This window comes from Molothrus ater, chromosome 7, assembly GCF_012460135.2.
Source record: "Molothrus ater isolate BHLD 08-10-18 breed brown headed cowbird chromosome 7, BPBGC_Mater_1.1, whole genome shotgun sequence".
Lineage (NCBI taxonomy): Eukaryota > Metazoa > Chordata > Aves > Passeriformes > Icteridae > Molothrus > Molothrus ater.
Window position 1 is genome coordinate 24,152,703 of NC_050484.2, and position 142,976 is coordinate 24,295,678.

General features: G+C 44.6%; 1 protein-coding gene across 13 annotated transcripts; it reads left to right on the forward strand.

Annotated features, from left to right (window-relative positions):
* The first annotated feature begins 419 nt into the window (after positions 1 to 419).
* Positions 420 to 90,764, forward strand: BIN1 (bridging integrator 1). Of its 13 annotated transcripts, XM_036386908.2 has the most exons (19): positions 421 to 592; positions 37,610 to 37,690; positions 42,191 to 42,245; positions 42,684 to 42,778; positions 44,600 to 44,695; positions 48,555 to 48,662; positions 51,343 to 51,435; positions 56,405 to 56,490; positions 57,940 to 58,015; positions 60,029 to 60,111; positions 62,838 to 62,882; positions 67,522 to 67,672; positions 71,742 to 71,870; positions 74,730 to 74,837; positions 76,407 to 76,430; positions 80,409 to 80,501; positions 81,289 to 81,399; positions 82,189 to 82,290; positions 85,275 to 90,764. In XM_036386908.2, the coding sequence occupies exons 1-19, from the start codon at positions 509 to 511 to the stop codon at positions 85,380 to 85,382; spliced, it is 1,728 nt and encodes a 575-aa protein (XP_036242801.1). In that variant the 5' UTR covers positions 421 to 508; the 3' UTR covers positions 85,383 to 90,764. The 13 variants fall into 13 exon arrangements, with proteins under 13 accessions (XP_036242805.1, XP_036242813.1, XP_036242801.1 ...); XM_036386912.2 differs by lacking the exon at positions 51,343 to 51,435 and having other exon boundaries at positions 420 to 592; XM_036386909.2 differs by lacking the exon at positions 76,407 to 76,430.
* The last annotated feature ends 52,212 nt before the right edge of the window (positions 90,765 to 142,976 follow it).

A 142,976-nucleotide genomic window follows, 5' to 3' on the forward strand; every position in this document is an offset into this window, starting at 1 on the left:
GAATCTTCTGAAATTTCATGTCACCTTTTAAAATCAGAGGTTTGATTAATTTCCAGGTGCCCTTCTTTAAGGACTTAAATTTCCCTTTGTGCTTTTGAATATCCAGGAGTAATCTGGAAAGTACCTTTGTCCTATGAATTTGGACAATTAGAGATAACAATTAGTAGCACAAGTCTCTTAAAACAAGAGTGGCGTTTTGCTGCGGGATGAAAGACGGCAGCAAACTCATCCCACCACCTAAGACGAATGCCTTGCGGTGTTCCCCGGACTTTCCCACCCTGCTGGCTTCCTCTGGGACGGGCAGCGGCGAGGACCTGGAGGCGGCAGGGTGGGGGAAATCCGTCCCAAACCTGCCCCCGTGCCTGTCCCTGTAAGGCAGCGCTGTCCCTTTAAAAGGCGGCGGGCGGGCGGCGGCGGCGGTGACGGCCGGGGCCATCGCCTGCCCGCCGGGTTTTCCCCCCCTTCCTGCCGGTCCGTCGCTCGCAGCCCGTTAAAAGGAGCAGGCAAGATGGCCGAGCTGGGCAGCAAGGGGGTCACGGCCGGGAAATTCGCTACCAACGTGCAGAAGAGGCTGACACGGGCGCAGGAGAAGGTAGCGGGGAAGGGGGGCATCCCCGGGATGCGGGGCTGGGCGCGGGCACCGGGGATGACAGCCCTGCCCGGAGCAGGGATGGGTCTGGCAGTGGGTGCCTGCTGGGGGGTGGCAGCTGCCTTCCCTGCCTGCGGAGCCGGGGGCCCTGTGCATCCCGAGGATGCCGGGTGTCCCCGCTGGAGCGCTGCGGGCTCGCCGGAAACATGGCATCGGCTCCGGCCGGCTGCAGGAGCGCCGCACGCTCGGCTTGGATCCGCGGATGCTTTTTGTTTCACCAGGAGGAGACCTTTGCTTGTGGCATTTAGGGTGTGCTTTATGCAGCGTTTTCGAGAGCGGCTCTGTGCTTTGCCATAGCGCTGAATGCGTAACCTCAAAGATGGGGAGGGAAAGGAGACGGGCACTCGCTCCTTATCTTCACCAGCATCGCGCGATAGTCGCTGCTCGCTGTGCTGACCTTGAGCTCCTCGTTTTGGAATGGTGGTCCAGCCGTACGGCCTCTAAACATTGTGCCGATCTGCTGAGAAGAGGGGGGGGATTTTTGAATCCCGGGAGCCCTTTCGCTGCTCTCCGCCCACCCCTGTGCCGGCAGAAGGTGCCAGGAATATGCAATGGATACTTTTCCTGTTCATCCCTCTGGCATGCTGCATCTGATGCCAGCTGCCTGCTCTGGGAAGGGATTATCGGGCGTTTTACGCAGGGACATTGATCAGCTGCTTTTATTGCGGGCACGCTCGTCTTGGTTTTCAGTGGTTTGCTGTGAGATGACATTGACTGAATAAGGACTGGTGCATCTTTGAGGGAGGGCGGGCGAGCAGATCTGCCCACTGCTGCTCGTGTTCCCTGGGAGTTATCTTTAGCAGCTAGATTTAATCTAGGAGGGCTGGGATTAAATGCAGTGCTGGCCTGAGCCTTGTACCAATCTCTGACACTGCTCAAAAACGCTGCTGGGTGAGAATGGCAGCCCAAACCACTTTTATTTAATGTTGCCCATGCTGCATCCACTACTTTTAGCTCGCTTGCTGAGATGAGGAGCATCCCTTGAACTTGTCTGACTGCTTGTAAAATTCCCCAATGACTGCCAGATCCAGTATGGAACTGCAGCAGCAAGGTCCTGGCTTCGCTCTGTACACAAGAGTGAACATGGCCACATCTGTGGTTTTCTTTATACCACTGCTGTTCCAGAGGGGACAGGACAGGGAATCTGGTCCACCTTGAACTCGTCACAGATGCTAAACTTCACTCTGTGTTAACCACCAGATGGCAACCATATTTGTAGTTAACATTAGGGTAGGTGGTAGAGCTTCTGGGCCTGCTGATGGAGTTTTATATTTAGTGGTGCAGCTTGGAACCAAGTGTGTCCTGCCAAGCCCTGCCCTCTCTTATCAAACACACACAGGTTCTTTTCCTAAGCAGGATTTTCCACAAATTTCTGTCAGCTGTTGATCTAGCTCACTTCCTTGCTCACTCCCTGGTGGTGTTTGGGGACTAGGAATGACAATAAAAATCGAGAGTTAGCTGGGTATTGCAGGTGATTTGCATGGTCTGAAAGCAGTTGTTTGTCTCTTTGGGAAGAGAAAAGCACGGCTTGTTTTGCTCTAAGGAGAAAAGGAAAACAAGCCCAAAGCACTTGCTAACACAAATTTTAGACCCTTCAGCCGTTGTTACCCTGATGCAAACAGCACAATTTAAAACTCTGGGCTGTCAAAAAAAGAAAAAAAATGGCATTGCTTGCTTCATCATCTGACTTGCCTCTTCATACTGCTGCAGGGTTCTACGTAACAATTCTTCTTTTGTGAAGCATTCAGTATTTTACCCATGAAGGATAGGTTTTTCACTGAGGAATATATGTCAGTCTTAACCTTCAGGTTGTGAGGAGAGATGCAGCTGAATATGAAGTGATGTGGAAGCACCAGTGGTTATGACACTCTACACTTGTGGTATTTAGTTATAAACTGAGATACTGTGTTTAGCAGGAAGGGTGAACCGTGGGTCAGGAGATAAGGACCAGGTGTTAAATAATTTTAAAAAAACAGTAAGCAGAAGTGTGCAGAGGTGGTTCTGCTAACAGCTTAAATATGCGTTAGATTTTTTGTGAATATACTTTGGCTAGGGTCGAAATTTTCCTTTTTGAGACTTAAACAAGCGGACTGTTCCTTTTCCATATTGTATTTTCATTTGAATCAAGGATAAAAAAGTTCTTCCCTTGAGAATATCTCCTTCTTAACTTGAGCCCTGAGGCTTTGACCTCAGCAGTTTTCTTCCTGGTGAATTTCAGCCTTGTGCTAAGCAAAGAATGATGTCTTTTTGTTCAGTGCAGAATTCACATTGAAACACTGTACACATCCTTTTTTCCCCTTCTGAGATGCCTATTATGTAAACTATGTAAGATATTCCTTCAGAAGTGCTATTTGTTTTGAGCCTTTCAGCAAAACTGTCGGCTATTTTTGGAAGACACTCGAGCAATCCCACAGGAAATAGACGATGGAATGGTCGACTTTTGCTTTTTACAATGGTCGAATGTGCTTTTTACAAAGGGGATGGACACCCATTTAACCTCCAACTCTACTCAGAGGTAGCCTCAAGTACAATACTGGGCAATAATTTGCCAGTTGTCCAGTGAAATGTATCAAATAAATTGATGCTGCTATCAAGAGGAACACACCTTGCAGAAGGAACTCATGCAACTGTTTCTAACTCATATCACCTTTTTCAACTAATTAGGATATTTAGACTGGAAGTCATGATCTATTCCTCCTAAATTTAGCTGAAGGATTTTCAGACTGAGATGTTGAGCTCTGGACTTTTCATAATTCTAAACTTTTTAAATATGAGTAAAAATGTAATGCCCCCACTGTCATGGTGTCTTAGAGGGAGCCTGGTGTTTGCAGCTCTTTTAAACTCTTCTAGTGAGGCTGTGAAGTTTTTTTTATTCTTTATGTCTGTAATCCATTATCTTGGTTAAAGTTTGTGTTTTATTTTAACACTTTGGAAAATTTAAAAAATCTCCCCAGTTTCCACAATTCCCATTTCCCTCTAATAATGTCCTGTTTCTGGATGTGTCTACCTGCATGTGCATGTTTCTGTTTTGAACAAATTCAAACAGCATCTTGATGACTCGATGCCATCCTGGGGTGAGGGTAACTCTGTGTGGTTCCAGCAGGGAGCTGAGCTCAAGGAGCAAAGAGTTGGATTTAGTATCTTGGCTGGCAGTGTCCTTGTCACAGCATCTGGCTCTTTGCTTTCCTTCTGCATGTTAGGTGGAGGTTCAGTGTGGAAAGGTGTATTGGCTGTATGGGCACCAACTGTTGATTTAAGTTGCATACAGGTTAATAACTTTGTCTGAGGAGATGAACTGTAAAGTTGACATCAGAAAAAAAGATTTTTTTTTTTCCCCCTTGGGAGCTTTTTTTGGTCTGGAGAGTAGAAAGGAATGAACTTATTTTTACTTAGACTTAGTGTGGGAAGTTCTTATCCTATAGTAGTGGTGGTCTCTCACTCTCTTTTTGTTACAAAGCTGGGCAAAATGAGGAGTCTGTGTTCTGTGACATGAACAGACTGTCGTGTTTTGTCATGGGTATCTTCTGATGTACCAACAAACCAAGGCATCCCCTTTTCTCCCTCTCCATCCCTAACCAAAGGGGAAGGCTTTGTTTTCCACATGGGACCTGCTAAAGCTTAGTTTGGAAATCCAAACTCCCTCGTGTTAGGGAGTCACATTTAGGTCGTAGACTGTGGTTTATAGTCACAGACTCTGGCTTGCCTGTTGCCATGAAATGTCACTTTGTTTTCCTGTTCTTGGCTTTGTTAATTCCACTGATGTTTGCCCACATGTGTTTGAAGTATTCCTGGTTAAACTATCCGTCAGAGCAAAGTTCTGCTCGCCTCTGGCTGCACAGTCCAAGGAGCCTGGGCTGCAGTCTTGGTCTCACAGGTTGTGGTTTGGGTGGAACTGGCTTTGCAGGAGGCATGGTTTGCATTTTGAGTTTGCCCTGATAAGACAGTTTTTGTCCTTCTAAGTCAAGCTCCAATAGGTGGGGCATTGCAGGAGGAAGCACTTGGAATAAAATTTCAGCCCTTTTGAGGCAGGTGGGAGTCCATACTAATGAGCAGTACCCAAGAACCTTAAAGCAAATCTAAATACAGCTGTTACCGGGATTGACCTGTCAGAGGCTCCCTGCTCTGTAGAAACTCTACAGGTGGGCAGGGAGCCTTTCTATATAAATGGTAGATGCAGAAATCTCTCTTACTGAGAAGTAGTAATCCATCTACCTACTTGAGAGAAATTCCTTATTAGTTTTCCTTCCGGGGTCCTTCTGTCTCTGCAAAGCTTCTATGGTTTTTTCTTGCCTTTGCATAGGGTAGGATGGGTTGGTGGCAGTCTGCCTTGTTATGCCAGTGAAGAACAAATAGCCTGAAGAGCTACAAGTATTCTTTGCCTACTGATCTGGCAGGAAAATTGATGTTTTGTTTTTTTTTTCTGAGGGACTCCCCAGATGACAAAGACGGGGCTTTTTACTTTGTTAGCTTGCTTTTTTAAGAGTGCAGGGCTTAGGGGATGGGTAGAGTCTCAAAGGTACTTTATGCCTAAAGGTTGCTGGAAAACAGGCACTGGATACAGCAGGAAGATCTGAATTAATGCCCCTAATGTTCAGATGATTCCAGTGTGAGCTCAGACTGTATTACTGGTATCAGATAATCTGCATGGTACAGGGAGGAGGTGAAATAGGAAACCAGGCTCCACATGTCTCGTTGCCCATGGAATGGTTTGACTGGCAGTGCACTTACAGTGCTGTGCTGAAGGTGCCCTTCTGTCTGGCTATTGGCAACAGATTTCTTATGTGAAGCAGAATCTCATGGATGGATGAATTTTCTGATTGGAAAAGGCCCAACCCTATTCCTTGTCATTTTATCTTCCCTGTAAGTTCTAGTCTTGCAAACAGTCCTCTTCAATGCAGTTCTTGTGAGATCAGGTTAATGAAGCTGGATCTGGAAGATCTCTTTTCTCTGTGGACTTTTAAAGAGGCTCTAGGCTGTGCAGAGTGTTTCAGACCTCATCTCTCTGGGGGAGACATCAAAGCTTGTCTGGCCTCTACCTCCATCCTGCATGCTGTTAGGCAAGGTTTGTATTTCCAGGCACAGGTGTTTGTTTTCTTTCCAACATCATGATTGTTCTTTGCACGTGGCTGTAGCCAAGCCATTGGGGAAAGCTGGGTTCAGCATCTAACTGGACTAGGGCCTTTAGAAATAACACAAGTTTTCCTTTGTTCATGACTCTTTAGACAGAGACACAAGACCCTATTGCTTGGGATCAAATGTATAATAAAGCTCTGGTCCTGGAAACATTTGGGATGACAAGAGGGTCCCTTAGGTTAACAGGCATTAGAGTGGCTGTGTTTTTCTGCTGTTGCCATGGTGACCAGACACCTGAGCTGCCCCTGGTGTGAGTTCTGCAACTTTGCAAGGATCATCTTACAGCCCTGGCTGCCTACCTGTGCACAGAGGGGTCAGCCTGTCTTCCCAGAAGTTCTGTGCTGGCACCCTGACATGATTACAAAGCCAGACTCGGTTTGCCAAGCAGAGCAGGCAGGTCTGTCACCCTGAGCTGGCCACAGTTCAGCCCCTACCTGGGCTGGCCCATTCAGGGTGTGCAGACCAGCAGCTTCTAATGGGGTAAGACTGTACTAATGCTGACCAGGAGACTGCATTCTCTACCAGAGCAATGAGATGGGAACAAACATTAAATATAAATAAAGCCTCCTTGAAGCACTGCTGGCAGGTAGAATTGTGCAAAAAGGCCCATTCTGACTTCAGGCTGTTTCAGCCTTCTCTTGAGGGTTATTTGGGTTTCCCCAGCAACTACAATATTGAATGTGTGAGTGCCACCAAACCTGTGTCATTCTGGCATCTCTTCTACTGAGCTAAAAGGGGACATCTCTCACAGGAAGGGGTTGGGAGAGGGAAGAAAGTAATTTCCATTTTCTTGCTAGTCAAAATCAATTTTAAATATGCTATTAGTTGAGTACCTAATACTGTCAGAACAGGAGAGGGGAACCCCTGCAAATTTGCCTGAGCTATTGGCAGTGGCACAGGGGATGAATAAATCTTGTCAGGTGTCTTCTCAGCAGGTGCATCCAAGTGGCTGGTGGACCTCAGACTGTTCAGGTTTCCCTGGGCACTTTCCTAGCCTCTGAAGCCATTTGATCTTCATACAGCTGGCAAATACTGCAGGGTAGGTCCTGTGCCACATTCCTGGAGAAAAACTTGAAATGTATTTATTAACAGAAAATAGGATTGATGAGGTTTTTTTTTTTTCATTTTGGTGATATTTTCGTCATGCCAACTTGCTTACATAGTTTTGTTTCTTTGCTGCTACTCAGAAAGTACCTCTCTGTAGATTTGTAGTTCTCTTTAGATTTGTAGATTTATGATGTGAAGGAACAGAAGGGAATAGAAATTCTTCAACCTACTGAAGTTGGACAATTGTTTAATTTGTTTTTTTTCTCCTTTTTTCTCTCCTTTTTTTTTTTTTTCCTGGGTTTCTCCTTTGTTATGGGGAGTCTGCATTCAGGAAAGGTTTGCCAGAGCAGGGAGTTGCATTTTGTGATGAACTTGGGACCCAGAGCTGGGGGCATTCACAGATGTAGACAGAGGTCTCGCAGAGTCACTATAAAGCAGCTTTATGAAATGAGAAATAGGTTTTGTGTTTGCTCAGATCTCTGCTAGTACACATGTGCAGCACAAAATTTTCTACTGTTTAGGCTGGGTTGGAGTGAGCTTTACTCAGACCTGTGGCTGGGGGATTGAAATGCTGACTCTCAGAAACTTCAACAGAAGTGCTGCTGGGAGAGTCCTGAAAGCCAGACAGTGTTGCCTTTCTTTCTGTCCCATTCTTTACAAGAAAGAAGAAGTCTGGGTGGCCGTGTGTTCTTAATATAGGCTGCCAGGCAGGATGGAGAGTGCGAACTTCACCAATAAGGAGAAAGCAGTGCTTAACAGCAACTAATCCCTCTGTGAAAACCATGGGCTATATTTAATCTCTTGATAGGCAGGAGTGCTGCCCTCTCTGCAGTTTCAGAAAAAAGCTGGTAACCTGTTCTGAAATTCCTTTTTTTTTTTTTTTGGGACTTCTGTATTGATTGTATTTGGTTTGTTTATTTTAAATAGGTTTGGAACTTTGTGTTAAACTTTGTTTAAGAGCTACATTAGTTTCTCAGTTGTTTCAAAGTTAGCTCTTCAGGAGGGAGATTAGAGGTTGATACAGCTGAAGTGCAAACATTTTTCACTGTGCAATTGCTAATACTCTGCTTTGGAACTGTATTAGAGCTGAATGCTTGTTTGCCAGCAGGGATGGAAAGGGAACTTCAATGGTACAGAAACTACAGTATTTGAAAACACAGCTAAAAGTGTTTACACTTTAGGTTTTGGAGTTTTTTTTTCCTTTGTACTACTTGGCTTGATTGCACATTTTATCAGGCCAGGAACAATAATGTGTGACTTAACCAACTCAGAACTGAGTTACATGGTATTTGCAGAGTGAAACAGCAGTTCTTCCCATTGGATTTACTTGGAATGGTGCTAGCAACAGATGCAAACTTATACCAAGGAGTTATAAAGACTGACGTTTGAAGAAAATGTAGATCTCTGCATCTTTTTATTTAACAGATATGCTGGTCTTGTAGCTCTCTAGCAGCCTTGTAGGTGAAATTAACCATTCTGTAAATGGTTGTAACTACTTAAGTCTTGATCCTGCCAGCTCTGTGAGTCTTGAGTGTGGAAGGACCAATCTTATTTCCTTATTCCTGCTTCTACAGTCATTGTGGGGAAAAAATGGGCAAAACCTTGAGGGGAAAAAAGAGTGTGCTTTAAAAATTGCAGGAAATTCCTTTCCTGGAATTTGAATGTTCAGCTCATTAATTTTGAATTTTCAGGCAGTAAAGTGTTGTGTTGGAGAGCTACTGTCTTTCCCCACTGTGGGTGCAATCTGACCCCTTGGTCCAAGTGTTGAGTCTGACACATGAGGCACAAAAGGCTCAAGGAGAGTGTAAAATCATTCAGATGGAGAAACACACTTGGGTTCTGACTGAAACACTCCTTAAGGTACAGCTTCCTCAGCAGAGGAGTGAAGTGGGTATTCTTCAGTGTATTGAACTGACCTCTGCAGTAGAGGGATAGTAGGGATTTTTTTTTTTGTCTGTTTAGACTGGGCAGCCATTGTGAAAGGCCAAGCTTAATTGTGTGTTAATAAACTTGAGCTAGTAAAAGGATGTACTCGCTCTGATAACGTTTCCTACATCATGCAAGCAGTCAGTATGATTATTTGTTAGTATCTGCAGTGTGATTGCATTATGTATTGCCAAAAAAGGCCATTCCCTATTCTGAAGCAATTCCAATGTAAATATTGGACAGTCTCAGTTAATAAAGACGATTCTGGTTTGTTTCAGTAAAAGTGTGTTCCAAAAGACGTAAAAGGGTTTTCAGATATTTTTGCAGAAGTTTAATATGAATTGTTTTGTAGTCAAACGTTCAGGACTGTTTTTGAATAGTAAAATTTTTGTGAAAGTAGCTGAAGAAAGTGGAAAAAGAGATTTGTCTTTCTTTGGAGAGGAAGAACAGTTTTTGTGCAGGGCTGGGACAGTAGGATTTGTTCACCTGACCGTGGTGGGAGTCAGAAGGTCAGAGGGATGACATGATCCATCAATCACAGAGCTCTGGAATGGTGTGCTGCACCCAATTGCTCATGGTCTGGGACTTCTCTGTGAATGGATGTCAGAGTCAGTTGCCAGACTAGAGCTTTTTGCCAAGCTGGAGGCTTTTGCTCTCCTTATTCTGTGACCCTTGGTGGCCATAAATAATTCAGGGAGGAAGTGTGCGTTATCAGGGCTGGATGCCCTTACTGTGAGGCTGTGGATGGAGTAGGTTAAAAGAGCTGCTTTGTCATGCTGGATGAAGGTGACTTGGAGCTGGGGTGTTTTAGCTGGAATGTCTCCCGAGCTGGCAGTCCCAAGTCTCCAGCTGAGGCCTTCATTTTTGAGGAGGCTCTTTGGGGAGCACTTTGTGGTGATTTTCCTCTCCAAAACCAGCGTGGCCCAGATTCTTAACAAGTGCTCTGGCAAAGAAGCTGATGGACTTAACACTCATTCACAGCCAGAGGACTTGCCTTATCAAGCCTGGCTCTCTAATTTACTGTTCCTTGCCCTTCAGCTCTGCTGAAGAAAAAGCAAAGGTAAAAAGGAGAAGAGCTGTTCAAAAGCTGCTAGGGAAGAACCAAGAGCTGATCATCTGTTGATCCATATGTTCCCACTTTGATGGGACAAACCACGTTCTGTAGCTCAACCTGGCCCTGGAGGGCACTGTTCCTGAATCCCCCATGGCTGATCCCTTGCAGCTATCACCTTCCAGCTCAGGGAATTGCAATGGCTGATCCAGATGCCCATGTCTTTTCTGTGCCCCATTGTGTGTGCCATGTGTTCCAAATCTGTCCTGCACTTGAGAAACTCTCATTGTTCAGCAAGGTGGTTGTGAACCTGTGAAGGAGCTGTACTGGCCTCTAAGGGCTCTGCATCCAGCCTGTCCCTTCTGGAGTCCCCCTCTAGCATTGTTTTGCCTTGTAAGAGCTCTTTGGCCCCCTCCCTCCTAGCATGCACCTGCTCCTCTATCTCTTTCTCCAGTTCAGTCATGGCCTCAAATGCCTTTTATGTTTTCCTGATTTGGTTGCTTCATTCTGCATCAGAGCCTGTGTAAAAATAAAAATACTTCATGCAAAAGTATCAGCATTTAAAATGAGTGTTGCAGAGGAGGAGGCAGAGGAATTGAGAAGGGGAATTTGTGCAAACAACACTATTTATACTATCTATTCCTCTTGCTAGTGTTACTGTTGGCTATAGATAGGGTTTAATTAAGCTATGTTAAATGCCTACCCAAGTAATAGATGTTGATGTTGCTGAAGTCCTGTTGCCTGGAATGTCACATTGGTGCCAGCTGAATTAAATGATGCCATTTGGCTTTATTAACTATAGAGCTAGGATGTAGTGGCTATCTAGCTCCACAGTTGTGCCACTTTTTTTGGCCTCTCTTTGGTGTCTGCTTAAGGCTGGGCAGAGAAGGGAGGGTGGAAATTTACCTGCTTTCTTGAGACTGAAATTTCCTCCTCCTTTATTTTCAGGATATTGATAAATACATATTTTCTCCAGTTTCTGCTTTGTTGAATAGCATGAACTCAGGAATGCAGCATTTTTAGCTGCCTGCTTTGAATAAGAGCAAACCAAGTAGAAAAAAATTGCCCCCACAGTTAAGAATGAGGCCTACAACAGCATATGGTGAGGATGGCCAGATGTCACCAGCACACCCAGCAGCTGAGGGGGCAGTGGTCTGTCTTTGGGACAGTGATAGTGATGGTAGAGTGGTACCTGTGTGCAGTTTGTGCACCCCAGGCATGACAGACTGAGGCTGACCCCGATGGAGCTGTGTCTCCTGGTGGAGCTGTGTTTTCAGCACCTCAGGAACTGGGCCATCGGATTAAGGTGTCAAGATTAAAGCATTCAAAGTCTGAAAACTCTGGCTTAAGCTCTTAATATTCTTAGTCTCCCACATCTCTTGAGGCAGGTGCCTGCTTCTGGCATTGGGTTTGTTCTGGTGGGAGAAGTGACCACTTCTGGATAGTTATCTTGCTGCCCTGTCTTCTGTTGCTGGAGCACTTTCTTTGTGTCTCCATCTGCCTGCCATAGATAAAGTCTTGCCTTTACAGACTGAAGTTTAACCTGACCCAGCTACTCCTGCTGGGGCAGCTGTTTCACATCACTCTTAAACCACCTCTGCCACTGAGATGTGTCATCTCTGGCTGCACCTTTTCCTCCTCTGTTCTGCATTCTGCTGCTCCATTATCAACCCTCTGGTTGTGCTGCTTAACCTGGTTTTCTTTCAAATCCCTCCTCTCATAGGTAGATTTGATGGCAAGTTCTGGATGAGGGACTAGAGGGCAGGAAAAAGTGTGGGAACAGGGAAAAGACAAGCAGACCACAGGGCAGTGGGATGGTGCCTGAGCTTTGCCTCTGTCCCAGCTCAGCTCAACTAGACCTGTGCTAGCACTCAACTTCTTAATTTTATGTTCTCTTTAGCTTATGTTTTGACTCTCTGAAACTCCTGACTGAAGGCTATAAAATAGATGAAGAAAAAATTGGAAGTGAAGTTTAAATCACATTTGCCCGGATTTGTTTTTATTCTCAAAAGCCTGGGTGGTGAAAAAGCAGGACATTTTCATGTCCTTAAAGATAAAGGGGGGGGGAGGGTGTGTGTGAAGAGTAAAGGATATAAGAGGGAAATACCTTTGTTTTCTTTTTAACTGTTAAAATCTGTAAAGAACAGGATAAGATAAATAAAACCCAATACTTTTTTTCCTCATAAGCTTTTGTTTAGCAAGGCAAGCTTGTTCACTTATAGAAGGGAGAAAAAAACTCCACTAAATAACACAGTGAGTTAGACCTGTAGGGAACATGACAATCAGTCAAATGTTTGGAGATGGATGGGGGGGTGGGAAGATAGATATATTTAAGAAAGAAAAAAGGACGAAATAATTCTTTTTTTTAGTTTGTTATATAATGTTGGTTATAACTGAGAACCAACCCTTGAATTCATGCTAGAACACAGTGCTTGGGCTGTACCTGCAGGGCAGGCATAATGCAAAATGACCTAAAGAAATGAGAGAGAGAGGAGTAACAAGATAAATCAACGAATGTAGGAGGAGCCTTGGAAAGGAATCTTTTGAAGGTGCTTGGGTGGCCTCGGGCTAGGCAGACACTGAACTGCATTGCAAGTGTGTGAGTGTAGCACAGTGAGAGTGCAGAGACCAAGCATCCTGCCAGGGAGACAGGGAGCTGCTTTTCCATGCTGTCTGTCACAGCCCCACTCCTGCTGGAGCACCACTTAATTTAGACTTGACTGACAAATGGAGCTAAACTGCAAAAGCTGTGGGTGAAGAGGGAGGGAGAAAATACCTAAAATGTTGAACATAGTGAAGAGACTAAAATCTTCAAATAAAAAAATCCTGATATGTCAGGGTTTGTGTCAGTACTCGATGCACGCCAGGGTCCCCAGCCAGTTCACCATCTCGAGGCTTGTCTTGTTCCTAAATGCCCTCTGTGGGAGAGGAGATGCTTGGTTTGAGCCTGGGGTTATGTAGGTAAAAGAACCTCTCATCTTAACTGATTGGCCTTTGCAGAGAGTGCTTGCAAAACATCCGGAGAGCCAGGGATTTATTTGTATCTTTCTGTAAACATGCTGTAGATTGCTTTGAGGAAAATAACTCGTGCATCCTGGAGATCTGTTCTTGTGTTTTCTTAAACTGTCAATATGGCAGTTTTCTAGAGAAAAGTGACCCTTATAAAGGCTGATATTATACATATAGAAGGGACATTAATTTTCTCTTATAACAGTGAGTACAGACTTTTAAGATAGATCTTTGCTTCTACTCAGGTTTCAGTTTAGGTCAAACAAGTGCTGTTCACCTATTTCCAAGGCTGGCTTTTTGTTGCAGTGCTTTTGGGCCAGTCTCCCACTTGCACTGACCTTTTTGTTGTTGTTGGAGCAGTTTCAGAGGTTAGTGCTACATCTCAGTCACTTCTGAAAGTCACTTGAGGGTTTTTTATGTAAGAAGCCACATCCTTAATGTTAATGTCATACCCTAATTTGCTTTGTTTGTAATATTAAGTGGCAGCAAAAATCAGTTTTTACTGTTGGATGAAAAACTGTCTTTATCCTTGTTTGTTGAATTCACTGAGTCTGAGCTCCTCAGGCTGGCAGGAATGGGTGAGAATCCTGCCCTCCTTCCAGCCTCTTCATGCACGGGGTGAGCTGGCTGTGACTGCACAGAAGGGGGAATGAGGGATGAGGCTACAGCTCACCGACTAATGAAATCTAACTGGCTCTTTTCCTGGGACAAAAGAGAGAACTGCATGATGTTACAGTTTCCCTGCCACCTGAATTCCAAGGTATTTGATAGGTGCTAACAGCAGCTTTCCATTTCTGCTGGTTCATGGTGCACCAGTTTGGTTTCTCCTGCAATGGGTGCCAAAGCCTTTTTCAGTTCCTGCACCAAGGCCAGTGAGTCAGAAAAGCAGATTGTTGTGATGGTTAAGAGTCCCAGTGTCTTCTCCTTTGGTGTTCCCATGCACTGGCTTTTTGACAATTCTGTATAGTGTGGGTGCTGATGACCTGGGCGATTTACCAGGAAAGGAGGGGAAAATCATGCTGCCAGCTCTTCTCAAGATGATTTTCTGTCACACAGCCAGAAATGATTCATCCAATGCCACTCTTAAATTAGGTGAGATGCTGTCCAGGGTGGTTGGAGGAGGGGAGGGAACACTTTGTTTTAGGACTGCAGTAAGTTGCTGTTTAGCCAGGTGTATTTGAGTATGCCTGGAAACTCAGCAAAAGTGCCTTTTCTGCAGTAGTCATGCCCTGTTCTGGGGACCCCTCTCCATAAATGGATTATTTGGAGGCTCTGGAGCATAATATTCCAAATCATGTTACCTGCAGGGTCACCATGCCCTCTAACACAACCTGCAGACAGAGAGTGGCATTGCCCTGTGTTATGTGTTCAAAGAGCATTACTCTGATTATCCAGGAGGATGGATTAATGGGAGTTAATGGATACTTGAGGAAGGAAGGAAGGGAGAGGTGCTCAGGAGGTGAATTTGAGCTGGCAGACTTGTTAGTTGGCAAAACAGTGTAGTCTGCTTGGGAAAAAGTCAACCAAAAATCAGCTCTGGGGAACTGCTCTGCCCTGAAGAACTTGAGGAGACAGACAGTAAGGTGTTTGTGTGGGAAGCTGTGTCATTAAAACTGTCACCAGTGAGTTGTGGTGTTATTTGAGGCACCCAGTAAAGTCTTCTGGAATAAAACAGGAGAAAAATAAATAGTCCCTTCTGCCCTGCCAAATCTTGGAAACTAAGCTGGAATTGCTCTAAAACCTCTGTTTCCTAGGTCCAGCCCTCTCCCATGGTGCAAGGAGCAGAGTCCTACCTGGTGGGACAGCAGGATGTCCAATGGGAGCAGTTGGATGCTCTGCCAGCCGTGGGTGGGCAGCAGGGGCTGAAGGAGGGACCTGGCCTCAGAAACCTCGTGGTGCTCAGTGTCTGAGAGCAGCACACTGCAGTGGGAGTGGCACAGGCTGCTTGAGGAAGGGAATGGAAATGTTCTCCTTGTCACAGGAGGTCTGATCCTGTGAAAGGAACAAATGTGTTTTAGGGGGCTGAACAGGAAAACAGTCCAGCTGCACCAGGGGTAATGAAGAACAGGAGGAGTGAGGGCTGGAGTGGGGCTCCAGAGGGGGAAATGAGGCTTTTTCTTCAGGGGAAATGGCCCTAGTGCCAGCTCGTGTCTAGAAAAGCGCTCCTTCAGAAGGACAGGAAAGAAAGGGGTTGCCAAAGAAATCCCTAGAGTGTGATGGTGTGCCTTGTTTTTCTGCAGCAGGTATTGGTGGGGGCTGAGTCCTGCTCTGGAACAGGTTCCTAAAGCCCCTGCTGCCCTTGGCAGAGGCTGCCTGTGCAGTGTGCCCTGCCTGTCCTCAGAGCCCTGCAGACACAGATCCACAGGCAGCAAGGAGCAGCAGCACAGCTGGGCTGCCTGGGTGAGTTAAGGTTTCACCATTATGAATGGAGCTGTTAATGAAAACCAGGATGGGACAGTGGAGTGGCAGGCCCTGGAAGTGAAGCCCTCCTTGAGAGCCTGCAGTGATGGGCAGTGGGAAGGAAAGGGACAGCTGACCTCTGTGTTGAGGGAGGAGCCCTGCAGCACATTCTTTGAGCCCAGGGATGGTGTGGGCCCAAAGCCAGTCAGGCTGTAGGTATGGAAGGGTATCAAAAGCCTTGATGGATATTTTTAGCCAGAATGAGTAGGGGCAAGGGTTGAAGGGGCCAGAAAAAAAATAAATTATTCCTGTGGTTTTTTTGTCTCCTGGTGCTGAGGAACCAGCTGTCCTTTTTAAGGGATGACTAATTCCTTGTTTCATGGAATGGAGAACAGACAAAAAAGCATTTTTTTTTTCCTCATCAGATAAAACAGGCACTTGTTTTTGGAGGTGAAATTGTCATGTTTGGAACCTGCTGCCTTTGGAGCTTCCTCCTCTGTTCCTCCTTGAGCTGTTGGTGGATCTGTGGCACTAATGTGACCCTGTAACATCCAAATCGGCTCCATCCCACATGGAAACTCAAAAGACTTGAGTAATGTCCCTTTCTTTTTTAAAAAAGTAGGGTTGGAGTTGGAGGGAAGGCTGTTCAAACAGAGAGCATGGTTCATTTGCTCTGGTCTGTTACTGTAGGGGTGGTTATCAGTGATGGGCTGTTCATAAGTCCTAAGTCCTTCCTGTTCCCTCTGTTCCTTCCTCCCATCCCTAAGATTTTGTCTGTGGTGAAGCTATTGGGGAAGATGCAAAAAGGGGAAACTGGGATCTGAAAGATGTGTAGATTCCTGTGCCATGCTTCAAGCACTCACCTGTAAGGAGTCTCTGGATGATGGGAGATTACAATGTGGAAAAGAGGCTGTGTGTTGAGACAAGAAACTCTTCTTTAATTTCTTCCTCCTGCTGCTGCCTCCCTTAGTTTTCTGACCATAGTAACCTTCTGGTGATATTTTTATTCACAGGATATTGTCTCCAGTAGTGATGGTAGCCCTGCTACTCTAACCCCATCTGCCTGTACCAACCCAGACAGATTTTTGGTGTTATCCTGAAACTGTGGCCAGGATAAGCAGGGATGTTAACAAGTGGTTGGAAACATGATGAAAACGTAGGAAAACAATCTGTTTTTGTGGTGACAGGCTGAGAGATGAAAATTCATGTGTAGTGCTTTCTGCTACCTTTGGTGTCTGGCTCTATAGCTTCCTTACTAAAACCCATTGATCTGCTTTCTGTTTGTTGCTGTCATTCTCTCTAGTGTTCCTTCTAGTCATCAGTCATGCTTGGACTGATTTTGCCATTTTTGTAAAGAAAAGAAAGGTACAAGTCAGGATATCCTTTGTTCAATCAACTGTGACTGCTCTGGGAGGCTCTTGCAGGGGGAGAAGAGGAGGAGATGTGAGGTCAGTCAGTTCCCCTGTCCTTGTGCTTTGTCCTTGGGGCATGTTGCACCACTGCAGCTCATTTCTTTGGGCTTCAGAAATAGTTCTTGCTAGGAACATGTGGGTGCAGGAAAAAAAGAAAAGAGTTTTGGAGTAGCTGTGTTTATTTACCTCTGTTAGTATATCTTGGGACCAATATCTGTACATCCTGGATGCTTCAATCCTGACTTGCCCAGGAGGAAATCTCACTTTGAGAATGACCACTTGGGAATGTTCTTTTGAACCCTTTAGACTGGCTTTCACTTTTTTTTTTTTTTAACTTCATGTCCTTGCTTTTTAGAAGGAAATGCCCTGTGTGGCTGAGATGTAGCCCATGCAAAGCTGACTCAAGGTTGCAGAAGTAAACAGTTTTTTTATTCCTCCCTCACCATTACCCAGTGTTTAAAACCCGGAAGGCTGAAAGAGAGCCAGGAACATAATCAACATCTTTATCTCCTTCAGCAGTAGCTGAAGAAGCCAGCTGGACTTGTCTACCTGACAGAAATCTGATCTTGCAAGAACATAGTGCTGCCATACACAATGGCCCCAGCAGTGGTAAGGGAAAATGCTTGGAATTCTTAAATTAAGCACCTGATTTTTTTTATATCAGTTATTTTGTGCTTCCTCATAGGCTGTGTTGGAGTATAGGCCCCACTGTGACAGAAAGGAAAGGTAATGATGCAGAAGGGCATCATGGTTTGTACAAAACTGAACAGTGCATCTATAACAGAGGCAGTTTTTCAGTGCAGATTTTCCTGGGTTTGAAGGGAGCTGTGATAGTTTCTCCATTCCTTCTGTAGTAAACATTATTGTTTATTATTGACTTACATGTACTTTAGGGTTATTTTGTAGCAGTGTTGAGTACTCCTTGTACAGCTATGGCCAAGTTACTTGTTCTCTAGAGGTCTCATTCTGAAGTCTTCAAATAGTGAAGAGGAAGTGGTTCTGTGTTGGAGTGAAAAAGTCTTTGAGCATGTGTGTGCCAAGCCTTTGCACGTAGGCTGCTCTCCTCCTGGCAGTGCTGTGGGAGAGACTGCCCTGCTCTCTGGGGCAGAAGTGTTCTGGGTTTGTGTTGTGTGTGCTGGCAGAGATTGGCAGAGACAGACTGCCTGCTTTCAGCCAGCATCTTTGGTTTATTTGTGTCCCTGCTCTGAAGTCAGAGATGAGAAAGAAAGTATTTTGTGCTTGCATTGGGGCAGTACCAGTGCTGTTGTGTGATGTGCTTGTTTCTTTTGATACAGAAGAAGGTTCTGTGTTTGTTTCAGAGGAAGATGTCCAACCATTTTACACTTGCCTGCAGGTGCACGTGGAAAAAATAGCTGCAGCTGGATGCTCCCCTTCACAAGAAACTGGTGATCAGCTCTGATTGTGCATTTATTTCTTCCTTTCATCTGCTTAGCAAAGCACCTAAGGCCTAGATAGCATCAGCTGTGCATTGTTTCAGTTCCTACTTCCAATCCCACCTTCCTTCCAATCCCCCATGGTAATCCCCAGCCATCTCCACACGTGGCAGGCAGCCAAGTGCTTAAGGAGGGGATACCCTCCTCAGCTACTGAGAAGGGCTTTCCCCAGAGAGCTCCAAGGGAAGCCCTGGGAGCCTGTCTGTGCTCCCAGCTCCCTTTTGGTGTCAGGAAGAGTGCCCCTGCTTTGACTGTATTTTCCTGCTCTTGGAAAACCTGAAGCTGTCACATCAAACAACTCCCCAGAGCTTTCTGTCCTCTAATCATAGACCAGCCAAAACACAGGTGACCCTTCCTCTTCCAAGTTAAGGCTTCTGTCTCAGGATCTGTGGTGTTCCACAGTAATATCTATTTAGTTGTTGATCTATATCCTCATTGTTCTATTTTTTTTTCCTCTTCTCATCATCTTTAAACTTTGCCTGTGGCAGCTGTGCAATCAGACCAGAATCCAGATGGAGCTGCCTCTTAGATCCTAGCCTGCATTTAATAATAGGGCTCTAGTTCTTACTGAGGAAATAACATTACAAGGTGCATTGGCTCTTCTTTGATTCAAAATTTTAATTAGTGATTTGGGCAATATACAGTCATTTTAAGCTCTTAATTGCTTTCCAAAGTTCATCCTGAGACTAGCTATGCACATCCTGAGAGTAGCCACAATTGCAGTGGCCTCATCAGCCTGAGAAACTGTCTCAAAAAGCTACATAATTTTAAAAACAGTTTAAATATAAAAATAATTTTGTAACAGTTTAGATGGTATCTCTTTAAAAATCTGACCGTAATGAAGTCTCAGAAACCCAGCACTCAGTTTCTTGGGAGATTTGTCTTGAGTGGACAGCAAAACCTACCCCAGAAGTTGCATGAACTGTGAAGATATGTGGTAAAGTTGGTTTGGAGCTTTGCCATTACAGTTTTATCTCCATAATATTGGGTCATACTCTGTGTTGCTTAGAACAGTAGATTCATGCTTTTTTTTTTTTTTTTAAACGCTCGAATCTCAGTGAGAACTTCAAGTGTTATAGAAGGTATGTAAATATTGAGGTTTGGAAATTACTCTTGGTGAGCAAAGCCAAAGTTTTCAGTCAATAAACTGGTTCCTAAACCACTGAATTTGAATGGGTTTGTCTCAAATTGTGTCTGACTTATCTGCATCTCCCTTGTATAATTAAGAGTTTAAAAAAAATTGAAATGCTGAGACTGGAATTCAGCATCTTATCTTGAAAAAGAAAAAGACTTGGCAGTGATTCTCCTCTTTAGGAAGGGGTGGGAATTTTTTAGTGTTGAAATACAAGTTTAGTAAGTCTAAAGCTTGGTGTTTTCCAGAGTGATAGAAACAGGGGACATTCTGCTGAAACAGCCCAGCCTTTCTAGTCCTTTAGCCCAAAATCCACCCTCGCTGATGTGACTTAGTGAAAACAATGGCTCAATAATTTACAGGAGGGCATAAGTGCAGCAGTGCTACTTGGAAATTCAATTCCACCCCTTGTGAGCCAGGCTGGGACATTGAAACCAGTGGTTACTTTCAACCCAACCTGTGTTGCTATTTTGAGTTGAGGTTTGGTTGCCAATCCTGTTTCAGCATTTAGCCCTTGCATTCTTGGGGTAGCACACGGAGGGACAGTGATACAGAGGCAGGAGAGTGGGAAATGAGGCTTTTTCAGTGGCCTTCTTGGGAAAGCTTTAAAGTATGTATGAAACTGTGCCTCTGCAAAGACTCCTCTGTGGTTTGGGAATTTCTCCAGTGCAAAGCAGGTTTTCTCTCTATCCCCTGAGCAGGATAGTTCCATTCTGGAAATGAGGGTGGAGGGGATGCTGTACCCATCTGTGCTGGAAAATGTACTTCAAAGGAAGGTACTATTGTTTCTTGCAGGAGATGAATTAAAGCAGAACTTTGACTCTGGAAACTGCTACCATCAGGTCTCTTGCCTGGAAGTGGTTAGTTGGCAGTACTTTTTAAATATACATATTTAAGCTGTCTACAGAAGATGGATCCTATGTCTCATATCAAGTACCTGAAGGTTTTTAGGATGGTACTCTTCTTAAAAGCCAGGTTCCTTTGATATGCAGCCCCCCCCAGTGCAAGTCAGAGGTGAGCAGAAGGTAGGAACAGCCCAGCCTATTTTTTCCTGCCCCATCCTGTTTCCTAGCGCTGCTGGAATCGATCCCTGTTGATTCTGGCACAGTCCTGCAAAAGCCACCGGGGGACAAAGGCTCCTTTTGTTGGGAGCTGCAGCCCGGGGCATGGACGTGCTTCTCAGCACTTGCCTCTTGCTGGGGCATCCTGCAGCGATTCCAGCGGGATCTCAGAGCCTCCTGGGGGGGTGTGTGTGTGTCTCAGCTTGGAGTCGCCACACTGACCAGAGAGTGCTTTCTATTGTCATTCTGGGAGAGGAGAAAAGACATGAGTGAGGTCGAGGTTTGCACAGGAGGAAGCTAAATATTGGGTGAATGTGACCCTTTGTGGCCAGGTGCAGGTAACAAACAGTGAATAGACAGTGACGAACATGTTCTCTTCTACCTTGTTCTCTTCTACCTTTACTCTTAGATTAGCTGCATAAAGTATCTTTCAGTTGTGTGTTTGTTTTGGGGTTTGGTTTTGTTTTTCCGAAACCCTGTCTTTGTTCAGTAATAGCCCTTAACACCATTGAAACTCTGCAGGCTGCACATCATTGAAAGTAAAGTTGTGGTTGGTGGGGAGAGGTGTTGGAGGAGCAAATTGGGACTTGGGGAATGAGCTGGGGAGCACCCACCTGCTGAGAGAAGTTCTTCTCCCTTCTCAGGTTTCTGTTCCCCTCCATGGGAGCGCTCCAGTTCCTGTGCTTGCTTGGCTGTTGTCACGCAGAACTGTTTCAGGAGCAGGAAGTGAAACCTGTGGCAGGATAGGATCCAGCAGGGAGGTTTTGTAACAGTGTCCCGTGCCCGTCAGGTATCTGCAGCATTGTCCAGTGTGGTGGGGAATGGAGGGAGCAGCTGCTGACAGCAGCCTCAATGCCTACCTTCATTCTTGCAAGTGCCAGCAGAAGTATTCAGGTGATGGCACTTGCCTTGTGGGAAGGAAGGCACAGAGATGTGTGCATGTGCCATTTTTGTTTTCCTGAGCTACCAGTGTGGGTAGCCACAGCCATGGAAGGCTTGCTTGGTTGCTGTCATGACTCATTTTTATTAAAACCATGCTGAGCCAAAATTAGTGTGTAGGAGCTGCCCAGGAGGCTGGTGTGACTGTGCTGGAAGGACACCCGTGTGAGCCAGCACGCCTGCAGCACCTGGGGCTGAGGGGCAGCGACCACAGCCATGACTCTGGTGTGGCTGCATGTGGCTGGGCAGGAGCCTTGCTGGATCCATGACTTGGGCAGCTGTACTGACTGGCATGGCTCTGTGTTTAAAAACCAAGAAAGAGATATTACTTAGTTCCCCTTACTTCTGCTTGGGAATTACAGAAAACAGAGAAGGCTTTATAAGGCTTTTAGCAAGAAATCTTATCACTATGGTTATCTTGTTTCATACCCCACTCATTCCAGGTTTAAATCTTTATTCATAATGGGAGCAGAATGTGTTGTGTTAGTCTTAATGAGGTGCTTGTTCTTTTTACAGACACACCAGGTACTGGCTCCCCATAGCTGAGTTATATGTGAATGTGTCTGTGGTATTAAAGGCGGTTCCCTTAAAACCAGGAGAGGAATGTACCTCATGAAAAAAGTATCATCCATGTTCTAGATGAACTAGAGGAGGGCTTCAAACCTTTTCTTGGGTCGTGGGGCCTTAATTTTCTTTTCCAGGGATTTGGCCTTCTCTGTAAATGCCAGATATACAGCTTGCTTTCCATAGTTGTTCTTCATTGGCCTTGAAGTCTGCAGACCACATGCTGAAAATCACGCGACATTCTTTTGTGTTTATTGCCAGATCTGTAATTTCAACCCAGTATCTTCTGGCCTTGCTGTCTGTGTAACTCCCTGTGCTGTTTACAGTTGGGGAAAAAAAAATTGAACCACCATCCTACAATCTAGCATGACTGTTGCAGAGTGAGCTCAGGCATTTATTTTTTTCCTAACATGGTCTCCTGTATCTGGAATCCTGGGCTGATGTAACAGATTTGTTTGTGGCTGTGGTCTGAAAACTCAGTGGGGTTTTCTCCCCATTGTGAAGAAGTTAGATGAATGACAGTGTACCTTTCATGTGTTCTTTGTGTTCCTGGGGTACCTTTTAGTAAACCCTGGCAACCCCCACCCATGCTGTGTTGAACCACTATGTTGGTGCACAATATCTTGGTGAGAGCTGGACACTCCCTCCTATCCAAACATGAGCAAACCAAAATTGCCTGCTCAGATCTGGCTTCCAGAATGGTGAGATGGCTTTGCACTGAGTGGCTCCCTCATTGGTTCCCTTGTCTCTTCTGAGAAGGATGATTTTTGGTAATATATGGTGGAGGATGTTTGGCTGATGCCTGTGTTTGCCTGGCTCTTCATCTCACGTCCTGACTGACAATTGCTTTCATGGATAATCAGAGAAGGAGTAACTTCTATGGCAACTCCCGTGTGGCTGCTTTCTGATGCTTCCTACAGTGCCAGATCATTGTGGTTTCTGCCTTATTTTGTGTATTGAACCCTTGCCCTTCCTGTTCCCCTTGAGCATAGATCTAGACTCTCCTCTGCAGGGTTTGTTCTCTGGGAATTTCATTTTCTGGGTAGGTGAACAAAACCTTCAATCACTTTAGTCACTGAAATCTTAGTTCCCTTATTTAGCTGGTTCTTGCTCTTCCCTAACTTCAGCAGCAGCAAGAATAGAAGCAGGCTTGGGAACCACCTGGATACAGGGGGTCTGTGTCAAAGCAAAAGTTAATCTTGCATTACCTATGGATAAAATCTACTGCAAGGAACTGGGTAAGTCGAAGAGGCCTCTTTGTATTTCATGTGTGCAATTAAGAAGGGCAAAATTGCTTGCATGTAATTATCTGGAATAAAAATGCTTTAGATGTTGACTTTATAGTAAAGATTCAAACATGGCTCTGTTCAGGGACAAGCTTTTCAAAAAGCTGTTTAAGAGACTGATCATTACACAAAGTTGTACATGACTGTCTGGAGACAGTTAATGTTTAAACGACGCAGGTTTTAGAACAGATAACTTGTCCTGCTTGTTGTAACAAAGCATTTAAATGTATCCTGGTGAGACAGAAGCACAAAAACTTGTTTGGTCCCTTCTTTTTATTTGGCTTTCAGGGTAAATTTTGTGCAGCAGAATGAGATGGATTGCTGGCATGTAAGTGCTCCTATGGTGATGAATCTACCTGAAGGTCACAGCTTGGGGCTTTTGTCACTGTGGTGGTGACCTGTAGTGACAGTAACCCAGAACACAGCCTGACTGGTTACTGGGCAGGGTTGTAATGCATCAAAGTGTGAGTTAGAAAGTATACTAAGCTGAGTTTGCTCTTGTTCCAGTGTGTGTAGGCAGCTCTTTGTGTCTCTTTTACAGTGCCACTGAGTCTTGCAGCAGCATTGCGCAGCCAGCACTGAACAGAAAAGGAGCCTGGCCACTTTGCTCTGAGGGCAGAGTTGCTGCAAGGCTGGGATGTACATGTCTGTACTGCTCCAGAGTGAGTCCAGGACTGTTAGGGGGTTCTTTGGTCCCACTTCTTAAGCAGATTGTGCACTTGAATCCCTCCTGGTCATCCAGGGTAGTGCAAGGGTGTCTATTGCATGTCAATTCAACAAGTTGAATATGAAATGTAATGTAAGAGGATGTGAATGCTCTTAGATACTGGCAGAGGCTTCTCTGTTCTCTGTGTGTGACTTAAAGTGTGTGAGGTGGAGTTTCAAGAGACTGGCTCTTGGTACTTCAAAGGCAATCCAGAAAAAGTTTGTGAAATACAGAAATCTTGGCATAGAAGATTTAGATATAAAGATGGCATAAAGTGACTTTAGACACAAAGATGTCCTGATGGTGTTCTTGCAGGCCATGTTGAGTGTTAGAGGGGACTTTACAAAGCTGTACAGTTGGTGATGGCATAACCAAAGGTGGGCAGCAGTGAATGTGCATGAGATCTGAACAGGAGTGATGTAGTTAAATAGGCTTGCTGTGATAGAGAGAGAGCTTGAGTTGTATCTGGGCTTGCTGGCTCCTGGTAACCCTTTACAAATAAACTCTTGGGCAAGAGGAGATAAAAGCAACTAGAGGCATTTCCAGCCTTTCTTTAGTGAGTGCTGCTAGCAGTGGAATAAGTGTGCTTTAACCACAGAAGGTCAGCGAGGCCTTCAGGCTCCAGACAGACATTATGATTTTATTGTTAGCCTGTATAACAAGATTAGCACCAAATGACTCACAGAACAAGCCAGGTGGTCTTTAATCTTCTGTATCTGGGTTGGTACGAAGACATTTTCATTACCATGACAAATGTTGTGGCTGAAAACTTTGACAAAATCAAGTCTTCAGTGGCAAGTATTTTCTGTGGGAACTCTCAACTTTATTAAACACAAACATTGAAAGAGTGGTGGGTTTATTTTTTTTTTCCCTGTTTGACTATTTTTCTTTGAAATGCTTCTGGGGTTTTCCTTATGTTGAAATGAAGCTAATCTCATCTTTTTAAAATGAGAAGCACCAATGTAAATACTGGGTGTCTCTTGCTAATCAGATACTGTGATGAGAGTTGTATTTTAGAAGCTGAGATCTTAAGCTGATAATGAAAACGCAATTGGAGTTAATTTGTGGCAAGGTAACTTGTCCCCCTTGTAACTTGTATCTTTCCCCTTTTGCTTATTATCTGGGCACAGTAACTTTATGGATCTTCATTGTAACTCAAGAGGTTTGCAAAAGACTTGGATTTGCCCATTTTTGGTGGGAGTGAACAGAGAACTCCAAACTCATGCCTGAATTTCCAAGAGGCCTCTTAAACACCATTTGAAAGTGTGCTGAGGGTGAAGTCAGCTGTGCAGCAAGGGTGAGAACTGTGTGCTTGATTCCTCCTGCAGGAGTTGGTGTCATTTAGAACTGTGGCCCCAGATGTATACAGAAAACATGGGAAGATGGTGAGCAGAAGAACACAAACAAGAGGGAGGCCAGGACAGAGTAGCAGGGAGGTGTCATTGGGCATGTGGGTATCTTAGCAGCCATTGATATTTGTATAATTTTAATTATGACAGATGATTGAAAGAATGGTGATGATGTTTGTAGATATACAGGTGCTTTTTAGTGCATAAACAGAAATATAAGTAATGTGGTGGGCAAGGAGTGCTCAGGCACTGGTGGCTCTGACTGTTCCACGCCTAGGGCCCAAGGTGAGGGATGTAACACCCCTCCTTTAGGTATTGCTCCATGCAGAAAACCACAAATCTTACTTCCTTCTGGTTACTCTACTTTTTCTATAGGCACTGTCTCTGCTCTGCTTTACAAGGTCTGTGTTGGAAATTTAAAGTCTGTAGTGTATAGCAAGACATCCCCTTCTTTACAGTCTTTCATATCCTAGATGCAAAACAAAATGAGTGGGCCTGGTTTTGTCCACAAGCACTGCCACAAAGCTGGAATCAAATAAAAGCAAGGGGGTTTGCTCCCAGGTTACTGAGTATCCACCAGTTTCCTAGAGAATCTTAGGTTCTCAGTGAGCCCTTTTGGAGAGATGAGAGATTGAGTGCCAGGCTGCCTCTGTGTCACTCTGTAGTAGGATGTGTCTGGGATGGTGCAGAGCAAATGCTGGCTCTTTGTGACAGCCCCCAAGTGATGATGCAGGTGAGCTGAGCCTGTGCTTGACTCAGTCTGCTCATGTGTGCTGCTCTGCAAACCTGCAGCTGCATTGATTCATATATAAAACCTTCTTGTTTTCTGTGAATCCACTTAAAATTTCAGGCCTTTCCAAGTGAGGCTGTAACATCAAGTGGAGGCATGTGGAGCTGGGCTTTGGGAGAGCTGCAGGTTGTTGACAGTTCCCTGGTTATTAATGGCCACAGCAAGGTCTCTCAGATTCTGAGAATAGACCCTGTGTTTGCTTTGGGGGAGACAGCTGACAATGGTGTTTGGTACAGCAATGTGTCTCTGCCTGGCTTTTGATTGACAGTAACACAAACTTGTTCTCCTCCCAGCCAAGGCTTAAACCCAGTGACATTTACAGCAGAGTTAACTTCTCTGGTCTAAGTTTAGGTGTTGATTTTGTGTTTGTCTGCATGTTTGTGCTTGATAAGATACAAAAACAGGGGAGGCCTTCTGCAAATGAAAATGTAACAGGAATTCCCAACTATGGCTGAATGTGAAAGGGGGAGGTGTTAAACCTTCATGGATTTTCATGGACTAGTTGTCATAAATTCTCATTTGAGATACTGGAGTGTTGAAAGGTTGTTACCTATTTTGGCACTTTGGGTTTGCTCTCCTGAAGTGTGTGGTAAATATTCATAACTCTGGGGCTGTCAGTGTGACTCTGTGGTTTTGGGTTTTCTGGGCAAGCTGAACTTGGAGTTGGCTGGTAGCCTTAGCCCCACCTGTGCACAGCTAATGACATGCTTTGTGGGTGTATGTCCATAAGCCATCTGGAAATAGCATGTGATCAAATGAAATCTCTGACTGCTGAGATTTCATTTCTTGCCTTGCATCCCTGTTACTTTTTCAGAAGAGTTTCCTGTTAATGAACCTTGTTGCAAGACAAAAGTTCTCCTGCTTCCCACAGCAGGCTAGACCAAAAGAGCAGAGGTGGCCTTGAAGGATGAGGACTAGGAGGGGAAGCCTGTTCTATTTGAATCTTCAAGCAACTGGTAGCACAGGGAGAGAGGAGAGCAGATCCTTGTCCAGTGGTGGCTGAGCCAGAAATGTCCTGAGCTAATGCATAACTCGACCCTCTGTTTCCACTTCTTTTAGTCCTTGCTCTTCAAGTTTGCAAAACTACACCTATGTGAGCAGTGCTAGTGTTATCCATTGTCACTCGATATTTGTGGAATGAGCTGCATCTTTTGTCTGTAGGAGACTTGAGGATTTTCAGTTACGTGTGCTTTGCAACCCTTCTGCCCTTTGCTAAGCTGGACACATGGTCCAGTTTCATTCTTGTTAGTGTGATTGTGCATTCTGCAGCACTTCTGAGGAGTAAAGCTCCAGGGTTGGAATCCCACTGTAAACAAATCTGGAACAAGAAAGGCCTTCTGCCTTGAGGTTGCATACAATGAATGATGATACTAAGCAGACAGGCTTTGCAGCTGCACTGATGCTGTAACCAGCAATCCTGCTTGCCTGGATTTGGGATTTTCTGGGGCATGGAGTACCAGGAGGAGAGAGAAGAGTTGATCCATCAACACTCCTGTGAATGAAAGGTACTGAGTTCTGGTTGATGAATCTTGTTATTTCAGTAGCTATGTATGGGATAGTACTAAAATCCCTGGACAATTCTGTGACATCTATGAAGATATGAGTGAAAAGATATCTACATCTATAGATACAGATATATCTACAATATCTATCTATAAGGATACCTACGATGGTACTGCCTTGCTTGGACAAAAAAGAGGAAATATTTTTTCTTTCCACCACACTTCATCAAATAAAGAGATGTTTTTGAGCCATTTCTAGCTGTGTAATGCTCTCCTTGAAGTACTTTACAGCAGCTTTAAGTTGTTGTTCCTGTGTTGTCTCATGGACCTGTTTTAATGTTGATTAATGTATGGTGCACAACAGGAATAAAAACAATCTGAGGATTTTTTTAACAGACCCCCCTCCAATTGATTTATAGTGACCAAATTTCCTCAGTGTGGCATTTTCTTCTCCTTAGGGAGTGACAGTTCATGTCCACTTGTTCATAATATATTCAGCATCTGTCGACACCCTTCCAGTATGAAGCTGAGCAGAGCCATCTTGTCCAAGGCTGGTAACTGAGCTCTGAGACTGCTGTCAAAAATAAAAGCTGCTGAGCTTGAACCAGATCTGGATATTTGAGAACTGCAAACTGTGAAGGACAGAAGTGACTGAGTTGATAACGAACAGCACAGCATGCTTTCCCACGTACCTGTGTTTAAGAATTTAGCAAACAATTGCTGCTGCTTTAGCATATGAAGGAGCCCTCTCTCTTTAAAAAACAGCAAAACAAAAAAGGCAAAAGCACCCTGAGGTGCCTCTCCCACTCTGGCTTCCTTTCCCAAACTCACAAGATACAGACTCTCAGCAGTCCCTGCTGTCTGGTGCTGGTGACAGAACCTCAGCACCCTTGCTGCCCTGTGCTAATGTCAGCCTAGCTGGGCTCTCTCAGCAGCTCTTGGTATCTTCTTCCATGAAAGAAAAAGACACTTGAGAAGTCTGCACAGCTCTGTGTTGAGGACATAGCTGTGATCCTTTGGGAAGAGGGGGCAGCTGGACTCCTCATGTCATTGCCTGCTGTGGGAACATACGTGACTGGTAGCATGGGGACAGCATCTCCTTTCACACTACTGGGAAATTCATACCTGATGTAGGCAGTAAAATGTGGAAGGGCCCTCTTCTCCCCAAATGGTGCAATCAAGAAATGTCATTTGTATTCTGCCTGATACAGGTGTGGTGAATGTCCTTCACCTTGGTCTGTGCTCTTGGGAGAAAACAGTGAAGCATTCTGGATCTGCCCTTTGCAGAGATTAAAGTATTTGCTGCCAGGCCAACCAGGAGGTCTTGACTTAGTCCCTTCATGCTATCTTCCTTCTAAAGATCTCTAAGTTCAGGGTCCATCTAACAGAACAAATCTGCTTGATGCAGATGTGTTCACAGGAGCTGTTGCTGGAAGGAGAGAGCTTGTGCTTGGCAACCTGTTCTTAGATGGAGGAACATCTGGGGACTGGTCATATGACTTAAAAAAACCTGCTAATATGTTCAGAAATGTCTTTTCACAATTGACCACTGAGACAGGGTTACTTTAGGGTCTTGAATAAAAGAATGCTCCTACACTGTCAGTTTTAAAAATCCTTACAAGCAAATTTTAAACTTTTCCCAGGACAGCTAATGAAAAATGCAGGACATACTACTGTTAAGGGAGCAATTCTATTTGTGTTTTTTTGTTTTCTTTTTTAAAAAAATTACTTCAATTAACACTTTAGATGGAATAACGAGCTTGGGGTGGAGCTTTTAAATATATCTCTGATTTTGGGGAGCTCTTGAGTTTGTGGTTTTGGTTTTAAGTTTGTACTTTTTTTGTTTGTTTTGTTGTTTTTTTTCTTTAGAACTCAACTGGAGCCATTCAAGAGAAATGTGAACAATTTTTTTCCCACTGAAAGTGCTTATCTGAAGTAAAAGCAAGGGAGTGCATATACAGCTTGCCCATTTCTTCAATGAGCTGCTTATTTGCAGGCTTTTTGCCAAAGCTGATGCCACAAAAAATTGACTGAGCCCCTTGGCTTTGTGTACACTTGAATGTCATCTTTATCTTTTTCCTTAATGAGTCTGTATGAAGCTAGAGTCAGCACAGATTAGGGGTACAGAACTTACTGTGCCTTTTGGTTTAGAGTTCTGCCCTGCACAAGTCCCCCTGCTGTGTTCTGGGAAGTCAAGGCTCAACCCATCCCACTGTAGCTCAGTTCTGTGGGAAGTAGCAGTGAGCCTTGCAATAATGCAAAGGAGTATGAATGTTTTTTAAAGCATTGCACCGTTAGAGACAGTGTTAGCAGATAGCCAAGGCTTCCCAGAGTGGGAGTGGCATTAAGGCAGGGAAATGTCAAAGCCCATTTTAGATAAGTGATTTGATCACAGCCTGGAGGTTGAAGGCAAAGTGTTTGGTACCTGCTTCATGAAAAACTGAGTATTGTTAGTAGCGTGGGAATGGCCTGGGAGAAACTGTTATAGGTTCTACTCCAAAAACTAAGATGCTTTTAATGTGAGTCCTCAGGGACGTTGGCCTTGCTGAGACAGAGAGTGGGGTCAGCAGGTGATATTGCAGCTTCTGGGAGCAGTAGAAAGAGAAGAAGAGGTAAGCAGGGAAATGAAAATTATCCTGGCCTTTTTCCTAGGGCAGAAGATTAACTGGATTCTAGCCCCATGTCCATGAGGGCTTTTTATCTTTGGCCCAGGGTTCTACCTATGGGTGTAGCAATTTTGACCAGCTGGGCAGGTCAGGAGTTCTCCAACAACAGCATGAAGGACAATGTCTTGAGCTCCAGGTGCAGGAACGGCCTGAGATCCACTAAACCTACGGAAGTAGTTGTGGGAAGAATGTCCAAAAACTGGGGTTAGACCTGATTCTTCTCATTTTGGTCACATATGGTCTTGGGACACTCAGCGTCCTGTGTATTTTAAGATGCTGACTTCAGCCTGGTGAAACTTGTTGCTGTGAACTTTCTCTTTCCCCCTGTTATGGGGAAGCAAGTTTTCCAGGAAATAATTCTGAGTGAGAAAACTGGAACTTGATTTTTTTTTTTTCCTCTATTGACTACAGAGTGAGAGAGGAGTGAAGGATGAAAGGCATTGCAATTTGACCACACTGAGTCATGTTAAACTTGAGAGGTGTGTCCTGAAGGTGCAGGTCATGGTGAGGCTGCTGTTCAACAGCTGTCAGAGGCAAATACTTGAGATGAGCCTTCAAGGCAGTGCAGCAAGACTGGCTCCTACAGAAATTTTTTAATATAGTGCTGTTTAGGGAAGATGATGGTTCTTTGACACATACATGCTGTTTCTTTGGCTATGCATGTTATTAGTATCTAGTCACACACTTTGTGTCGTATGGAGAAAGGAATGAGATCTTTTTGATCTATTTGTTTGGAGATGAAGTGATTGACCTTGGTTGAAGCTGTCATCTTCTGGATTTGGGAAAGAATAGCTTTGGAGGGGCCTTACATGGTCTGACCCATTTGTAAAGTGGAATCAATCATTAAATCACACTTGAGATGCTTGTCTTAAAGTCTTTAATTAGCAAAGGACGTTCATGCAATCTATCCTAATGATGTAAATTCCTCACTGGTAACTTTTTTTGGGGGATGTGAACAGAAAATTGACCTTTTAGTCATTTCTGTTTTACAATATGGCTCTAAGCGTGCAAATTCTCACATAGTTTAACTATAGGGGCACCTGTGAAAATCAAACTCAGTGTGCCTTGAGCTGAACACTGAAAGCTGGTCATCTCATCTCTCTGTTCCTCTTTCCCATTTGCTAGCTGGAAATGCCAGAGATAAACTTGGTGACTCTGTGACATGCTGACCAAACACTCCTCCTTAGAGCTAGATGAGTGTGACATTAGACATGGGTTTTCCAGGTCATTCAGGAAGCTGCTAACAAAATGCAGTATTGGACCCTCATTTCCCAGCACTTAGCTCTGTAGCAGAGGCAATATCCTGTCTTTGTGGGATCTATTGAACCTTGTTAGCAAGTAAGAAGCAAACAAGAACTGCTCTGTCTGTGCCAAGTTTGACACTGCCCTTTCCCATCTTCCGGTGATCCAAGGGCCTTGGTGATTGCTCAGCTATGGGAATAATTTCCTCAATTTAAAATTAAGCATTAATATGTTTGGAGTTTCTTCCTATCCACCCCCTTCTTCTTTTGTCCAGTTGTTTGAAAGAAAGACTTAATTGTGTCAGGCTTGCATGAGGAAAGCCAGGCTGTCCCCAAAACCAGCCTGGAGTCAGGCGTGGAGGGCAGGAGGACATGCCCTTCTCCTGGGGAGGGCTGGAGGGGGAGCAGATTCCCACTGCTGCTCATGCTTTTCTCCCCAGATCTGAATGCAATAACCAAAGTATTCCATGAGCACAAGTCTACTTCAGTGAACAAGTCACATTGTATCCGGGCACGGAAGAAACGAGGCTTAAAAAAGCTTAGGAAACTTCCTGTGTTTGTACCTTATTAAGTTACATGGCTTTGTGCTTTCCATCTGACTTGGACACTATTTTCTTCTCCTCCTGTTCTGAGTAGAATGTCTTCCATGGGATAACAGGCAGCGGCCTGAGATCAAAGGTCTATTTGTTCTGTTGCTGGTTGACCCATTGACACATGCCAATTTATTGCAATTCAAAATTAGTCACAGTAGTTACTGGCTCAGTGCCCATTTGGTACTTGGAGATTATGCACTGGAGTTGGCAGACACAGCAACAGTCAGAGGTGTTGTTGACAAGGGGTGGGGAGGTCAGGAGATGGAGTGATTTAGGGGCAATGGGCCCATGTCAATAAGTGCAGCCCCTCTCTGATACTGTGGGGGGACTAAGATGTGGACTTGTAGGGCTGAAGTTCCCTGGCTGTGGGCTTGATGACTTCCCCTTCATCAGGGCTGGACCACTCTTAATTCAGATGTTTCAGAGCCAGATTTAGCTTTGTTTGAGATCCACAAAATAAATGCATTTATTTTAATGCCTTCCTGCTCATCACTTGCATTCTCTAAACTGGTATTTGGCCTGGGTGACCCATATGCCATGCAAAGTAGACTTTTACTAGGTTATTGGCTCACATAATGAGTCTACTTGGGGTTTGTTGAGAATATTTGGGGTTTCAGGGCTTGTGTTGTGTTGTGGCATTGATATTTCAAAAGGGAGTGAGGGAGAGTGCTGATTGAGGACTGTGGCTGCATTAAGCAGCTGGCATATATTTCTTTATTAGAAAGCATAAATGTGGTTGCAGTTGCTTTTTTGAGCAAAGCAGAACTGCATTTTCGTTGGTCTGATACTGTTGCTTGGTGCTGACAGCTGCTGCACTGCCAGCAAGTGTTTGTCCTTACTGGGGATTGCTGCTCTATATCAGAATTTCGTGGTCACAGGGCTGATGTCCAGATATCCATTCCCTTCCCACCCAGTGCTTGAAGCAGAGCACTGGATACCCTGTGCTAATCAATGTGGCACTTGCCCTTCAGGAATGTTTGCACCTGTACAGAAAAAACTGCAGCCACATGAGCTGCTTTCTTTTGAGTTGTACAAAGTTGTGGTATTTAGGTAATGATCAGTCATTGTGTGAATCTAATGGTCTTAGGGGAGAACCTGCAACTTGGATAGCCCAAAGCAAATGTTCAAATCTGGTAGGAACAGCTGCTGTTTTCAAAGGCTATTTCATGCCTTGACTTCTCTGACAATTGCTAGCAAACACCACATCTCTGGTATGAGGGTTTTCATATTTTCCTTTCACTTCTTCTGTGTTACTTCTCAAAGTGTAGCAATTCTGAGTTTACTGCAGATGGTTCTGTCCACAACAGCAGATCACAAACACATGTGTGATATGAGAGGAATGTGATTATTTACTGATTTTTTTTAATAGCATCTTGCCTTCTAGGTTCTTAAACTGCTTTTAAAACTTCAGTTGAACTCTTGAGTTTCCTTGGTTTGTTTGTTGCTTTTATTCAAATGCAGGAAAAACTGAGGGTCCATGGGTGGGATTTGGCTCTCTTTGGAGATTCTACAGTAGCTGGTCTGTGCCTGTTGATCTTAGTTTATGCAGAGCATTTGCCGGTCCTAGCTATAATTATTAGAAGAGACATGGTTTCTGAGAAACACTGGAAAAGTGTTTGGCCTCAGTGAAAAACACTGAGGCAAAAAACACTGGCTGGGATGACAGCCCCACCTGTCATAGTAAATCAATAAATCATAGTAAATTGTAAATCAAGACTGAAACCCATAGCATCACTAGAGCCTCTTCTGAAATGTGTTTCACAAGGTGTTCTGTGGGATTCAGACAAAGTATTCCCTCCTTCACCCTATCTTGCACCATCTTGAAATGGTCCCTATCCTTATGCAGGGCCAGGACTCCTGAGGTCAAGGGCAGACCAAGGAGCCAAGCTATGGTTGCTGCTTAATCTCTTAAATGCCGGATCCATGCCTGCTTCTGGTGTGGTTTGCGCCAGACAGCAGCTGACACATCACACCATCTCTGATCCGCCCGAGATCTGGGAGCTGCGGTGGAGTCCTGTCTCCTACCCTGGTAAATCTGCTCCATTAATAGCTATCAAAGACCCTGAAGTTTCCATCCCAACTTTATCTGGCTTTGCAGTGAGCTGGAGGATTAAAACCTGTGGCAGGGGAAGGGAGGGAGCGGCCGCGGCTCACCCGGAATAGCCTGACCTATGACGGCAGTGCCAGCCTGGGGAGGGGAGTTGTCCTGTGAGCTCACGGGTTATTAGCAGTGAGCACAGACATGTCTGCAGTCAGCAGCACGCCCTGGGCCAGCTGCTCCATCCCTGCCTGGTTCAGGGAGTCCAGGGGGATTTGTTAGTGTGATTTGCCAGCACAGCTCTTTGATGGGGGAGCTGGGAGTAGGCTGGAGGGCCAGCATTGAGGAGCCGTCCTCTGTGCTGCTCAGATGACTTGGGGTCTGACCTCTGGGCTGTTTGTGCAGGGCAGATCTGGCTATGAGGGAGAGCATTATGAGGAGATAACCACTGTCCTGCTGCAGCCCAGGGCTGTTGCCTCTCTGCTGCATCATAGCAGGCAAAAAAGGGATCATTGTATGGCTGGGGCTTGCCCACAGGGCCAGCAGACACAGGGCACAAGCCTTCATCCACCACATGGGGAGTAGTGTAGGAAGCAAGAAAAGGGGGGGCTTTTTGTGTGGCCAGGATTCACTTCTCACAGGCTCTCTTGTACCTGATTTTCTTTTCCTTGCTTTATTTCTCTGCAGGCATCCCCAAGTCATCTGTTTCACCCATACCTTGTCACCACTGTGGAATCACACAGGGTTTCTTCTCCCTTCCTCTATCCTCATTCAGAGCTGCTCCTCACCTGAGCTTTCCTGTTACAGCAGGAGCTTTTTCCTTCGAGATAGGCTGGGAGTCAGAGCTCTTTGCAGTGCCCAGTGTTTTACAGAAGTTGAGCAGAGCACCTCAGCACAGTGGAACAAGATTTTCCCAGCTGGTCAGATGATCCCAGACTAAGTGTGCATGTTCCCCAAGGGGCAGTAGAATTGGAAATTAACTCCTTGGATATGATGGATAGGCATGTGGCTCCATAATGAATAGTCTGTGAGTGCTGCTCAGTGTTTTACATCAGGAAGCACTGAGGCTGTTCTGAGTCTTTGACCCTGGTGACATACTCCAGATTCCTCCCAGTTAAATGCTCTCCTTCCCTCCCCTCCAGGCCTGAAAGCATCACATCTTTTGAATAGCCAGACAGATGCATTGCCCTGTAAAAATCTCCTTTGTATCTCCAGTAATTCTATTGATCTGCACTTTGAGGGAGAATGTAATTCTTCTTTGGAATTTACAGCTTGCATACTTTATTGCTATCAGTGATGGGTGCTATTGGTGTGCCTGCTCCTTGGACACCTAGAAAGTCACCCAGCAGGTGGGAAACCCCTGCTCCATAGATCTGACAGCCTAGGGGAGTGCAGCTGAACAATATCTGGAGGAGGTTGCCCATACCACTTGATGAGAAAGATGAGGCCATACTGAATCCTTGTCTCCTGCTGGCATGGCAGAGGAATGTGTAACCTCAGCAGCAGTGCTGTTATGGGATGTGCTCCCCTTTGCTGGAGTGGGTGGGCACAGGAGACACCAATGTCTGGTGTACAGGACTCTGCCAGTACAAACAACATTGCTGCTTCTCTCTCCAGCAAGCTCCTATGTGCCAAGGGTTTGTGAGGAAGAAGGGAATATTTGTGCTGTGTCCTGCTGTGTAGACAGATTTACCAAGCACATTAGGCACTTGTGGCTGCAGTGTTTGTTGCTGGCATTTGAGCTGTAGAAAGTTGTACTCAAAATTCTGATGGTCCTTGATTCAGCTCTGGGTGACAAAGGGGACACTCTTTGTCTGTGTGTCCTTTTCCCTCCTTTTGCTGACACTGGAATACCTCAGCAGTTTCTGGAGGTGAAGAGAAGCTGTTGAAGAGAGGGAGGATGAAAAACAGTGATTCCCTCCTAACATTTAATCCCAGCTGATATAAGGGGATTTAAGAGCTGGATGCTGAATGACTGCACTGATATATCAGATCTTTTCACTACAGTCAATTACTGTGGTCAGGGGTGAGATGGGAATATCCATTCATGTATTGGGGAGAGAGAAACTGAGCTTAGCCAAATAGGCATAACAGGTGTTCTCCACCTCAACAGTATAAAGAACATGAGAATGGGCCAGTGGGTGCATGGGCAATTGGACTAAATTATTATTGTAGGTTACTTCACATTGAAAATATTCTATTCTACATCCTGTTGCATGATCCTTTTCAATTCCATTTTGGGGACTAATCATGAAAGACTGACCCCTGCCTTGCAGGGATAAAATTCTCTCTGTGTTCTCTGAGAAGATCCATGGGTCGCAAAGGCAGCTGGAGGAAACTGGTTTGGGTGACTGTCATGGCTCTCTGGCAGTCCCTCAGTCTGGGAACAGTTTCTAATGGTCTGCATGAAGACCTGGTGTCAGTAACAGGGACCTGCTTTTTTTGTCTAAATCCCCTTTTCCCCAAAAGGGGCTGAATTTACAGCTGGGGTCTGTAGGTAAAGGGCTGTTCTGCTGTGCTCAGCAGAGCAAGGGGGACTCCAGCTTTCTGCCTCTCGGCACTTGTGCCCTTTCCAGACAGGGCTGCCTCTCTTGTTGAGGTGCCCCCTCACCTCCCTTTCTAGCTCACCTGTGGCTCACCAAAACCTCCTGTGGCTGAGGGCTGGGTGGGCTTTTCTCTGGTTTCACTGTCCCTGTGAGACAAGGCTTTTTTTTGCTTTTTTTTTTTTTTTTTTTTTTTTTTTTTTTTTATGGCTAGGTTTTAGTTTTGATTCAGAGAGGTGATATAATCAGCCTTAACCAATTACAGGGTATATCCCAGTCTCCCTGCAGCTGGAGTTGCTTGGGGCATGGCAAACAGCTGCTGCCCTCCTTCACAGGTTTGCCCAGACCTCTTGTGATGAATGTACCTGCCAGCCCAGAACATGAAATGCTGTTTTGTTCTAACCTGGGATCAATCCACTTAGCTGCACGGAGAGGGAGCTAAGAGAGAAGGCTGATAAGAGAAGTAGTCTGATAAGGATTTTTGTACAGGCTGTGGGGAGCTGTGCTGTGCAGGGAGGTGGCTGCTGACACTCTCAGAAGTGACACTTGGCCTGAGTGTCACACAGATTAATGGTGTAAGGTCCCCAGTGGCTCTCAGCAGCCAGCTCTTGCCAAGCATGTGCAGAGTGAGAAAAGGTGGAAAGAAGGTGGAACTTTCATTGCTCCAGCCACCCTCCCTCCCTGAGATCCCTGCGCAGCTCTCTGTTTGAGGCCAATCCAGCTGTTCTGCAAGCAGAACCCCACCCTGTCTGGACTAGACACTAGTGTTAAATCAGGAAAAATGTAACTGCACAACACAAGGCATATTAGTGATGTGGTTTGTGTCTTGCTGGTTCAGGAGATAACTGGTTTGCTGTTGCCTTGTCTGCAAAAAACATTAGATCAGTGCAAGACAATCCTTAGCCATGCGCTTCAATACAGCAGAATGTAAGGGGTCTGAGTTCTTCCTTACTCATCTGTAAATCTGTTTTCAAACTATAACTGTGTTCTGAAAACCTTGAGCACAAGAATAAAGGTGACTTTTTAACTTTGGCCTCAGGACCAAAAACGTGCAATTGTTTCTTTCTATGCTTTTCTGTATCTGTGTTTAAAGTCTCCTTTCTCCTCTCTCTCTGCAGGTCCTTCAGAAGCTTGGTAAAGCAGATGAAACAAAAGATGAGCAGTTTGAACAGTGTGTGCAAAACTTCAACAAACAGCTGGTAAGATAATTGTCAATATGTAATTGCACCCTGGGATTCAGTATTAGCCTCCAGTCATCTGCTGCAATGTAATTAAAGGCCATTAAATTAAACCATGACATAGGCCTATTCAAGTGACCCATAACTCATAACTCCTCACTTACAAGAAATGACATTGTGAACTTCCAGGGTCCCTTTCATGAGAGAATCATAGAGCATGCTGAGGTGAAAGGGGCCCATCAGGATCCTAAGTCCAACTCCTGACCCTCTGCAGGGCACCCCAAGAGTCGCACCATGTGCCAAGAGCATTGTCCAAATGCTGAGCTGTCAGGCTTGGTGCTGTGAACACTTCCCTGAGGAGCCTGTCCCAGTGCCCAGCCCCCCTCAGGGTGAAAAACTTTTTCTTGATACCCAGCCTAAATCTCCCCTCCTCAGCTTCATCCTGTTTCCTCAGTCCTGTCACTGGTTGCGAGAGTGAAGAGATCAGTAAAAATAATGCTTGTTCTAGAACCAATTTTAGAAAAAGAAACAGCTGAAGCAGAACACTTTCTTCAGTTAGCAGCTGCTTTGTAATGTAATTTTTGCTGCTCTGCTGGAAGCAGAGATATAAGAGCAACATTGTGTCCCTGAACAAGGGATAGGTTGGGAAACAGATTAGAAATAAAAAAATAAAATGGAACAAGGCAGTTTCAGTTTCCTAAGCACAGTGTAGGGCAGAAGAGACAAAGAAAGCAAATGGTGAAAAGGGAAACATCCTTCCATGGCTAAGATCTAAATCTGACTTCCCCATAGTTGCACAATCACTGTGTCAGGCCTGAGTCATTATTCTTCTGCGTGTCTGCCTCATCCCCAATATTTTAGGGCACAGAAATATTTTAACAGTGTAGCAATTTTCCCCACCCTCCTACTTCCACAGCAGTAGGCTTCAATCTTCAACTGGGTGTGTTTTGTTTTATTTTTAATCTAGAGACTTCAGCCTCCCAGCAGGGAAAACAGCAGTTACCTTGTGGATTTTGCTGGTGCTTGTTGATAGGGGAAGCATTGCTTCTGTTTTGTGGCAGGAAATGTGTGCCACAGCATAGCTCAGGTGGTGCTGAATAAATGTTACTCTTTTGTGGCTTGACACATTTAGGACCTTTTTCCAGAGCTGTTAGTGGCAGCTGCATCGTGTCTGTTGAGACTCAGCAGATGTGGTTGTGTCGCAAAACCAGCTGAGCAGGGATTTGCCACAGCTGAATGTAATGAAAATCCTTCAGTCTGGCTTTGACTTATGTGTAACCAGAGCTGATTGCAGATTCCTGGACACTAATGCTCCTTCTCCTGGCAGCAATAGCAGCTATTGCTCCAGAAGTTCATGCAGCATGTCTGTAGCATGTCCAGCAATGATACTCTTGTACACAGCAGAATACATTTTAACTGCTTTCTGACAACATGACATTACCAGATCTGACTTTTTTGGTATAATTTTTAAGCAATTAAGAAATAACCTTTGTAAATGAGAAATACAAAAGACCTCAAATCCACATTTCTAGCTGTGACTCTCTGGGATGGCTTTTTCAATTTCCAAAGCCGTTGGTTCCAGTGGTGCAGTGAGGAGCCTGTTGAAGAAGCACTGCTTCTTGTATCCCTTACATCTGAATTCTTTCTCCTGTTTTGTGGGGCAGACCATGAACTAAATTGCCCAAATAATTAATCAAAGAAGCTGGAGGCTGCTCTGCATTTGCTGCTTGAGGTCTGTTGGTTTTGCTTAGGCCTTCAGTTTACCTGTTACTAAAATAAATGCAGACAATGCCTGTTTTACAGGGCAAACCATGAGTGTGAGTTAGCTGGATTCTTAGGCTATCCAGAGCTGAGGGCTAGGGGAATAAAAAAATCGGCTTTATATACATATATACACACTTCTTTATATTTTTATATGTATAAAGTGTGTGTGGAATAGTTACCCTTAAGATTTCTATGACCTTTCATTACAAACTCTGCTCCAGTGGGGGATGGAGGTCTGGAGGAAAGCTGACCTTTTGCTGCAGGCTGGTGACAGGACAGCGCTGCTCTCTTGTGGAACTGGCTGGGGTGTGAGCAGGCAGTGACCTTGTTCACTGGCTGATTAGGGGCTCCTCTGACTCTAATGACTGTGCTGGACCACTTTGACACATGTTTCTGTGTGTGGTTTGTTGAGGAATGGAGTGCAGGTCCAAAAAATCATTTTCAACCAAGGTATTTGTGGTTCTCTCAAATAGTGGTTGAGGGTATTGCACTTCCTGACTCTCTGTCCATCAGGTTCATATAAGAGCACCACTCTGAGGTCCCTGAATGGTATGAACATTTTGGCTCAGATGGATTTGCTTTGTGGCAAAAGAGCTGGACACAGCTGTGCAAGTGCAGGGCTTGCCTGTGTCTCCTGAAGGCTTGACAAGCAGCAGAACTGCCCCTCACTACTCCCTCATGGAGGTTCTTTGGCTATTAACCTTCCCAAATGGCCATTTGAAGGTTCCCTTCTCCTTCCCTTTCCCAGGGTCACTTGTGTTCAGTCAATGGCACAAGGATCTGTCCCAAATGCTGACCTGGGAGCAAGAGTCCTGCTATAAAGGTGCAAGTTGGCCCCTTCCTGAGGTGTGCCAGGCTTTGGCTTCTCTTGCCCTGAGCTGAAGTACTCACTGGAGGGACAGTGTGAGGCTGGTGGCAGCTCTTACACCTGCCACTGGGTGTGTTTCTGCCTGGCAGAGCAGCTGGGTTTTGATACCCTTCATGAGCTGCCCCTTGTGTGGAAGTTCTGGGCTGGTTTACAGCCTTGCACACAGAGCACACGAGAGGGAAGCAGCTGCTGGCACAGGCTGCACCCACCTCTGCCTGCACCACGCTGTCTTGGGTGCAGCCCCTGCTGCAGGGCAGGCACTGGGGACCTTTGCTGTCAGTAGCTCAGAGAGAGGGTTTCTTCCCTGACAAGAACCCTTCACACCCAGCAGTTTCTATTTCAGCCCTATGTGGCAAAACAAGCTTAACAGCCTCCCTGTGGTACCCCAGAGGGGAGCTTCCCTCCCAGAGTTCATGCTCTGTCCTAACAGTTCTGAAGTTTTACTGAGGGGGAGCTTACCTGGAGCTGTTGTTTCAGTGCTTCCCCTCCCTGTAATTACACAGTCTGCTCTTCCAGCCCTACATTAATCTAATCTGGAACAGGGCATTGCCTCCTGCCCCCTCAGATGGCAAATGTGCATTGAGTGCACAGCTGAGTTTTAAACATCAGCAAGAGCTGACTGAGAGCACTCCAGCTGCAGGATGCAGCAGCACTGGTGAGGATGCCTGGAGAGCACAGAAGGCTGGTTCTGCATTGCTGCAATTGCATACTCCAGTTTTCAGCCCTGCCTTGTAGGTTTTTCAGGTGATCTATCTAAAAATGTTGACTAGGCATTTAATTGTGGTGCTGGTTTTCTGCTCAGAGGATACTTTTGTCTCCATGGCTTTGGAACTGGGTATTGAGACTTGAAGAGTTCTGAGTTTGGCTTGTGTCATTTGCTGCTGTGGCAGGATTTGGGCAAGCATGGACACAATTTTAGAAGTGGCTTCTGGTTTTAGATGCTACAGTTTTGAATGTTACTGCTCCAGACATTGCAGTGCCCAAGTGTGTGGTGGGCAAGTTCTGCAGACGACTTTCCCTGATGATGGTTTTTTATAACCTCCAAATTGTGAGTTGAAATTTAGTTATTCTTAAAAATGATACTTCAGGATGATAGTGTGTCCATTGGTGGGACTTTGCATATTTTTTGCAAAACAAGAATGCAGAAAAGAGAACCACTGGACCTCACAGCCTGCTGTCATTTTCCTCCTTCCCAGTTTGTGCCCCATGATGAATTTTGCACCCCAGCATAATAAATTTTGACAGCTGAAGCCAACTCCAGAGACAGGGAGCTCACCTCACAGGACATCTTCAATAGCTGCCTCAGAGCCACTGACTTCAAAAGCAGATGTTTCCCATCAGCTCTCCCACCACTCAGGCACCTCTTGTCTCAACTGAGCTCATGCTGAGCTTTGTGCTCCCAGTGCAGCTGTGCTCTCTAAGCAGAGGCCAAATCTGCCCAGCTGTTGAAGTGGCAGTGATAGCATAGCTTTGTGAGAAATCCATCTGCTTCCAGCAGCATGGCCCAAATTGTTTTCCATGCCTCGAAAGTTCTGGATGAGTTCACATTTGTTCTTTTCCTACTGCCATCAGCAAAGGAAATGAGGGATTGGAAAAAGCTGACCAGTTTTACAAACAAAGTCTTCTGGTCTGGGGAAGCATTGGGAACTGACCCAAAGAGAGTACAAGAGGAGAGGAGTTACGATTACGTTTGCTGCAAAAGTCCTGGAAGTTCCTAGAACACAGAGCAAAAAAATACAAAAAATGTGATGGCTTGAAGTTTCATGTGATCATAGGACTGGTGTGTAGCTTGTCTGCAAGACCAGTTTTCTTTAGTTAGAAATGCTTGAGTGCTTCTTACAGACTCTCCTTAGCTGAGAGAATAACTGGTGATCTCCTTATGTTCACAGTCTGAAGGCACGAGGCTGCAGAAGGACCTCCGGACTTACTTGGCTTCTGTCAAAGGTAAGGTCTGCACCAGCAGAGGTTTGTTCCCCTCCAGTGCTTACCTCCCAGGGAGGTTTCTGCAGCCTTCCCCTCCCTTCTGCTTCCCCAGGCATGAGTTGCAGCTTTGTCGGGGGGGAATCTTTCAGAATCCTTTGGGACCAGTTGGGAATGGCGTTGTGCTTTGATGACAAACACGTGGTGGTGTCTTAGCAGATGGACCTCCACATGTTCTTCCAGGGGAGGATGGACACAAAGGGTTTGATGCAAGTGCACTCTTGGTTCCTTTCTCCCACTGGTTGCCTTCCATCTCTGTGTCATCAAGGGTCAGACATTTAGTAAGGAAGAGCTCAGCATCTGTTATGATGCTCCTGTGCCTCTGTCTCTCAGGGCAAGGGTTTAACTGTGAGGAACACATTATTTTCTTCTTTGTCTGAACAGTTCCCTCTTCTTTCCTAGCTATGCATGAGGCCTCCAAGAAGCTGACAGAGTGTTTGCAGGAAGTTTATGAGCCAGATTGGCCTGGGAGAGATGACACAAATAAAATAGCAGAGGTAAGATTTTTGTCCAGGATGTGGGGATGCCCAGACTTGCTCTGTCAGCAGAGATGAGCTTTGGAAGCTCTGTGTGCACACCACATTTCTTCAGGCATATGACTTTGCAGAAGAATTGTAGACAAACTCAGCACTGTGAAGAAAGGAAGGCTGGAAGGATGTGCCTTGTATTTTTGTAGGAGATTGTTGCCAAATGCTTGTACATTACAAAGAACTGTACACTTATGCCCAGAGGCTGTTTGTTCCCCCCAGAGTGGCTAAATGGGGACAGAGGATTCCAACAGAAACTCAGGAGGGCCAGCTGGGTGTACTGCTTATGTTCTGTGTAAGAGAAAGGGGCAGATAAAACTCTGGCTGAAGCAGTCAGAGCAGGCAGTTGTGTAGCTGCCACAACCCCTCATGGCAGTTCCACCAGCTGCCTCATTCCAGTTGCTCCCTTGTTTGGCTGAGCCATGTGTCACCCCACGCTGCTGGTGTTGTTATCCCTTGGCGAGGTGATGCCTGTGCAGCTTGCCCAGGTGTTTTCTGTGGGGCTCAGTGCACAGCCTGGCATTTGGCAGCGTGGGTCCCCTTGGCCTGTGCCTGGGGTGGGTCCAGCTGGAGGCAGCAGCCTCTGCTCTCTTGCTCAGCTGTTCTGCTGAGCAGCAGCTGTGGCTGTTCAGCTCTCTGGATTCATTTGCCAGGAAGCTGCAGGACTGGGCTTATCTGCAGCTGTTTGTGCCATTGGAGAAGTGGTGAAGGAGTAAACAGGAGAGCCAGGAGGAGGATTCTTTCCTTCTCCTTCTTTCCCCTGCAGAAAATCTCACCTGAAATAACATCTGTATCTTGCCCAGGAAAGAATGACTTCAAAGAAGATAATTCAAACAAAAACTGAACATTTCCAGGTCAATTTTTTCATTAACATGGAAACTTTGCCTTAGTAAATGCTGTTGCAGTAAATAATGGAATTGTATTTCAGCTGGTTTGACTTCACAGTCTCTGTTGGCCTTGTTTTTTCCTGAGCCACTGTGGTGTCTCCTGAGAGATAGACCCTTCAGAAAATTTGAGCCAGAGACATCAAAGGGGACATGAATCCTGAGAACTAACTGTAGCTACCCTTTGGGTCTGCAAGAATATCTCCAGCTTTCCACCTTCCCCTTTAATTCCTTATTTATATTTTGCTTGTGAAAAGACAGGTGAGAGAGAAGAGTTATTCCTGCCAAATAAAAAGCATAAAGTGGGAATTTTTCCTGATGTTTTAGCCAAAACCCTTTGTTCAAGTGGAAAAACAGGAGAGAGGGTAATTTTCACCTAATCCAAGGTGTTGAAAGGAAGTTGCTGTGCCTGAGCTAAGGTCAAGGATGAAGTGGGCACAGCTCAGAGTGCCAGCCTTGTCCTCCATTGGGCTGTGGAGGCAGGGGCTGTGAGGGCTGAAGATTGACAGTGTAGCTTTCTGTTGTTCATGATTCTCCAGGAAGCTGTATTGTAATGAATAACAGAAAATGATGCCTTGTGGAGTCAGGTGTCCCTTGTTTGTAGCTGCTGGGAGAAGGAGGCAAAACCAGCTTGGCAATCACCTTCCATTGTACAGATTTGAGTTTTACATTGTAGGGGAAAGATAGGGCTTCAAAGGCATTTTGTCCTTGGAGAGGTCACCAGAATTAGCAGCATCAGGCTTTGCCATTTCTGCCAAGATCTCTGTTATCATTAGTTTTCCAAAGAACTTACTGTTTCTTAAGAGGTCTGAATGCCCAAGACTGTTGGCTGTAGCACTCACAGAGAAAAACAGAAGTGTGGAGCCCTGTGTTCTTAATAGTTAATTCATTACTTTTTTTTTTTCAGAACAATGATCTCCTGTGGACAGATTTCCATCAGAAGCTGGTGGATCAAGCACTTCTGACCATGGATACATACCTTGGCCAATTTCCAGATATTAAAGTAAGATTCACTTGGAACTATTTGATCTAGAGACTCGCAGCAGATAAAAGCTCTGAAGATCAAATTCTTATATCTGCTTTTGGAGAGTGTGTGCTGGGCTTGTCCAAGGTCTTCTTTAAAAGCAGCCAAGATATTTGCAGCTCTGGATTAATTGAAAATGTCTTGTTCTAATTTTGGGCTTAAAACAAGAGTGAAGAATCCAGGGAAAAGATGCTGAAAAGACAATATAAGTGTGAAACAGGAGAATCCATGAAATTCCCTATTGCATCAGAGTGCAGGGGGGCAGTGTCAGCAATAGCTCAGAAGGTCTTGATCTCTCTTTTTGGTCCTTTTGTCTTATAACTTCCTTGTAAGTGGAAAACATTGAGGAAGCAGTTAGTACCAAATGTACTTTATGAGTAGAGGCTGGTGTGGAAGGCAGATTTCTGTGAGTCCTTGAAGTCCTGCTGTGTGTGTACCCAGCTTTTTTCAGGGAAGGGAGAGTGCTGGATAGGTGTAATTTTTGGGACAGATTGTATCCAGGGACCAGGGTTTGAATGCTGGCCTGTGACCTTCCCTTCCCCCATAGCTATCTCCTCTTTATTTATTTTGAGGTTTTGCAGGAAATGTCTTCACCATATGGAAGCCCTAGGATGATATCACCATATGGGAAGTATCAGCTTGGCTCCTTTCCAGTGAAAGCAGCCCTTTCCCCAGCACATGTCTCTTAAAACCTTTGTCAATATTTATTGCTTCAGGAGAACCCTGCTGTATCAGATGGGGCAGGTCACAGGCTTGTAAAATGAGCCCTGAACAGCAGTGTCCTTGTCTTCCGAAACTCCCTGGTTTTGCTTCATTTTTCCAGCCTCTTGTGCCCCTGGAATTCTGGGGTGGGGAAGGGCTGTGGCTTTCCACCCCCTGGAGGCTGTAGGGCTGATCTCTCTGGGGTGTGATGCCATGGGCCTCAGTCAAAGTGCACCCTGTGCTGCTTCCTCAGCAGGATGCCTTACTTTGGGCTTGCTGTAGACTAAGGCTTTGGCACTCCTTTGGTCCAAATAACATTTCACCAGTTGTTGAACATTGCTGTGTCTGTACAGAAGTATAGCTAAGCCTCACATAAAGAATTAATGTTCTTGAGATTTGCAGGCAAAAAAAACAGTTCCAGTCTCATGTCATTTACAGAATATTTGAGTTCATTTTTGTTGTTGTGATATTAGTTTTCTGGTTTTTGTTTTCCACAAAATGAAATTTTCTGCTTTTCCTGGAATTCTGGCATTACTCTGGTAAAATAAGTTGATTAATGGAGAGAAGATGATTTTAATTTCGTTGTAAAAAGGCCTGTTTTTATTAATAGCCTAGTAATTAAAATGTGTGATGAGTTAGATCATGCACGTGTTATTTTTTTTGTTACATTCTAGCATGTTCTCAATTAATCTTTACTTGAGGGGCTGTAAAAATTCCCTTGGATTTTTTGGACTTGAAAAGGGATCCACAGCAGGAATGTGCAAACAGAGTGTGCCTTTAGTAAGGAATTTTTGTGTGTTAAAGAAAATAACTTATCCAATGTTGGATGTTAATCTCTGAACAAGGCCTCTTCATCTTCTCTAACTTGAAAAAGTACTTTTAACTTTCTTTGCAGGTCAGTGTCATGATTTCTTGGAGTAGGACTCTTCTTGCATAACATTTAATATTTCTGAGTGAGTTTTCTGTTGGTTTTGCACAATGTGCAATAATAGTACAGGTCTCTGCAGTGAGGCCAGAGAAGATAAACTACAGCCCAAGTTCTGAATAGCTGTGGAATTGGGGATGTTCTGACTTGAACTAAAGCTGGTGCTCTACTAGCTGTAAAACCAAACATCAGTAAAGAAGGGTGTGGAGGGCAGAAGTTTTTTGTGATGGCTTGAGTTTGGTTGTTTTTTTTTAAGGAGGCTCAAATTAAGATGGATTTGTTGCAAAGTAGTAAAGTCTGCTGGAGTTCAGCTGTTACATTTGGGTGATGGTGAGTCCCTGCAGCTGTCCTGCAGGACTCCTACAGGAGTCATACAAGGGAGCCCTGAGCCTTCCTAACAATCCTGTTAGTGCCACCACTAACAGGCAGTGGTGTGCTCAGTGGTTACTCCAGGAGGGCTCACCCCCTGCGTGTCTGTACCTTGCAGTTATTTCCCTGTACTCCAGCAGAAATAGGGGGGTGGGTGTTAGAAGTTTGGGAGCTGCATAAACATGGAGGAGTGACTTTGTTTGAAAGATGGGTGACATTGAATCAAAATTCCTGGTGGGTAGCCTGAAAACTGAAGTGGCCATGCCAGAGGTGGGGAGAACTCCAGCTGTCTCTACCAGGCTGACCTGGGGGCAAAATGGTATCTCTTAAATCCCAGATGGAGTCATGTTTCCTCTGCTGTGTTTGTAAGATGCATTAACCTGCATCTCAGGTTGCTGTGCAGCTGGAAGCCCCCTCCAATACCTTGTCTCCTGGCTGGCAGTGTGGTATTTGGGAGGTGTCTTCTAGTGACCTCAGCTGTGGGGTGGCTCAGCTTCTTCGTGACTCCTCTCTTGGAGTGAGCTGAGCCTTTAGGGGAGAGTTTGGGAGTGCGTGTGGCTGAGATCCTGCAGCTCTGCTGTGACTCACCCAGAGCTGCAGCAGTGTTTGCTGGAGGAGCAGAGCAGTGTGTGTGGGAGGTGTGTGAGCTGCTCTGGCACAGATCAGCCCTGAGCACGGCTCTGCAGCGTATCTGCAGGAGCCTGGGGAGAGGAAACCACAGCTCCCTGCCCAGGCAGAAGAGAAGGAGATTCTGCTTTTGCAAGTAAATCCCAGTGCTGATTCCTCATTCTGCACTATGTCCCTGGGTTTTGTGGTTAATTAGAAATGCTCCTGGCTCTTTGCCATGCCTTTTCCCTCTGTTATCCAGCCTGTCTCTGGGCTGCTGATTACTGACGCTGGTCCAGGCTCTCTGATCCAGGGGGAAGTGTTATGGTGCGGCTGGGAAGGTGTGTGCTCCAACCCAGATAGTCTGGGGTGTTTGCAGACAGTGTGGGAGGCAAGGGGGCTGAGGGATGGATAGTTCCTAAAACAGGGAAACCCAGTGGGCCAGAGCCTCAATGATGTGCAACTCTGCTGAGAGAGAGCCTTAGGTTCCTCACTTTCACACAGGATCAGGCCACAGGTCTGACTGTCTGTCTTGGATTCTCAACCATGGATTTGTCAGGACTCCATTCCTAAATCTAAATCTGGTACACAGTCAGCACCCTCCTTGTATTTGTTTTGGCTTCAGTGTTGTATGTTGGTGACCCAGTGCTGCAGGTTTTCCCTTGCACTTCCCTTGCTTGAATGCTGGTGACAGCAACTTCTGCCTTTGGCAGTCACTACTGTCTGCAGCTTCTGTCACAGGGTCCAAAAGGCTGTCCATGGCATATCCTGAGCATGTGGATGAGTGCTTTAGCTGTGCTGGCAGCAGAAATGCCTTCTTTTGTTGAACTTAATCTCTCAGACTTCCACACTAACTAGTGAGCTGGTTAGTTAGAGACTGGCTGCAGCCCTCAGGAAGCCCTGAAAATAATGAAGGATGTAGGATGCAGGCACATGGTGGGGCTTAGGAAGCAGTGGAGCTAAAGTTCTGAAAACACGTCACCCAAAGGTGGGGCCTGTTGGCTGGGTCCCTTCACCTTCCCCTGATGGCTCTTCTCTCCTCCTGAGGTGCTGCCTCTGAAATGGTGCTTGCCACAGTGGCTCCCAGGGCCTCCTCTCTGGGCAGCCTGTGTGGACGATCCAGGGAGAGTCCTTGCATGGGCAGAGTGTGGAAGTTGGGAGGGTTTTTTTCCTGGGAGGCTTTGCAGTTTTGGCTGCTGGGGAAGACAGGTGTGACTCTTTTCTCCATCTTTCTAGTCTCGTATCGCGAAGCGAGGAAGGAAGCTTGTGGACTACGACAGTGCCAGACACCACTTTGAAGCCCTGCAAACTGCAAAGAAGAAGGATGAAACCAAAATTGCAAAGGTAAAGGAATCAGGAAGATATGCAGCCTTCCTTTCTTTTTGGGAGCTCTCCATTTACCTTCTGAGCTGCTTTTAAGTTCATCTGTACTTCTTCACTGTGTTTTCATAGAATTCATTCATTTTGGAAAGGACCTTTAAGAGCATTGAGGTGTTGTGAACTGGTGAGGTTTTGCTAGGTATTTTCTTCTAATTTGTTTAGTTTTCCTGGGAGGCAGGATGGCCTCTGGGTTGGTTCAGTCCCACCATCATCAGTCTGCATGTCTTGGTGGCCAGATGCTTGGGCGTGGGTTTGTCACGTGCACAGGACCAATAACCTCTGGCAGAAAAGCCTGTGTGCCCCTTGGGGAAGCAAAATCTTGCAGTGCTCCAGAAAAATGTTATAGTTTGTCTGCTTCTTGGGACTTTCTCCCCATCCTAGAGCAGTGGTAAGAACATTTCAATGTTATTTGAAGTTTGTTGTGTTTTTGAAGCCCTCTGATATCCTAGGAGAAGGGAGCCTTAGGAGTGTGAATTACAAGTACATCAATGGAAGAGCACTCTGTGCACACTTGATGAATGTATTCTATTTTCTGTTGGTCTCAATTACTGGATAATAAATATGGCCGAAAGCAGAAAAATAAGAGTTTTTTCTTGTCAGGTTTCTTTCCTGCCTCTGAATAGCTTGATCCAGGGCTTGCCCAATAGTCAAATGAAGGATTTTATTTTTAATGAGACTTACTTTAATTAAAAATAAGGTTTACGTTTTTTTAATGTAGCAGAAAAAAGGTAATAGTGCTAATTTTGTTCTAGAGTAGGTGCATGGACTGAATACTGTCCCTAAAATGAGCTATGGATTCCTCTTGTACCCTAAGTGTATTTGAACCCATGTGCTTCCCTTCACAGGACACTTCTTGACACAACAGCATAGTCCAGGGCTGGGGAGACATCTTTTATTCTTTTCAGTGTGGCCCATGGTAAATTGTAAATCCTCAGGGTAGAAGCAGTAGAGGAAAGAAAGACCCTGGATCTGTATCTTTGAACCAGGCTGACAAGAGTTGTCATCTTTTTCTTAGGGTTATTTCTGGTAGGGGGGAGTATGAGCTATGTAAGAGATGCTGGTGTTCTTCCTGTATAGAAGAAATTAAGATGCATCCCTACCCTGAGTGAAAAATGTGCATTTGGTGGCCATAGTGCTTTTATTGTTAACCTGCAAGTCATCAGTCATCTACAGTGCACTGCATGCACTGTGATTAACCTTGACAGACAAAAGGGGAGAGAGATTGATGGCCCAAGTGTCATTGCATCACTTGTGTGGCAAAGCAAGTCTTGATTCTGTATGCAAGGCATGAGGCCCAGCTGGTTGTGCCTTCAGTTCAAAGCAGTAATTCATTGTGTTTGGGGTAGGAGCAGAATTTCCCTGGGGCATGTTATTTTATTGGTGTGTGCCAGTGGGATCTTTGCTGCAATATAAGATAAAGCCAAATGGTTTTGTAGGAATTGATCTACTCAGGTTGGTACCTGATGCTCTGCAGCAGAGTTTAGCTGCCTTTATCTCTGCTGCGCTCACTGTTGCCCCAAATGTTCAGTTAAGATGATACAACAGGTATGGAAAAAAGTGCAGTTTGAAGAGTGAAATATTGAGAGTTAGGAGTTGGTGCTCTATTCATGAGCCTGTGAAGGGGTCTCTCAGTACCTGATCAAACTCTTCTCGTTAGCCAAGGCGTGCACTGGATCAGATCTTTCCACCCTCTGGAATTCAGGCCATAAGCTCATGCACAGGACAATAGGTGACACATTGCACTGTCCTGATCCTGCAAAGATGGGAGCAGCGAGTCCCAAAGATGGGAGTTATGTGTGTATGGCCTTCCCAAGGGGACAGTTCTCACTGCCCAGCCTGGGATCTGGCATTTGCAGTCACAGAGCTCTGCAGGGCTGTGGGCAGCAGCTGGGGCTCAGTGTGCACTCAGCTGCTGGAGGTAGTTCACCTCTCTGTTTCTGTGCCTGGAGTTGTGCTCCTGTGACCTTTCAAGTAGGGTTGTTCCAGTGTAAGTTACTTTGGCATGTGATGACAGACCCCTAGGAGAGAGAAACCATGTTTCTGACACAGGATACAAGCGGGAACTGACTTGGTTAAGGTTTCATGGTATAGTAACAGAAACAGCAGTGCAAATACTTTTTGGCACTACATGGTCTCTTTTATTCTTCTCTAATATGTGGATGTTCTTTTCCCACCCAGGACCCCTGCCACTTATTGCTAAACTTACATCCTGCTATTAAAATAAATCACTGTGGATTTTCAGCTGTTGCATGCAAATAATTATGATGATTAATTAATCCTGACCTCTCTTTAAGGAGCTCCAACTTCACAGCCATGCCTTGGAGTAGGGTTGTCTGTGTGCTAGGTCACTAACAACTGTATCTGTTGCTCTTACAGCTGCCTGGCTGGTCTGCAGTATCCAGCCCACATGGGAACATTAATTACTGCTAAACTTGGCATGCTTCAAAGGATTCATAACTGATCAGTCCCGAGATGTTTGTTGTTTTTCTCTCGCCTTGGTGATACTGGTTTGGCCCAGCCTCTAAATACACTCTCTGTTGTGATTTTAATTTTTTTATCCTAAAAGATATATGTTTGTGTCTCTCTTGTTCTCTGTTTATTTGTTTTTCTTTTTTTTCCCACTCAAACATGCTCCCTCCCCCAGCCTGTTTCGCTGCTTGAGAAAGCTGCGCCTCAGTGGTGTCAAGGGAAGCTACAAGCTCACCTCGTTGCACAAACTAATCTGCTCCGAAATCAGGTGACTGCTGATCTACCTGGCTCTAACCCTGCATGTGCTATTTTGGGCTCTAGATTGTACCCTGCAATAATCTCTAGGCAATGTTCACTCTAGTCCTCTCTGATCAGTGTGTCCTTGACACTCCTTAGCCACCGTGGGCACATAGAAGTTGCTGACCAGTGAATGAGTCTGTGCCTGCCTGACTGATTTCTAGTCAGGTGTGTTAATACTGGGCTGTTGTTTTCTCCCCCTGAGGTGAAATGTAGATGAAGAAAGGCTGTGGAATAACTGAGGCAGAGGGTGATGTAGTGCAAGCTCCTCCAATTACTGCTTCCATTTTGTGCTAAGAGAAGCAGTCAATTTTTTTTGTTGCTGTTTCAAAAAAAAAGAAAAAAAGGAACTGCTGAAAAATTGGCCTATGGATTCGTGTCATTGAGTAAAGCCACAAAAAAATAACATTGTGATTTCTGTGGCTGCTGAGTTAGCTTGCAACATTCTCCTGTGATATTCCCAAATGAGCACTGTCCTGGCTGTTGTGGTTTAAAAGAGCCATTTTTAGATACAATTTCGATCTGCACAGGAGAGGAGTGGGCCCAGATCAGGCAATTTGTACCCTGTGTGACATATTTGAACAGGCTGAGAACCAAGGTGGTGTTATCTAGCAGAACTTAGGTTATAGCATCTTGAGAGACATGAGCAGCTCAGAGGAACTGCAGGGAATAAAAATTTCAATCCTACTTGCATACAAGTGTGACTTTCTGATGAAATCTCGATCAGTGTTTCAGTTGGAACACCTTAAGGGATAAGAGGAGTTGTCAGAAGACAGTGAGAAGAAAATGCTTTCAATGAGCAAGGGGTAATAAATCCTTACCCAGACTGGGAGAGCACCAGTTACCTGCTCACAAGTTCCTGGTGAGCTCATCTGTTCTCATTCAAATGCTCCTGTGTTTTCACATTCCTTGTCCACTGAATGAATTGCAGTTTAGATTCGCCTCTCACCTTATTAAGCCCTTGGGTTTTCACAGTCACTTTATGACTTTGGATCAGGGAAAAGACTCCATTACCACATTAGTAAAGCTTGGGAAAAGAACAGCTGTTAGCAGCCCTGCTTAAGATGCAGAGCAAAGGGAGGAAATATGTATTCATTCTTGATTAAAGGGAGAAGGACACATGGCAGCCTCCTGGGGACTTTTCCTGTGCCTCTGCTGGCCCAGCTGCACAGTTGGGGTTCTTGACTGGTCTGTTTGACTGGTGGTTTTTCTGGAGGACTAGAAAAACGGGTATGGGAAGTTCCTCAAGTCAGAAATAAAAATATAAATCTATCAGCTCTTAGGCATTTTTCCTCCTCTCAGGCTTGGCTGTGGTGACTGCTGTAATAAGCAGCAAGCACAGACTGCCCAGAGAGGCAGTACCTATGAGTGCCCCCTCATGCATTGCCCGTGGATCTTAGGATACCAAGAGTCACTCCATAATTTCACTGTGCTGGGTCACTTTGCCCTACAGCACATGCAAGGGACTGTGTAATCTTTCTACCCACTGTGCTGCGGGGGCGTTAATCTCCCAGTACATGGCATTAATGTACTCAGTGACCACAGATATTTTCAAAACACTCCCTTTTATTCCTCTGCTAAGTAATGCTATTGCCAACCCTAATTTTTTGTTTCTATTTGTGTAAGCATTTGGGGTTTTTTTCTTTGCTTTTTTCTTTATTTTAATTTTGCTTTTGGTTGGAGATTAACAAAAAAAAAAAGCTTAACAAAGAATGTTAGTTGTATTCTCAGCCTGTAGGTTTTCCAGCTTGCCTTCACAAAAATGAGTAGGTAGGAAAAAAAGGCTTCAGTTTTTACATTTGTGTGATTTCAAGACTTAAGGTGTTAATGACAGCTCTAAATCTCATTAAACTCTTGATAAAACTGGGAGGGTTGATGACGCTGAAATTATTGAGAGGCTTCACAATGTTAAGCCTTAAAGTCTCCTTTTACCAGCAGCTGTGTTGCTGTCTCTTCTTGCCTGATACTTTTACAGCCTCCATGCAAAAATGGGGTCAGTGAGATCTGGTGTTTCTACTGTAAAGCAAAGTCCTTCCCTCCAGTGTACAAACTTTGGCTCTTTAGGCCTTTAGCAGATAAAAACAAAAACAACACAGTGGGGATTTTTTGGTGAGGTCTGCTGTGGGAGTTGCTATTGCACACTCCCAGTTAGAAATGTCAGTGACTGTGCTTTTTGAAACAAAGAGGAAAATGGCTTAGAACAGCACATTCTTGCCTTTTGACTAAGCTCTGCTGACATGTTTAATGCAGACTAAAAAGCAACATTCTTGGTGCTGCAATGATAACAGAACAATATCTCTGTCTGTAGGAAAAGGTGAGCAAGTTGAGTCCTTGTGAGAGGCAGGTCTGGTTGGGACTGGTGGGGCTTGGGCCTGGATGGAGTCCTCCTGCTCTCTTCCTTATCCCTGCCTCTTGGATATCTAAACTATTTACTGAGCAGTGCCTAATTACCCCAGTTCACAACATAGTCTTTGAAGTGAAATGGTCACCAGACTGCCTGAAAGCACCAGGCTGTACATAACCAGACACTCAGGAGGGCTGGGATGGGTGGTAGTAGCAGAAACAGTGCGGAAAAATTGTCCCCTGTCACAACTCAACTGGTTGTGCTTTGGCACTCTGAGCTTTGGCTAGGTGGAACGTCAGGAAAGTATTTGTTGTCCATCTCCTGCCCAAACCTTCCCCCTTTCAGGCAGGGAGAGGAGAGAAAGATTTTCTGAGATCCTGTTTCCTATTTTTTCTCTAGAAGGGCTTGTGACTAGGCTGATGTCTGGCTTTGGCTCCGGCTGGAAGCAGTCAGGGCTATCAAGTGCCAGGATTTCAGCTTCCAAGCAAAATAAATCCCACTGGTGAGAAGATCCCTGGGCAGACTAAGGACTGAAGAATTATTTCAATGCTCTAGCTGAGGATGAGAGCACTAGCTGAGCCATAGGCCCTGCTGGATGGATCCCTGATTCCTACAACTGCTTTAGAGTGAACATTGCCTGTTCCTGGCTTTGCCTTTGCCTTGGGATGTCACAATATTCACACCTTGCTTTCTAGGTTTTGACCTTATAAACAAGTAAATGGGAGAGGGAAAGAATGTTAATGATATTCACCACATCTGAAAAACTAACAGCATTCAATGATGTCACATCATCTCCTGGGTTGATTCTGGTTCTAGTATAGTTTGGAGGTTAGAATAAGATAAAGCCAAAGGGTGGACTTGTTGGTTTTTTTATTTTTTACTCCCTTTAAAATGGTTGCATTAGTAGCATTCATTCATAAAGGTATTTTAAGGTAGAATGAGTCTTTGTGATCATTGTCTCTCATTCAGCATAAACTGTGTCTCTGTTAAAAGACTCTTTGTTTGTTTTGTGCAAACCCTCTTGAAATGTTGAGTTTTTCAGTGAGTGTAGCAGCGAAACAGGGGTTTCTGGGTGGAAGCATCATGACCCCTTCTCCCTTTGCCTGTTCCTCACCAGGTCTTAATTTCTGAATACCTCCCAGATGTGTCTTTTTACAGGGGAATATTTTCCCCCTGGTCTTGAGTACAGAGCCTTAGCCTTGCCTCTGGCAGCAATGAGCAACCCTTGACAGGTGAAGCTAGCTGGAAAGTAGGAGCTCCTGTGGTTTGCTCTTGAGTCAGGAGAGAAGTGGAGAGTGAAAGGATCCTACTCTATAAAATGGAGAGTGATTCCTGTGAGGAACAGGATTCAGAACTGCAAAATATTTTTAAGCCCTTTCTCCCATCATTCCTGTTGTTGTATATAAGTGTCACTAAGGAGCAGTAAGCTGGATTTCTTTAATTAAGCTGACACAAAGAAGATAAAATTTGATTTCACAGAAGGTGTAGGAATCTGACTGCAGGCTGGTAGGGAGATCCAGCTTCCATAGCTTGTGGGCTCTTTGCAGAGGCCTGTGGTGTTGTGAAATTCCTGCTGTTGTCACATATATAGGCACTTGTGCTGACCTTCCAAATTGTTCATGCAGGGGTTTTTTCCATTCTACATCCCACTGCATGGCAGAATGCTGTGCTGCTATAGATTACAGGACAGAAACATTTTAATTAGAAAACTTTAGGTCAAGGCACTGAAAAGAGAAAGAGGTGACCTAGGCCAGATGTAGGAAAGGGCATGTGCTTGTTGTTGGTGTCTGCTGTCAGCAACAGAAACCAGGAACATCCCTTTTGTTGCTGAACCCTGACAAAATTGTCCATCAGTGTTGGGATCTATCAGTGTCTGGTCCAATGATCCAGATCAAATTTAAACTCTCATCTGGGAGAAGGAGATCCCTGCTGGAGTTGGGGCTGACAGCCAGCCAAGGGTTGCACTTGTGTGAGACCACGGAAACCGGGATGTGCTGCTGAAGCCCTGCAGCCTGGCCTCCCTCTGGCACAACTCATGCTTTGCATACCCTTCCTTGCTTCTCCAGTCAGCTTTGTGGAAGAGTTGTATCAGCCAAGGATGCAGACCTCCTGTCTTCCTCAAGGAGACAGGGCTTTGGCATGACCTTACCTCAGCAGAGTCCCCAAGAGGGAAGATTCTTCTCTAAAGCCATTTGGGATGGATTTCAACTCTTTCTGAGATCTGGCAAGGGACAGGACAGAGGCCCCTATTACCTTTATCTGTATCCAAGCTGGAGGCTGAACTCCCTGACCAACTCCTTTCAGTTTTTGAAGTCAGGGAAATTTAAAGAACTTGAAACACATTAGTAGTTGTTTGAATTACTTTCTGAGTGTATAAATGGGGAAATTCATTGAGAGAACCTGAAAGGAACACATTCAACCTAAAGGGTCCCCTATGGTGCAGCCCTGGTTCCTGGGAAACTCATTTGGGATGGTGGTTACCTCATGCCAGAATTTTGCCTGGTCTCCCAAAGAAGTGAAAAGAGTCACAGCTGCTCCAGCCCTGCAGGGTGCTTGGCTGTGCTGGAGCTGACAATCTCCCTTCTCCGTTGCTAAGGCTGAAGAAGAGTTGGTAAAGGCTCAGAAGGTGTTTGAAGAGATGAATGTTGATCTGCAGGAGGAACTGCCTTCACTATGGAATAGGTGAGTGCTGGAAGTTTTCCCAAGGGCTGGTTGGAAGGAAATGAATATCCAAGCTCTTGGATCATAATTCTTCTTAGCCTAGACTGGGTGTCTGCTCTTTTTTTTTTTTTCTGGATTGTCTCTGTCTGTCCTAGGATTCCCTCCAGCCACAGGTTCACTCTTGTGCTTTACTTCATGATTTTCCTCAAAAACATGATTTTACCACAAAGAGAAACTGTATTTCTCTGCTTTGTCTGTTTAATCCCTTTGCCCTACTGTTGTATTGCACTAAATAGTTCATTTAGTGATTGTTTTGCACTGAGTTATTAGAGATTTGCACAGAATAGTCTTTATATTGCACCCTACCAACTCTGCTCCAATTTTTTGAAAGACCTGAGAGAGCATGTGTTTGCCATACCAGAGATTGTGGTGATGAGAAGGGAGGTGAAGCAAAGACCAACATTTAGCTTGGGGGATGAACCGAAGGGCAGCAGAAGCTGGTTTATGGGGATGACACAGTGGAAAACTGGCAAAATCTTCCTAGCAGTGTCCCAGTTTCTTTTTTTTAAATGCAGTGGTCTTGTCCAGGCTGACAGTGCTGCTCTGTGAGGATTGAGAAAGTGGGCAGCAGCAGGGTGGGAAAGCCAAGTGCTGATGTGTGCCTTCACTCCCCTTTCCACCAGACTGGGCCAGGACTCCTTGCTCACAGCAGCCTGCAGGCCTGGCTGGGGAAGGAGCTGGGAGGGACAGAGGCATCTGGGTGGGTCCCTGATGCTGCTGGCCTGGGACAGCCTCTCCTCTCCCTCCTGCTGTTGCTCCTTCGGCTGGGTGCTGGTGGAGCACTCTCTGTTGGCAGCTGGCAGGCTGGAGACAGGCAGCTGCTGGCATTTTAAGGCCCCACAGGTTTTTCACAGGCTCCTGCTTTCCAGCTGATCCTTCTGCTTCCCTGTTGCTCTCTGTGCTATCCTTTGCTTTCTTACTCTTTCTGCCCCTGAAGCAAACAGTTCATGCTGTTCTTGATTCCCTGGTGCTAAGGGACTTCTGGATGAATTAATATCTGTCCCCTGCTAATTCTCCCAGCTCTGCCAGCACTGTCTACATCACAGCCTCTATCCTTTTTTTCTTTCCATCTTACTACTGCTGGTGCTTTATTTTTTTTTTTAACCTTCTTTTGTATTTTTTATTTCTTTTTTTCCTCCCCACCCTATACCTCCCTCTCCCTTTAGCCAGTATAAATTGAGATCCTGTCCTACTCAGTCTCTTCTTCCCCCTGGACATGTTTGTCCTGTGCTTGACCTTTGCTCCATTGCTCCATTTCCCTGCTACCCTCTCTTCTCATGTGTACCATATCTGACAGAATTGATTTTGCATGGGAATGGTGGGTGGGAGGTAGCAGAAAGGGCAGGATTGAAAGATTTTGAGAGAGCATTGTGTCCATTAAGTTTTTCTCTCTTGTTTTTCATTTGGCAGTCGTGTTGGTTTCTATGTCAACACATTCCAGAGTATAGCTGGCCTAGAGGAGAACTTCCATAAAGAAATGAGCAAGGTAAGGCAGCCAACAGCTTATCCTACTTACTGTCTCTTCATTGTTAATGAAAGAAAAACAAAACCCAAGATCCAGCAAACAAACTCAAACAAAACCAAAGAAAAAACAAACTAACCAAACAAAAAACCTCCAAAACCTCAAGCTAAAAAAACAGCTGGAGAAAATGGCCCCATGTTGGAGCATAATACAAACCCTTAGTATTTTTCTGAGCCACCTGGGACAAAGGCAGTCTGACACAGTAATGTAAAGGGATGGAGCACAGGGAAGAGACCACAGGGCTATGGGCAGCATTGGGGAGTTCATGTCACTTGACAGCACTCATTTCCAGATCCACAGAGGAAAGGGAAGCCAGACCTATCTCTTGCTGCCATTTTTAGTTCATCTTCATTATGGATCTGTAACCTATGACCTGGCCAGGCAAAGCTTGGTATGTTTTCCTCCCCCTCTGCTGCCTGGCAACCAGTTGCTGTGTACCCTCACTGTACCCAGGTATGGGGCTAAAGCCAGCAGGGAGTTTGCAAGTTGACTGAAGCCTGAGACATGCCTCACTCCAGTCCCTCAGAAAGGCTTTCCCCCAGAGTACCTGTCTGCTTTGGCTCCTTTCCTGCCCTGTGACCCAAAAGAAGGCAGTAAGTACTTAGTATGGGCCTTGTATGGGCCCCCAGTGTGCCTTGAGTTGAGAATCACAACAGAAAGCAGGGTTGGCAAGATCCTGGTGCTGTGTGGCAGCACCCACAGGAGACCTCAAGACCAGAGCCTGTGGGAAAGTCCCCTATTGCCAGTGTTGTTTACAGATATGTTCTTGTTCTTTCAGTGAAGAGCTAGAGAAATCCTGAATTCCTTAGGTCTGTATGCTGCTTGAAAATGTAAATGTTGCACTAATATTGAGGCAGGAGTGAGAGCCCAGATGGAAAACCCTTATATTCCCTGTGCTCCCTAATGTCATCCTGACAACAAAACAGCCACTAAGCAACAGGAAACATTATAGTCCTTCAATTCCCAGCAGTCAGGGGCCCTCTGCCTTGGTGTAACACATCAATTTTGAGCCCTGCTGACATTTTATGGGGTCTTTTCCAGTTAATAGCCTGCTCTTCTCCACTGAGGGATGAACTAAGTGTTAAGAATAGGGAGGATTGTTATAATTACTGGTTGCTGCTAACTCACATTCAACAAAACATGGGAAAGATGCTTGTTAGACAGGAATTCTCTTCTTGTATGATTTTTCTTGTCAGGATTTTTTCTTTCTCGAGGAATTTTGTATGAGGACAGGGCTTTTGCTTCGGTTCCATAAGAACCATCTGTTTCTTATTACTGCTACAGCATCCAATTAATTGCTGGTGTTGCCTGCTCAATGCCTCCAACCTTGATTTCATGGGATCCCTCCTCCTGCCAGTGATAAATCCAACATCTTGTCTCGTTATGGATTGGCTGTTCCAGAATAGGAGTGTCTGGAGTCACTGCTGCAGCCTTCAGTGCCAGGGAGAGTTTAACCCCTAATAGTGCATTTCTGCAAAGACATCCAGGTTCTGCCCAGGCCTAGATGGCCCAGGCAGCTGGTGAAGTTGAGGGTTGTTCACCTGAAGGCCTTTGGTTCCACAGTGAAAATGGCCATGTCCCAAGCTGAAAAACAGCTTTTGGCTACAAATCCGGAGTGAAGCTCCAGCTGTAGCACATAGATCTTAGGCAAACAATCCACCTGCTTCTGTGCAGTGGTACCTGGCAGCACACTGGTGGGCCCAGGTGATAGGGAAGCAAAGAGGATTATCTCTAAGGAAGACAGAGCATTCCCAGAAATGCCAGCAGCTCTTTGACAGCTCAAGTGCTGTAGCACTGCAGAGCCCACAGAGAATGGGAACAGATTTAGGACTGTTCTCTCTTGGGATAGCTGAGGTACTGTGCATGTCCTGCCACAAGCTTGTGTTTGGTCAGTCTGTACAGGCCAGCCCAGGCTCTCTTCTGGCATCTGAGCTCGTTTCTCATTCTAATTCGGTCTTTTGTTTTTGTATTTTGCAGTTGAACCAAAATCTTCATGATGTCCTGCTGGGTCTAGACAAGCAGTACTCAGGCAATGCCTTCCCTGTTAAAGCACAGCCCAGGTCAGTAACTGTGGGTAGTGTCTTTCCCTCAGCAGGGGAGGTGGGACAGGGATCTCTCTACCTACCCAGGGGTGTTGAAACCTCCAAGCTGTCAGTTGCAAGTGATTTGCCCACCTGCCAGTGCCCTCCTGAGACTTCCTAGAGCCAAGCCCAAGATTGCACTTGGCACTGCATGGTGCAATCCAATACCTCTTACCTTTCTAGGATAGCATCTGGAGGCCTGAACATTCACTAGGTCCTGATATTTAGGCAACTGACTCTCAGCTCTGCTTTTAAAATCTAATTCCAGCTACTGAGCTGCCCTTCCTTCTGGGTCCAGTTGCCCAGCACCTGTCCTGTTCTTTCCCTCAAAAGCTTCTATGTACCTGCAGCTTGTCAGCTTGAGCACCAAGAGCCCATTTCCCCAGCCCCTTCTTTGGCCCTCCAGACTTGGAATCTCCATTTTGTCAGAGCCTTATGCCCATCCTGTGTACCCAGCTGCAGTGTTTCTCCTTCCTGTGCTGTGGAAGTAGTTGCAGCATCACTCATACGAGGCCTCCTGAACTCAGAGCACTTCCAATCCGTGTGTGTGCAAGGAGTGAGTGTCCTCTGGGCCTTCAGTTTTCTTTCCTCAGCTGGGTCCTGTCCTGCATGTTTAAGTGCAACTCTGCACATTCCCTAGCACTGAGAAGGGAGGGAGGGGTTGGGCTCTGGATTGGGCTGACTGGCTCCCATCCAAGTGCACGAGTGATGAAATAGTGTTGGGCTCTGGCTTCCAGCTGCTGCTAATCCCATGTGCTGGGTGAGCAGGAGCACAGCCCAGGGCCTCAACTGCTGTGTTGATGGAGGGAGGTGGTGAAGTCAGCATGAAGTAAAGGCAAGCTGTGGTCTGAGTGCATTGGTTTAGAAGGGATAGATCAGCTGTTGAGGCCTCTGTGCTCCCTTGTGTCTCCTCCCAGTTTAACCTGTTGCCGTCATGCATAGATGACTTGCATGTCTTCTCCCAGCAATTCTTCCAGTGTGGTGGTTGCCAACTCTAAAGAAAGAGGAGGTTTGAGTTGAATTTTGGCCCCTGAATTCTGGATTGCTGACAGCAGATGTCAGTGATGCCAGTTGGAATGCCACTTGTGAAAGTAATGTCTTCTTCCCAAATTACCATGTGGTGTCTGTTGATCATCACAACCCAACCAGACTGAAACCTTGTGAGGAGGTTGTGGTGCCCATCCTCTTGCTGCCATGGGCTGTGTTGTCTCTGTTAGCAGCATCCTCCAGGGTCCCTGGAGGAGGATGATGAGGTAACAGGACAGATGAAGGCTGTACTATTGCTTTGCCCAGCTTCTTTTTCCTCCTTTCTCTATTCCTTGAGTAACCAATTGTAGGCAGTAGTGGCAACCTGGCCCAGAGATGTTCCTTGCTTTTGTGGCAAAGTTTCTGGCCTTAAAGAGCTTTCAATGAACAAATTACCTGTTTTTACAATTCCTGCCCCATCTCTGTACAATTTCTGCCCCCTCTCCCCCCAGCCTGCTAGCTTGCTCTGGGGCTGTAGTGGGTGTCTCAGCTGCAGTTCTGTGCCCTTTGGCTGGCTAGGAGACCACATGGCCCTAAAACCCAAAGCTGAGTGCATGCACAGGGTCCCTCTGTGGGCAGCAGTCTGAGTGCTGCTGCTTCATCACCTGCTCTCTGCATCTCAGCTGAGGAGCCAGACCTGCCCCAGAGTGAATCTCTTCCTCCTGCGCACACTGGAGCAGGGTGTTGTAGGAGGATATAGCAAAGATTTGCCTGGTCACTCTGCAGTGACCAGGAAATGCTGTGAGGCACTTCTGTGTCTGCTGCACATCTGGCCTCTCATTGTGGGGCAGGGCTGGGGTGAGAGTGTGTAGGAGGAAATAGCCCTCACTCATCTGACAGCTTATTGTGGTCTGCAGTAGGAGCAGATGCTTCCCTAACCCTTCTCTGCTGGGAAGGGGACTGGAGATGGATACAATGGCAGGAAATGAATGAGGAGGTGTGAGAAGAGAGGCAGTTATCTGTGCACATCACTGTGGCATTCATGTGAGGCCCTACAGAAATACTGCTGTGGCTGATGGATCTGGAGCGGGCAGTGTAGCACAGTAGCACAGAACAGCTGGTGCATTTCTGGGAACCTCAGACCTATGTTTGGGATTTGCTTCTAAAAGAGTTAGGAACGTTCAGGGCTCAGGTCCCTAGAAGACCAAGGAGTTCTGTGGGATTATCCTGGTTTGATTGGGCAAACTGGAAAAAGACATAGCAGGAAAGCTGCTGAGTAGGCTCCATGTATAAGACTGCACAGACTGCATAAGAAAAGAAGAATGGGGAGCTGCTTATTTCTTTTGCAGCAATATTCACAGGGGACAGTGAGGAGCTGTAAAAGGACATTTACAGTACTCTGGTGGTCTGTACAGTTTCCTTTTTCTTCTTCTCCATTTGCACCCTGGCCCCATATTCCAAAGTGCAGGGAAAGTTGTAGTTTGCCTATATGTATAGATATAGATGTATATCTTTGACATATCTTTCTGCTTTCTCCAAACCAGGCCATAGCTTTCTAGTAATGAAGGGAAGTGTGTATGTGTGTACTCATGTGTGTGAGAGAGAGAGGAGATCCTGTCATCTTAATTACAGCGAGTTTTGTGGCACCTGCTAAATGGGTACTTGGAAGCTTAACTTTTCCTCCCTGGTTTGACTGTGCCATCCTGTAACTGAAATGATTTGCGTGCCATCCTCAACAGAAAGAAAACTAAACTGTTCGCCAGGCTGAGGAAAAAGATGAGCAGGTACCGGTATGGAGAGCAGCATTTCGATACGTGTTTCATTTAGTTCCTAAAACTGGAGAGGCTGTTGCTGGACTCTAACAGCCTGGCACGTGTTAACCCTGTGGTGGGAGAGGGGTCCTGTGCATGATAAGATGTGTTTGTGGCCTGCTGGGTCCTGCTGAGATCTCTCTGTGTCTGGATAATCCCATTAACTTGCTTGTGTGCCTGGTTTGAATCCTTGCTTCTTTTCCTATCTAAGAAGGCAGTGTGAAAACTCAGGCATTGTCTGTCCAGTTGTTTTTGTGTGATGGAAAATGCAGTGCTGGGTTTTCCATGGAAAATATAATCGATTTTGGTGTTTAACAGCTTCTAGTTTTACCTAGTGGGCTTGTCCTTTTGAACAGGTCTGAAATGCTGCATTCTCATCCCCTGCCTAGCCAGGGAGGACCAGTAGGCAGGTCTTTCACACTCAGAAGTCCTATCCTATCTACCCATTGCAACTGGGAGAATGATGAGGTGGGAGAAGGATACTTCCAACTTTGCTCCTTACTTGCTCTTTCTTGAGGATCCTCACTATCTTGCTCCGTCCATTTAAATTTTGTGCAGGACTGGAGAAATAGGAAGCCTCTTGGCTTGTATAAAGACTAATGTCTGCATCTTGCCTTTAGAAGAGTGATGGCATTGGTTATCTGGATTGCTACAATGCCTGGAGTTACCATAGGTCAAGGACCCTGACAAGAACATGCTCTGGAGCAAAGTGGGAACTGCTGCATAATGGCATGGAAAATTCCTCTGGTTTTTGTTTTTCTTTTTTGTGTTGGTACTTCCTCCATGGGATCCTTACAGGGAGAAAAAAAAAATTATAATCACCAAGATGGTGTCCTGCCAGCAATAAAAGAAAGTGCTGGTGGATTGGGATTCTTGTTTTTCCTGATCTGGTTCCCCACTGACTAGGGCAAGTCATGCAGCCATTCTCTTTGTGTCTGCTGTGCATACTTTGTAAAGTGGGAAGTTGGAGAGTGAAGAATGGTAATTTCACAAGGAAGCTGATGGGCAAACTTAGATAATTATATCTTCAAATGCAAGTAGTAAAGCAATAGATTGCGTTGTTACTATTCTGAGGTTTTCTAGTATAGGAAAAGGAGGATTCAGTGGAGCACTTCTCTGGAGGTCTGTCTCTGGTCTTGGTTGGATTGGTGTTGTATCTGTACCAGGCAGGAAGTCTAATATTTCCAGTCACTGAGAGTGGATGGATTATGCAGCAGAAGGAGAGCTAGTAAATCTCCCCCTGATGAGTTCTACTCACCATGGGCTCCTGCTCTGCCTTGGTAAAGTCCAACTGACCTGGCCATAAAGGTGCCTGACCTGGGCTCTGCTGGGGGTTTGTGCTGTCAGAGCAGCTGCTGGGGTCACAGAGAAATGTGCAATCCCTAGTGCAGAGAAGGAGGATTTGGAACTCAGTCAGTACTTGATCTGCAGCAAGAATGTACATTTGTGCCACCATATGTTTGGGTATGTAGGTTCTTTTTTCCTTCTTTCTCCCACCCACTCCTTTAATTTTTTTTTTGCTTCCAAATAATTCTCCAGTATGCTCTGGAGGTAAAAATTTAATTACCTTTGGCTAAAAGGCCCAGTGTGAGCCTTAACTGAGATGCCAACCTTTTTTTCTTTTTTAACTTGAGAACTTGGCAGGACATGACTGATCTGTTTTTACCATATTGGAAAGTAGGTTTTATCCTCTGGTGTAGGATTGTTACAAGTGCAAGGGAAACTCGTCTGCAGATGTTACTCTGCCCTTCCAGAACAAATGAGGCAGCACCGTGGAGTGTCTGGGAGCTCAGCAGCACTAAAAAGAGGCTGGGTGATTTTGACTTTCCCTTCAGCTGTATTAGACCCAGCTCTCTTTCCAGCTTTCTGTTTGCAGAAGAAAGTTGACACCCCTTTCCTTTCATTGCCTGATATTCCTGGAATTGGCATCACTTCCCATTTGCTCATGGGAAGGAAAAAGAGCAGTGACCTTGTGGTTTTGGCTTGCTTTTACTGTGGTGCTCACGTTTGGTCAGTAGGTAGAGTCCCTGTGCTCTTGCTTTTTCCTGTGTTTCCTGGACAAACAGCTGGAGACAAGACTCTGCTCTGTGTGGGCAGTGTGTGCTCCCTGGGGACATGTGAAGGACAGAGGATCCTGGTGACCATCTCACTTGATGCTGGTTGCACTGGCTAAATTCAGCAAAGTTACAAAGCAACAAGTGCAAGAATGAAGGTGCCGCTCAGGGGGCTGAAAAAGGCTCAGCCAAAATTAGCACTGGCATTTTCCTAGGGGGCCTGGCCAGCACATCAAACAAGCTGTAAATAGTAGTGACTTAATGAAGGCTTTAGTGTTGGGCCCTCACAGCCCAATTCTTCCCCTCATCCTACAGGGGCTGACTCACATGGGAGCCTTTTACCAATATATCTCCAAATTAAGTCACTGCCAGGCACTGGAAATAAGTCACAACAAAACTGTTCCATGGCCTTTAGAAAATAAGCCTGAACTCCTTTCGCAGTGGGAGAACTGGCCTTTTCAAGTCCCTAGAAGGAAAAGTCTACCCTTGTCTTGGTAGGCCAGCTGACAGCCAGTAGTCCCAGTATTCCCAGTGTAGTTGGGGCATTTGGGAAGTCCTGGCGCTCTAGATGCAGATCGCTGTCTCCCATTTACTCTCAGGGAGGTAACATGTACTTTTTTTCCCCCCAAATTTAGCATTAGAGGATGTTCTCTGATGTTTCCTGGTGACTCCTGTTTAGATCAGAACTTTACCTTCACCCTCCAACCATTACTACTTTTAATCTGTAGCACAACTTCGTAATTTTTTTCAGAATTCTTTACAGACCCCTGGTATTGAGGTGATTTCTGGGAACTTCTGAGGAAGGACACTGTTCAATCAGACTTAAGAGCTGCAGGGGTTGGCATCCATGTTCTGTAGTCTCTCCTCTTCCCTTTTCCTTCTTCATGTCCCTCTTTCTCCCTTGGTGTGTGTGCCCCTGGTTGAGAGCTGCTGGCAGAGAATGTCATTGGGTTTGTTGCATCATGTTGGTGTGCTCTTGGCATCAGTGTCATCAGAAGTGTCCAACCTGCATGTGGACCTGAGGAAAAGTGCTTTGTGGGAATATGTGTGTGTGGGGTGTGGATATGGGGGGAGAAAGTTGGGGGGATGGGTGAGGGCAAAGTGAATGAAGAGGGAATGGGATGGGGAGCTTGAAAGCTGGAATGCTGAGCTGGGTGAGATGCTTGCTTGTAAGAGGAGGTTTGTTGAAATGCCTTGCTATCCCTTCTTCCTCTTGCTATCCCCCACTTGCAAACAAATGTTTAGGAATGAGGCCATCATGCATGTTGGCCAGTGACCACCACAACTCAGGCATCCAGGTGTGAGTGGATGTACATGTCTGAGGCTCTGGGCTCTCTCAGGACAGAGCAAAGTAATAAATTACTTGATCTCCCTGCAGAATCAGATCTGCCTTGCTTTAGTTCTGGCTCTATGCCAGGATTTAGTGTCTCAAGTTGTAGGAAAGGATGTGTTTCTTTCAGCTTCTCTTAAGGCCTTGAATTTCACAGGAACTGTGACTTTAAGTGGAGTCAAATATCACTCCCTGTAGATGAGGTTGCACAGCCCTTTTGCAATATGCTGTGATATTATATTTTCATCTGCGTATGGTTTTGCCAAACTGTAATCACTTCTGCTAAAATATCCCCCAGCAGTGAATTTTTCCTGTTGAAATTCTCTGGTAATCAACTTTTTGCTAAATCTCTCATGACTCTGTGTTTTGAAGCAGAGACTTGACACCCAGCCAGGGCATGCCTGTAGGGAAAAGCATGTGCCTCTTGCCATGCCTTTGAAAAATCTGCCCAAATCTGTCCAAGCTGTGAACCAACAAATGCCACTGGCATATGCTTCTTGCATCTTAATTTCCTGAAGAATCCTTCTTGACTGTGTGTCAGAAGCAGTCTTGGAATAGAGACCAACTAGGGAAGACCTTTCATAATAGAGAAATCTCTATTAGTAGCCAGAACCTCACTGTTCCTTTGCTGTCTGGAGTGATCTGTGAAACCTCTGGCTACTTTGCCTCTCTACTAGCTTAGTCAGTTCATACCACATCAAGGAATAAGATATTCTGTGATTGCAGCCTTAGTTCAGGTGTTGTGAATTTATTAGTCATAACCCATACAGAGGTCCATAGACTACCAGACAGAAAAATTCCAATCTGTGGCATTTAAAACTAAATGAGCAGCACTGAACTCCTTTCCCCATCTGCTTCCCCAGTATTAAAGACTATAATTTAATGTCAGGTACTTATATTAAAATCTGGCAAAATTAAGGATGCCTGGTTGTTTTGTTTTTGTTTTTATGTGTTTGAGGCAAGTGTGTAAGTTCTGTAGGCATTTAGTGAGTAGCCTGCTGCAAAGTGATGCTGCTGCAGTGTGTTGGACTGCAAGTGACTCAGCAAAGATGCTTCTCAGGAGCTCCAAACGTCTTCATTGCATATCTGGGCAGTGAAGCAAAGAGATAATGGAGGCCACTGATCTGTGCTGGTAAGCACAGCTCCTCCTAGGCCTGGCTCAGACTTCTCTCTTTTTCTTTCCCTCTCTCTCCCCCTGTCTCCCCCTTTCTCTTTCCACTTCCTTCAGTGACAGCACCCCAGTGAAAGCAAATAAAAGCCCCTCGCCTCCACCAGATGGATCTCCCATCACCAGCCCTGAGACCAAGACTGCCAACCATGAGCTGGAGCCGTCCACTTTGGAAGCACCTGGGGCAGGCATCCCAAAGTCACCGTCTCAGGTAGTGTCCCCATGGCATTGACCATGTCTCTGCTGATGCCACAAGCTCTGTGGGTTAAAGACATCCATCAGTTGTTTTTATAGACCTCATCCTGCTACTGAGCACACAGAATATCATGATGGTTGTTCTCTTCCACTGGTTGCTGAGAAAGCTCCTAAGAATGCAAGTTGCTTATTTGCCATTTTTCTATTATAAGAACTGAGTGTCTTTGAATGGTTTCACAGGGCAGAGGCCAGTAATACTTTTTGCTCTCTGATAGGATGGCCAAGAAGATCCAGGGAGGATGGAGTTGTAGCTAGGCAAGGAGGTTTGTTCTTTGCATTTGAATTAACCAGTGGAATTCAATGGTCCAGTTTCTTTTTAAGAACTTCTGTAGCTGAGAAAGGTTAAAGTAAAAAAGCTTAATACTAAAAGAAGAACATCTGTACATTGGATGATGCTTCACTTTACTATCAAGACACAATATTATGCTAAAAAAAGAGAAGGATTATTTTTTTATGCTAGGAAGAAATTAGGCAGGTTCCAGGAAGAAGATAGTCCATTGTATGGAGTCTGATACCTTCCACATGGCCTTCATTAGGCCTTTCCTTACATAGGAAATATCCAGCAGCATGTTCAAAACAGTAGATACAGCTACTCAGCATATCATATCATATATATTCTACTTTGGGAAGGTAAAACATTTACTTCATCTTCTTGTCCCTCTGTTGCTGAGTGGGGAAAAACTTAGTAGGGAAAAGTAGTAACTAGGCCAAATTTACATTGGGTTCCAGTCCTTGTGTCTCAGTAAGTGGGACATTAGGAGAAATCTTCCAGGAAGAATTAAAGCTCAGAGGGGTTCTGGCTGAACTGGTAAGAAAACTCACTGCCTCTGAGAAGAGATGGGTGCAACCCAGAACTTCCTTGATGTTCCCATGCATAGCAGTGTGATTCCAAATCCAAGCCTGTGGGGTAATTTTCCTCCTGTTTCTAGATAAGCTACTCACTCTTCCCTCCACTGCATATTTGATTTTTAGGATTATTGAGGGACAGGAAGGGGGCATGTGGCAAAATTTCTTTTCCAGCCCTGTGAGATGTGTGGATGCCTGGCAGTGTCTTTTCAGGACTTCTCCAGGGTCTCTGAATGGCTCAGCAGTGCAGAGCCTACCTCTGGCTTCACCACCAACCTGGGTTAGGACCTTTGGAGTAGGCTGTGTATGGGGGAGAGAAGATAGGATATCCAAAACTGCCTTTCTGTTGCAGGTTTCTTTTTGTTTTTCTTATTCCCCCAGAGATTTCCAGAACTTGACTAAAATTTGGAATGAGAAATCATATAGAGATTTATTAAGCTGTTCACAACAGACTTCACTCACCCTGTCTATGGACTCATGTTGCTGAGTTTGGTTTCTTCCCTTTCCTTTAAATAGCACACATAACCCTTGTTTTTGCCAGCCTGCAAATGCTTTCTCCTTCACTTGCTGCCTGCCTGCCTGCCCGCAGGAATGGGGCCGGAGGCACCCCTTGAGGAACAAGCAGGAGATGTTCCAGCACAGCCCTGGCTGGGATGGGCCACAGGCAGGACTGAAATGACATTTGCAGCCAATGCTGCCACCGCCTGGCAGCTCTTTCCCATTCTGCGTTTAATTCATCCCCCAGGCATCGTGAAGAGAAGAGCTCCACTCCGTATTCACAGCAGCTGCTAAGAGATGGAGCTGGTTCCAGAGGCAGGGAAGGCAAAGGCAGGAGTTTCACACTCAGAGCCGACTGGTGTCTGTGTGGATATAATCTAGAAACCAAGTGTGTGTCAGCTTGCCAGGCAGCTGGGAACACAAGTGTCTGCTCTCTCAACAATGCCTGACTTTAACACTGAAATCTTCACAGGTGTTCTTACTTTTGACCTATGGGTAAGTGAGTTGTGCAGTGGTCCTCCAGGGGAGGCTGAGGGGCCTCACCCTCTTTGGGAGGATGGAGCACAAAGCAACAAGCAAGAACAATTCCCTGGCCTCTTTGTATCTGAAATACCAATGCAGAGTGTGAGCAAAGGCTGTGGAGAGAAAGACAAGATCAGGAGTGATCAAATAAATGCTAAATAAATTTTGAACTGTTCCCTGTACAACCCAAAACAATCTCAAACTCTTTTACTGTCATTTAATTTTTGAAAACAGTTTATTTCTGTCTTTTGGAAGAAGTGAATGCTCTCAGCTCTCCACAGAATAATTTGATGATGGCACAGGACTTCAGGGGATCTGTGAAACTTAAAAGGTCAGACTTCTGCTCTCAGTTACACCACTGAAACTCTGTAATGAGACTTTTGAAATCAGTGCAATTGTGCAGAATTTGCAAAAATAAAGCTCTGTGAGATTCAAGTCAGCAGAAGGATTTTAGAGGATTTGTTCTATTCTAGGCAACAAAATTGTTGTTAGTTCATGATGAATTTATGGGTATAGCCCATCATCAATATGCAATCATCTTGTCTTTGAAATGTGGTTTTAGACTGCTGTTGGAAGTAATGCTGGAATAGTGTGGAAGTGGTGATTTCCAAAACACTACTGCATTGGAATGAAGGAGACTGACTATCCATATCAAAGGAATGAATAGTAGAAGAGTTGTGATATTTTTGACTTGAGAGTTAGTAATTGGAGCCTTCCATTTCTGAAGAGGGTGGATCTGTTCTGAGAACAGCATTTCCCCGAAACTCCTGGTCCCATCTTGCAACTGGCAGGCAGGGGGTTTTCAGTCAGGAGTTGTTCTCAGAGAATACAGATACACCGCCTTGTGCAAACAAAAAGTTGGAAGTGAACACACTCGCTTCCATTATTTCCCCTAGCTAGCTATTCAGGGGGAAAAAAGTGTGTTTTCATACACAATCACTCTCTCTAAAGTAGGTTAATCCAGTAGAAAACTGGGCATGTCCTTAGAAATCTGAATAAAGGCTGTGTAAAACTTAGTTATGTGCTGGAGGAGTGGAAACACAGGCCTAGGAGTAATGGATTTCTGTGTTTCAGATCTGGGCTTGACACTGATACACTAGGTGCACATTGTTAGGTCTCTGGGTCTTGCTGCCTTGGATGTAGTAAGAAGATCAAGTAGCTGGAAAACTTCATTGTAAATGGGAGGCATTGTCATTGCTGAACATTGCTGTAGTGCTGGAAACTTGTATGGCTGATTTATTCCAACACAGCAGCAGCTCCTCAAAGTCTGATTTGATCTAGAAATGATAATTAAGCCTTGTGCACAGCAAAATATGAAAAGTACATGGATGGGCTGATCTAGGCAGGGACGACCACAACTTCCATGGGGTTGTGGATGCAGTGTCAGGCTGAATCATTAGCATGATGAGGGGTAAAAGAATAGGTTAGAGTTACAAAGTGAGGTGGTTTTATGTATTCACTGGGATCTCCATTTGGGAGATGTGACTTCATTACTGTCAAGGCTCACTGGTGAAACTGAGAGCAGAGTTGGGCTCATGGCAGTCACGGCTTCTCAGGAGTTTGAGTTGTTCTTGCCTAAAGCTGAGATGCCATCAAAAGCTCCTGCAGACCTTTCTTACAGCACACTGAAAACCAGTGCACCAGGGAGCCAGAACTGGGCAGATCAGTCTGTCCTGTCAATGCCACCTGCCCATTGTAGGACAAACGGAGTCTCTTCTCTCATTCCCTTAGGTATGGTAAGTATGGCAAAGGGAGGCAGTGCTGGCCTGTTCTGTTGGATCATGTTCTCAGTAATTGATCTGCTCCCTTCCCAGTGGTTCTTTTGAAGGTTGCACATGCTTAAATTATGTATGCATGTCCTGTCAATGCATATTAATTGTGTTACGCTTCTCCTCTGCAGAGGGAAACTTGCCCGTGGCTGAAGTGTAACTAATGATGCCAAACCTTCTCTGGAGGCGTGTGGTTATTGATCTTTTGTTTTGTTTCAGTTCAGCCCTTCACCCCTTCCCTCTCTCTTCAGATGGAGTTGATTGGACCCTGCTCTGTGCCAGTGGTTGTGATTTCCCTCACCTTCAGTTTTTGTGACTAACCTGGTTCCTGTCTTTGGTTTTTTTGGGTGTCGCCGTCTGTGCTGTGGCCATGTGCTCACTTGCATGCAGTTGAGGAAAGGGCCTCCGGTGCCTCCGCCTCCAAAAGTCACCCCCTCCAAGGAGATCAAGCAGGAGAACATCATCAGTCTGTTTGATGACAATTTTGTCCCTGAGATAAGTGTGACAACCCCTTCGCAGGTTAGCTGCTATGCCCGGCCTAATTTTTCTCTGCCTCTCAACTCTTCCTTCAGACCATTCTTCTCTTTGGAGGTGTCAAGCCATGAAACCTGGTCAGGTGAAGGAGGAAAGCAAGCTCAGCATTGGACCTCAGAAGGCAAAGGATTACTTAGGAGCTGACTTAAAGGGGAGAGTACCTGAAAGGCAGTGACAGGTTGGCCTTTGAGAGCTTTCATTCATAGAAGAAACAGAGAGAGGAGAAATGCACCTGGTCAAGGTACCATAATGCTGCATTTGTTCAGCAGCAGTGCACATGGATTATGACTCTCTTCATATCCTGTGGTGGGCTATGCTTTCTCCAAAGCCACTGATCCTGAGTGTGGATGAAATGTGTTTTTTCTGCTCGTGTACATCCCTAACTGCTGACCTTGGCATCTCTGCCAGTTCTTGGAGAAGACAGTTTTGTGCCCTCTGTGCCTTCACCAATGGCTTTGGGTTTAAAGCCCAGGTCTGCACAGGGAAGGCCAAAAGGAATTGCCAAAGTTCTCTTTGCAAAGAGTAGTTTATGCAGTTAGATGGGCAGGACTGTGCCTCTAGTTAAGTCTGCTGACACAGTCTGTCAGTATTGTCAAGTGGCACCTTCTGAAGCCCTGAGAAAGGAAAAAAGTTTACAAATTATATGTTTTCCTCTTCACTTGTCCTTTGATTTATGTCACTACCGGAGAAGCTGCTCAGGTGGGAAGTTCTCTGTTGGATCTAGGAGAATGGCAGTCCTTATGTATATAGGAGCCTGACCAGATTTCTGGCTGTATCATGAGATACCTGCATCTACTTTACTTAAATATATATATACACATTTGTATATACACATGTGTATATATATATTCCTTAAATGCTTGTTAAAGTACAAATCCTGTCTCTATCAGTGCTCATCTGTGACTCATTCCCTCATTTCTCCTTGCGTCACGCTGCTCCATTGCCTCTGGTTTGCCACCTTCCACCCAGCTGCTGAGGGGCAGAGATGAAGTGGGGAGGGAAGGAGATCCGTGTTAGATTTGGCATGGCAATAGATAAAACTTGCAGAGTTGGAGAGATGATTTGACATCACTGCTGGAAGGCGGGGACTGCAGGCAGCTGAGCAACTCTTTATCATCATCTGTGCTTCCTTCTCCTGTATTGTAATGGACAGCTCTGTCTGCCCCATGCTCTCTATCATGTATTTCCATGTGAATGCCAGCCCTTAGTCATATTCTTCTGCACCTGATCAGTGCTCTGAGCCAGGATGGGATCTGCTGTGACTTTTGACCAGATGGGAGTTCTGAGGGAGGACTCTGGTTTCCAGAGCAATCTTCACTTCAAGGGCCCAGCAGCCCCTGGCACTCTGTGTGATGCCCAGGGCTGTTCCTGTCAGATGTCTTAGTTCCAATGAGCTGTCTTGTGGGAGATTTGGGTAAAGGCAAGGAGTGTTAGCCCTTGCATTCAAGTCTTGAATGACAGGTAAGACTATTCCATGACTGCAGCCTTTGAGGTTTCACTACTAAACAAAGCTAAAGGTTGGGGTTGTAACCTCTCTGATGGGTGGCTTGGATGTGCTGGAAGAACAAACTAGAATTACTAGAATGATAGTTGGTTTTTGCATGCTGGTCAGGGCTCATTATTGTGAGATGAGAGAGCTTGGTTCCTTATCCTTGTGGATCTCAAAAAAGGCATATTCATAAGGCAGAGAAAAATCTAGAAGAAAATTGGGGTAAGAGAAAATTAGAAGAGGCAAAAATGACGGTGATGTCGGTGGTATTCAGAGGACTTAACTTAAAGGGTGTCACTTGCTACTTTCCAGAAGCTTTTCCATCGTGGGATTTTCATATAACTGTGGAGACCAACGTGCCAAATTTTGTGTTATTGAAAAGGTAGCTGAAGCAGTTGGGCCAGTGAGCTGGGAGGCTGTAGGAAACAGGGCGAATCTTCCTGACTTCCCAGAGACAGCAGCTTCCTCTGAAGCTGAGTGGAAAGCAGTATCTTGTGGTTAGATTAAATCTATACCACCAAAGTGATAGTCCACTCTTAAATGCTAATAATTTGTGTCCTTTGTAGTTGTCCTTTGTGGACTTCTTATTAATGGTAATCAGCAAATGTGGGATCGTTGTCTCTAGGGTAGAGCATTATTCACTCAAAGGGAGTTATTCTGATGACTTTGAATAAAGTAGCAAAGCTTCTCAAATGTATGCTTTTTAGAAGACTTACATGTGTAAGTTTATGGGATGCCTAGAAATGAAAACTATTGGAAACAGCATTTTTTAGTTGTGGGGGGATTCAAATCCCTTAGCTAGGGTGAGCTGCTATATTTTGTGTTTCTGACTCAGAAGGCATGAGAAAGTTAACAGCTTTGGGACTCAGCTCTGAGGCCTCTCAGACTTCCCTTCCAGTAGTTTCAGTGGTATTCTGCCTGGATTTTTGTTCTTGAGATGGGTTGTATGGATGGTAGCTCTTTTATATGTAGCTGGAGAAGTTGGTCTGTGAGTAAAGGCAGCTGGATGAGCTATGGGGAGTAGATATAGATAGAGGAGCAGCCCTTCTCACTCATCAGTGGCCGTGATCCCTTTGACCACAGCAGATCAGGTGCTCACACCATGTCAGCTCATTTGGCCAGGTGGGAAGATGAATGAGTGCTGTGTAAAAGGCTCAGATTTGGTTTGCAGGGCTCCCATGAGAGCTGCCTGGGATTGTGAGCACCAGGCACTCAGGACTCACATCCAGTGTTTGCGCTGCCACCATTTCTTCTGCGCTTGCAGCCTCAGCTCCGGGATATCACACGCCCTCCCTCCACCGTGCACACGTGCGTGTCTAATGCTCATACTACTTCTCTCCCTCATTGCTGCCAAGTTTGATGCCCCTGGGCCCTTCCAGGAGGGAGCCAGCCTGTTGGATCTGGATTTTGATCCCATTAAACCAGATGCCACTGTGGGGAAGACCCCCACACCTGCCTCCCAGGTTGGTTCATCTTGCCGTTCCTTCTTCCTTCGTGACTGACTTGCACCCACCTGAACAATAGCATGGACCTGAGCTATGGGTGGCTGGGCTTGGGTGTGGGTGCCCAGGATGGGGACCTTGGTCTTCTCTGCTGGGTGTGAAAGTCCAGGAAGAATCAGGTGGCTGCTGGCCTGGCCACAGGCACGCACTAGGTGTTTGTGGGGTGCTTGGGCTTTGCTCTGATGATCCACTTAATGTACATCCCTCCCTAGAGCAGCATCCTCTGTATGCTGTATGTATTAAAGTTGTTACTCTGGATGGGAATTCAGCCTGAGCTCTGTGCTCCTGCTATAAATTGCTCTCAAATGGATTTTTAATTAACAGACACTTTGATAATCTGCAGTTACTTAAGGTGAATAAGGCTGTAAATGGATATTCAAGTGATGTGAAGCCCTTCTTTTTCTGTGTATGACACAGCCTGCATTCATAGTTGAGAAGCAGCTTCCTGCCTGTCACAGTGTGGTATCAAAAAGGAAGATGTCTAATTCTCTTCTGGTCTGTACCTGGTCCTGTCCTCTGTAAGAGGCAGGTGAACTGTGCCTCATGTTATGTCTACATGACTGGAGGTTTTGCAGTGCATCCTGAATATGGTTGTTGTCGTCACTGAGATTTTCCATTTTATATATGTGAAGTGGTTATTTTTTGCCTGTGGATGCCACTAAAATTTGCAATTAACATAATTGGGTTTATAGCACATCTCCAGTATCATCATGTTAAGTAGGTCTGTATGGCACAGATTTTTGTAGGAATAAGACTTTTGTCAGAGCAATCAAACATTAGGCATTTGATTCCCCTAAATTAAAATACTGTATCTGTAAAATACTAGTTATCATAATTGGATACACACCAATATGGCAAAGCTATCCTTTTTTGGAACTTTATGTGGGTACATGGGCATTTTGTGTCTACTTGCCTTCAGGACAAGCTGCATATCAGGATAAGCCTTTTTAAAAAAAAAAATTACTTTTTTTTTCCTGAATCATCAGTTAGAACTCAGATGATTTGTTTTACTGACATAGGATATGAGTATAAATTTGACTTAAAATAGAATTGTTATCCTTTCAGCAAGCAACAAATCTTATGCTAAGTGGGTTTTTCAAAAGTGCTCAGCAACAGCATATTTAGTATTCTAACCTAATTATTAGTAGCTTCAGAAGTCATTAAAAGAGAGTAAAAAATAAATAACTTCTACTGGTAACCAAAAAATAGTGAAAACCACCTAGGTATCAAAACAGTCAGATTTATTTCCTGTTGGGTGGGCAGTATGGCAGAGTGGTTAAGGTATTTTACTACTCATCCAAAGACACCTCAGAATCATAGAATGTTAAGGGATTGGAAGGGACCTTAAAGATCTTCTATTCCCAGAGATGTATAAATTCATGTACCAACAGATATTTTCAAAACATGCAGAGATAAGTTCTGTTGAATGTGTATGTCTGCTTCAGTCTGATCAGTGTCTGTAATGTTTGTACTCGCTGAAATAATCATGTATAAACATGTTTTATTTTTGTTGCTCTTTGACATGCTTAGTCTTTACCTTGGGATTTATGGGAGGTAAGAAATTCATACGGCTTTTGTCTCTCATCATGTCTGTTCACATGCCTGTTTCCTTTCCTTCACTGCTTCCCTTCCTGCACACCCCAGGCCAAAGTTGTGCTATGTGCTGCTGGACCCACTTATGCACCTTGTATGAAGCCCCAGGGCCAACCACGTGTTTGCAAGTCAGTCTGGCACTCTGAGACCTGCCATTGTACCAGTGCACATGCCCATTGCCTTTCCCTGCTAACCCACTCATCCTTCCCTTGGCATAATGCTGTGACCTTCACCTCAAACTTAACACCTGTGGCATCATCCTCACTCTCCACAACACATTTCCTGAACTCTCTGTGTGCTTTGGTCTTGTGTGCAATGCATAAATATCTCAGCTCTCATAAATATATCATCATTACTGCCTGTACCATTAGATATGTACTCATCTGGAATTGTCTGTGGTGTTTGCTGTTCATTGACCATCATTTTCAGAAAAGCTCACGTGAGTTTGCTCACCCTGTGTCTCCACTGGAAGTTAACTGCAGGCCCAAGACTTGCCTGGCATCTGCCTCAGCTTTGGAGCTTGCTGACAGGGAGACCCTACACATGCCCTGCATCTGAACAAAAACCTGACCCTTGTTTATGCCCTCGTATGTGGCCTGGGCAGGTCTCAGGTTGCTGCAGATTAGCCCCTTGAGAGAGATTTCAAGCACAACTACTTTTGAGTCCCCCTGGACTGGCAGCCAGCCATGTGGACAGAAAATGCTTGATCTGGGTTCTCAGGCCTGCTGCTGGAACTGGCTGTATTCACTGAGCGAGCTCATGGCCTTGGCTCATGCAGAGGAATTGAGTCCTGCCAACCTTCCGTTCCCAAGGGCCAGATCACCCTCTAGAATAAGTATACTTGGAAAGACACCACTTAGCCCTGGCCTAAGGGCTCACTGTGGCCATTACTCTCCTTCCCATGAGCTTGGGTGATGTCAAGGAAAAAGGTTTCCCCAGGGAAGAAGGTTTCCCCTGTGTGTTGTATCAGCCGTCAGTGTTTAACATCTGTCCTTCCCCTGTATGTGCATTGTCAATCTGTCATAGAAAGAAGAGACTGGTTTAGCTAGGAAAAATCTCATTCCTTTCAGGTGAATGGGCAGGGGCAAGGTATGACTGTATCTGATTGAGCTGTGCTTACAGTCTTGGCTTTAGAATTTTTTTGACCACTTCTTTCATCCTGCAAAATGATTTTACCCAAAAGAGAATCAACCAGGAAATTCTACTGTTCAAGGTGTTTTCACTGTACCAATTCTCACCTTGGCATACCATACACAAAGAACAGAGCTTCCTAAGGTGGGGGAATCTCCCTCTTCAAGTATTCTGAAGTGTTTTTGTTATAAATGTTCTTAGCTGTTGATGAGAAGAGACTTTTTTGGGGTTCCTTAGTCTCATAGGCCATGAAGTTAACAATTGTATAGAAACTTGAGTGCAGCAGAGCTGGCTTAGTTCTGCAGACTGGGAAATGTGCATTTGGTGAGCATGATGCTGCTGTTGGAATAAGCAAAGCTTTTAAACCTGGTAACAGCAGTGAGCAGTTCTTCTTCTCCCTGTACTATCTTTCCATGACTGTAAATGCTTTTATAGGCCTCAGGATGCCCCACAGGTATATAAAATAGAAAAATTAATAGTTGACATGAAAATGTCCTTTGTTGAAATTCAGGGGACTAATTTAGATCCAGTTTCTCTGATTATTCCATACTATTTTGGCAAATTAGCTGCTTTAAGAAAAAAACCCCGAACCCTCACCTTGAGGTCCTTTTCACTTGTTCATATAAAACTCATGCTTGATCAGATAGAGCTGGCCTGGCATTTGTCCCAGTTCCAGTTTCACTGAACTCAAATGAAAACCTGGGAGTGAATCCAATTAAACAGAAGGATCCTTTGTAGCATTTCATATGCATATATTTACCTTGGCTCTACCAAAGCTGCTGAGGGAATCCTCTGTAGGATGGGAACAGCTCTGCCCTCTATAATATCTTCTGGCAGTATAGGCCTGTGGACATGGTGATTGGGAGACATGAGGAAGGATGTGATAGGGGAGGAAAGCATGTGTTAGATGACACCACTGGAGCAGCTGAAGGTAAAGTAATGGATTTTTATTAAATCGAGGATTTATTTCTTTGTTATTGCTGCTGTTACTAGAATGCTGCTTGGAATGTTGTGCTAGTGCATGCCTAGTAGCCAGCTGGTACATTTAAGGTTTACCATGGTGATTGCTTTACTCTGAGGTTTTGTAAGGTTGGGACTATGAGAACTACAAAGTTAAGGAATCTGGACAATGCCTTGTTTTGAATACGATTGTATGCAGGGGTGCATGTATCTTGATTTAACTCCAACTGGCAGTGAAGCACCACACAACCACTCACTCATTTCCCTCCCATTGGTGGGATGGAGGACAAAGTTGGAAGGATAAAAGTAATAAAACTTGTGGATTGAGATGAGACCATCTTAATTCAAACAACATAATAATAATTGTAATGAAAAGAAAAATAATAGAGATAAATGAAACCCCAAAACCCCAAGTGAGCCGAATGAAAAACAGTTGCTCAACACCAGCTGACTGATGCTCAGCTCACTCCTGAGCAGTGGTGCCTGATCAGCTTTTCCCCTAGTTTATACTGAGCATGATGGCATTTGGGATATCCCTGTGGTCAGTTGGAGTCAGCTGTCCTGGCTGTGACCCCTCCCATGTCCTTGTGTCCCCCAGCCTCCTTGCTGGCAGGGCAGCATGAGGACCTGAAAAGTCCTTGACTTGTTGTAAGCACTGCTCAACAGCAACTACATCATCAGTGTTGGCAACATTATTCTCATCCTAAATCCAGAACACTGCCCTGTACCAGCTATTAGAAGAAAATCAACTATCCCAGCTGAAGCAGGACAACACATTTTTGTCAAATGTAGGCATGTAGGCATGCCAAAGCTGGGTATTCCCATATATTAAAAATGGCAAATCTTGGGAGTCTTCCCAAATGCTGCCTGGCCAGTCTCCCAAGGGGCTGATTTGCAGTCTTGGTGCTACCAGATCCAATGTACTTCCTGCATTGTTGCAATTTCTGGGAGGGGCAAATGAATATCTTTGATTTTGCGTTAAAAAAAAGTTGATCTGACTCAAGATAAAGGAGAATAAAAACTTGAACTGCTGGAAGTCTGTCATAGGTGTTTGGTTGGTCTTTTGTTGTGCACAGAAACCCCTGTCCCCAGGCTTTTTTTGTCAGGCAGTGATTTGTGGATGATACTGAATTTCCTTGGTGGTGGCAGCTTTTGTGCAGTAGAAACTTTCCATCAACACAAATGTGTTACGCACTCTATCTGGAATATTCATAGAAAATTCTTAGTAATAGAATATTCACAAAAGAATCCAAATTCACAACTCTTTGGGCCTGTCCAAAATTGAAGGGAGTGAAAGTTAGCTCAGTGTCTGTTTGATTCAGTGCTAATGTCATGTTGATGCTGGGTCTGGACTAAATTTCATATCTGGCCACATTCTTACCATGCTCCTTTGTTTCTGGGAGTAGGTGAGTACTTAAATATTCTGTGATTGTTATCCTTGGAAGTAGAGTATGGAGAGATCCTTGTTCTTTGGCATGCAGGAGAGCTTGTATTCTCTTACAAGTGAGCAATCTAGATCTAATAATAGATACTGTGTGTGTGTTAAGTAGGTCTGCAGTTTGGATCGTGAAGAGAAAGGAGGCAGACAGAATTTTTGGTGTTTCATTGATTTCCTCTGAATTATTGCATGGCTGGAGTTGAGGGTTTCTGACTTAGTTGTGATTTCCATGAGTTGCAGAGAAAGGAGAAGACAGAAATGCAGCCAGACCCTGCAGTGTCTCACCTGTTAGTCAGCAGATGGCTCAGGCAGTGGCACAGAGCACTTGGACAGGCTGGGCTGCACTTTTCTGCACACTTGTGTAACTGGAATGAGAGTAACTTCCCATTGGGATGACTTTTGTATTGCAGCCTGCAGAAGCAGCCCGTGCAGGAGCTGAAGCAGCTGGATCAGAAGCAGCAGCTGGAGCTGAAGCATCTAAAACTGAAGCTGACTCAGGATCGGTAAACACCTCAAGGGACAGCAATCCCTTTCCTCCATCCCTTTGTTACACAGCACACGTGGGAGGCTGGACTGGGAAAAGAGCTGTGTGGCTGCTTGGAAAAACACCTCCTTGCCACCAGAGGAGTTACAATGCTCTTATTCAGGGACCAGACTTAGTTGCATTTTATCTGTGTAATGCTTAGGGAGAAGTTCTGCTGGAAAATTCAGTAAAGGAATTGTCCCTTCACCCATGTTATGAAGTCAGCCCACAGCCCATGCTGTCCTAAGCTGTGTTGTCAGCTGGATTCCCTCTTGCTTGCCATTTACTTTACCTACTCTGTCCTCTGGGCTCTGGCTGTGTCTCCTGAATATCCAGGCTTCCTCTCTTTTTGGTGACACTACTGCCCTTTTAGGGGACAGGGGTGGGACCTGTCTCATGGCAGCTTTGTTCCTACAGGATGTCACATTTGAGTTGTCTTTCCAGGAGGGTTCTATGAGATTGCATTGTGACCACAGCAACTGGGAAATGCTGGGCATTATGGTCTCAGGAAACCTACAACTCATTCCTGCCTTTCTGCAGCCTTAGGCAGAGAAAGACAGCAGTCACCAATCCTGCCTTCCCACTGCTGCCTCTGCTGTCCCTTGGGGTGTTCTTGCTGCTGACTGGTGTGCTTGGAAAACCCACTGAAGCCATGGGGATGGGATGGTTGGGGTCTGGATCCTCCATGGTGGACTTGGAGCTTCAGTTTTGGATTCTCTTTTCTCAATGTCCTTTTTTTCCCTTCCTGGGCTGCCACTGCCTATCAGAGCTCTTTGCCTGCTGTTGTTGTGGAAACTTTCCCTGCAACTGTCAATGGCACTGTGGAAGGAGGTGCTTCATCTGAGAGAGCTGACATGCCCCCAGGATTTCTGTTCAAGGTGAGTGTGTGGCTGTGCAGCATTGAGTTCCTGGTGAGGGTTTTTTCCTCCCCTGTAAGGCATTAACTGCTTTCATTCAGCATGGCCATGGGCTAGACCACATTGAAAGGCAGAACAGAAGTTGAAGAAGAGATAAACCTTCCTCTCCAGCAGTGCAGCTTCATGCAGTTCCAGATGTTTCAAAGGATTATGTAAAAAGATCATCATCTAAAGGTCCTGCAGCAAAATCTGTTCTCTCTGCTGGAGTGGTCTCTGTTTTGGTGGTGTGGTGGTGTCAGTCACAGACTCTGGATAGTGGATAAAATGTGCTCCTGACAGGAAAAGTTAAGCTTTGGTGCAAGTTGACAAATTGAGAAGAGTTAGGAACACCAGCAGGAACAGAGGACTCTGTGTTCAGGGAAGTCAAAAAGTCCGAATTAAGAGAGAAAAGTATAGGACTAGACAGGGTAGTTGGGTGGGCGTTCTGAATATGCCAAAGATCACTTGCAGCAAAGGAGTGGAGGAAGGAGTGATTTTGGGTGAAGATAAGCCACATATTTAATGTGCATAAGGGAGTGTGGTAGCAAGAAAGCACAGCTGTATCATGCCCTGAAAGTGAGAACTGACAGCATCTTACTATAGGAACATTTCCCTGCTTTTGTAATTCCCATTTTTTTTTTCTGTGAGTTCTGCTGAAAGCAAAAGAATGGCAAAGCCCTGAAGAATGACAGGAGGCTCATAATGTTTAGTGTGGTTTCAGGTGGCATTTTAGGCTGCAGTGCTCAAAGTGCTGCTCTCCTGTCCCTGCAGGTCCAGGCCATGCACGATTACACGGCCACCGACACTGACGAGCTGCAGCTGAAGGCCGGGGACGTGGTGCTGGTGATTCCATTTGAGAACCCTGAGGAGCAGGTGAGTGGGGGAGGCAGGGTGTGAGCATGGGCCAGGTGGAGCCGAGGGGGCTTCCTGAGCTGCTTCTTTCTTCACTAACAGTTGGCTGGCTGAGTCCTGAGCCGTTAGTTTGTGGCTGGGAGCTGGCAAGAAAGCTGGTTGTCCTTGAGCTTGAGATTGGCTTCTTGCAACAGAGGGGAGACTCTGCTTGTTCCTGGAAAGTGGAGACATTATTCTGCATAAAGCATGTCGAGTAGCCATGGGTTCTTGTCCCTATGAAAACATTTGAGCCGATACAGTGGCTCACTTGATCAGGGAGCACAGCTGAGCCCATACTTTGCCTCCTCACTGCCCCTAAACTTGATCCATATTCCGTATGACCACTACAGCACAGTCTGTGGCATTGAGAGAAGTGACTCATACTTATGATGTTGTCTTCTCTTTTGAGAAATGTTGGAGCTCTGAGAAAGCAGCTGATGATGTTTGCACTTCAGCACAGCAGTGGCTGTTTCCAAATGACTGTGTTTGGTCAGGAGATGGCAGCAGAATCAAAGGCTAGAGCAGGTCTCAGCTCCTGAGAACAAGTCTTGCTGCTCATCTTCAACCTGAATTTACTTGGTCATGTTTTTCTTTAATTTGAGCTAGAAGCCTTGAGTAAGTCCTCCTCACTTTTTGTGTTTGAGGGCACCCAGCTGACAATCTACAGCAGTTTTACTACTTTGACTGAGAGAGGTGTGGAGTTTATAAAATTAATGCTCACATCTCTAGGTTTCTGTTTGGAAAAAAAAGAGAATTCTCCAGATCGATTGAGCAGTCATCAGCTCTTTGGGTTTGGCCAAGTTCAGATAAGATCTGGATCCCACTAGGGGTAAAGGGAAGATGGTGTAGTTCACGAACTCAGAAAATGTGGATCCTCTTTGTGGCCCAGCTGTTGGCTTTGTGAATGATGGAGGCAGATCATGCTGGTGTTTGTGAAATGGAGCCATAAATTGCCAAGAGTTCCCACACAGCTAGAGGAGGAGAGGTTTTTGGGGAACAGGCACTGATTCCTTCTGGAGACATGACTCCCCACTGGGTGGGACTGCCCTGCACAAGCATTTGTGAACATTTCTTTCTCAGAAAGCTTTCTGGATGGGAAATGAGTGTCAGCTCCCCCAGTTTCTGTGGTAGGAGATGGCGTTTGTGGAGCAGATGGCGTTTTTGGATCAGAGTTTTTCAACGCCCTGTGTTTGCACTTTAGCTGGATGTGGGTGCAACAGCCATGAACTCGAGACTCTCCAAGCTGCAGAGGGTGAGCTCTGAGTGTTGCTAACATGACTCTGTAGCTGCACTGAAGCCCTCTAACCCTTCTACAGTGTATCCTCTGCTACAACTCATTTCCCTAACCTCAACCGTACCCAGCCAGGAATTGCTGGCTGTTAACATGTGCATGAACTGTGCACGTGAGTGGAGGGAGCTTAGGATACTGGAGTGATTCCCATCCCTGCCTTGCAGCTTAGGTCTCAGTTTGTGGGTATGCCCAGGCCTGGATTCATCTCTCTCGATAGAAGAAAGGGTTGAGGGCAGCAACACTTCTAAGCTGGCACTTCAAGTGATGTGGTTTAAAATTAAGGCCCCTTGTGTATCCTTGTGTACAGCCAAGGAGACCCTTCGTAGCAGGATGTGGTGGGAGTGATGCATGCGTGCTCTATGGCACAGCACTGTGTGCAAATGGATGAGCTTTTGTGCCTGATGTGCTGGGAGCTGCCTTCTACACACTTGGGCCCAGTGTCTTCTGCCTCGTTATTTGTCTTCCTGATTTATGGCATGTCAGTCCTTCCACAGCCCCTGCAGCTGGCTGCTGCAGAAGGGCTCCCATCTCGTGTCGTTCCCATGACATCTCCTGGATGTTCCAGTCTAAAGGCAGCAGTCAGGGCTGAGTGAGCCTGCAGGCTCTGGGGGCTGTGCAGCTCCCATGCCTCATGCTGCACTCTAAACCCATGGGCTGCCCCCTGCAAATGAGTGGGGGATGTGCATGGAAGGGGAGCTTCCACTGTGGCAGCTCCAAGGCAAGCAGAGAATAGAGAGGTTATACACCTGAGCTGCAAGCTTAGTGCAGTCCTCCCACGCTGAATATCTTGAATATCTCCCTCATGTGCCTAGTATGGAGCAGAAATCTTAATGCCAGGACAGCCTGCAGGCAGAGGGTGGGAAGTCTGTTTCTGCTCGTGACCAGGTTCTACCAAGCAGGGTTCCTTTGCCTGAGTGAAAATTCATCTGTGTTTATAGATGTACAGATTGGTGGCTAGGGAAGACCTTATTGAGACACCTAAACCACATGTAGCCAGAATTTGGGAGTTTTGCTAACCTCACCTTGCATCAAACCAAACAGACTGCTGAGTTTTGGGAAGATGGATTGGGTTCCTCAGCTCCAAGTTCCCATAGATCAGGATTTCAGCATAGCAAATAAGACTGATTTTGCCTGAACCACCTCTAAAATGCCAATCATCTGGGTGCCCTGACTGGAGCAGGGATGAACACCTCCTGGAGCTGATTTATCCTTTCCAAACACTTGTGCCTGAGATGAACAGGGTGAATTACATGCTGGAGGTCTCTGTCTCTTTTATGGCTATGGAGAATGCTAGACCCCTCATATTTGCATTGTGATGAGTGAGATAGGTGATTCCCATCCTGTAGCTCTGGAGTCTCTTTTGGCAGAATTTCTCCTGTTTCAGTGGGTGTAAATTATGACATATTTCTGTTACACTCGCTTATTTTTTACTGTGTCTGCACAGTCTGGGTCAGATGGGAGCTTTGGTATGAACTCTGGTGGGATGTAGCCTTTTCTCTGTTTAAAAGGAAACAAAAGTATTTTTTCCTTCTCCCCCTACTCCTCCTGGATTGTCTCCAAGCCAAATAAGAGCATGGCTTTGGTAATGTCTTGACACCTCCTTGGCCTGCACTGTGTAAGAAAAATCCCTGCTCACATCTGTCCCTTAGCATCTGATCTCTGTCTTCCCCTCCAGGATGAAGGATGGCTGATGGGTGTGAAGGAGTCTGACTGGATCCAGCATAAGGAACTTGACCAATGCCGAGGGGTTTTCCCTGAGAATTTCACAGAACGGGTGCAGTGAAAGTCCAAGCCCACCAGCTGCGTTTCTGCTGGAAGAAAGCAAGTTTCCTGGTAGATAACTGAAAAAGAACAACAAGAGGAAATGAAGAGAGAATTATGAAGGAATAGAAGCTTGAAAAAAAAGTCAACTTAAAGGGTGTGTTCTTCTCAAAGGGCAAGGTTTCAGAAGTTAATTGAAATTCAAAGTGTTATTGAAATATATACATATTAATAATAATAAGGCAATTCAGATACCCTCTTCCCCTTTGGTTTAAACAGCATTTGGATTCAAAGGACTGATGCAGAAGCAACTCAGTGAGGTTCTCCAAGTACTGCATTGACTGAATTGTCAGATGTCAGTCTGATTCCTGGAAAGGCAGTATTTGTTGAATGGCTTGAAAGTAGGAGCAGCATTTGCTCTTGGGTGGGTTAATCTGTTTTGTCTTGAAGGTGGCTTGCATGGCAACCATAAAAATTCAGCCTTCCCTACATCTTCAACCTACAGTAGGCCAAACTTTCTGTTATGCTGTTGAAAAAAAAATTTAGTGTATAGTGTTCACCACTACAATGTATGTGTGTGTGTGTGTTTTATTTTCTTCCTTTAAAACAATGTTACATAAACTGTGATTTTATACATGTAAAGAGAGAAGAAACTACATGGAAAGGGCATGAAGAAGGTGAAATGTGTGAAGCTGCGCTCAGTCCAAAGTTCTTTCAAATGCGGACACCTAAATTCTCACAGTGGTGTTGGCCTTTGAAAACCTAAGGGGAATGGACAAATTCAAGAGGAGAAACAAGACAAAACAAACAGATGCCATTTGGATGTCTGAAATTTAGGAGAGGGAATCCTCTAGTACACACATCCCCATCCCTTACCCCCCCAAAAAAACCCAAACCTATTGGTGGTTTCAGAAAAGCTTAGATTCATGTAGATGGAAAATAGCTCTAAAATCTACTGGTTAGAAAATTTGCTTTTTAAGACAGAGATAAGGGATTTTTTTTTTTCTGTAAGAATATCAAAGCAAAAACACTGATAAAAAACAAGTTACTTTCTGTGCTTTTCATTGGCGTTGTTTTTTGTGGAATTGTATTTCTTATTTTCCTTTGAAGAGTTCTGTAAGTGAAATATCATTAGATCAGCTTTCTCCAGTGCTGTGCTGATGATCGAGTTAACCTCTATGAAAACAGAACTCTTGAAATGCTTGTTTAAAATGGCTGTGTGACTTCATGCTATTGTAATGCATTAGAAAGGAAGGCAAGAATTTCAAAGTGTCAGTGTCAAGAAGACACTCTGCAGTCTAATACTGATGCTGAGTCCTTTCCTTTACCTTTCCTTTGTTTCTGTTTGTTTTTGAATTTTGTTTTTTTTTTAGTTTAGACAAGCAGATGACAAGGCATATTCTAAGTGCATATTACACTTGTTAATATAAGCCGGTCTGGCTCTCCAAGACTCTAAAGTCCCACAAAGGTACTTTATAAACTTTACTTGAATACTGATGCAGCTGGCAAGCAAGTCAGGCTATTTTAATTTTTTACAGCTTCCCCTCCTCCCCCATGATTGTTTTGCCCTGAAGGGATTTTTAACAGTGAGGTTATGCCACGCTCAGGATCACTCTGAAATAATCTTCCAAACTGACAGGAGTTGGCTTTTGTCAAAGCTGCACCAAATGCTGACAGAGTACTGAAAATCTCACCTTTTCCAGTCTGTTTGGATTATTTGTAGAACAACAGAAAAACATTGTAGGGCAAAAATTGTGTTTTAAAAAAAACCAAACAACTTAGTTTGGAGGAACAGATCTGATTTTGATTAGAAAATATATTCTTATAGATGCAAGCATTGTTTGGAGTTCCTCCTGCTTTCAGCTTGGGAGATGATCCATGCTGGTTATTTACAGCAATGTAACAGGCATTAAATCTGTCCTATATACCCAAATCCCTTCTCCTTTTTAAAAGAAAAAAATGTGCAAAAATTTATTTTGCATCACTGTTAGAAACCCCAATAGTATTTAGGAGTAACTGCTCACAATACAGAAGGACTGGACTCCACAAATTATGGTATGGTGAGCTGTTGCTTTAGAATACTTCCCTGTTTGACTTTTTTTTCCTTTTTCATCAGGGTTATCTTTATTATTACTCTTTTTTGTTTTTCAAAATATCTATTTTTATGCATTTGTGACTCCCATTACTCCTTTAAAGATTATTCATATAAAAATATACATTTAAATATATATAGAAATATATATATATAAAAAAGCGGGTTGATCCAATTAACATAATGCTGTCAGCTTAAAATGTTTATTTTTATGCAAAACCTGTGGATAATAGCTTTGTTTTTTTTAAAAAAAGGACAAGATTCTAAGTTACCAGAGCTGTGATTTTTGTCTTGTAGTAACTGTTCTAGACCATTTAGAAAGCTGTGCTGATACCTAATTTATTGTGGTTTTTTTTTTTTTTTTTGCTGTTGTTGTCCTCTGCTGTGCTTGAACCAGATGACTGTCCCAACAAAGATCCTTGTAAGGCCTTTTCATTTTATTGAGCTTGCAGAGCAACTATCCAGTACTGTATTGTCCCTGCAGAAGTGGTAGCACTTTGCAAAAAAGGGATGCTGTTTTCAGGTCATGTGAGTGATGCTCCAGTGTTGCTGGTGGGGAGAGCGTTGTGTCTCTCTCCATTTGCTTCCCCCGACCCCAAAACCCCCAAGCCCCCTGGCTTAGAGCAGGTTAGGGTGGGTTACCTGGATCTTGCATTGCTCGCGGATAAGTGGTGTCAGCACATCTCAGTCAGGTTCTGAAAATGCAGGATCAGACCCACAGTTTATAAATTGCCTTATGTGAAAATAGGATGGCAGAGCAGGAAACTTGTAGATGGCAGTGTTCTTTAGAGCCAGGAGAGCTGTCTCCTGGATCATTCAGCCCCTTGTAAACAGCCATGACTCCTCCCATTTTCAGTGTTTCTACATCTCCTAAATACCTTGATTCTGGTTGGTATTACCTGGTGAAATGAACTTCCCCTATTCTTTGGTTTAAATCTGATTCAAATAGAAAGAGAGACAGTAAACTCTCAAGTAGGCTGTGCCCTTCTGGTTTTTCAGTTTGCAGGCTGAACTGAAAAATTGGAGAAAAAATGTAAGGGTGGCCTGAGACAATTTTTTTTTTCCATTTTCGCAGTGGAATGAAAAAGGGAAAAATTGTAACAAACAAACAAATCCTTTCATACCAAAATGAAACATTAATTTCTAGGCTTGCATTTTAACAAACGTTATGTCTTGGGCTGTAACAAGTTGCTTTGAAGCAAAAATGTGAAACCTTCTGTTTTGAAAATGCTGAAAGAAAATGTTTTAATGTTAATAGTCTTTTTGCCTTTGCCTTTTTTCTTAATCTGATGACTGGTTTCAGTTAACTCTAAACTGTATTTTTTTGCAAATATCCACTGAAGAGAACCCAAAGAAGCCCAGTTCTGCTCCACTGACAGATACACTGGACACATTTCAGGGATTACTTGGTATCTGGCCCATCAAAGCTGTTGTTTTCCCCATTTAATAATCTTCCACTTGATTGTTCTACTGGGTGAAAAATAAAAGCATCTCTCATCCCGTGCCATTGACTGATTTTGTAGCTGGACTTAAAAAGACATTCTTGCTCTGTTGGCTTCAGTTTGGTTACAGATTTAAGATACTCCAGTTTGAGCCTACCCCTTTTTCTATCTTAGCAGTGTCAGTAATATATCTATTTGATAGAATCAAGGAAAAGTCCCAGGGTGAAGAAGAGTATGATGTTCCAGGTGAGACTCCCACATATGCTGTGCTGTTTTCCATGGGAATTCCTCAGCTGTCTGCTTTTATCACCTTTGTTTTGCTTGGCTGTTGAGGTGAGGCAGTAAATGGGGTTGTGCAGGTTCATTTCTAGCTGCTCAAAAGCTGGTAGTGCTTTGTGTGAATTGTGCCACAATCCCTGAAGCTTTGTTCACTGTTGCAGAACCCTTTCCAGTCCCACTACCCTAAGACTGTGGCCAAGGCAGACAGCCCCAAGTCAAAGGGGACTTGGAGCAGGAGTGAGGGCTCCAAATTCTACCTGGAACTGGGATGCCAGCTAAATTAGGTTTTGCAGTAGCCTCTTGGAGCGAAAAGTCCCAAGGCTAAGGAGATGGAGGAGGATGGAGGAATGACTCATGATCTTTTTCATTTTGGGTTGATGCACTGACTCCCTCACCTCTCAATTCCAGGAAGAAACTCTATAGGGCTGAGAACAAAATACGAATAGCCAAGAAGTGTATGTTCAGTCTGATAAAAGGTGCTTCTTGCCTGCCAGTGGCACTGAGTTCTGAGCTTCCTGCTCTGTGCCAGACAGATGCAATGCTCTGCCACAGGTAGTTGGATGCTGTGCAGTCAGTGCCCCAAAACAGTGAATGTCCTTGTCTGAAGGAGGCAAAGGTGTCTCTCAGCCCTTTCTAGGAAGACCTGTGTATCTCCCAGAGACAAGGGAGGACTGTGTGCATCTAACACAGTCACCTCTGATTTCAGCACTGGCCCCATTCTCCAGCTCCTCTCACCTCCCAGCCTCTCCCATGCTCTTTGAGGATGATGGCAGCATCGGGCACGCCCCACCAGCCAAAAAGTGCAAAGCCAGAAGATGCACAAACATGTCCATCAGCAAATCCTACACAATGCAGCTTGATAGTGCTGATACCAGGAAAACAAGCAACAGCTTTTCTTCTCTGGGCCACCAAAGGGAAGCTATTCCTTGCCACACAGGTACTGTCACACCTGGTACTGGTGCAGACACCTCTCTGCTTGTATGCTCTGGTTCATACCTTTTTGTACAACTCCTGATGATGGAAAGGAGTCCTGGGTGGTGCCCAGAGCTGGATTGTGGCACCAGCCCTCACAAACCATCGGGTCTTGTTGACATGTGAGGGCAAAGAATAAAAGGCTCTTTTGGAAATTTTGCTTATGAAACTAAATGGAGAAACGACAGCTGTGAAGACTGGTCTGTATAAGCTTGTACTTTGATGTGTCCTATGGCTATAATTCCTTCACCTCCTCCTGCAGCTTATTCTGCTATCGTGACCCTAGTCTGCATTTCATGTAGAAGGTCCCTACTTGAAACTTGCCAGATGCAGCCCTGGGCTTATTGCTTCTCTTTAGCTGAATTAAGTGGGAATGACTTTGGCAGTGTATTAGCAATCTCTTTTCCTTCTGTTAATTCAGTCTCTGAGTTTAATCACAATGACCTGAAACATGTTTGGGGGTTGAGTGGTTTTTTAATTAATTTTTGTTTTGTTTAATCAAAGCTGAACAATTCCCATTGTATTTAGAGCTGTGATACCCAGTTCCACAAGTACTAGATGAATTTGTCCCATCTTGTTTCTTGGTGATGTTCAGAAATATAATTTGTGTCATCCTAAATCCTGTGTCAGTTTCTCTCTCTATTTTTTCCCTACCTTTATATTAAGAAGCTGAAACAATTCAGGACATTTTTCTTCCCACAGAGGTGAGTAGCTTCATAGATGTTTGGTGTCCAGGCACCTTTAACATTGGGAGTTCTTACAATCACATGGGATGGAGAAGGTGATGCTGGTCCTCACAACAGCAGGGTAAGCTCTTGTAGCGGCCATCTCTGTTCCAGTTGATTGTGGCACTAAATGAATTTAGTGTAAGGAAGGATTTGAGATCTTTCCTTTTTATTAGCTACTGATCCCAAAGTGATGTGACCTTCATTGTCTAAGGCAGGTCTGTTGGTGGAACTATGGCACTGCAGGGGCACTCTGTGCCACCTGGCCAAACTTCTCAGCTCCCTCTAGCCAGCTGCCACACCTGTGTGAGCTCAGTTCCCAGGCTGGCTTTGGGTTCTGCTCTTTAAATTGGACATTTCCTTTGCAGGTAGAAAGGGGGTGTTTGTGCCCATCAGCCACAGGGATTGAGGGACAGGATTAGAAGGATTCACAGTTCATAGCTGACTGGTTTTGGGGCCACTCCCTCAGATGCCTGATTCCAGACAGGCTTGGCACAGCTGTAAATTGGTGCCAGTGAACACTTTGATGGATGGACTGCCAGAGTCCACTGCTTTAGGATGCACAAGCTCCACAAGCCCAGAGCCAGAGCAGGGGAGCTGTCTAGGCTGTGCTTGTGTCATTCCTTTGCTTCCAAGACAGCCTGGAGGGTTAAATGCCTTTTAGGCTCTCACCTCTATGGCATTGGGATGGACCTGAGTCACATCTTGTGGCACAGGGAGAGCAAGAGGCACAAGCAAGGCTGTGCCCCTGGCACTATCACTGCAGCTGGTGACTCGGGCTCTGCCTTGATGTGGTGGCTCCTGGGAGGCTGAGCTGGGCCAGCTCTGCTGCAGATGGGAGCTCACAGGGCAGGAGCAAGACCCAGAGGCTCTGTTCATGCCTTCTGCTTGTCCTGCCTCACACAGTTTCACTCCCATCACCGAGAAATGTGAAGGAAATGGGAGGGGAGAAGATGGATGAGTGGGAGAAGTGAAGAATTTGTTGTCAGAGTCTCTGCTCAGCTGCATAATTCATTCCCAGTGATGTTTTATTGCTCCAAACAAGCAGCAGTTGGTGTCATTGGCCACGTGCAGGCTGTGGCCACATAAGCTCTGGCAGCACATCTGGAGCAGGATCAGGCTCAAGGGGCCCTGGTCCAACCTCAGTGGACCTCATCACACTGAGGGAAGACTGGGCTTCCCTCTGGCAACACAGCTGGAGAAGGAAGCCTCTAAAATGGAGGAGACACATGTGGCACCAGGTGAAGCTGGAGTATCTGGGAGTGGCAAGGTGGAAGCCAGGGCATTCTGTGCTGCAATAGACTGGCAGTGACTGGTGTCAGTCACCTCATGACATGCCCACATGAAGGGACAAGCTGGTACCAGGGCTGTCCTTCAGTAGGAGCCCATGCCACCTGGGAAGACCCTGTGACAGGAGCTTGAGCCCCAGTGGGCAGATGGGAGTCAGTCCACAACAGCGAGAAGAAGATGAGAGTTTGGGGCAGTACTCAGCAATTTCTCCTGTTTGCTGGCTGGATGAAGCTGGTGCCCTTTGCAGAGCAGAATTGCTGCTTCAGCATGTGGAGGAGCCTCTGCTGTGCAGCCCAATCCACAGAGCCATTAATAATGGTGTGGGAACAGGAATTCAGCAAGTGCCCATGATTAATTAGCTCATCACGGGCAGTTAATGGCCAGGCTGCTCTCCTTGGCCCTGTGGTGCAGGTAATGGAACAGGCATTGCTTCCCACTGGACATGGCATAGCCCCCTGCCAGGGGCAATGGGCAGACTCTGTGAGCTGTTCTGATGTGCTGCTGAGAGGTTTTGGGTGAGATTGTTTTTTGGATGCTGTGGGAATAGATCTGTAAGGGAACTTCTTAGTTAACAAAGTCAGGTAGGCAACTCTGGCACAGCCCCAACCTAATATCAGCTTTCCTTTTCCTAGCACTGCTGTTACCTCATGTCCTGCTTGTGCTCCCTCTCACTGAGGCTGACTTCTTCACATGTACTCTGCTTGTCTCAGCACTTCCTCAGGAATTAAAATTTAGAAATTCAGGTGCCACCTATGCTGCATCAGGCACTGGAGATGACAGAGCTGTGCTGTAACGAGGAGATGAAAGCAAGGCTGCTTTTTGAAATCCAAGTGATGAGGAAGAAATCCACTCCAGTAGTGACCCTGCCAGGGAGAGGGCTGAGCTCCACCAAGTGCAAATGATTGCCTCTCTCCCAGCTGCTTAGCAATCTAATAGGAGAAAAAAAAGCTCTAGCAGGAGTGCAAGGTATAGAAATTAAATTGCACACGTTTTGATCATTTGAGCAACATGATACAGCCCAGGGTGTGAAATGAATGTGATGGGACTGAGACTGCTGCTGTGCTGCCAGTAAGGAGTGCAAGCCTTGTCCTGTGTCCCAGGGGGACATGATCATGTGGCCCTTTAGGGCACACTCTGTGACAGTCACAATGATGCCTATTACAGCAGAAGTGAAGCAGGTACAGAAACCCCTGTGCCACAGACTGTAATTTCTCCTATCTACAATTCAGAGACCTGTGAGAGCCTCCTGGAGTGACTTCCCCTCTTTAATATCCAGGATTGCCTCTGTACATCTCTATTAGAGGCCTCCAGGAGAGACCTGACTATTGATTTTGCAGAAAGTGCTGTATTTGCTGCTGTGGGTGATGCTGCTTTAGCAGGGAGCTGGCCACACCGAGGCACTCGTGACATCCATGAGCTCCCTGTCTCAGTATGAAACATCCCTAAGGTCTGAAAAACACCTTCTGTATGCCAGACTTCTGGCTGGCTCCCCTGAGGAAATCTAGGAAAAGCTCAAACTGAAGAAAGCTCATCTGTGCTGGGAGCAGTCACAGTGTTTTAGTGGCTGGGCCATGGCATTGTGTAGGGGGATAGAATACAAGAAAATAAAGGTAGTATAGAAAGTAATCTTACCCCCTAAAGAGTTGCAGCTGTGTTAATTATTAAAGATTAGGAGCAGGCCTGATGTTAACAGGCCGCAGCTGTAGCCAATGAGAAGAGTGTTATGAAAGAGTGGATTGGTTGGGTGAGGGAACTGGAGTCAGTTGGCTGCTGAGAGGGCAAGGAAGAGTCAGTGCCTAGAGGAGCTGCCTGCAAGGACCATCAAGGAGATATGAAACTCTAGCAATATGGAACCCTTGCAATGTACTGACAATAGAACTCTTGTAATATAACTACAACAGCATTGCACTTGATGGTCACATAAACCAGAGATGCTTCCAGCCCTCTAAGAACTTTCCCCATAGCACACAGCAGAAGCTGGCTTTGCTCCTCTGTGACAAGTGGTCGCTTTCCTAAATCCTCAGTGAATTTCACCTGGAGCCATCTCGTGAAGTGTCACATCCATCTTCTGCTTCCTAAGCCCTCCTTCCTGGGGGAGGCACATCAGGGCAGGCTGTGCCTCCTGCCCCACCGAGGCAGTGATGCACCATACCAGCAGGACAGGTATTTAACTATCTGGCAGCTCCAGCATTGCTCACTGTGTCTCAGGCTTTCTGCTGTGGCTCTGACAAATTGTTGCTCTTTCCCTTACAATACAGATGTTTTTGCAGGACTGTAAATTACTCCCATCCAATAACTCTTTTATGAAGCACTTTTTCTCCACACAGTAAAGAAAAATGCAACTGAAGAGGTAATTAAATGTTTACTGTTAAGTACTTTACATATTATATACTATAGATCATTCCATCCATTAAGCAATCCATTTACCTCCCTTTAACAGCATTATTGTCTATTATTAGGTTAATCAGCATTCACATCCTCTAACTGTGCATTTCTATCTAATTAGCCTTTCTTTCTTACTTCATATTTCTATTTAATTAAGCTCAGCATCAGAGCTGAATTCCCTGTGCTCAGCACTAGCAGAGGATTTGATCCTTTCAATGCATGAGGGGCCAAGGGGCACCGAGTTTTAAGCATCCTCCTTGGATCTCTGCTGAAGTTTTCTAGAGTCAGTCCCTGCTTAACTCCTGGGAAATTTGTGTCAGTGTAAGAAGCTGTAGATTTGTGACATTCTCATTTATCTCAGATTATCAAAGAGGTCCTGTAGGGGTGGTGGCTGCAGCTGGTGTGTCTGCAATGATTGCATGCAGCATCCAGGCACTGCACGTGCCATGGTCGTGGATAGGGATTTCCTTTACTCCTAAATGGAAAGGCAGGGAGGATGTGTTGAAGCTCACACTTCACTCTGGATGTCAGGGTAGGTAAGGATCAGCAGCAGGGAATAGCTAATTTCTTACCTGACCAGGGCAAAAATGTTCCTGCTGGTGCAATTCCATGTGTACCAGGCTCTGGGGGTGGTGGGGCAGGACACAGCCCTGCCTGTGATGGGGCTTGTCAGGGTGTGCCAGCTTCAGGTGTGGCTCCACAGGCTCCATTTGACAAACCTCTGCGGGGCTGCTCAGACTGTGACCTGCAGAGGGGGTGCATTGGAAGCGGTGAGTTGGTGGCTGGTGGCCCTGAGCCATGGAAGGTGTGGAGTGAGGGGGCTGCACGGGGCTGCTGTGCCTTGGAGCACTGCTGGGACCTGGGCTCACATCATGCCTGCTGCTATCACACTCTCTGGCACAAACACCTGCTCTGTTCCCTCAATCCCCAGGCCCTGGAGTCTGCTACAGGAGCCTGTCAGTTGTAATCTCTCCCCCTCAAACGTTTTTGGGGATACCCAAGGCACGCACTGTGACAGCATCACTGGAAAGCAGATTAAATAGCAGACAGGGAACACCTTGCTTGTCACCACTTAGCATCCAAGCTGCAATGGCTTTGAGGAATTGTCTGGGCCCTTCCAGAGTCCCTGAGCAGCTCTTTTTGCTAGTACCAGTCCAGAACAATCAGCAAATTGAGTTCTTTTTATTAACTTTAAAAGAAGACATTAGCCTCAGCCAGGAGAATAAAACCAATTTATGAGGCAATTAGCTCTGCAAAAACATTTCAGTCTCCCCAGAGCAGCCATCTGAGGAGCATCTTATTCCAGCTGCACAGCTTCTTCCGGCCTTGGGTTTACAGCACACTTCATTTATCATAAATAATAATGAATAAACAAATGGCTTCCTGATGAGTGTGTGAGACAGCCAGGAAAGTCTTCTCTGCCTGGAATTAGACTATGTTTTTGACTTCCTCCTTCCAGGTGTCATTCTTGTGGCCTGTTGCTTGATTGTGATTAATTTTGATACTCAAGCTCTTTATAAGCAGAATTATCTAATGTGGGCTTCTTGTGGGATCTGCAGCAGGGTTAGGTGCAATTCAAAGGACCTGGACTACAGGAAGATGCCATAGTAGCAGACTCAGAGAGCTCTGTGTGTATTTTCCAAGTCCCTTTGTAGAAATTGCAGCTTTCTCAAGAACTGCGTGTTAATGCTGGAAATTTGGGCAAAAGCCAGGAATGGGGTCTTCCTCTGCCATTATTGTTCTGATACAGTAAGTTCTGGGTGATGAAGGTGATGTAGAAATGAATGTGGATTGGAATTAAAACAAAAGTTTGATTTTCTGTTTCTGGGCTAGCTTGAGACTTTCAAATTTGCCTTAAAAGCAAATTGAGTTTAAAAGTTAAAACTCAGTTTCAGTGAGCTGATGCACAATACCAGTCTGCCAAACACAGAACTCCTGTTTTCTGTATTTCCCTGTTCCAACTTTTCCACTTTTATTATAAACATCTATTTCCTGATTTTAATTTCATAGTGCTATTGTGGAAGTGAAAAGTAGAAAATCAAAACATTAGAACATAATATTTCTACTACAAACATTCTACAAATTTTACAATTTTGTTAATTAAGCTTTTTCTTTTTTGATGTAAGGTGTTGCAGCTGTTGACCAGCTTTGCTTAGCTTAGATATGAAGCACTCCCAAGCAGAGCCCTGGGCTTGCACCATTTTTATCTCCAGCAGCAGGAGGGAATCCTGTGGGTTTTAGTGTGTGTTAAAAAACTCAAGGGGAAAGAAAATGAAACTGTTGTGTTCTTCTTAACACATCCAGAAAAAGAAAGAGCTAAATCCCAAGTTTTTCAATAGGAATTGAGATGCCCCAAAGAAAATTTCCTATGGAGGTTTCTCAGGTGTTAAAGTTGGGTTGTCTGTACCTCTGTTTCTCTGTGAACTCTGTTTCTGAATCTCAAGAAGTATGTATCCAGGCCAGAAATGCAACACTCCTTACAGTTATTAGGCTAAAGAGCATGAAAGGACAGGGGAAATTGCTGAGAGCCAATATTCAGAGTCACAACCAGCAGCACCTCTGGTGCTGTGACTGCTGGATGCAGCTGTGGACATGGCACAGGATACAGCAAGAACTCCTTTGGATTAAAGAGCTTCTGGGACCTCTGCCTCAGGCACTGTGGCTGTGAGCCCAGGAGAGGTGAGCTGCTTGCAAGAGGGCAGTGTGATCTGATCCCTGCCTTGGAAGAGGGCAGTGTGATCTGATCCCTGCCTTGCAAGAGGGCAGTGTGAGGGATCCAGTGTGCTCAAGCCTTTTGCAGCAGCTCCCTGTGCAGTTCCCAGCTGTGCATTTGCCTCATGCTCCACCCTGAAGATGGGATTTGCAGCCACTCCGCAGTGCTGCTATCAGCAGCTTGACCAGCTCAAGTCTATCAAGGCTTTAAAGGAATTTTTTTTTCTTTACTTTTAAAATCCTTTCCTGCTCTACTTCTTTTTCCATCATTGAGTTAAAAGTCTGTTAGCATCTCCTTTGGAATAATGCTGCCTTTAAATTTTGATGAGTCAGTGAGTCCATGCAGAGCTTTTTAAAAGCTTTTAATTCTAAGCTTTGGGGGCTTTACACAGCCAGTTTAATCTGTAATGACTTTTTTTCATTTCCACTTGAACTTTCTGCTGTTCTGGTGCTCTTTAACTCCTGAAAGGCCTCATTTATGTTCTCTTGAAACACTTGCACTGGGAAATGAATAGTTCTTCCAATACCCCCTTTTTATTAATGTGTAGGTTTGTAAGTGAAGGAATTAAATGTAGCTTGAAGAAGACCTAACCTCCTAAGGTGCTTGCTGTTGTGGCTGCACCATTCTTTGGGGAGTCTGTAGCAACTGAGCTGCAGCCTCTGTGTGTGTGTGTGACAGAGGATGTGTGCACAGCACTGAAGCCATCCCTGCATCTCCCCTCCCTGTGCACAGTAATGTTCATCCAAGCAGCTTTTGCATCTGAGGGATATAGATGCTTCAACAAACCATGACAGCCTTCCAGGAAGGACCAGACCCAGCTTAATTTTTAAAACTGAGGGGTTGGTTTTGTGCTAAGGGATGGTGCCAACCATCACACTTGCTGAGCAGAAAGATCTTCAGCTGCAGAAAACAAAACTGGGCTTTCCATGGCTGAAGGTGAAGGGACACATTGGCACAACAGCAGCAAAGAGAGCAATGTTTCAGTGGCCCTTCTCTGCAGGACAGGCAGCCAGGCCAAGCCTTTGTGACACATGGAATATCTCACAGCACCAGCACTCCCAAAGCACCTCTGCTTCACCTGTCTTCAGGGTGTGAGGTAGTCACTAGGCAGTTGCTTGAGTGGGAAAGAAAAAAGGAAGAATAAGCAAAGAAAATGAGGGGGAAAAGGGTGGTTTGTGTTGTACTTTGAAACCATCTTCTGTTATCTTTGTTGTTACATGTCTTAGCTTTGATAGCTGCTTAGTTATCTTCTGGCCAAATGTGATGATGTACAAGAGCTGTCCCCCTTTGATACTCACACAAACGTAGGCACTGCTGTAGTGGAAGCAGCTGTCAGCTGGGAAATGGCACATTTTCATCTCAATGATGCAACTATTCAGACATCCTAGTGGGAGGCTGCAGTGTGATGTTTGGGCTAGAATTTCTATGGTGTTTAGGTGGTGGAGGACTCAGATAAATACTTGTGGGGACTGACTGAGAAGCCTCCATGCCTACATCCTACTGAAATCATGGGTGTTTTGCTTTCAGAGGTGCCAAGACACTTCTGAGAAATCCCATTTTCAAGAATGTTGGTCATGTGTCACAGAGAGCTGGCAGCTACAGAAATACCCAGTGCCAGGGTAGAGTAAGCAAGATAAATGTACAATTTGGCGTCCTTGCCATTGATAAAGGATTGCCTCTGGAACATTGAATAAAGGCAGGTGGATCAGGAAAGGAAGCTCAGCTGCAATGGCCTTCAGGAGGGCTGAAGGCCATTTTGGTTTTGGTCCTTGCCCTGCCCCAGACTTCTGCACAACCACAGGAGGTCATGGAGTTCCAGGCTCTTAAGAGCACAGCAGCTGAGGCTGGTTTAAAGGTCTCTCACCCCATGTCCTGTTTAGTCCCTGAACAGGTTTTGATGGCCACTGTGTCCAGTTTCTGACAGAAATCGCTAACATTGGGCTTCCTATGGAATGAGATGGACTTCTTCTCATCTCCAGAAGTAATATTGTCCATGTTTTCTCAGCAGGAAACCTGTCACAAGAGCCCAGTATCACGGTAGGCTAGCATGATATGTCTCTTAGGGGTTGATTTTCCTTTTGGGACAGCCTGGAAGGAAGATATCTCTCTGATAACAGCCATTGCAGAAGGGAAAAAGTGTCTTTCAGTGTTCCTAGGGACAGCACTGTATGACTTTCCTTCTTCAAATTCAAGACTACATGGGCAACAGGCTACCAGCTGTTGGGTATGAGAACAAGTAATGCCCTCCTCTTATGGTTTCTTCCAGACTCAATTCTTCCTTATGACATTCAGATCTTGCTTTCCCACTACAGCCAGGGTCCTGGCTGCCTCAGGAGCTGGCTTTGACAGAAGTGAGTCCTTGCTTGCAAACCATTTCTTTACAGCTCTTGTAGGACTTGCTGCTGTGGCTTTTGGGGCTTTTGCTATGATCCTGCCACCATGGAGATGTTTCTGCTGAGGAAAAGCACTGCTGTTTCAGCAGAAATAGCTCACAAAAACCTCAGCCCTGCAGTGTTGCAACCTGGCTCTGAGTTTAGGGGGAAAAAATTGGAGTGGGATTGGAGGCTGTGGAGCCCCACCAAGAAGCAAACTTCTTGCATCCTGTCTCCTGCTGTGGCTAAAAATTGCCTTGCAGGTGTCACTGGTCCATGGGATGGGATGGAAGAAAGATAACAGGCCCCATCTCAGCTGGGGAAAAGAGTTTTGTAATTAGGATAGAGCCCTACAGCTGCCAGAGTTGTTATTTCTTTTCTGCTTTCTTACTCTTGGGAGCAAGTTGTATCACCCACTCCTCAGAGCATAAAAGTCCTGTTGTCTGAGGATGGATCATACCCAGGAGTGTGGTCCAGCCATCAGATGGAGAAGGGCAGAGCATAATGGCAGCTGGGCAGATCTTTCAGCAGCAAATAGAAGATAAGGCCAACTTCTCTGATGAGGAGCTGGGGTGTGTGTGTCATAGTTATTAACAAGGACTTTAAAAAAACACAGGGAGTTGCTGGTTCTTTTAAAGTCCAGTCAATAGCACTTAATAGCCCTGGCTCTCTGCAGAACTCCCTCAGCCTGTTTGCAGTCACTCCCAGCAGTGAGACTGGTAGATTGATATGATTTTGCAGGGGTACAGAAGACTTGCTTTGCAGCACAGCACCATTTCCCCTTAATGGAGTCTGTGACAAAGCAAATTTTCGTGATGTAAAAGTGCCTGGGCTGCTGGACCAAAGTACTTCATTTGCAACACCCTGTGGTGAGTGAAAGCCACAGGACTGGTTATAGCCACACTGAAAGGTTGTGAAAGCACTGATCACACCAGGCACTTATAAAAGCCAGATTTATACCACTGACCTGTGCATTATAAAGAACAGCATACCTTTTTCTCCTAAGTTCAGCCTGATGTTAAAGAGTCAGCATGCTGAGTGCCGCACAAAGCGTTGCAGACAGGGGATCTCCACCAACACTTTAGGGGGCTGCTGTGTGTTACTGACATGCTTGTGTAAAGGGCACATTTCTTCCTTCAAGGTGGCTCAGCTCCTGTGAGAAAGCAGCAGAGTCCCTGTGAGGTGGCCAGGTCCCCTGGGAGCAGCACAACCCCTCAGCCATTGGAAGGATGCTTGAAGGGTGGCCCTAGCAGAAGAGGAATTTCACTGTGGGGAGAGACAGGAGATCCTACAGTCAGGGTTGAAACACTGCCACAGTTTGCAGATAAATGTCAGGTGTGGGACTTTATATCATGATGCCAAGCGAAGTCTCTGTCCTTCCAACACTCCATGTTGTGCTTTTTTTTTAACTGCAGCATTTCTCCCAGTGAGGAAGGCTGGGAGGCTCAGCAATGGCTCTGTCACAGGGAATCTGGACTGATGGATTGGTGTCACAGCTGACACCTGACAGGCTTTTATCAGGACAGCACAGCCATGGGTGCCATGCCTGGTTAACACATTACTTGGGCTTTAGGAATAAGATACATCTATTCCACTTTGGTGGCCTGTCTGGCTGAAGCCAAAAGCAGTTTGAGAGCTTTCTTCATGGCTGTGGGAGCTGCTGCCTAAACCAGGCTGCACAAGGATCCTGTTGCCTTAGGCAGCTGAACTCCTTGCAGCCTTGCTGCTGTGCAGCTCCGCAGGAGCAGCTCAGGGTGGCAGTGTTGCCCTGTGGTTTGCACTGTTCCCTGTGCTTATTCCATTTTCTTGCTGACACACGGGGAGTTGTATCCCCAGAAGGAGCATCGGGGGTTTCATACAAAATAGTCCACAGATGCAAACTGCAGAAGTCTGTGTCCTTCCATGCTGGGTTTAATTAAGGGCACTCTGGAAAAGTCCCTGTTTGGTAACATCTCTCTTTCTCCAGTCACACTGTGCTGGAATTCAAGTGCCTTTATGGCAAGCCTGAGTTTGGGCTCACATCTGGCAATATTAAATCACTGCCATGTATAAAGAGAAGGTTATTTCTATTTTCTCTATTTTTTTGCATTTCAAGTGACCACTTGTGTCAAACACACATTTCTGCTGTATGTGGTAGAAAGGAAAAGCATGTAACCTCTGCAGGAAGTATCGGAAGTGAGCACTAAAAAATGCCACCCTATTTATTGTTAGCACTGTCTAGTCCCAAAGGAAGTGTCACCTTTGAGTGACAGCTCTTCATCCTGACATCATCTGGCTGAGAGGGAGCAGTGGCACACGAATCTGGAACGGACACAGCCTCGTGTGTGCTGGTTGCTGTTTCATTTGTGCTCTCAGCACTGACCTGTCTCCTGGGGATGATTGACACAATTTCATGGGTTTGAGGAGCTTCAAGCAGCTGATCTATGATGTAAAATCTGCCTACTCAATATGTTTAATTTATATCCCTGTGCAATTTGTTATATCTGTCAAATCTATTTATCCCATATAACCTACGCACCTACCTAATTAGACACAGCTGTATAAATAAATATAAAAGCAATGGGACATTAAATTTTCTCCTAGGCATTTTATTCATTTTGATGTTAAGAATTTTCCCTGTTTTTCCTGGATTTCCAGTGTAGTCTGACATAAGGTACCTAAGCTGTACTGTTACCTCTTCCCTGACAACATATCTGCTGTGTGGATGCTCTGTCCTTTTTATGTGAAACCTGTGGCCCATGTGCTTAAGAGCATGTATATGTGTCCAGGGGCTCCCAGACAGAAACAAGGCAGCCCTCATGGTGTGTAAAGAGATTTAGAAATACATTTATGTGTCTATATATGAATCATAAATCCACCCACTGCTATTCACTGGGTCTTTCTGTCAGCTTTGCAGGGGAGAATTTCAGGAGCCCTGGCAGGGAGGTGTCCTGTCACAGGCATCCTGCTGGGTGGCACAGCATACAGGTGAGTACATGTGTATATCTCCATGCTTCTTCTCCATTATTCGTCACTCAGGGTGATGAATACCTCCCAGCCTCAGAGGTAACATCCCATCCTGCTGAAGTGGCAGGTTTGAGGCCTGAAATATCCTTGAAGCTTTGGTGATTTGGGAAGCAAAGCATCTCCACTTGTTCTCGACAGCATCAGGGCTTCCCCTGAGCTTAGTACTGCCCAGGGCAGCTAGCTAGATTTTCAATCATTATTTCTTCTCCTCATCCAGCTGGAGGCTTCTCTTGCCAGCTCCTTTCCCCTTGCTGTGCTTTGGATCTGCTCCTTGTACAGGGTAGAAGTAACTGAGCCATATGTGAGCTGGTTGTGCTGAAGACAGAGTCAGCAGCGCTTGGGCAGGGCAGGTCACAAGAGTGGGCACATCTCCACTTGTCCCCAGATCTGGTTTCTCCTTGGCTGTGTGGAATCAAATCCTGAGTTGCCTAAGGGGAAACAGCTCCATCAGAAAGAATACTTGCTTTCTGTTCCTGTGTTCACTTCCCCTAAGCATAAACAGCAGGGGTGTTTTACTGAGGCTACAGAGACTGCTTGGCTGGAACTAGGGAAAGGCAAAGCACAAAAAATAAAGAGAAGTAGCAATATGTAAAATGTAGCCAAATGCAGTTTTCCAGGATTTGCAAACCCCACAAAATCCAGGCAGTGCAATTTATCCCTAAGAACAAGGACAGCAGTTGCTTTTTTGGAGGATGAGATATTCTGTTGACTGTCTGCAGCACAGGTCTCTGCTGCTGTGTCTCTCCTGCTGCTGCCAGAAAGGGAGCACAAAGGCTCCTGCTTAGTAGATATGGCCAAGAATTTCTCCAAAGCATCAGATGTCAAATCAACCAACATTTTCAATCTCTTCTCCCAGCCCGAGTTACTTTTCCTTCATGTTCTTTTCACTGTTTTCCTCCTTCTAAATCCTCCCCCTCCTTCTCCCTGATCAAACCCTCTCTCTCATGGCAAACATCATTACTTTAGCAGGTGAGATGAAAGACGCCTCAGTCTACCTCAATCCCAGTGCAGACAGAAACCCACAAGAGAAGGGCAAAGAACAGCAAATAAGGGAGGTTTGCAGAATGCCAACACAGCAATGACAGTGAGAAATACAAGACAAAGCAGTTAACCACACAAGGAAATAAATGCTCCTGTGGGAAAAATCATACACTAATGCCTATTAGCTTAATAGCCCTGTGGTTTAGGCAGAGGGCTCAGAGACAGGGGGTCTGGGCTCTGTGTGCTGCTGTGCTGCAGCCTGGCTGCCACTTGGGAGGCTGGATCCTCCCTCTGCCCTTGGTCACCTTTGCTCTCAGCTTTGCCACTTTCCAGTGTAAAGTGGAATCCAGTTTCTCACGGGGCTGTCAGACACTGCCAGGAGCACCTGGGGGAAGCTGAGCTGCTGGATGAAGGATTTCACCAGATGTATGCACACACTGTGCAAGGGACAGGTCTGTCCCCATGAGTGGTTCCTCATCTCATTCTCTGTCCAGAAGCTGGAGGTGAGTGAAGGTCTCCAGCACTTCAGAGACTTCACACGGTGTGCCCATCCCAAACCCCAAGTGCTCTGGTGTTTTCTTATTGTCTGTTGGGACTTTGGGGGCTGAACCTCAGAGCAAAAAGGTCAAAGCAAAAAAAACCCCACATTAAATGGAAACAAATGGCAGAGCCAGTCCAACAGAGAGCAGGAGATAATCAGCAGTACCAGTTTACTAGGAAGGTTTATGAGGGAAGGAGAGCAAAGATTCCCTTGGAGAAAAGATAAAGAAGCAGATTATGATATACTTGACTTCATAGTGCTTCCTGAAATGGAGCTGAGGGCATTGTTTTCTGCTTTAATATATTGTGTTAAACATTAAAGGAATGAAGGCAGGGAGCCTGAGTAGCAATGAGTTAATCTGAAAAGCAGACATATTTTAGGCTGGGGAGTAGAGGAAAGAAGAGGAACTTTACTGGTTATTATTAGACTTTTCAGCTCACAATGGACAAGTCAATATTTTTTCTTTTGACTGCTGCTGTTTCCTTTTTTGATTGTTAAATCCCCTCTCTGCCAGAAATACCCTGCTTTGAACAGAGTCTGCTTGTACATAGCAAATGGCCTGAGAAGGCTGAGCATTGAGTCTGTGGGACACATGACTCAGTCTGAGCACTGCAGAAGCTAGATTTGGGGAGGTATTGGGTTAATAAGAGATAATACCCCTGCTCTAGCTCTTAGCTTGAGGATTTGGGGCAGCAATGTATCAGCTCCCAGCATCTTTTTGTTGTGGGAAGAATAAGACCTTAGAGAGAATAAATAATGGGATAAAATTCTATGTTATGGGTTATGAATGTTTTGGACAAGAAATTCTAAAGAAAAGTGGTTGAATGGAGATCCTACTACTAGTAACTCAAGGTATGAGACCTTTCTCACTCTTTATCCTTCTAAGACTGCCAGGAGGTGACACAAAAATAATTGCTGGACAGTGAGTAGATGGTGATGCTTAAACACCCCAGGGGGAAGAGGGGTCTGTAATGATGATGATGTTTCCAAATACTGCAAAAGGTTCCATCAAGACAAATATTACAATTAACTGTTGTTAACTACTGCTCCTTACATTGCTTAAGGAGGAAGGACAATGTTCCCTATGCCTGGAAACTTCTGCCGGCATGGGGATGAATCTTGAGTAGATATTTAAAAAGAGGGTGAAGGATTATATGTTTCCTCTTATGACCATGCCATTCAGATTTACTACCTTGCAGCGGCTGGCAAGAAACTTATTAGGAAATAATACTGCTATCTCAGAGCTGGGATATTAATTTTTAATCGATTACTTCTTTGTGATGATGATAGAAGTGGAATATCAAAGATGGGTGAATAGTGTAGCACATGCTCTTGCTGTTCTGGAAGCACATGTTAAGCCCCAAGCTGTTTTTAAGGCTTTCCTTTCCCAGCTGGCCAAAATGAGATGTGCCAGCCTTCTCCTGCATCCTGTTAGCTTGTGAGCATCTCCCAGGCTCTAAAGCATTCTTTATCACTGTGCCACCACAGGTGACAGATGGGGAAGCAAGGGCAGGAGGAAGGGTTAAACCTTTTGGTTCCAGCAGGAAGGAATCACTGAAAGATGATTTATGATATTGATGAAAATGAACAGAAATCCCCTGGCAGAGGAAGGAAGCAGAATTTGCATCACTCCATGATCTGAAGGGGACAACCAAAGCATTGCACAGGACACCCAGGCTTGTCTAGGAAGGGAGCTGCTGTGTGCAAGTACCACCAGAGAGGCACGAGCAGGGGACCCTGGCTCCTGCCCAGGGCCACTCACTTGTGGGTGTCACCAAGATCCAGCTCTTCAATTTGGGTGTCTTTGGGCTTTCCTGTGATGGGGGTACCCAAGGCTTTAACCTGCTCCAAACAAATGCTCCCCAAAGACTCTGTTTGGAAAAGCAGCTGCTCTTTCCCCCAGGCTGTCTTCTCTACCTGCAAAACATGTTATTCACTCTAAAGCAAAGCATCAGTTGCCTACACATGGTAAGACTGAAAAAACAGGGTCTGAGGATAAAATACGAAGGGAAAAAAATTGCTGCAGCTGCCAGTGGGGAGCAGCATGTAGTCAGAGAGGCTGAGAACCAGCCAGAGGAGCAGCAGCCCTCAGGCCCTCTCTGGGTGAGGTTCCTGGTAAACCATGCTTGCCATAAATGATCAACTGCCTTGCTTTCAATATTCCACCCAAGGAAATGGCCCCCCTATGCCCCCACCCCCTAAAGCTGCAATAATTTGGCCACTAATGTGAATCATAAATGCCATATTCCCAAAGCAAGCTGTGTTTCTCCTTAGAAACTTCATGGAGCAGTTATGAAGCAACAAATTTTAGCTTTCAAAGAGCAGGTACAATGAGAGCTTCTGATGGTGGGAGGATGTCCACGTGCATGCATACATGCACAGATGTTATTTACAGACAAATTAGGGCTTGTTTTCCAAAAGGACTTAGCTCCTGATTTTGGTGTGTTTGGCTTTGTAAACTATTAAATATTAAACCCCGAATGCTTCGGGGTGTGTCCTGCCTGGCTTTGTCTGGCCTCACTGCTGGACCAAAGGTGGCAGCTGTGGCGTTTTTCACCCCAGAGATGCCTTTGGCTGGCTGGGTGCTGCAGCTGGGCGCTCAGAACAAGTCCGGGCAAAATAGGAACTCAGTTTACCTTTGGTAGAAAAGGTTCAGACGGTGAAGAGAAAAGGAGCAGGTTCTGTCGTGTAGCTTAGATCCAGAGTTTATTGTAGCATGGTAGACCTCTGAATGTGGTATCAGCTCCAGCCAGACAGGCAGAGACAGAACCACAGCAGAGACACGGCAGAGACCCCGACCGCATGGTCTCATGTTCCTTTAAGCCCCGGGGACAGGGGGAGGGGACAGACAGGTGAGGGCCAACCAGGTGTGAGCAGGGGAAGGCTCAGGGGATGTGGACGCTGGGACAAACCAGTGAGCCCAGGCCTGGGGGGCATCTGCCAATCACTCAACACCTTGCTGGAAGGTGCCAGGCAGGAGGGCAAAAGGGGAGGGGGAAAGGTTGGCATCCTTGAGGGGGATGGGATAGGTGAGACAGGAAATGGCGACACACTGCAACAGTAAACTTCACAAATCTTTCTTAGGTAGCAAATTCTCCCCAAAAGCTTTCAATCCCCCTTCATCTGACTCCGTTATCTCAGCTGCATAACAGTTCACTGCAGCATGGGCTGAGTGACATGGTTTTCAGCCTTCTCTGAAAAACAAAGGCAGAAAGAGCTCATTGGAGCTGATAGATAGAGACTGATATTTTGTGAGAGTGTGCATGCACCCATGTACATTTCAGCCTCAGAAAACACAGATCTGCCACCTGCTTGGAAGCCTGCTTTGAAGCCTCAATAGCAAAGCAAGCAACAATGGGAGATGTGAAACAATTTCCCCCCTTTTTTTCTCTTTTGGTCTTTCTGATTCATAAAGAAATTCTCCAGTGAATGCTCTTGAACTTGTAGAAGCTTAGTTGGCAAAGAAAGGACAACTTAGAAGTAATGCAGTGAGTTGCTGTTGGAAGCTTGTTTCTCTTCTGATGGTTCTTTGCAATACCCTGGATTGTATGAACACTGTGTTTCACTGTTGCAGCTCATGCTGCAATCTTTCTCCCTCAAAGGCAAGTCTTGGAGCTCAAAGAAATCACAAATCCAGCTCCGTTCCTGTATTTCAGATGTTCCTTTAAGGGTCACGGATGGAGGAGAAAGTTAGAGGTAAGGATGGTTTCAGCCCCTGTTTCCACTGGGCTCAGAGTGATCACTAACCCAGGCTGTGGCTCTTTGCCTGTTATGCAAAGCAAATATTTGAGCATCTTAAATTCTGTATGGTTACAGACTCCAGCTTTAAAATGCTCCCAGTGGGGCTTGTGACAGCACAGGCAAAAGGTCACTACTGGGAGAACCAGAGGACAGTCCTCTGGGAAGGGTCCACCAGATTTGTTTCCACCTGAAAAGGGACTCTCTGGGAAGAGGAAGCACTTTCTGCTTTCAAGAAACAGAGGTGGAAAAGGTGTCCATCAGTCTTACCTCTTCACCTGACTGCTAGGTGATTGTTGAGGAACTTAAACCACAGTGTGGATCACCTGACTCCAGTGGGAGCTGGATTTGACTGCTCTGACTTAGCTGAGTTAGAATTTGTCTCCTAGAAGCTGTCAGAAGGCATCATCCATTACTGTCATGTTTGGGTTTGGATCGATGAGCATCATCTCTGCCCACAGGGACAGAGCTGTCACTGGTCAGCCTGGACCAGAAGAGAAAAGAAATCTTCTGTGATTTCAGAGAAAGGAATATCTACTATCTGGGAACTAAGTGTGCTAGGCTCTTCAAAAAGTAGCTTTTTTTACTGATCCATTTTTTTTTCTAAAGGATAAAAACCAATTCAAGAACAAGAAAGAGGGAAAATAGAACTGGGACTTATAAGCAAAAGGAGTCTATTGTGTAGCAGGACTGAACCCATCCTCAGGTTTACATTTCCCTGCTCATCTTGGGGCAAAATTCAATCCTGAGGTTTGCCTTCTCCTCTGCACTGAACACAGCGATTATGTTCATCCTATTCAGATTTCAGACTCAATTTTCCTTTTTCAAAGGCCTGTGCTGTTATTTTCCATCCATCCATTCTACAAGTTAGAAAACATACATTTTAGAGGCTGACTTGATTTGCTCTTTCCCTTGGGGAATAATAGATGTCATGCTGTTCAGAAAAATGAAAAGGCAAAAATCCCCTTTCCATGCACCAAAGGGTGTGGGGAGAGAACCCTATTAAAAACCTGCATTTTAAATACTGTTATCTAAAGCTGATAAAGAGGGTCACAGACTTATTTTCCTCTTCAGGCTCAACCTTCCTTTAACCAATACAAAAATTTCTTGTAGCTCCTGTCTCTCCAGGGATTTTGACCAGCATTGTCTCAAGCAGTTCTTTCCTCACTATTAATAGGTAACAATTGTGTAAGCTCTGACTCTTTTTGTTAATATTCTAACAAAACAGATTTTCCAAACAGCCACAACTCTTTTGTCCCTTTCAGTTCTTTCTGATACCTCATTGTAGGTGTCAGTGAGAGGCAAATAGACATCTGTGGAATCTAAAGAGGAGATCTGGCAATTTTACACAGTCCCCTACTGCCTGCCTCCATAATATGACAATAAAATTGGATTTTTGGTATCTCTTTAACACTCCAAAAAGTAAACCCCTTTCATAACATGTATCATTTTCCAAGGTAATTTGAAGAGAATACCTTTCACTTTCAAATTGCCCTTTGGCAGCTTTGAAACCACTGTTGTTTTGTGAAAGCTCTTGGCATTTAAAACTGCTTTGTAAGGAGGAGGAGGAATAATAACAAAAAAACCCCTCCCAGCCCTGGCTACTTCACGTTCGTTCTGTTCTGTCCAGAGCTTTTCAAGTGAATGGGAACACGTCGACAAATGCATTCTGAAGAAAATCTCATTTCGACCCTAAATGGTTCTTCACAATTTCCAATTCATGCTATTGCCATTTTTGCAGGAATTGATGGCTGCCATTGTTATCAGAGCTGACAGGCCCCAGGTAGGTTGCACAATCAGAGCAACCTGCCCGAGCCTTTCATTATTCCCAAGAGGCAGGTTCTCATGATATCTCTCTTTCATAGGTATTGCTCATTTCTAGTTTGCATTTGACAGGGCTGCCCCACTCGCTGGCTGCTGGGGTGCCCAGATAAAATGGCTCCTCTGAAGTCAAAGGAACAAAGCTCCCACATGTGCCCAAAGTGGCTGGCAGCTCCTGTCCTTCCAGCACATTCCAGATCAGAGGCTGCTCTGTCTGTGGGAATTAGCAGCTGGGTAATTGCCCAGCATGTGGATCCATTCTGCTCAGCTCTGGTGTTCCAGCAGTGCCTTGCAGACATGCAAGCATCCTCTAAAAGCAAATCCAAATCGAAGGTTTGGGGAGCTTTTGTGTTTACAAAAAATAAAGAGGACAGGGTTTTTGTTGAGCTGTTTTTTTCACTTAAAGTCTCTCTCTATTTATCTCAGCTGGGAGAACCTGAAAGGGTGCTGAAACATTCCCAAAATAGCCAAACTGGCCATCAGACTGTGAAATAGGACAAGTGGGAAAAGGGTGACCAGCTCCCCAGGAGCATGAAGGAGCTGAATGGAAGATAAAGCTCCCAGCAGCAAGGAGCTGTTTCCCTGCATGAGAACAATTCAGGCACCCTTAAAGGGTGACATCCCCCTCCCTTACACATTTTCTAATCTGTAAAACTCCAGCTAGAGGTTCTGCTCAAGCCTGTATAGGGCCTATGATCACATGAGTTTCTTGTGTGACAGAGACAGCACTAAAAGGAAAAGAAAAAGAAAGGCCTTTTGACTACACTTTGATAAACCTAATATTTCAGGATTTTACTCTATAAGATTTGCATAATGTCAAATAGGTGATTCCTGGTAGATCTGATAGGAGATCCTCCATTATTATCCTAAGGGCTTTGTGTTTGTCCCTACAAGGTTCTCATAGAATTCTTATCTTGCCTTTGCCTTTAACTCCAGATGTGCTTCCAGCCTGGGTTTTTTTTTTTTTTAATTGTTTAGCCCAGAATTTAACTTTGAAGTGTCCTTAATGAAGATAACTCTCTGTGAGGAGACCACTGTGGTTGCCAGCTGTGTCTGTCCTGCTCAGAAGTGCAGGATCTGATCTGGGGTGGGTTTCTCCCCACTGCTGGAGCTCAGGTCAGCTCTTTGAAGGTAGGAACCACCAAGTGGTGTGTGGGACCAGCTGTATAAATGTAGCTCTGCAGCTGTTCTGTGTTTGCACTTACACAATTTAGAGAGAATGTGAGGAGGAGGAATCTCTGCTTCTGCACCAAATCTGGCTTAGAAACATTGTCATAAAAGAAGATCTATTGCTAAATAGATCTTAAAAGAAAAAGGAAAAATCAGCCTTGCAGGTAAATGAAAAAAAAAATTATGAACATATAAATTAGCGAGCATATATTGACAGATAAGTAACTCTACAGCCCCTAGTAACATAATCACCATAAATACTTGAGATAAAATCGGCAGACAGGGATAATAGATTTTCTTATTAGATCAAGAGCCATATCTAGAAAAATATTAAATACTGAAGGAACTGGTGGGCACAACAGCCTTTCTTTGGGCCTAAAGCACAAGTAGCCAGCTTCCAGGTAAATAAATGTTGGGGACAATTGTCATACTTTGATTTAATTACAGTCATCAGTGAAACAATTAGAGTGAAAAGGGTTGCTAAAATCTCAGAAACAGGTGGGAACATTCAGGTTTGATTTCCCAAGTTAAGCATTCATGATGATACCGAGACAGGCATTCAAACCTTTCCTTCCTCTTGCTGTTCCTGGTCTTACTTTTGCTGCACAAACAAAGTACTGTCTGTGCAAAGGCACTGGAACAGGATCAGAGAATTGAGTGAATTAAAAAACAATTAATGAAAAAAAAATTAAGCTTTCCCCCCCCCCCCCCCTCTTTAGGCCAGCTGTAGAGGTAGAAGGAAAGGACAGTCTTTGCTAATAATTTCAACCCCCACTGCTTCCAGAAGTACTGCTACGAACAGCTGATGTCTATTTGGCTCAGCTGGACCTGGCATCACTCGAAATTAGCAGGTAGTGGGAAAGGGTTGTCTGGCCACTGTCAATGCACAGAGGACACCCAGTGTTGTGGAATGCTGTCCAAAGGCTGTTTGTCATGTGAGCTGGAACTTAAGCTGTGCCCTACAAAGAGCCTGAGGACAGGAGGACTTTTAATGATGCGTGGTAGAGAAATAGATACATTTGGTATGTACGGGTAGGGTTTAGGATAGACTATTTGCTTTCTCGAGTTAAATAATGGCCCACCATGTAATTGTGAGAGACTCAATTTTAATAAATGGTTTTGTTATCACTGGAGGCCAGATGTGCTATGAGGATAAAGGGCTCTTACCACATTGCAGCAACTTTGATAAACCAGATCTTGCTCTTCTGCTGAAACTCAGAAGAGAACACATTCCTGATGAAGCAAGACATTGGATACCTTTCCTTCTTAGGCACCGATGAAAGATCCAGCATGGGAGGGGTTGAGACTCTTTCTCACCTGGCAGGAAGGCATGTGGGTAGCAGCAGCAAACACAGAGCTTATAAACAAGCCAGGTGAGCAGACAGCTCTACACCTGTATCCTCTGCCTGGTTCTCATCTGTGGAAATTCTTGCTTGTAAATTTCCAAGGGACATGCTGGAGTCTCATAGCCTGACAGAAAACTGGTAGAGGATGCAAGCTGCAGACTCCAGCTACCCAGGACACTCTACTCACATCCATGTTCCCTACAGTTTCTGCTAGGAGGCAGCATCAGTGATGAATTTCACACTGTTCACCATCACAGAACAAAGTGACAGCTCCTTATTTGATGCATAAATTATCCCCTTTCATGACCGTTGGATGCTTAAACACAAAGTTGAATTCTTCTTTAAGAGGTTTCACTATTTTTAATGCGACAGAGAAGCTTATTCAGAGGATAAATATCTTGTTTAGAGGATAAATCCCTGCAGTGCACAGTTATCTGGAAATGAGAGAAAATATTTTTTCATGGCCATTCATCTGAAAGTCCCCAAAGGCTATGGATACACATCCAGTGTGGTTCCAGTCCATGCACCATGAGTAAAACACAGTGGCCAGAAATCTATTGCTTTTATGGACATCTCACAGCAGCCACCCTATAAGTTTTGGGGAAAGGAAAACCTCTGTGCTTTGTGCTTTTGAACTGCCCCAAAGTAAAGCCTTGGCCCAATTTTTATCTTTAATTCATTTGTTGTGCTGCTGAGATGAAGAAAGTCTTCCATGTCAGAAATTCGTTCTTGTTCCACTGAAGCCTTCTGTTCTGTGGGAAGCACTATTTTACATGGGTGACCAAAAGGTGATTCAAAGGCAGGCATTTATCAGCTGTTTGGGGTAAGGACTTGAACAAGCTGGTGCCATATATATCCCTCCTGCACTGCTGGTCCTTGCCTCATTCCTGGGGATTTGCTGTCATTAACACTTGTCTTTGTTGCTTCCTCTCACTGTTAATGGGACTGATGGGCCATATATGGAGCATGCTATCTCTTCCTGTGGTTCAAGCAGCATAAGATCTAGGCTGAAATCACCACTGAGTGATTTTTTGAAGGAGTGTAATGTGTATTGGGTTAGAGGCAAAGAGTACCTCACCCTACTCTCTGCCCTCTCCCTGATCCTTATCCAAAATAATTCTGGGTTTGCATCAAATGTTTGCCACCAGAGTTTTAATGGCACTTGTTGAAAAGAGAAATTTTATTGGATGAAGTAGTTAGAGCTACAAAGTGGCATTCTCAACACTTAGGTTGTCCCTATGAGTCTGTTTTTTTTTCCAAAGCAGACCTGAATACATTTAGATAATTTCCAGCATGATTCTGTGATGTACCTTATAGCTCTCTGGGATGCCTTTTTTTAATCTACCAATACTGAAAGCTCCTAATACTGGTAATGGCTATACAAGAAATCCTGCCTTTCATGTGCAGATCCAAGTTTGGACAAGGTACCTTTGAAATATTTTGGCCTTGAACAGAGCTCTTAAAACCATATATCCTTGAGCTTGCAGCCTGTCATGCTGGCAAAGGGGCTGTACTTGACTTTGTGTGAAATCCAAGAGCTGGAATGTTAACTCACATAAGTCTATAAGTCCATATCCTGCTTGATTTGATATTTTGGGGAATGCCTGAATGAGAAGTGACTTCTAAGCTTCCTTCAGATACTTTTAGACCAACCAAAGAGGTGTTTTTGGAAGATGCTAAATAGCACACTTTAGCAGTACTACTGTGTCAGTAGATTACAAATATTAGCCCTTTGTAGTTACTATCTTCAAAGTGACAACAAATGAGCCAGATTGGCACATCTATAAGTCATTTGCATTTTCTGTTATTTTTGTACAATTATGTGTTTGAAGAGAGAATGATTTTTTTTTCTTTTATTTTTACCCTCCCCTTCCAAAACTCCCTTAATTACTTTCAGTTCAGGTTGACTTACCATCTTATTCTAGGTAATGAAAGTCAGGTGAGAAATAGTGAAACTCAGTCTAAAGTCAATCAGTCTGTTAAGTTGAATACAAAATGCACTTGTGGTTCATTCACTCTTGGTAGGGAAAAAGAGATGCTGACAATTCCCAGTGAGCACCTAGAGAAGAAATGAAAAAAAAAATCATTAAAGCAAATATCAACACTGCAGATAGGAGAGGGAACAAATGCAAGGCACGCTCTGTCTCTGAAGTGCTGCTGTGCTACAGAAACATGGGAAATAGTTCACATGGATTTCAGAAGTTTCTATCTTTTATTTTTGTTTTCTGGTCTCCTGTCCCAGAAGCACCATCAGCCCAGATTTTGTGTGTCACAAAGAAACAGTGCTGTCATTGCAATTTGCATGTTCCTTTGCATGAGGCTAAAGTGAGGTCCCTAAACCTTTCTAGAGCTGTGGAGCACCCTCAGAAGGGAAATGGTTTTGTGGAGGGGACTCAGCTCTAGCTCCTCTACCACAGAGACAGAGCTGGGAGAGGATGTGATGTTTTGGGCTGTTGAAAATAGCCCGTGTGCTCTTGTGCATTCAAGCTCTCTTCCCCACCCGAGGGCTGTAATTGATGGATAGAGGTCTGGGGCAGAGGCTGGCAGCTGCAGCTGGACCTCAGCAGCTTGTCAGGCTGGTCTCACCACCAGCACATTCCTGCTTTTGGCAGACAATTTTCTAGGATATTCCTGTCTCCCAGCTCCCTGACGAAGCAGTGTGGGCTAGTGGAACTGCAGACTCTGCCTCTTCAACCCTGATCAGGTCAACACCTGTGTGCATGTTCTTCCTTGAGGTGGGACTCACAAGAGAACAATTCTAGTGCCATTATGCCTTTCCTTCTGAGCTTCACTTTCCTTGGTGGTAAAATGAGGGAAAGATTTCCAAACTTGGGCAAGTAGTTCTGGACCAGCTGCATGCAGAGTGCCACAATGAGGTTAATTGTGCATTGGCTTCCCTAACCTTCTCAACTCCTTAGCTGTAAAGATCTGTCTAAGCAGAGAAATTTTCATTTTCAATTCACAGCCTGCACATTAAAGCTCCAGCAAAACTTCCAAGGTAGGGTGACATATGTAAAGTATTGTAACTGCTGATTTCTCTCTGGCTTGCAGGTGTTGGGTTTGTTTTCGGCTCATTGGCATTAATTGGAATGAATTTTAATGAGTTCATGTGGCTTAGAATCGAGGCAGTTATAACTAATTCCATGTGTACCTGCCAGATATATGTGTATGAGAAATCTCATGATCAAATAATTATTTCCTTGCAGGAACAAGAGCTGACAGTGCCAGCAACTACCTAGTACCAGCCTGGATTATGCAGCCTGAATTAATCTGAGGCTTCAAAACCCAAAACCATCTCCAATCACTCCTAATCTCTGGGACCACAGGCAAGGTCCCTCACCACAATACACTTCAGTTTGCCCTCTCTGCAAGGATGCCAGTGCCAGGAGCCACCTTTCAAAAAGGTTTTTGAGATCACTTAATGAACAGTGCAATGTGACCAAATACAGCTATAGAACAGTTTAGGTTGGAAGTCCAGTCATTATCCTAACACTGCCAACCACATCCCCAAGTGCCACACAAAGGCAAAGTAAGTGGAAATCACTCCAGGAAAGGATGACAGCTTAGCTTTCCATGACTACCATTTAGTGGCATCTGTGAGAGGCAGAGCATGAAGGAAAATTGCACATCTCAGCATCTCTCACAACTGGGGGCTCCATTTACAGTCCTGATAGAACATCTTTTCCTCATATGAAAAGACAGGGGTGGGAAGGTGGCCCTATGTTAATTTTTCAGGCTTATTCTGCCCTTTCCTTGTGCTTGATTTATCTTTTCAGATGCAGGGCTTTGTGCTGATGAAGATTAAAATGTCTATGTAACCTTCCTTGGTGCAGGCATGGAACAAGTCAGTCGGTGTCAGTATGGCTCTGGCTTTCCTCAGCAAATGTGCCAACGGCTCATGGTGTCACAGGGAAGAAGATGGGTGGCTGCTTGAAATGCCCCATTTGTCTCAGTAGGCAGAAGGTGTGAGAGGCTTCTGGATGGCCACAGCACACACATATTTTTATAGGAGCTCAAAGTTAAACATCCCCTTTAATAAGGATGAGACACTTACATTTGCATAAGTGTCAGCCTTAATGTATTTCAAAATGTATAAAACAGCACAGGGATCACTCCTGTACAATTGGAGAGGCTGGTGAAATGGGCTGAGAGGAGAGGTGCATGTGTCCCTGTCATGGTGGGTAATGCTTGTGATCTTCCCCAGCACCTGCACAGGAACCTTAACAAACTGTGCTCTACAACAGAGCACAAAACAGCCCTAAGCTACACAGCCTAACATGACAAACCGCCTCCAGCACATTAAAAGAAATACCATGAAATATGGGGCTTAGACAATTTTCCAAATTAAAGTGGCTCAGTATGTCACTGGGAGCCAGGTGGGCACTGCTGACTGCCCCTCTGCTCACATGGTTTTAATCTGAGACTGGAGCAGCTTGATGTAACCTTTCTTTTTCCTGGGGATAAGCCATGCTGTATTATCTGGGCTGTTACAAAGGCTAAGGAAGAGTACAATTATTGTAGCCCAGCTGCTGTGTAATAATGTACTGATCATCAGCATGATGTTCTGCTTCGAGTGTGATCAGTCTGAGTGTCCCCTGGGTGGGTTCACAGCTCGCTGTATTTTACTTAAGCTTGGGGAGGACTTTCTAAGACATATCTGTTTTCTTGCTCCCCTGACTCTGTGCTTTTTCCAGACTGGAGGATGTGAGAGCCTGCAGAAAGGCCACACTGGCTTTGACATGATGAACCAAGACAGGTCTCAGCAGGAATGGCATAGCTGAACTTGTTGGTCCTATGGCAATCCAGTACAGGAGTTTCTCTGAGAAGATGAGAAAGTGAGTATCCACTGATGGCCAACAGGAAAGGCTCTTAATGAGATGTTTACCTAGTTTATCTTTGGAAAACGTTCCCACAGAGCTGCCACAATCCCTGACTGGACACTGACAGAAACCTGCCTTTTCTCCCCGGGGCTACAGCTGCTCTGACCTACCAGAACCCTTCTTTGGGGATCTCAGCAGGACTTGCTAATTCTGGCTCACCACTGAGCTAAAGCAGAAATGCAGTTACTAAAAGGCTCCAGTAAATCAGAGGGTGGCCAGGGGGCTTGGATCCAATCCAGCTGTCAGTGTAGACACAGCAAATAATATATTGACTGAACTTGTCTATGTCCCTTCGCAGAGATCAGATCCTGGTTCCTGCTTCACAACTACTAACACTGCTCTGACAGAAGTGACTGATGCCTTTAGATCCCAGAGTCACAGTTCAGCTCATGAGCATGACCTAGCCAATGGACTGCAGCATGGTTTTGCAGAAAACTATTTCATTGCAGTATAGATTTGGTTTCAGACTCTTACATGGGAATGCTAGTGCCTCAGAAAGGTTATTTTGTAGCTGCCTTTATTTTTTTCAAAGGACTTGTTGGTTTGTTTTTTTTTTTTTCCATTGGATCTGCTCTGTAACAGCTATGAATGTAAATCTTATTTGATATAATATTCCAATGCCTTAAAATTCTGCTAATCTGGCCCTTGGTTTAGCAAGCTTTGATCCCACAACATCCCTTATCCCTTTCCTTGATGTCAGTGGTAGCCCCATTAGAGCTGGAGTCCAAAAGGTTAATTGACTAAACCATAATTATTGAGTTTCTTCTCCCTGGTGTGAGCTGGGGACATCCTGTGCTAGTGATAAGTGAGTCCTCAGAAAAGAAAGCTGGATAGCAGGGAGACAGCTTGCTCATCGACCTGGTAGCCCTGTTTGAGGTGATAGATTCCTGGTTCTGTAAATGTTTTCAGGTTCAGCAGCCTGAGTACTGCCACAGTCTAATCCAGCCCTGTCCAGCTGGCCTGCACTCAACTCCATCCTGGAGACAACCTGATTCCTTCTGGAAACCTGTGAGAAACTTTGTGTTGTTACCTGGTGGGTCCCTGAGGCAGGACCTGGTAGGACTGTCCAGCTTGGGGGTGCAGGTGGCCACTGTGCTCCCCTAACCCTGGCTGTTCCTCTGGAGCAGCTCTGAAGGAGCACGTGGAGTTGTGGTGTGGCTTGGGATGTATGGATCAGGATACAGGCACCATGATTTCCCAGAGAGGTTTCCAAAGAGTCAGCAACAACTGGTCCTGGTGCATGGTGCACTGGGCTTTGTGATCCTGAAATGAAAGTGTCTCTGTAACCTCTCTTCTGTGATGCTAACCTGGGGTTTGTCCCAGGCTGCTGCAGAGGGAAACAGAGGTAACGCTTTAAGCTCTGCAGCCTTTCCATGTGGAAGGGAAAGGCTGCAGAGTGAGGCTTGGAGGCTGCTGGTGGTAGGAGGGATGCTGTCTTCCTGCTGTGAAACCTTGATCAGGAGTGGAAACACACGTGCCTTTTAAAAGAGAGTCTGTAGAGTGAGGGAAAAAAAGGAGCAAAAGAACTCTCTGTCTTTCTCTCTCTTCTCTCTCTCGCTCTTTTTTTTTTTTCCCTAAGAAGATAAAAACAGCTGTCTCAGCCCAGTAAGGTACATTTGAAATGATTTTGAAAGGCACTGTGGGGAGCTGGACTTCTTCTCTTAACAATTTTCTGCAGCTAAATAAGAAAAAGTAACAAAACCTAAAACAATGGTGAGGAAGTCAAGAGGCTTCTCACAAAGTTTGCTGGTGAAAGACAAGCTGTCCCTGTGACTGAGAGGGTAACTGCTGGCCAGAACAATCATTCAAGCATCTGAGCAAAGATAGAAGCATATGTTTATGTGTGCATGTGTGAATCCTTGGACAGCTCTGAGTGAGGAAAAAAGCCTCACTGAAAGAGGCAGGAGGCAGTGTAGGAGTCAGCGTCATCAAATGCTCCCCCTTTTTCCTTTGAAAAATCACACCAGGCTATCTACTTCCTTCACAGATTAGAATGAAAACAATGGGTTTTCTAGTGGAGTCCACATGTGATGAGGGAGACATTTTCTATACATACATGCATATTTTTATACATAAGTACACAGCAACTACATATATAAATATAGTCATATATGTATACATGTATGTATAAGAAATTTTAGACAATCTATTTAGCATTTTCTCTTTGATCATATCTTTCCCTGTGCTTCTTTGTGCTGTTTTTATGTTTTTGTTGCCCACTAACACATTTTCTATCTTTTCCCCAAATCAGAGCCTGTGTGGCCAGGTCCTTTCTGCAACCAGCCCACTCAGAGGCAGAGGTAAAGAAACCCAGGGCTTTGAGTATTGTGAAAGATTTTCGCATTCTCCTGGATAACTGAAAATAAATAGTGATTAGATTAAAACAAACAACTATGCAGTCCTATACCAAACTACTGAAACTGGACCTGAGAAATGGAGGAGATTGCTGGTGTGGGGCTGTAGTAATCATAGCTTGGCATGATGGAACACCCTTCAGGCAGAGGAAATAGACCCCCAGCTTGCTCCGTGTTTTATTGCTCCAATCCTGTGGTGCTGTGTTGATTTACCACAGCAGCAGAAACTGTGTTTTCAGATGTGTGTTAGCAAAATCAATTCCCCTGCTCTGGAGCACAGGCTGGTGGAGCTGAGCACAGCAGGGGCTCCATGCCCCTGGCAGCAGGAGGATGCTCAGGACAGCGTGAGAGAGATGGAGGAGGTAAACACACGAGGGTGGTGGAACTCAGGATGTAACCAAGCAAGCAGGAAACCTCTGCAGTGATTCTGGTGATTCCCCTGGCTCCTTGCCCACGTGATGCAGATCAAAAGCTGACTTCTACATGGCCATTTCTGTCCCTCAAAACAGCCTGCCCTGACAGGCTTTTTGTGGGGAGCAGATTGCGACCTTGTGGACATGACCTTTGGAGCTTTATGTAATGGGGGTTTCTTGCTGATGAATGAATTCAAAGAGATTCAGGATGAAGGGTCCGCAGCTCCCGTCTTGTGAGGTAACAGCAGGAAAGGCATCAGAAACCAAGGTGATTGGAAGAAGCTGGGAGTGGGTAATCTGAATAAATAAGAAATTCAGTGAGCAATGAAGTGACTGAAATGGTCTCGATCATCTCTTTCCCCCTTTTCTTATAACACTGTAATCTGAGCAGACTTTCAAATATCTCCTTCCACACAATAGTGCTATGGGGCAAGGAGAAACTCAGCATATTACTTGAAGCATTAACAAGTGTGGAGAGAGCTTTCCTGAGATGGGACCTGTGGAGTTTGCAAGTTAGCTGAAAGCACAATGAAAAATGCGCCACTTAGGGAATGTATAAATAATTCCATACATTATTCTATAGCACATCAAAACACAGAGCCAGCCTCACACGCTTCAGCAGTTTTTGCTTCTGAGTGTTTTAAATGAGCTTGAAAACCTCTCAGATGCTCTTCTTCATAGGTGAATGGCTATCCAATGTACCAAAAGCAAAAATGTAATTAAACTTTAAACTCCTAAAATGCCAAGTACCACTGGGATAACACAGGGGTAAAACACAGTAATTGTTTATATTTACGTCTAGTTACCGTTTCTTTTCAGGTGTCTGCCAGAACTGCTACTTGGGAAAGGCAAAAAAATGTAAGAATGAGTTTGTCTTTGTAAAGTCAGAACTTCAAAGTCTTCATTGACTTTCAATGTGGTGTGATCTCATTACCTGCCTGCTGAGAACAGTGCTCTGCTTGACGCTGGTAATGCAGGGGGGGCTTCTTTCCCAGATATTTCAAAGCCCTCCCCTTCCTCTAAAGCCCTGGTAGCACTGCATCCCATCTCAGAGCACCTGAACATGCTGTGTGCCAGCCCTTGAGACTGCACTTTTGAAAGAGAAGAATGAGTCTCTGTCCTCTTTCTCTCAAGTCCTTTCCCAATTTCCCATGGCCATGGCCACTTCAGAGGCATTGGAAACTCCTGTGTCCTGGTGTAAGGATAACATCTCTGGGCTATGTTGTCTGTTTAGTAGGAAGTAAGGAATAAAGTTGTTACAGGAATAAGAACAAGTGAAAGGGTGTTTAAATTACCACAACAAGCAATTTTTTGCTGCCAGGTCACATGACAAATCATTAAAAGTGTTACAATCAAGTGTGAGGCCCTGTGTCTCAAGTGTGGTGATATAGATGCACACACAAGACCCAAATAATCCTAGTAAAATGTAAGAGACTTGTTTGAATTTATGAACTGACTTTGATAATATTCTCAAATCTCTGCTCTGTTTGAGAGGAGATGTTTGTTACATTTTCAGTTCTGATTTTAATATGTTAACTGTAAAAAAAGATGCATCAGAGAAAAGCAAATATGAACTAAAGTCTACATTTCTTGAGCATTGGCTTAGGAGAAGGTATGAACTTTTTTGTTCTTTGAAGGGGTTACTGTGTGTAACTGGCAGAGGCCATGCAGGGACTTTGAGGAGGGAATTTTTCTCTTTTTATTTCTTTCCTATTGCAAAATGAACTTTACCAATAGGCCTTGGTTTCTAAGCAGAGGTGTAATGCACAGGATGCCTTTTCAACTTGGCCCCAGCCTGCTTTTGAGCAGATGTGAGTGAGTCCAATTTTCATACAAATGGGTGTGTTGAGCTTATAAGACTTTCAATAGAAAACTGTGATAAACCATCTTAGTAGCAACTGTGAATCTGTATTTTGCCAGGCTGCTCCAGGTTACTGACAGTTCAGGTGGCCCCACAAGCTCCCAAAAGTTCTGCCTTTGCAGAGCAAGTTCTGCTAATGCTCAGATATTTCACATTGAGTACATTGCCACAGGACTCTATGTTTCTTTGTTTAGAGGCTGTGAAAAGCTTGTGTAACAATCCAATTTAAAGATCAGACTTGCAGTGTATTTCTGCAAACAAGATTTCTGGAGTGATCAAAAAACTGGAAAAGGCTTTTGGAAAGTTTCTGAACTTCTACAGAGGTTTGATTAGTCCTCAAGGTGGAAGATTCCCTTCTGCGTATATACGTTCCCTCCCCTCAACATTTACTCTAGATCACCTGAAAGATCCCTTTCTTGGGCAAGGAAATTAAAGCAAAAATAATCCTCTTATTCCCATCCCCTCTTTATAAAATGGTTTGTGATATAATCTTGCAGTAAAGAGCAGTGGAATCAGCACTATGATCATCATAAGAGTTAATTCCAAAGAGTTTTGTGTGGGTTTTTGTTTGTTTGTTTGTGGTATTTGTTTGGTTTTGTTGCTGGTGTTTTGTTTGTTTGGTTTTTTTGTTCATTTTGCAGTTACTGGAGCTCATTTAGCCACTCAGACTGCAGACATCTACATCAGCCTGTCTGTTTGTCCTCCCTTAGCAGTGAGATGGTGAGAGGTACTTCCAAGGGGGTCATTCATGCTTTAGGGAGTGCTTCTGGTGGGAGGGATTAAACCAGCTCTGTTCCCTCAGGAGCTTCTGTATGAAATATAAATTATAAAACCACAAGGCTTTTAGCTGTGTGGTCTAGGGACCTTGGTTTAAATTTGGTAGCAGTTTGCCTCTAGACACAGTCTGCACATACTGCAGGGGCTGGAGAATATGTATCAGCAGTCCCTTGGCTTGATCACAGCAAACTTGTGGCAATTACTGTTTCTAGGTGTAATCTCAGTCTATCCATGGGGAATGGGAAGCCAATTGCTTTGGAAACCTTAGTTGAATGCTGTGGCCCAGTCTTTCATTTCCAGCTTGCCTAGACAGAGATGAAAGACCTGTGTGCAAGAACAGGCTTATTCATTCTGTGAGCACTGCGCAGCAGGGCAGCCAGAAAGTCGACTGAAAGCCAACCTGCAGAAAGGTGGTCAGATAAGCCAGAGAGAATTCTTTCCTTTGAACACCAGGGAGTCTGCAGGTCTCCAATCCGGTGCTGTTTGCTATTAACAGCCAGACAGAAGAATCTCTGCCCTCTCTCCAGGCTGGGGGATGTTGATGGATGGGTGCGAGGATCTTGGTTTGGGGTGAGGTGAAAGGTGAGCAATGTGAACGTAACCACCAGGCTTGCTCCTGCCAGCTGCTCTGAGCCAGGCAAAGTCATATAATCACAGACAAGACAAACCAGGCAGCCCTGAGGAGTTGTGGGTTCACCCAGCTCTATGCATCCCATCATAGAGAACTCCAGGGCTGTGGGGTTTGGACTTCTTGACAGGAGAAGGTACCTCTGAGTCAGAGGACTTGGATAGTCAGAAGCTTCTCCCTAGGAGGAGCAATGGTCCTGTCCCAGAGAAATTTTCCTGTCCTAGTTCTGTCCCGGGGAAAATGAACTGGAAAAAAGTCTAACATAATGACTATTTCTACTTTTTTCTCTAGGGTTATGGATGAAGGCAAAGGCAGAACTTCTTGTCAAAAGCCAGAACCAAAAAGGAACTAAGGTGTGAATGCCCCAGCATGCTCCCTTGGCTTTTCCATAGGATCACATCTCCTGGGATGTAATGAATTTCTTTTCTTTGCACCCATTTCTTTGTTTCTTTCAGCTCTTCCCTGTCTTTTTACTGGAATTCACTTCCCCTGTCTCTTTTCAAATTTTTCAGTCCTTCTCTTGCTCTTCTATTGGCTTTCTCAGGCTTTCTCTACTGACTCTACACTTCAACCATTCTTGTCCCTTTATTTGAATACCTGCCTTCTCCTATCATCCCCACAACTTCTTTTTTCTAGCTTCAGTTCAGTCTGTTGGAAATCCTTTTTCACTTTGACCATATCCTGGTCAACTTGCCTATATAGTTTTCTTCACCTCACAGATGATGGCTCCTCCTTATTTCTCTTTAATTTTAGGATTTCTCTCCTGCACTTTTGGATTCTATCAAATCCTGAGCTCATCTTTCTTATACTGCATCATTGCAGGGAGGTTTTGTAGACTCTTTATTGATCAGCTTAGTCTTCTCAACTTCTCTGTAACAGGGGCTAAATATATTCTGTGTGTAATGTGGGTTGGGTTTTGTATTATAATGCTGCTAAAATGCTGCAGCCATCTCAGGCTCCATAAAGGTATACAGCATTATACTGTATTATGGCTTTACAATATAATCATGTTACCCAGCAGAAAGGCTGCAAGAACCTAAGATTACACTTCTTCCTACTAGGTGGTGAATTGTGATTAGAGAACCCCATGGAAAAACTGGGTTGCTCCATTTAGTTGTGCTCTCAATTCATCAGCCTGAGAGTTAATCGCTTGCCTGCAGCCACGGCAGACTGAAATAGCACCATTTGTTCTGGCAAGTGGGCAGAGAGGACAAGGCTAACCTGCTGAGCTTCTCTCTGCCAACTGGCTGCTGTTTGGAGATGTGGCCTGAAGTGAAGATTTGCTTGTCTGTGCTTTGAATCTAATTGTGTTTGTTGACCTTCTGACTTTTTCTGTTGTGAATCAGTTCTAAACCTGGAAGCAAAGTGCTATTTTAGTAGTCAGGCAAAAAGGACTGCTTAGGTCCTACCTCTGTCTTTGTGTGTCTGGGAGTAATGATGAATGCTTTATTTTCATGAGATTGCAGAATAAGCTCAAGAGGAGCATGAAATGCTTTTAGAAACATATCTTGAAGTAGATGGCTTGGTATTTGGCTCTTAATTAGTTTTTGATGGGGTTTCTATAATGCAAGGCAACACGGATCGATGTTTCAGGATTGTTAACATGATAGTTTATTTCAGGAGGTGAAAAGAGGAGTATCCCACTTTCTCTGTTTCTGCAGTACCTTACATTCATTGCTGTGTAGTCTTTTATTGCAAAGGGCTAGAAGGGTGACTCACCTGGCTTCTAAGTGTCGTCCTGGGTACATCAGAAACCCGGCGAGCGACAAACGCTAAAAGATGGTATCTGGATACCCAACTTGCCAGCAGCTTTTGTGCTTTCTGTCACGCTCAAAAATCTTTTAATCAGGGATGAAACCCTGAGTTGTGCCTCTCTGTTTCTCTGTGGTTTGCTTACTATTAGGTTTGAGTGAAGTAACAATAGAATAGGGCCATGCTGTTAAAATTCAGTGTAACCCTTTCAATTTAATACTGAACTTTTATGGGGGTAAATGGAAAAAGGTTCAGACACTTGATCTGCATCACATTTATACTTTCTCTTTTTATACCCTGGAAATACTATCTTTGTTCTGCTTTTCATCACAGATGAATTGGGTAGACTTCAAGCTGTCTGTTGTTCTATATTTTCAAACCACTGCTAGTAAGAAATTATCTTATAGTACATTCTGTTTCAGTGAACTATGTTTCAGAGACAGATAAAGAACTCCTGACTGTCAGTTGAAGAGATACTAATGTACAAATGTCAATAAATACGTGAATACATATAGGTAAGTACATATAGGCACATATATACAAAATCAGAATTCCCATTTTCAATTCCTAATGGTACTGCTCTAATGAACACTGCTCCTGCCACACAGTTAAAAGCATAGTGGTTAATTCTATAGTTTTCCCCCCTCTCCCCAGTTTGTTTTTTTTGTTGTTATTTTTTTCTAATTGGTCTTTGTAGTTCCAGTTTCTTTCTTGTCAACAGTCAGTTTAATTTTTTCTTGGCATAGCCCCTCTAATTTTTCCAATAGTGCAGTAGGAGATAACAAAAGACTTGCTATTCTCAGTTGGGATTTGATTTCTTGCAATGTTGTGGAGAGAACAGTAATTTAACAACACTTTCTGGTTCAGAAAACTAAACACAAAGTACCAGGACAATGGGTCCATGAGGGCCTGAACACAGCATTAAGGTACTTGTCTTCAAGACAATGATTTCCAGGAGGTGAGAGTGCAATAACTGTTTTTGCTGATGGTGAATGTATGCCCCAAACGATTAATTGACTTCCTAAAGACACAGGAGGAAGAGTCACAAACTAAACCTAGGTTTCTTAGCTGTTGAACCTCTACCAGTAAGATCAAATTCCTTTCAATAGCTCATGTATTCTATATTCAGATTTAACAGGTCCTCTCATTTCTGTTTGTGTGTCCATCTGATACTACTGGCTATGTTTTTGGAGTTACATCTTTTGATCTTAAGAAGGTGTAAACCTTCTATCAAACCTTAAAAACTCTCAACAAATCCATTTTCCATAGAGGGACTGTAACACATAATCCACTCACGAGGCAAGGCTCCTTTTGCAGAGCCAGTGTGAGTTTCTACCATTCCAAAATCAAACAGGACAAGCTGGTGTGACCACATGGGTAATGGTCTTGCCCTATAATGCCATCATATCTCTGCTTTATTCCGAAAATATTAGCTATTGCTCATCAGCAGAAATTTCTAAACATGTCATAGCTCTGCAGCAATCTGGTGTCATGCTACAATGAGACCTGTGTCTAAATACACCTTAATTTCATACTGAAGGGGCACAGTGACTACCTGCTCTTCTGTCCTGTTGTGTCTCTGGTAAGGACACTACACTTTTTTGGAAGCTGTAGCCCAGGTGCAGTCATCAATTCAGACAGCAGTTGTTGTGAGTGAGAGCTGGTGGACAGCAAAAAGAGGCAGTTTCAGTGACTAGAGCTTCAGGAGAACAACAGATGGGTCAGCTGTGGTGGTGGATATGTGTGTAGTGCTTTTGTATTCATGACAACCAAGAGCACAGAAAATCAATCAAAATCTATACCAAACAAAGAAATGATAAATTAATCAATAAAGCCATAGGCTAATCAAATTGTACCCTCCTCAATGACTCTAATAGAAAAGGAACAATTGCTGGTTCTGGCTCCTGATTAGAATGACAGTATTTGCAAACAAGCACTGATTCAGGCTTTAGTTAATTAAGTCAAGTGAACTGCATGGAACAGGATTCCACTTCAGGGTTTTTTTTTTCAGTAAATGAGATAAATGGATTCAATTTTCCAATTTCATACACCTTTTCCAAAGACTGAGTAAGAGTACATGAGTTTGAACACAGCAGTACATTGTGAAGGCAGGACTACAGGTCACAGAAGAGCTCTGGTCCACTGCAGAAACTTAAGTTTTTGCACTATATAATCTCTGTCATACATCAGCATTCAGCTTCAAAACCAGTAATCTCTATTTGTCTTGTTCATCTATCCAGAAATTGTCTCCTTCCTCTACTAGAAATAATTCCTAGTTTCCAGATTAAGTGTGCCTAAACTACCTTGCACTTAGTTTATTCCAAATTATTCAGTTCTTTCAAGAGCTGAGTGTCTGTGTTTGGGTTATTGCCACTTGTGTCTGATGCATAGTTGGGGATGCAATGGTGGGCATTTGTACCACAGGGAGAATCCACCTTGTCTGTCAAAGAGCAGGCTTTGGTCACTTTCTGGTCCAAATCTTTCTCAATTGACACGTGATACTCAGAAGCAATACTACTGTGTTCATCTGCCATAGTATATTCCCTTGTTCACTGTTCAACTTTTAGTACAAAAGTAATGAGAAAACTCCTTTTCCAGCTGATTGGTGTTGGAGAAGAAGGGGTTGTAAAAGAAAAATATATAGGTTTAGTCTTGGGCCATTACAATAATTTAAGGAAGGATTTTTGGGTTTAGGTACATAGGTGATCATACAAATTTCTTTGGTCTTCAATCAGAGAGGCAGAGCAATGGATTTGATTCCTCCAGACAAAGACCTTGAGGGCTGCCTGCCAGGCCTGGGCTTGTGTATTCCATGGGGATAGGTCACTGCAGATGTGCTATTTGGGTTCTGCAACAGACTGTGCTTTTATATCCTTTGAGCCCTGGGAGTCCTTTCAAACAGGCAATGAGTGCTTTGACAAACAGAGTCATCATCAGTGGTGCTGCACCAGACTAATTGAAAGTGTTTCCTATTGTCTCCTCTTGTTCTGGAGGAATCTTAGACTGGGAACCAGAAGCAATATTTGCCTTTAATCTTGTCCAGAAACTTTGCTTCCACAAAGTTTTCCATGAGTTTTTTAGTTTTAATTTTTTTTTATTTTCTATGAGAGTGAACCTCAAGTGAAGATAATGAGCTTCATGCATTCAAATCAGTGCTTGAGTGTTAATTAGGTCACTCTTACTAGGATGATTTATTGATCTATATTCAGTATTAGCAGCCCTAAGTTTTCCTACACAGAGGATCAGTGAAAATTGCATTCATCATTCTTTGAGACGTTGATAATCTTATTTTTTCCTCTATTTTAGGTTTGCAGTGCAGATTAATAAATAATGTAATCTGAGGGCCTGATTGAGTAGTTTTTCAAGATGTTGAGAGGCCTCAAAAGAGAAAATAAGCCTTGATTTTTAGGTTTTCAAAGCAGATTAACAAAGATCAGCTTTTGGAGCCTGATTAACTATTTTGAGCTGAATTGGAGGGCTTCCATTGATTGCAGTAGTCACCGGATGATATTAATATATTGTACATAGAGAAAATGGCCCAGCTACTTATATAGGAAAAGAGCTTACAAAAGTCTCCAAAGCCAGAATCAAATATCTTTGATGTTTCTCAGTGTGATGGATAGCTTGTAGAAAGAGAGTTTGGATTGAGAACTTTTATTTCTATACTTTTTCTTTTCAAGGCTTCAGGTTTTTTTTTCAGAAGTCTTGACACGAGGGATGGGTAAACCAAGTATTAGTAGCCTTCAGATTTGTGTGTGTTTGAACATCTAACGTGACTAGAAAGATTCTGATGCTGGTCTCTGGAGTAGCCTGCAGGCCAAGTACTTTCTTGTACAGATCAGGGTTATTTGTTTGATTTTTTTTTCCTAAATCTAATGAAATACAACACCATGCCTTTTTCAATATGGGGGCATGAAACTGTGATGGTGCAGTGTCAGAGAAAACAAAAGGAAGTCATCTTCACAAAATGTATCCTTAGGCTGTGGAGTTCCTTGCTGCAGTTGCTGTAGATGCTAAAAGTTTCCCTGCATGTAAAACATAAGTGAACAAATTTATTGGGAAAAAAATCCTTTAATAGGTATCCGCTTTGTTTTGGGAAAACCTTTAACAGGATTTCCTGAAGGCTGAAAAAATATTTGAAGTATCATTGAACACTTGTCATGTTCTAATATGTTTCCTCAAATAGCTGGCATTGATCAGCATTGAAGGAAAATCTTGGATCAACCAATGCTCTGTTGCACTGTCCTTGACTTGTGTGACCATACTTCCTGGGTCTATGTAGGCATGTGTGCTCATCTTCTATCTGCATGAATTCTTTTTAGAGGATTGAATTGTCATCAGATTTGGCAGAGGGTAGAGATCTCAAATATAGTCAGCTTCTATGTATTTTGTAAAAAGAAGAGACCTGAAAGAGGTTAAGGAGAATTTTTCTGTGTTAGTGTATGACCACAGCTTTTGCTAGACAGTAGAGTCCACATAAGATTACACTGCTGTTATTGTCCAGACTTGGGAAAAGGCTTCAGAGCTCACAATCTATTAGACATCAGAAAATTCAGCCAAAGACAAAGCCAACTAAACAACTCATTTAACTTCCTTTCATCTCAGTGGTTTTTTTTCTGCTGAATCAAACCTGCAGAAATTTCCCTGAAAGAAAATTGCCACATTTTTCTTTGGACCTGATCCAAATGGCAAAAATGGGCTTTTGGGAGAAGTGAGGTCCTCTCCCTTCCTCATGAATTTAAGGATCATTAGGCACTCTTAGCAATGATCCAGGATTGGTCTCTGCAGAGTCTCCACACCTTAACTGTTGCATTGTTCAATTCTTTATTTAGGTCTGCAGGAAAGGCTTGCAGAGAACAATCAAGCCTGAAGTCCTTGCATTGGAATATCTGAACTGATAGGAAAATTTGAAAGCTTGTTCCAGCCTATGGGTAGGAATAACAAATACATGCAAAGCCAGGCTCTACATCTTTTGCAGCTTCTTATTTAGCAGGTTCTCTGTCTGGAGTCCAGCTGAGTGCAGTGGAATTGGTCACTGTGCAGGCAGGAGGGACAGAAGCAGCTCTGTAATGCACTGGCTAAAAGGAAGCAAACTGGCTGCAGTCCTGGGACCCAAACCCAGGCTTGGTGGTACTCCAGGCCCTCAACAAACCAAGCTGGGAGGACATTCCTGTGCTAACAGCCCCTCCTGGAACTGGTGCTGCCACACTCTGTGAGCAGGGCTTGAAGGTCACAAAGATTTCCAGGTGGGAACAGGAACTTGACAACATGTATATATAATTGGTTTTTTTTTCAATAAAATCCACCATTTCCAGCACTTCTTTATCTCCCTTCACCTTCTAGTCCCACAGTTTCCATTCTAATAAGACCAAAAGGGCATCTAAAAGTAATAAAAGCTTTTTTCCTCCCCTAGTGAGCTTTCTTCTCCAGCATGTTGATGCTCCTGATAACTGATCATGCCTTCTTATTTATTCATGAGAGTGATTCTGGCCTACAGATGCACAGAGCTGATAGTGAGCAGCTCACTCTGGAGACATGACTGGACAAGAACAACTCAGTGTTATACGAGGCTGGGAACATTTGCAGTGAAAACACTTCTCTGGGGAGGGTGGAAATGGTGAGTAATGTTATCTGCTCAGAATCTCTGTGTAAGTGCACATGGATTGGCATTTCGATAAATGGGAACAGGGAACAGGGCACTTGGCTCTTTGAACACAAGTATAGATTAGCACCAGCTACTCATCATAAAGCAACACTGAATTTGAGCTTCATGAACTATATGTAATTAGTTATTACATGCAAGCCTTAATCAACACAAAGAAAGTGCTAATGACTGCTAATGACTCATGGAGGAAAGGAGTGCCTGGGGGAAAGTTTTGTATCTCCTCACTTGACCTCCTGTGCTGTGGAAGCATACTGGGCTGGGCATTTTTTTAAACCCAGACTGAGTGTTCTTAAGCTCTCATATAACATAACAGATAATAATTTTGACTAGGAAAAAAACCCCTATTTTCTTTTCATACATTTATGTAATAAAGAAGGGAGAGAGTGAGATGGATTGGAAAATGTGCATCAAAAAAGTGGCCGAAATGTGGAAGGGTTTTGGCTCTCTTCTTGAGTTGGAGATGGAGTCATTTGATTTTGTTGATGCATTTCTTGCTTTTTGGCCTTTAAAAAAGTTTCTAATAAAAATCAAATCCCCAAAAGAGAGCAGCAATTTCTCAGAGGTGGAAAATAACATCAAAGTAGAAATGATTTTTAGAGCTGGCATTTCTGGGATGTTTAATGATCAGTCAAACTTGCCAGAACAGAAAAAAGCCAAGCTAATGCACAACAGTCAGAGATTTTTCCCTTGACTACCACAGCTAATATTATCAACAAACCTGCATATTCCCTGCAAAGAGCAGATGGGAAAGCATCAGTTAATGACCATATATATAAGCTTGGGAATCTCTCTTTTGCAAAAATGCAGGCAATTCAGGTGAAAATTTTTGTTCATATATATACTTATAAATAACTATTAAGTGAAGGTCAAATTCATTGGAGAGAATCCTTCCCTTCTTCCCAGTTTGGATCTACTCAAACAACTGAGTCATGATGGATAAAAAAATCTAGTAGTGCAATGAGTCATAAGGAGGAAGAAATCTGAATCAAGAGATGTAGGGTTATCTGGGACAGGTCTGGCTGGCTGGTGGATAGCAAGGGATGACTTGCAGTTGGACCTGGTACTGCTTGTATTCTGTGGACCAGCTGGGAGTCCTGTTGGGCACTTCATTGCCAGATTTTGGTGAATGATGGCTAAAATCCTGCTGATCCCTCTGTGCTGCACCAGCAGAAGTGAGCAGCCAGTAGAGTTCAGTCCCCCAAAGACTTTAAATGAGAAACAGAATGAGAATAATCAAAAAGAAAGGAAATTACAAGCATGAAATGGAGAAAGACTTCTCTGACCACATTATTTTAATGTAGGGTCTGAACTGGTCTTCATATCTAGCAGAGGCATCTGTGCAGGCTCACAGCAACTCTATGCAGGAAAAGACCAGAGCAAAAAGAATATTATGTAGATATTTGGTTTTAGTCCAATGATTAGTAGAGACCTACCTCCTGGGCCCCTCTCAGGAAGCCTGTTCCCAATCCTCACATGGACATTCTGCTTGCTAAAAAAAGTAACATCTTTTAAAAGAGAAGCCTACACAGTAAAATGAGAATATGGAACGGCCAGTTGTAAATGCTGACTTGAAAAAGAGATTTGAGGGAAGCAGAGATTATTCTTGGTCTTGCCATTAAGAGTGGTTTTCCTGTCAGTATTGGGATATGGCATTTATTAAATTAGCAACTGCTTCTGGTTTGTGTGGAGGGCATACTGCTGGGTTGAGAAGCTCATTAGCAATATTTGTTGAATTCATATTTATTCCCACAATCAATACTTGTAACATACTAATTAAATAATCTGTTTAGGACAGCCCCATGCTGTACCAGAAGGAGGCTGTTCCCATCACGACACATGCAATACAGCCTTTAGGTCCCATTATTATTAATGAGCACTGCAGGCTTAATTCCTGACATGAGTCTCTGAGCAGGCATGCACAGCCTCATCCTTCTGCTGAATGTTTTAAGCAGTGCTTTTTCCAGCACTCGGGATGCATTAACCCTCCTGGTGCCTTTGCTCTGGGGTTCTTCAACACTGACTCCAAAACCACTGAAGCGCCCTTCAGCATCTTGGTGAACTTTGAGGGGGAGCACAGGGGCCTCTGCAAGGAATCCATAGGGACAAGTTGGATATGGCGAACCAATGGAACTGCATGGAAGAGCTGACCATTCAGATTTCGTCTCACTCTTGGAGGCCAAGTCATTGTAAGAGGAAGATAGTGCTTCTGACTATTGGTTATCTTGGCCTTATGTTAAAATAATAATGTTTTTAATGATTCCCTGTTGTCAGTATTTTTTATTGTATCATGAAACATTTTATGACTTTAATTTCTTCAGTTGTGCTAGGATACAATTTTCTGCCCTGGAATTTGGCTGCTGAGCTCAGTCTTTCCTCTAGGGAAGAAGATGTGCACTGCTGTCTCTAAGTCCCAGCTTGCAGCTGCAGTTCCTTTTCAAGCCAGAGATTTCTGCAGCACTTCTGCCAAACTCTGACCAGTGATCACAAGAAATGGGTTTAACTTTCAAAGGTTATTAATTCATCAGCTCCAATGGCCCCCTTGCTGAAAACCAGGAAGCAGAGCCAAGTCTCTGCTGCAATTGGCAGAGGTTGGGTGTGTGTGGGAATCACTGTTGACCTGGAGCTTTCTTCTCCCACTGCAATTCCTTACTCCCTTTTTGCCTTTGTCAGAGCGGTAGGGGGGAGTATCTCTTCTTTATGAAGTTTTGGATTTCATAGCTGAAAATTAGTGCAGCAGGGATGAGTGGCCTCTTGCTCCAGGATTTGTGGCAGCTTCAAGCTTTTACTCATTATTGCAGAAATATAAATTCCTCTGCCATTACTAGACCATAACTGACAGTGGGAAAATTTATGTTATAAAAGAAAATGCACGTGGTTGTCATTTTGCTCATTAATCCCTCTTCTCCATCACATTTTGTTTCTCTCAAATGCTCAAACAGGCTCTTTGGGGCTTCCCTCACTCTGGGACCTTCTGGAAACGGTGGAAGCTCTGTGTGTCTGGCAGATGCATTTCTTTGAGCTCAGGAGAAACCTTGGCCCAGGCAGCAAGTCTGAGCTGCACAGATGTGGAAGTGGGTGCCCAGAGAGCCAAGGGATGGCATTTTGATGTTCACCACTGGTCTGAGAACACTGACTGGGATGACGGTGGTGCTGCACTGCACGTGTGGGAGATGGGGACATGGTGGGACTGGCTGGAGGAGGAGATGTGTGACTCACAGGGCCTGTGAAATGGTGAATTTCCACCTAGACTAAGCACAGTGCAGGCAAGACTTCTCCCGTGTTATCACAGGCATGCAGTTTCTGTTCTCCAGTTGGCCCGCTTTAAATCAAGACTTTAGGGAACATAGGATGGGCTGTGCTGATGTACCAATTGCAAAATCCATGACTTCTAAGTGATGGAGTAAGGAAAATTCAGAGTTAAGATTTTTCATCCTGTTTTTGTGAAGATTGCTAGAAAATTAGGGAAAACAGAAACTCAGCCAGAAGTGGTACAAATACTATGGGGGTTTTTTTGTCTTGGCTGGTGTAGTGCCTTTGTTCAGGGGTGTTTGTGTTTGTGCCCCCAAACCCAAGATTTTGGGTGTGTTAAACCCAAACTGTTCTCTGGGGAATTAGATCACTGCCTTGGATTAACCAGTGTGACTATCTGTCACGAGATCAGCAAAGGAGCTATGGGCACCTGGCAAAATTCTCTCCTGGGATTGCTGGGGTTTCTATGAAGTTCATCCTGAAGATCTCATTTCACTATGATGAAGGCATATGAGGGAATGAGTGTATTTTTGGCCTCTTTTACCTTGCTTTCACTAGTTACTTTTTCAAATTCCATCCTATTCTTCCTCTTTCTTTCTGTTCACATAATTCTTAATATTAAAAAAAACCCAAGCCAGCCCTGCCTGATGCAATTTGAGGCAAGACCAGCACATTTTATTAAGCACTGCAAAGCACTTAGTGGCACGAGGGTTTTCATGTGTAATCAGATGCAGCAATTGGCTTGATTGCAATTGCTTCTGGGTCTGTTGCGCAGAAGCACCTGATTAGATTTTAGCAGTGCTGCCAATTCCAGAGGAGCTTTCAGCCTCACCACGTGAAGGGGCCTGGGGGAAATCATGCACCTTGTCCTTAGTGCAGCCACCTGGAGAAGGGAGAGAAACTGTTGGGTGGGAGAGCCAGGTGAATTTCCAGCTCCTCTGCCTGCCCAGTTTAACACTGGGAATTGCTTCCTTGCTCTGCCTTCACTTTCCCCATGATTTTGGAGAACCTTATGCCAGGCACCCCCTTCTTGACTGCTGTGGACTGTTGTGTAGTGTCTGCTCTGCTGTCAGACACCTTGGAGAGGTGGATGAGCACTGCCAGACAGGAAGGGCCCTTCTCCTGGCTCCGTCCCTCTGTGTGGATGGGCAGCAGTGCCCAGCTGAATGGAGAAGCAAGCAGAGGTGGCAGCGTGGTGGCATCAGGGAGCAGTCAAGGCTGGAGATTGCTGGGTAGCCTCATGGCTAGGGCTGGGCTGGCTGTTCCATCTGCAGTAATAAAATGCAGGGCATGCTGCACATGGCCTCTGAATCCTCAAAGTGAGTGTCCTGATCTCAGCAGATGTAGAGCTCTTCAGCTCAGGTGAGAGGTGAGCCCTTGAGAGGGTGTTATGTGTTCCCAGACGTGGTGGATTGGGTGCTACTGCACAGTGCAAGTGCCTAGGAGGGGGCTGTGGCAGGAGTGTCCCCTCCCAGGCACTCTGGGGACTTCTGAGACACAGGGCCAGCCAGTGGTGGATGCAGCCATTTCATCTGGAGATTGGGAGAAGTTTTTGAAAACGAGTTTTTGGGCTGTGATAAAAATCAAATTTTTGTTGAATGCTTTTGCTCTGGAAAATCCCAGTTCTGAACTATCAGATTGATGAATAGTGACACCTATGATCTGAACAAATGTTGATGTTCTTGGCATTTTTGAAATGTCAGCGCAAAGCTAAAATCCTCTTATTTGACTCTTCTTGACTAAAAAAAATAGATCATCGAGTGGAAACAAAGTTTTCCTGTGAAAAATATCATCTGTAATTAAAAGAAAAAAAGCAGACTCTTTTCTTTCATGAAGGAAGTACTTTATGAAAATAATTCAACCCACTGTAGGGTGCTAAATTCAGTATTCTTCCCATCATGCACCACTCTACATGTTATTTGAGGGAGCACAACTTCAACATCAAACTTTTTATTGCCCTGGTGGAGATATTCTAAAACCCCCAAATTTATATAGGTGAAATGCTCTGAAAATCACCCACCTTCTGACTGTTTCCAGTTTGATGTTCAAAAATGCCCTGTGGCTCTGGGAGCTTTTGATAATTTCCAGTCACTGAGTTCCACTCTGGGAACTCATACCTGCCCCTGCCAGTGAAACTGATGAAAATTTTGCCTGAAGAAAGTTTGCAGCATTGGACTTGCTCCAATTTGTTTTCCATCATGTATAACAAAGTGCTTATTTACTTTTTTTCACTTTGCCCAGCCTGGACAATTAAACCCCTGAGTCATTTTGCTTTTATTTCAAATCAGTTTCAGTCCCTGGTTCACTGACTTGCCCAGAGTTTTATAACACTTAGATACCAGAAGGGAAAAATGCCATTAAAACCCCTGAAGATGTTGAAATTCATATGCTTGAATTTACAGTGCTTCAGGGGCTGTCCATTAGTATGATGAATTCCTTGAGTTCTCTGTATGTGTGTGTTCTTTTTTTTATTAATGTTTTTAACAGCAATGGGATATATTAATAGTGGTTCACCTCTGGAGAACAGAGCCGTGTGAAGCAGCAGAAGCAGCTGGACAATGTGGAGAGCCCTGAAGCTGTGACAGCAGATGAGCCCTGGCTGAGATGTGATGGCAGAAATGTTTGTGGGGAAATAGCTGCCCACATTTAGCACTGAGGGTCTGCCTAAGGCAGGTGAGACATACATCTCATTCACACCAACAAAAAGCTTTTTTGGGCTGGGAGCACTTTTCTTATACTGCATTTAGCACCTGGTGATCACAAGGCAAAGATTCATCCTTTCCCCACCAGCCTGGGTACATCTAAGGATTCTGCCTCTTTCTCGTCCTGGCTGGGACCACTTTCAGCACAAAGTTCTGTTACATTCAACCAGTTAGATTTTAAAACTTTTAACCTGAGAAGGATTTGCCAGAAACTTGCACATAGATGGATGTAAGAACACAAGGATAGATTAGGTGCTCACAGATTTAGAAAGCAAAAGCATTTCCAAACAGTTGCAATTTGTTGATTTCCAAGCATTTCCCATGGAGACTGAAGAGGTGCTTTGAAATTCTGCATGTGTGGTAACTGTACAGCACACATGACCTTTTACTTTGCCTCCTTTTACAGGTGCTTAGGAAGTAGCTAAACTGTGAACCTTGGGATGACTGTGAATAACTTTCAGCTTTCAAAGCTGGAGATAAGGCTTAGAAATGAACCCTTCACAATAGGACGCAAATGGAAATTAAGTCTTCCTCTATCTTTATTTTTTTTTTTTTTTCAAAATCCATGTTTGTTGGTTTTACTTTGTTTGCAAGCCTGGATCTAGAAATCCTATTTGAGGATTGGCCCTTTCAATTCTCCCTACAGAAAGCAGAGGCAGCTGTGATGGGGATGAGAGCCAGTTTTCCATCTCAGGAGAAATCAGGTGCTAACATAAATATAGCCATGTATTAATCTCCAGAGCACCTGGGGCCTCAGTATTTGGTTTATTTTAGTTTCATCAGTTATGTATTTAAATGACTACTCTGACTGAGGGGATGCAGTGCCCTGGGCCCAAATACTGTACAAACTCTGGACTTGTGTAGAAGGTGCAGGGGCAGATAGGATCAGCAGAGACAGACAAGGATTCTGGGATCCAGTACCGAGCATAAAAATAGGGAGCTGTCATGGCATATCCAAAATTTATTCATTTCTGGGAATTATCCCTCCTCTTTCCTCCTCTAGGTGATTCCCTGTGTGAGACTGAGTGGGCAAGAGTCTGGAAGCAATTCTGGTTCCTCGCAGCTAAGACTAATGCTGCCGTGAGACATCCATCCTCCATCACCATTGGATTTTCAAGACAGGCTAAGAGCAGTTGTTCTCCTTACATGTTGATGACCACTTTTGGGGGGAATTTTAGAGAGTGCCCCAAGTCTGTTTAGTTCAGGTCACAGTTTTAAGATTAATTTTATTGGAAAAATAGACTTCCAAACCAACCCAACAGCCTGGAGAAAAAATAACATTTGCCCCCCCAAACCACAGGAATTTGAAGTCTGGAGAAGCAAAGAGTGTCATCAGGCTGTTGTGCCATGTCAGGGAGCTCACTCAGTTTGCTGAGTATCACAAGTGTAGCTTCCCCAGCCTCCAGCAACAGAGCTGAAAGGCAGGTCAGCTCCCTGTACAACAACACTCCCATGCCAAAGGATTTTGCTCTTCCCAGGAAGCACATTTCTTCTGTCTCTCAAGAAAAAGCCATGCTGTATCCACAGAGTGTTCTTGACCTTTTGACAAAAAGCAAAGAGATGAATCTTGGAGCATGGACTTGCTGTGCTGCATCAGGGACTAAGCAAACAAACAGTGTCTCAGGGGAGACAGCAATGTCCAGAGCAATCCATGCAACAGAGCTATCCCCAGACACTTTGTATTTGCAGCCCACTGCCTGCCCAGGTTATAAAACAGTGGGTAGTTCTTTCTTCCTTTGATTTTTAGAGAGCTTTGACTCTAATTCCTTGCTGTGAGCATAGCATTGTAAGCATCTTGGTGAAAGCTGGGTCTACAAACAACTCCCCTCCGCAGCGTGAGACACTTCATTAACACAAGGGAAAGACAGAAATGGTACAGGAGAGATGAGGGGCAGGTCTGCATTTTACTGAGGGATTGCAATTAGCAGCTTCAGCTGTCTGTAGGAAGAGAACTTGGCAAGTTGGGATGTTTTCAGGCTTGGCATTAGGAGGAAAAAAACAAGAGAGAGAGAAAAAAAAAGGAAGAACAGGGAGAAGTCCAGGTCACAAGTATAATAGCAGAGAACATAAAGCCAGCATTTTCCATCTCGTTGTTATACAAGTCTTGCCTGTGCCTGACAGACAGTCTGTGCTGCTCCACAACAGAAGTGACCCACATGACTTCTTTATTGTTTAAACAAAGGAAGTTGTCAATTAAAATATTTTGAGTTTATTTCAGCACTTTGCTCTCTGGGAGCCTCATTGATTGGAAGGGAAGTCTGCTCTGCTGTGAAGCAGTACACTCCTTTAATGTACATTCTACTTGTCCAGCTTTTGTTAGGAAACATGTCAAATCACAGATACCAGATGTATAGCAGAGACTCAATAGATCATCTAATCCTATCCCTCCACCCCAGAGACTGTTCCAGGATGATGTTTTTCTACATGGTTCATAAAACCCTTCTGCAAGAGTCATCACACTTGCCTCAGCTTCCTAGCTCTTAATTCTCCTGATATCTAATTTAAATCTCCATTGCTGAAGTTTACACCCACTGTTTTTGCTCTAATGAGTTCAAGGGGATGTTATAGCACAGAGTTGGGCAGCTGTTGGGTGAACAGCCTTCTTTTCAAAGCAGAGCTAGTTCTAAAGTCAAGAGGCTTTCTCTCCCTGGGTGACTTATTTGAATACCACTGCCAAATCTTCTCCCCTGTCTTCTAAGCAGTTTGGCATCCACTGTTTGAATATTCTTTGTAGGTCAAATTGGTAGTTTGTGTTTCCTGGTCTTTCCTGTGTTATGAGTCACAGCTGTGTATCTGAGGGATGTTGTCATAGATATGTGGGTGCACCAGTAGACAGATAATTTTGACAAGTAGATGAAGAAAACCAGAAGGCTTTCCTTGGCAAAGTGATTCAGTAAAGTGAACTTAATTCTGCAAGCTGGAAGTAGCAGACTGAGTTGTGCAATGTGAAATGCAATGAAACATTAAGGGCAAAATTCTATCCAGCCATGACAAGCAGTTGTATCTTGTAGTATGACAGATGTAGCACGGTTATTGATCTGGCAACAGAGCCTGTGCTTGGCTTTAACCATTTCAGCAGGCCCTGGTGAACGTAAGTCTCTCAAGTCTCTTTTCAGAGCACATTGGCCTACTTGTCTGCTTGGCATTGCTGTGACTTTGACCACCAGTGTGATTTTAACCTGCTATCTCACCCAGGTCTTCAGCACCCCTGTGCTTGCTGATGTGACTCTGAGGAAATAGACTGTGAGCAGGAAGGAGCTGGAGCTTTTTGAAGATCACTGACAGGTTGCACACCGGACCCTGGCTGTGAGCAACAGGGATCACTTTACACATTAATGGGCGTGGTTGTTCAGATATCTTGATGGACAGGAGGATTGGCCCATAGTAATCTGACTGAATGTAGCTCTGAAAACTAAAGAAAAAGAAGCAAGGAAGTCAAACTGCAGTGCTAGTTTATTTATCCAGCAGTCATCTTATCTGTAAGAGCTTCAGATGCCCCAGAGTGGCCCACAATGCAACTACTTCTAAAAGATAACATCATTTTAACATTTTCATGTTCGTAGTGTGGAGGAAATCCAGATACAGATCAGGCTCCATTGTGTCAAGTGATGGAGAAACATAGAGAAGGGAATTCAGTGTTTACAGACTAAGCGTACAAAAAGGATAATAGAATGATACATATGAACTTAATACAATGATGATATAAATCTTGCAAAGCAGAGAAAGCTACTTAATGTTTACATAGTTTTGGGGAGCTTCTATGGTACAGGATTGTTGTAAGAAGGACTCAAGGAAGGAAGATAAAGCAGCTGCCATAAATTTAGCAAATTCTAGTAGCTGCTCTATAAGGATTGTACTTGTCACAGATAAAACTTAGATTTCAAACAATCTCAGACACATGTACAGTTACAGTGCGAATAGTGTGTGTGGGCTGGTATTGTCATGTCTTATTGGACAGGCATTTTTACTTTTATTTTATTTGTTATGTTATTAGAAAGTGATCAGGACTACGATATTCTACCTGTAGCTAGTTCTGGGTCTCCTAGAGCATATAGAACATTCCTGAAATGGGAACTAAGAAAGTAAAGTTGATTAGCAGTTGATTGGCTTGAATCCCTGCAGGGGGGCTCACATGCTGCCATTAGAATATGCTTAGACCCCTGCAAACCGAAAGAAGCTGAAAAATCGCTGGTGTAGAATGAATAAGCAGGATGAGTTGAAATTCTTGTGTTCATTTTCCCCAGCAGATGTTTGGTTGTTGAGGCACAGAGCACGGGGTGCTGGAAGAGGCGTTTATGGATGACCTGCTGTCCTGTACTGGTGCCTCTGGGGTGCCACCAAGCTGTGCTGGAGGCGCAGCAGCTGCTGTGTCACCAGGGGCTGCTCGGGGTAATGGCTGTCCCTTGCTGGACTGGTGGGAGCCATGATGGTCTTCTGCTCAGTCACCACCTGGTCCCTGCCACACGCCGTGGAGATTGACATAAATCAAACCCTGCCTGCATTTGGGAAAACAAATGGATGTTTTCAAGTACAAGAAAGGAAGCGTCAGAGATGCAGCCCTGACAGGCTGGCTGTGAGCTGGGGAGTTGTTGTGCTGCTTGAGCTGAATGCTGAAGGAAGTCATGAACACATGAGAACATCTCTGGGAGCACTGCAAGAGTAATCAAAGACTACAGCAAGACAAAGGAGACATCTTCCCTTATTGTTCATGTGAGCTCGGGGCTGAACGACCAGCTCATAGGGATGAGATGTACTCTGCCTCTAAAGACATGCAGGCCACAGGTCACCCAGGAAAGCAGCTTGTAGTGAGCAACCATTTACAGGCTTCCAGGAGACAGGAGGCCTTTAAGCTCCTATCACGAATCTCACTTTGAATTAGTGAACCTTAACAAGCAGGTGGATCAAATGGTATCCTTCATTCTTTTTGCTGATGGTCCAGATTTGCTTCTTGTATATAAAACATAGCCTCAAAGTGTGCCTGCAGGGTTAAGGTTAGTCTTTTTGAGTTGGTCTCAGGGGTGAGAGAACAGAAAACCAATAGAGTGTTGGATGTTCAGACCCCTTGGCAAATTCAGGGCATATATGGGTTCTTGTGCCCAGTACTAAGCAGGACATCCAGGACCTTTGTCTTTGAATGAAAAATTGAAGTGAAAAGGAAGTATTCTCTAGGGAGTGCATTTTCCAGGACTCTCATTTTTCTATGTGGTGTCTGCTGCCTGAAAACAAAATGCTAAGATTGTCTCACCCCATCCCTGGCAAGAGCTTGTGAGAACAGTCAGTGACTCTGTTATGGATATTTCTACAAACACTAACAAGTGGGACAGGTACAGATGGTTCAACAACAATCAGATCTACATTCATTTTTGTACACTCTGTAAAAAAAAAAGCAAACAACAAAACAAGACAAATAAAGAAGAAAAATCTAATTTCTATTTTGATAAATCTGGATTATTAAAGTTCCCCAGTGTGAATCACTCATGAAGCATTTATTTTTATGCCAGTCAAGGAAAATTAAGTGGCCTAATCACAGTAGATGTTCACCACTTCAGGAACTGCAAAGCTTTTCCTGTGTTTGGTTGGAGGCTATTCCATTTGGCTGGATTCTTTTGACACTGCTTTGCCTGTGTGTGCAATTAAAATACTTTTTTTTTTTTATTAACCAGTTTTTGCATTGCACTCAGCGGCCCCGTCACACAACTAAATGACCCGTTTAACAAGCATGATAAAATCCTCATTAGGGCCTATTATAGGATTTAGTGGAATCTTCCTGCTACACTACAGCACAAGCCTAATCTAATTAACTCTGCCACTTAATTCTCTCCCTCCCTCTTCTTGCTGTTTATTGGGCTTTTTGTGGAAAACAGATCCAAGGAACACAATTAACGTAATTTATCCTGGAAAATCCCCAAACATTAGCAAGCTACAAATGTAATTGGAAAAGGCCTCACAGAGTTCATGCATACTAGGCAATTACTCCAAAACTACAGCACTGCATATTATCATGTTACTTCTTATTATACTTTCCCAAGAAGAGCAAGGAGGTAATTCGAACAAGTGCATTCAAAGCCATAATTAAGGGTCATCTTTGGGCTTGAACAGCTTTCATGTTTAATTGAGGAAATGTGTGCCTTCAGGAATGAAGCATTTTGCTAGGATGTGCAAAATGTAAAGGAACTGAATATTGTGTTGTTGAGCAGTCATTGGTATAAATGACTGCTCTTCAGAATTGAAGATGTGGGCAGTTGTTGGGACTCCTGGTTGGTTACCTGTAAGGTGAGGCTGCTGTCTGGATGAAAAACTGACACATCTGTGTTAAAATAGGTGTAAAGGTGAACTGGTATGGGTCCAAGATGCGAGTGGTCAAGAGGTGGGTGATGGTGTAGAAATATACAGGTCTTGTCTAGCTCTTCATTTTAGTCTAATTTCTAGTGCTTGTATGTTAGTAAAAATGAGAAAGAAGCC

What these genes read in the sequence shown, in the direction of transcription:
- BIN1 (XM_036386908.2), top strand. Translation starts at nt 509, where the DNA reads ATGGCCGAGCTGGGCAGCAAGGGGGTCACGGCCGGGAAATTCGCTACC. An exon ending in CTAATCTGCTCCGAAATCAG is followed by an intron (nt 51,436 to 56,404) that starts GTGACTGCTGAT and finishes TCCGTTGCTAAG; the next exon opens with GCTGAAGAAGAGTTGGTAAA. An exon ending in CCTGTTAAAGCACAGCCCAG is followed by an intron (nt 60,112 to 62,837) that starts GTCAGTAACTGT and finishes CATCCTCAACAG; the next exon opens with AAAGAAAACTAAACTGTTCG.